Source organism: Maylandia zebra, linkage group LG7, assembly GCF_041146795.1.
Source record: "Maylandia zebra isolate NMK-2024a linkage group LG7, Mzebra_GT3a, whole genome shotgun sequence".
NCBI lineage: Eukaryota > Metazoa > Chordata > Actinopteri > Cichliformes > Cichlidae > Maylandia > Maylandia zebra.
In genome coordinates, this window is record NC_135173.1 from 69,321,954 (window position 1) to 69,466,132 (window position 144,179).

Consider the following 144,179-nt stretch of genomic DNA (forward strand, 5'->3'; position numbering starts at 1 on the left):
ATATTTTAATATATACCTTTATTAACATTATTATATAAGATGATGGTTCACAACAGACACAAAAAAGCAACAGTTACATGAAGAATAACCAATCAATCGAATAATCATGCAGTCTGCTATGTAGGTGTTATTCATATAATCGGATTGGATACTTCCTGAAGGTGAGTTGTGTTAGTAGACTACGTGAAGACATGCCACATGAGCACATTGGGACCAGAAAAGCACACTGCCATATGTTCTGTTACTGAGGAGCGTTTGAAGGACAAAGACAATAAAATTCTGAGAAAGATATTAAACATTTGAATGTTTTGAGAAACACATTAGTTGAACTAAAGTCCATTTGGAAATCCCCACAGGCAGTTATTTTGAAGTTTTAACTTAAACAACCTAAAATCCTAAGGTCAGTGAGTCAGAAAACGTGAACGAAAGATCATATGTGTGTGCTAATCAACAGGATAGACTGTAGCCTCAGGTGCATATTGTTAACTGGTGATTATGTGACGATGCATTTTATGCAGCGGCATTTTGAAACAGCTGCAGATGTGAGAGCAACGACTGCCTGACCTTCACATAAAGGGAGTTACAGTGGTCCAGACAGGATAAAATAAAAGCATGGATCAGTGTGCTGCCCAGAAAGAAGATTTCACACCTGCCAGTCGCCTTACATGATAAAAAATGGACTTCACTGCTCTAATTTGGCTGTCAGTAATAACAGGTTTAAAATATTATTGTTTAATATAATAATAATAAAAAGTTTAAGGCCAACCAGGTTTTACTGTTATCTAGAAATGCCAAGAGAGGTTTAATGGAGAGGCCATCCTTCTGCTTTAGTGGCAAATAAATGTGGCAGTCATCAGCGTAACAATGAAAAGAGGTCCCATGCCTTCTAAGGATGGATACTGTTTTCATCTAGAAAATACTTCAGTTGACAAAAAACAATTTTCTCTAAAACGTTGGAAAGTAAAGGCAGCTTGGAAATAGGCCTATAATTAGCTAATACCTTGTGATCAAGGCCAGGTTTCTGAAGCAGTGGCTGCACTACTGCATGTTTGAAATTTGCAGGAACCATACCAGAAGACAAACTGCTGTTAATAATGTCAAGGACATACTGCCTATACTAGGAAAAATGTCTTTGTGGGGGGACAGGATCCCGAGGGGAACCTGCGGGCTTAATATGGTGAACCACATCCTCTAAAGTGGAGAATGTCAGAGACAGAGGGGTCAGAGTCAGGAGCTTTGATCAGAGCCCTGGTGGTGCCAACCTGTTCAAGAAAAAAACTCAGAAAAGTATTGCAAATATCAGGAGAAACTTCCAAACAGACATTCAGTGGAGTATCAAGAACAGTGTCAATGGTCCTAAACAACACATGTGGGTTATGACTGTCGAAAGAAACAATATTTGCAAAATATTCCCTTTTTGCCTCTTTAACAGTGTTCTGGTAGCGATGCCAGCAGAATTTGAGAATTTGAAATGACTCCTGCAGTTTATCCTTTTTCAATCTCTGTTCTGCTCGACGACATTCCCTCTTAACAACCCGACTGCTCTCATTAAACCAAGGCTCAGGTTTAGCCTTCGGCTGCCTGGTTTTTAAAGGAGCCACAGAGTCCAAGACTGTTTGACAGCAAGAATAAAACCAGGAATTAAGCTCTTCTGTGTCAGAGGAAACAAAGTCAGAAGGGCCGCCGAGCTGATTAAAAGCAGCAAAAAAACTGCGCAGCAGTGGAGGGGTTAATAACCCGACAGCGCCAAGCAGGAGCGCCAGATTTAACTGCAGTATGTGTAAAACCAATGTTGAATAACACAGGCATATGATATGAGAGTGCACAGTCACAAATCTCCAAGTTAGTGACAGGCAGACCATATGACAGGACAAGGTCCAGTTTGTGTCCGTGCTCATGTGTAGGGCCAGGCACGGACTGTACCAGGCTAAAAGAGTCAATAAGGCTTAAAAAGTCCTTTACCAGTGGCTTATCAGGACAACATACATGTATATTAAAATCTCCAATAATAAGAACACTTTAGGCATAATCCCAGCTAAAAAAAATCAGAAACGTCATTTATGAAATTCTTAGTGTATTTCGGGGGGCGATAGATGACAGCGCAGAAAACCGGGTCTGTGCGACTCACCTCAAACGAGGTAAGTTCAAAGCTGGAGAACGAAGGCTGTAGAAAGTGTTACGATATAAATATATATTCTTAATGCTTATTTTCTGTTTATATTGTTTTATAGAGGCCAGACTAGGAGAACGCCAGTTTGAGCACAATGTCACAGAGCACTGACAGGAAACTGCTTTTGCAGAGAACAGGAAGTTTTAGTGCAGAGCTGCACAGGCGTATTAAGTAAACTGTGTGTCGGTGTGATGCAGTGCAGAAATATATATACGGATTTAGCTGGCAAAGAATTCAGACCAGAGTGTGTGTGTTCGTGTGACGGGTCTCCATTTCCAGAAATGTAAAATAAAGATCATTTTTGGAGCTTGACCACTCTGAGTCCAGTCTTTCTCTGTTGCCAAAAGAATTCAAAAGAACAGAATTTAATAATAGCACTGCTTCCATTTGTAATCCTGTGCCTCCACCTCTGCCCGACGTTCATGGTGAGTTAAAATAGCAACAATCGACTGGTAAAAGTTCAGATATAGCACTGGACTCATTGAGACACATCTCAGTCACAGAAAATCCAGATCACAGGAACTGAAAAAGTCCCGAAGAATAAAAGTTTTGTTTAAAACCAGGCAAACCGTGGGTGGAGCTGGAGCACGGGCTTCAGCAAGTCCAGAAACCTGACGCAGTGCTCTCAGGCAGTGTTGCCAACTTAGCGACTTTGTCGCTATATTTAGCGAGTTTTCAGACCCCTTAGTGACTTTTTTTCTAAAAAAAAGTCGCATATCGCTTTTACTCTCAACAAGCAGCGGGTGCTGTAACGCAGTCAGTTCTTCTTTTACTCTTTTACTCTTATGCTGTTTTGTGGATCACAAGGTTTAACTCCACCAGAGTGCTTATTTCGGGTCACTTTTGCCGGTCCAAGCCCGGGTAAAGGAGCAGGGTTGGAATTGTGACATTAAAAAAACAATAATTGCTAAAATAAATTTAATTTGTAGTTCTAAATAAACTCTAAATGCCTTTAGGATGTTTTTTACTCACTTTATGTCTCTTCCACAATGTTATTTCTCTCTCCAACAGTGAAGGTTACAATTACATTAGCATGACCAATTATGCAAATTAGGCAATGACGTCATTTAGTGACTTCTAGCGACTTTTAGGACCGCCAATAGCGATTTTCCTTACTGAGGAGTTGGCAACACTGCTCTCAGGTTTCAGAAATGTTCTCGGCTGAGGTTTGGGTGGGGAGGACGCGCAGTAGAGTATGGACTGATGGATGGATGGATGGAAATATTTTTTATTTCACTATAAATCATATAATCAAAGTTCGTAATGTAATAAAATCAGCTTCAGCTCCTTCTTCTCCTCTCTTTGGTAGTTTTGTTGTTGTAGTTTAACATAATGTTTGTTTGTATACGCAGAACTGGTTTTATTCCTGTCACAATAATAACTCATAATAAGGGTTAATAAGTGTTAGTAAAATAACTGGTGTTTATGTGGGTCTCAGGTAATTGCCCCCACACAAACCGAACTGTCAGAAGGGAAAAATCTTTGGCATCATCGAGAATGAGAAGAAGCACACTTGCACATTTTTCTTACACATTTTGCTCTGATCTGGTGTCACTGAGTCCTCGCAGAAGAAGAGTCGAGTTCACTAACAGGAGAACGAAGGAAGGAGGTAGAAGTAGATTATCATCTCACTGTAATTCTCTGCCCACAGCCTGGACTACCATTTGCTCAGCATCTCCACCTTGCACATGTTTCTGGATCATGTCTGTCTCCTCCTGTGCTGGCGAGGTGGTGGTTGATTCACGTGACACCTGTGGAAAACGGGACTCACCAGTTAGAATCTCTGCTTCATGTAGTTTTATTGACCTAGTTAGTTTTGGCACAGTGTCCTTAGTTATTTAAAGATTCAATTGGCCTGATTGATTTAAAAAAAATAGTGGTAAGTTATGTGTCTGTGACCTCTCTGCAAGTGTGTTCCTTAAGCTTTATTGAGACCCAGCAACCATCTAAAATACAGTGGGGCTATAATTATTTGATCCCCTGCTGGATTTATAAGATTTCTTACAAAAAAGGACAGTCCCTTATTTTTATGGTAGGTTCTGAAAATCTAGTGGAGCAAAAGTTAAATTTTTATAGCAGTTGTGTTGAAGGGCTTTGGGCATTTGCATAGAGTTTTTTTTATAATTAAAATAATCTTTCTAGAAAGTGCCTGGAAAAAGAGCAACATTTTTGGGCCCATTTTTATAACGTTTTCACGCTGTGGTGCTAGCGACCAGAAATATGCGGAAGTAAGGGCGGGAACAAATCAAGAAGGCTAGACTGTCCAATTTCACAGCCGCTCATTTCCAGCTTACCGGCCTCCTGAGGACCAAGCCCACGTAGCCCACAAAGGCCGGGTCCTCCGAAGGATGCGGCCTAGGTTTTGGGAAACAGCAAATACGTGAAAAGGCGTGTCTAAAAGTATTCTTAAAAAACAACTTAAAAAGTATTAAAATGCGTAAATGTAAATAATCCAAAGAATAATCACTGAAGTGTTTCAATAGTCCAGCTGAAAAGTTTGAGACAACTATTTTTTTCATGCTGAATAAAATCAAACCTGAAGCTCTGACTTTTAATTTATTTTCTCTCATTAACCTGTTGCAAAAAATCTGTTGCAATGATGTGTTTTTAAAGTTCACTAATATATAGAATAGAATAGAATAGAATAGAATAGAACCTGGCTGTGAATCCTGACTATTTCATCCAGTTTGGCTTTGAGGGCATCCACCTCTGCTGGTTCATCAAACGCCTGCAAACACAACAACATCAAAAATCACAATAAGAATAATACAAGCAATAGTTATAGTTTATCAACAGGCCACCTGGGCCACCATAAGTATGATTCCTTTTTTGTCCTTAGGTGAGGTTAAGAAGGCCTTTAAAGTTTTCTGTATTGAAGGAAAAATTTATTTATTAAAAAGGAAAGTCCAGGATGTGTACATCCTCATCACTGAAAGAGTGGCCGCTGGCCTTTAGGTGCAATTGCGGCCTTTTCCAAGCACTCTTTGAAAGGTACTCATTGATCAGTGGCTGTTGATCAATGAGCATGAGTGACGTAGATCAACCGGCAAATCAAGAGCTTCGCTTTTACGCTCAGCTCTCTCTTCACCACGACGGACCGGTGCAGCGCCCGCATCACTGCGTCCGCAGCACCAATCCGTCTCCGGCTCCCTTCTCCCATCACTCGCAACCAAGACCCCGAGATACTTGAACTCCTCCGCTTGGGGCAGGAACTCATCCTGGGCACTCCACCCTTTTCCAGCTGAGAACCATGGCCTCAGATTTGGAGGTGCTGATCCTCATTGCTTCACAATCGGCTGCGAACCGTTCCAGTGTGAGCTGGAGGCCATCACCCGATGAAGCCAACAGAACCACATCATTTCATTTCATTTATTTATTTATTTCACACTTGGTATAACAGATCAAACAAACCAACCACACTTTCTATCAACAAAGCACTACAACCATGTGTGAAAAGGAGCAGGAAGAAGAAAATATTCTTATTAAACCCTGCCCCCTATCTACAATCCAACTTATATTACAAGTGGGCACCAAAAATCAGGGAACAAACTAATATTAACATTTCTCTCCGGTCCTAACCCAAACCAAACAACAAATTTACAATCAGAATATACCACTCCACATAGTAACAGGGAGAAAAATAAAATTAAATAAATAAAACAAAAAATTATAAAGGATCCTTTTTCAATGAACTCCAATTTCATTCGCATTCTTCATATTGAGTTATCGTTTTAAGCATGTAACACTTTTTAAAACAATGTAAACTTATACAATTCTTTAAATTATAATGAAGAGAGTTCCACAGTCGTATACCCTCGTCGTATATCATCCGCGAAAAGCAGAAATGAGATTCTGAAGCCACCTAAGTGAAAGCCCTCCGCCACTTGGCTGCGCCTAGAAATCCTATCCATAAAAATTATGAACAGAACCGGAGACAAAGGGCAGCCCTGGCGGAGCCCATCGCCCACCGGGAACGAGTCCGACTTATTGCCGGCAATGCGAACCAAGCTCTTGCAACGGTTATATAGGGATCGAATGGCCCGTAGCAATGGGCCAGACACCCCAGAGTCCCGCAGCACCTCCCACCGGACACCCTGAGGGACACGGTCGAATGCCTTCTCCAAGTCCACAAAACACATGTGGACTGGTTGGGGAAACTCCCATGCACCCTCAAGTATCCTTCAGAGGATAAAGAGCTGGTCCAGTGTTCCGCGACCAGGACGAAAACCGCATTGTTCCTCCTGTATCTGAGGTTAGACTAGCGGACAAACTCTCCTTTCCAGCACCCTGGCATAGACTTTCCCAGGGAGGCTGAGCAGTGTGATCCTCCTCCCACATAGCAAGCAGGTCTGGCCCGGATCTGGCATCAAGCCGGCACTGCTGGCTGACTTCTGGCATGATAAGACGTGTGTCATCCAGATATGGGCCAGGCTTGGCATAGCTGGCACTGTTTATGCGATGGCATGCCATATCTGGCTCGATTGTGGTTTGGTTTATGTGGCCCAGGCTCATAGAAAACAAGCCTGGCTGGGTCTGACAGCTGCAGGGAGGAAGGACCTGCGGAAACGCTCCTTCATGCATCGAGGATGCAGCAGTCTGTCACTGAAGCAGCTCTGCAGTTTAGCAACATTTACATGCATGGGCTGGGAGACTCTGGCCAAAATAACATCTCTGATGGACAGAGTCCTTCTGTCTCCCACCACCTGCACTGGGTCCAGGGTGCATCCCAGAACAGAGCCGGCCTTCCTGATGAGTTTATCCAACCTCTTCCTCTCAGCTGCCGATAAACTGCTGCTCCAACATACCACACTGTAAAAAATGACAGATGCCACCACAGAGTCATAGAAGGTCTTTAAAAGCGCTCCCTGGACTCCAAATGACCTCAGCCGCCTCAGCAGGTAGAGTCTGCTCTGACCCTTCCTGTAAAGAGCATCAGTCCAGTTTATTATTTAGGTGAACACCTAGGTACCTATCCACAATGGGCCAGACACCCCATAACTCCCACCAGGTGGGAGTCCACTATCCCAATGGATGTTCACCGGTGTCAGTGTGGTGGGTCTGCATCTCCGGAAGTCCACCACCAACTCCTTGGTTTTCCCGGCGTTGATCAACAGGTGGTTCTGCTGGCACCAGTCCACAAAGTCCAGAGTCCGCTGTCTGTACTCTGAGTCGTCCTCACCTGTGATGAGGCCGACTATGGCAGAGTCGTCAGAGAACTTCTGTAGGTGGCAGCGTAGGGAGTTGATGGAGAAGTCTGCAGTGTAGAGGGTGAAGAGGAACGGTGCCAGCACAGTTCCCTGTGGGGCCCCCGGACTGCAGACCAGCGTGTCAGAGACAGCCCTGTGTCCTCACATACTGTGGGCGTCCTGTGAGGTAGTCCAGTATCCACTGGGACATGTGGTGGTCCATTCCTGATAGCTCCAGCTTGTCCCTCAGAAGTTGTGGCTGGATGGTGTTGAAAGCACTGGAGAAATCAAAGAACATGATCCTCACAGTGCTTCCAGGCTTCTCCAGGTGAGTCAGAGCTCGGTGCAGGAGGTCGATGATGGCGTCCTCCACCCCGATGCCAGGCTGGTAAGCAAACTGCAGATCCAATGAAGACAACACCAGGGGGCGCAGATGGTTTAGAACCAACCTCTCGAGGGTCTTCATCAGACCTGGATGACCTCTAATTTTCTGCTTCTAAATTCAGATTAAACTGAGGGTATTGTACATTATACAAAAAATTTTAGTACCATGGTATCTAAGCATATTCTTACTCTGGAGGGCAATGCTTTTGCCACCAGTAATGCTGTGAGGAATCTTGGTGTTGTTTTTTTGACCAGGGTATATCCTTCAGTAGGCATATAATCTCTGACTCTTTTCCTCAGCGTATCTTTAGTCATGCCTACCTGGTAGCAACACATGGCTACACCTCCCTCAGCCTGTTTGGGCCCGGAGGTTTTCTTCCCACTTAAAACAAGATCTAGAGTGTGATTAAAGTGGTGGGTGGGTTCTTTTACAGTTTGACAGAAGCCAATTGAGTCAAACAACAGATTAAATGCCATGTTGAGGCTGTCATTTTTAGCATCTACATGGATGTTAAAATCACCCACAATAATTATTTTATCTGAGCTGAGAACTAAATCAGATAAAAAGTCTGAGAAATCAGACAGAAACTCTGTGTAAGGCCCAGGTGGACGATAGATGATAACAAGTAAGACTGGTTTCTGAGTTTTACAGCTGGGGTGGACGAGGCTAAGCATCAGGCTTTCAAATGAATGTCTGGGTCTTTGGTTGATTAACAAGATGAAAATAAAGAGGAAACCTAAAATTCTTCAGTAAACATTTAAGGAGAAGACTTTAGAGTGGTTTTAGTTTAAGCAAACAGAGTTTAAGAAACATATCAAAATGTTGGCAGCCCGTCCCAGGTGACCTTACCTGTGTAGTAATTGTGCGCAGAACATCCAAACAGCTGATCTGGTCTCCAGGAAACAGAGGCAGATTCAAGTGAGTCAGTTTTATGGTGTTTGGTTTGGGAATCCTCAAAGGATCCTGGAGACCATCACAGAAGTCTGCCAGCTCACTGGGGAACACATTAGAAAATATTAAAGTCCATTAGAGACTATTAGACTGTTACAGTGGAGTCCATTATAGTGCAGAACCATTTTTGATTAGTGTTAAGGTTAGAAACCGTCACCGAGCTCAGTCTCACCTGTACTGTATGACCTGCGAGCCACTGGGGTCAAATCTCCTCCAGGTTTCATAAAACATCTGGAGGTGATCATCACTCAGCATCTCAGCGTCCTCAGGGCTCGCTGTGTTGAAGAGCTCCAGGATGACAACGATGAACAGGTGGATCACCAGCAGGCAGAAGAGGAGGATGTAGGAGCTGAAGAAAACAATCCCCACCGTCGGGTTGGCGCAGTTACCAGGCTCAGGTAATCGCAGGTCGCAGTCTGGAGGCGTGTTCATGATGGGACTCAACAGGCCGTCCCACCCCGAGGACATGGTGATCATAGTCATGCTGATGATGCTGTTTCCAAATGTCTTGAAGTTAAACATGTCATCGATCATCATCTCATGCTTCACGTAGGCAAAGTTAAACATCCCAATGATGGAGAATGTGTACACAATTAGGAAGAAGAGCAGGCCGATGTTGAAAAGGGCAGGAAGTGACATCACAAAGCCCATAATCAGCATCCAGATCCTTCTGGCAAACCGAATGTGAGGGAACGCTCCACATAAGGTGAACAAACGACCCAATCGCATAACAGAAAAGAGAGAGGGACTGACGAAATATTTTTCCAAGATGTCAGCTAAGAAGAGACCTGCAACAACAACAACAACAACAACAACTATTTGTATAGCACATTTAAGACCGAAGGTACACCAAAGTGCTTCATAAAAATGTTCAAACATAACAGATATGAGACCATAACAGAGTACAAATAAGCTAAGAATTGAGAAAAGCTGGTTAAACAAAAATACAGATAAAATAAGAAATAAAACATCAGAGTGTATTTTAGAAAATAAAATCACTGAGTATTCATAAATATAAAGTGGGGGTATACATACAGTGGTACATCAATAGAAGATAAATAACAGCTGGATGAAATATAGGGAATGTGCACTTGACTAACCGAAAACGCTCGGCCACACAGCTAAGTTTTTAACTGTGATTTAAATGAATGGATGGAATCAGAGGCGTGAACGGCAGCAGGAAGATTGTTCCAGAAGCTAGGGCCTGCCAGGACAAAAGCACGGTCACCTCTGGTCTTTAGCTGGGATCTAGGCTGCACCAAGAGTAACTGTCCTGATGATCTTAGGGCTCTCCTGGGGATATACGGATTAAGGAGTTCAATGAGGTAGCACGGCGCAGTATTGTTTATGGTTTGAAAGGTGAGCAAGAGAATTTTGAACTCAATGTGGTATTTGACAGGGAGCCAATGCAGGTCAGCGAGGACTGGGGTAATAGAGGCAAACCTTCTGGTTCCAGTCAAAAGGTGTGCCGCAGCATTCTGGACAAGCTGCAATCTATGAAGAAGGGCAGAGACCAAAGTAAAGGGAATCACAGTAGTCTAATCTAGAGGTCAGAAATGCATGGATAGGTTCTCAAGGTCCTATGTAGTGCTTGGCCTTGGATATTTGACGCAGTTGGTAAAAACTAGATTTAACTACCAAGGATCAATGTTCCCTCTAATGTTTCACGTGTCTGAGCGAACACACAAACTCCCTGAGCGTCCCTTGGACCACTGTGAGCACCAGCAGACGTGTGCACTGTGGTCACGCCAGCATCTAATCCATCCAATTTACATGGTTTATTAAAGTAATCAAATTACAGCATTTACATTTATCTTAGACGACTTTTAATTAACTGCTTTAGGCCACTTACAATGTTTTAGAAAAATTGGTTTTGTAGCATGTTAACACTGCAGGGAGTGCAGAATTATTAGGCAAGTTGTATTTTTGAGGAATAATGTTATTATTGAACAACAACCATGTTCTCAATGAACCCAAAAAACTCATTAATATCAAAGCTGAATGTTTGTGGAAGTAGTTTTTAGTTTGTTTTTAGTTTTAGCTATTTTAGGGGGATATCTGTGTGTGCAGGTGACTATTACTGTGCACAATTATTAGGCAACTTAACAAAAAACAAATATATACCCATTTCAATTATTTATTTTTACCAGTGACACCAATATAACATCTCCACATTCACAAATATACATTTCTGACATTCAAAAACAAAACAAAAACAAATCAGCGACCAATATAGCCACCTTTCTTTGCAAGGACACTCAAAAGCCTGCCATCCATGGATTCTGTCAGTGTTTTGATCTGTTCACCATCAACATTGCGTGCAGCAGCAACCACAGCCTCCCAGACACTGTTCAGAGAGGTGTACTGTTTTCCCTCCTTGTAAATCTCACATTTGATGATGGACCACAGGTTCTCAATGGGGTTCAGATCAGGTGAACAAGGAGGCCATGTCATTAGTTTTTCTTCTTTTATACCCTTTCATTCCAGCCACGCTGTGGAGTACTTGGACGCGTGTGATGGAGCATTGTCCTGCATGAAAATCATGTTTTTCTTGAAGGATGCAGACTTCTTCCTGTACCACTGCTTGAAGAAGGTGTCTTCCAGAAACTGGCAGTAGGACTGGGAGTTGAGCTTGACTCCATCCTCAACCCGAAAAGGCCCCACAAGCTCATCTTTGATGATACCAGCCCAAACCAGTACTCCACCTCCACCTTGCTGGCGTCTGAGTGGGACTGGAGCTCTCTGCCCTTTACCAGTCCAGCCACGGGCCCATCCATCTGGCCCATCAAGACTCACTCTCATTTCATCAGTCCATAAAACCTTAGAAAAACCAGTCTTGAGATATTTCTTGGCCCAGTCTTGATGTTTCAGCTTGTGTGTCTTGTTCAGTGGTGGTCGTCTTTCAGCCTTTCTTACCTTGGCCATGTCTCTGAGTATTGCACACCTTGTGCTTTTGGGCACTCCAGTGATGTTGCAGCTCTGAAATATGGCCAAACTGGTGGCAAGTGGCATCTTGGCAGCTGCACGCTTGACTTTTCTCAGTTCATGGGCATTATTTTGCGCCTTGGTTTTTCCACACGCTTCTTGCGACCCTGTTGACTATTTTGAATGAAACGCTTGATTGTTCGATGATCACGCTTCAGAAGCTTTGCAATTTTGAGACTGCTGCATCCCTCTGCAAGATATCTCACTATTTTTGACTTTTCTGAGCCTGTCAAGTCCTTCTTTTGACCCATTTTGCCAAAGGAAAGGACATTGCCTAATAATTATCCACACCTGATATAGGGTGTTGATGTCATTAGACCACACCCCTTCTCATTACAGAGATGCACATCACCTAATATGCTTAATTGGTAGTAGGCTTTCGAGCCTATACAGCTTGGAGTAAGACAACATGCATGAAGAGGATGATGTGGACAAAATACTCATTTGCCTAATAATTCTGCACTCCCTGTATTGGAAGTAAAAATAACTTGAACTCCAATTTTGAAAACACAACTTTCTTTTTTTTCTTTTTTTATAAAGCTCTGACTTGTATTATGAGTATGACTCTGTGGGAGAGAGTATGTAACTCTGTCTGCAAAATACAGTGAATAATGACCAATGTTGGGCAATTAATTATATAGTTACTTCTTCAAAAAAGTAACTAAGTTTTGCAAACAACAAAGCTTTTTGCAGCTGTTTACCTAAAAATGCAGCAAAGGCATTTTTTAAACAAACATTTCAAACTATTTACAGAACAATCAGCTGTTCTGCATCAAATCTGATGCCACACAAATTATTTGTGCCACTCCAAAAAATAATTTCTGTCCACTATGAGATGAAGGAGAACAACAGCCTGATACCTGCAGGCCTGACAGCAGCAGATGTATCACTGCTGTAACACCTGTAACACTCAATTCAATTCAATTCAATTTTATTTATATAGCGCCAAATCACAACAAAAGTCGCCTCAAGGTGCTCAGCAGTCGCCTCATTGTTCTGACACACACAACAAAACTATTGACTACACTACACACTAGCTAAACGTCGCAACACACGACAACACACTAACTACACACTCCAAACACGCTAAACGTCACAAATCTCTCACACCTAAACAACTAAAGGCCATGTTGCCATATCATTTTTTGATTGGTCGACATGGTATATTTTTCGACCAATAGGAAAGGGTGGGTTTTTTTGGTGTTGTTTTTGCTAACAGGCTTTCGAGCGGTTTCCTTATAAAACGCCGTTTTTACCGTTTCTTCCTGCAGTAAATATAAAAACGACAGTATTCAGGAAGGAAAACAAACACTGCAGATATTTTTATCATAACTCTGGTTTTACGTGGCCGATCAACACAATTTAAAAACTGGTATAAAGTCCACACTTTGTCCGTCAGTTGTTCCGTCTGTCCTGCTCACATCTCCGATGGTTGTACACGTTGTCATTAACGTGGCTTCACTCCACATCAGCCGCTTTGCTCGCTAAAACACCGGCGTCGGCACATAAGGACGCTGTCATAGCCTGTCAGCGACGTTGATTAGCTGTGTATATACGAATGTGAATCGCATCATTGGCTGGACTTTGGGATAAGGTGGCATCGTTCTGATCCCATACGGGAGCAGCCAGTCACTGACTCACACTGCAGAACAGAATTGTTAAAGTTTTCATTTTAATTTCAATTCAGGTGCCAGCAGTGCACAATTGCCCATGCGTGCAGCTTAGAGGGAACATTGCTGAGGATACTTGTTTGTCAAACTTAGCTGTTAAAGAGGACACCTAAGTTGTTAACAGTGCCAGAAAGAAAGGTGCCAAGGGGTCCAAGAGTATCAGCAAATTGGCCCTGTGAAATATGGTTGTCGAACGGCACGATTTCTGTTTTCTTCTTGTTCAATATAAGAGAGTTATCAGAGAGCCAATCTTTGACCTCTCTCAAACACTCTGTTTTGGTGCTATGGCGTGGTTTAAAGCTAGACTGGAATTTATCACTGATATTATTTGCATCCAAGGAGGCCTGCGTCTGTGAGAGGACCATCTTCTCCAATGCTTTAGACAACAATGGAAATAACACAGACACACCACACTCTTTCTTCTGCTTTTGATGCCATAAGTGGAGGTTTTCCACACAGGCCAGGTTTGGATTTGGGGTTTTTCCCCTTAATAATAAACACATTCATTTAGAAACTTCAGTTTGCGTTTACACGTGTTATCGTTGACAAATATTTTCATTGTTTGATCTGAAACATGTAAGTGTGACAAACATCAGGAAATCAGGAAGAGGGCAAAGACATTTTAAACTGCAGAAACCATGACACGGACTGACTTTAGAGTAAAAACAGGGAACATTGTACTTCCTGTTACAGCCCGCAGACATTTGCAGTAACTAACCAAACTGAGATCAGATAAGAAAAGAAGATTGTTTCTGTGTGTAGGACTCACCTATAATGGACAAAGTGAGAACCACAAAGTCCACAATGTGCAAGACATTTCTGAAGTAATGCTGTCTGAGTGCAATGATCTTCAGGATAAACTCAACAAGGAAGATGGCCACAAGGATGAGATGGATCCAGTTCAGGACAAGTGACTTCTCCTCACTCTGATCATCAGTCTCCACCATTAGAACCACCATGTTGAAGAAGATAACCACCACCATGAAGATCTCAAAGTACAGAGCGGTGACCAGGTCAAACAGCCAAGCCAGGCAGCAATTCTGGAGACAAAGACGTAAGCTTTAAACACTCCGGCAGTCAGTCGGTTTGCTGACACTGCAAATAGTTTTCAGTAAAAACCCTCTTACAGGAGAAACTTTGTGATTCAATGTTATCTTAATCACTGCTGAAACAGAATTTGTTTCTTCACCTCCACAGTAGGAGGCAACAGGCTAATATATGAAGGCTGGTGTAAGAGTCTGATTGACAGCTGATGACTCTCTCTACTGCACAAAATGAGACTCGTCCTTACAGTCATTAATCTGACAGCTCTAACATTCATTACCTTTATTACTGCAACGCCTCCATACGTGCCTTCACGTGCTACATATGAACATATATCCATAAGTATCTGGACTCTGATGCGTATTTTAGTGTCTGCACACCGTGAGTTTTAAAGGTTTGTAAAAATATTCCATCAACTGTTGTTTCATGCAGTCCCCCGTTTTCAGAGGCTCAAAGGTGACAAACAGTAAAGCCCATTCCCTCATTATTCAATGAAAGTTTGAGCAGTTACAAAACCTGAAACTGATTCAAGGTGTTGTATTTAGGATCAGAGCATCTAATTGAGTCAAGGGGATTCTTGAGGAGGTTGGTGAAACTCTTTGAAAGTCTACGATCAATACAGAGAGTTTACAACAAGATGCAAACTACTGGTTACACTCAAGAAGTGCTAGAATAGATTTTACCAGAAAACATCTAAAGGAGCGTGTACAGGTCTGAGAAACATCTTTGGGCTGATGGAAGCGAGATGAACTTTCAAATCAAATCACTTTTATTGTCACATCACATGTGCAGGTACTCTGGTACAGTACATGCGAGTGAAATTCTTGTGTGCGAGCTTCACAAGCAACAGAGGTGTGCAAAAATACAATAACATAAGAACAAGCAAAATATAAGAATGGGTAAATCTGAGAATTATATGAATAAATATATGTACAGTATAAGAGTGTATGTGCATTACTGAATGTGTATACTAAATATAAATATCTACGTGTGTGTGTGTCTATACATATTTTAAAAATTAAATAGAATAAATAAAATATATAAAATATACAGAGGTTGGCAGTTGGACATGTGCAAAACAAGTGGCATTTATATACAGTGTGGAGTGCAAAATGTTGAAGTTCCAGTAGTGAAGCTGAGGTGTCTATCAGAATCAGAATCAGAATACTTTATTGATCCCTGGGGGAAATTATTTTTTGTTACAGTGCTCCATTTTAAACCAACATTAAGACAAGACAGACAATACGCTAACTAAGAATAGTACAATATATACATATATATACATACATACATACATAAGTCACTTATAAATAAATAGTTGGAAAAGAAACATGTGTAGCTGTAGCAGCAAACAGTGTGTTAAGTGGATGCGTTGTACAGGGAGATGGCCACAGGCAGGAATGATTTCCTGTGTCGTTCAGTGGTGCTTTTCGGTAATCTCAGTCTCTCACTGAACGAGCTCCTGTGACTGACCAACATGTCATGGAGTGGGTGGGAGGTGTTATCCAACATTGTCTTTATCTTGGACAGCATCCGCCTCTCCGACACCACCTTGAGGGAGTCCAGCTCCATCCCCACAACATTGCTGGCCTTACGGATCAGTTTATTAAGTCTGTTGGCATCTGCGACCCTCAGCCTGCTCCCCCAGCATGCAACAGCATAGAGGATCGCACTGGCCACCACAGACTCATAGAAAATCCTCAGCATTTTCTGGCAGATGTTGAAGGACCTCAGTCGCCTCAAAAAATAGAGACGACTCTGGCCCTTCCTGTAAAGTGCTGTGGTGTTTTTAGCCCAGTCCAGTTTATTGTCAATGTGTACTCCAAGGTATTTATAGTCCTCCACAATGTCAACACTGACCCCCTGGATTGAAACAGGGGTCAAGTGTTTCCTGGTCTTCCTGAAGTCCACGATCAGTTCCTTGGTCTTTGCCACGTTGAGCTGCAGATGATTCTGCTCACACCACGTGACAAAGGAGTCGACCACAGCCCGGTACTCTGTCTCATCATCCCTGCTGATGCATCCAACCACCGCAGAGTCATCAGAAAACTTCTGAAGATGGCAGGTCTCTGTGCAGTGGCTGAAGTCTGTGGTGTAGAGGGTGAAGAGGAAGGGGGAGAGGACAGTCCCCTGTGGTGCCCCTGTGTTGCTAATCACCTTGTCAGACACACACTGTGGGAGACGTACATATTGTGGTCTTCCTGTCAGGTAATCAACAATCCAGGACACCAGAGAAGCATCCATGAAGTGTTCAGCAGTCTGATGGCCTGATGGAAGAAGCTGTCTCTCAGTCTGCTGGTACGGGACCGGATGCTGCAGAACCTCCTTCCTGATGGAAGCAGTCTGAACAGTTTATGGCTGGGGTGACTGGAGTCCTTGATGATCCTCCCCGCTTTCCTCAGGCAGCGCTTCCTGTAGATGTCCTGGAGGGAGGTGACCGTGCATTTACGGACTTCCTAAAATCCACAAAGCTGTCCCACTCAGACCCATAGTCAGTAGCATAAACTCAGCCACTTATAACATTGCTAAACACCTTGCTACCATCCTTGCTCCTCTCGTGGGGAACACCCCACACCACATCAAGAACTCCACCGACTTCACCGACAAGGTCCAGAAACTTACCCTGGATCCAGATGAAACCATGGTGTCCTTTGATGTAGTCTCTCTCTTCACTTGCATACCCACCACGGAGGCCGTGGAGACTGTCAGAAAACGACTACAAGAAGACAGCTCCTTGGAAGACAGGACCAACTTCACACCCGATCAGACCTGCACACTGTTAGACCTCTGCCTCACCACAACATACTTCAAATACAACGAAGGCTTCTACAGACAAAAACATGGCTGTGCCATGGGCTCCCCCGTGTCACCTATTGTAGCCAACCTTTACATGGAGGAAGTGGAAAGAAAGGCTCTTGGCTCTTTCAAAGGAAGAGTACCCAGCCACTGGTACAGATATGTGGACGACACCTGGGTCAAAATCAAGACACAAGAAGTGGAATCCTTCACTGCGCACATTAACGCTGTGGATAAAAACAAAGTTCACCAGGGAAGACACAAAGGACGACTGTTTGCCTTTCCTGGACTGCGCTGTGCACATTGAAGAGAACGGCAACCTCAACATCGAAGTTTACCGGAAGCCCACACACACGGACCAGTACCTCCTCTTTGACTCCCATCACCCTCTGGAACACAAACCTGGAGTAATTAGGACCCTACACCACCGGGCAGAACATGTTCCCTCTAAGCCTGAAGGGAAAAAGAAGGAACACACACATGTAAAGGAAGCACTCAAAACGTGCGGCTATCCTAAATGGGCGTTTTTAAAGTCAGCAAAGAGGCACAGAAAAGAAGACCAGACACCAGCGAGGGAGGATAAGAAGGACAGACGCAACAACATTGTCATCCCCTATGTAGCCGGTGTATCAGAGAAACTCAGGAGAGTTTTCTCCAAGCATGACATCCCGGTGCATTTCAGACCCAGCAACACGCTCAGACAAAAACTGGTTCACCCGAAAGACAAAACTCCTAAACACAAACTTAACAACGTGGTGTATGCTGTACAGTGCAGCGAGGAATGCTCAGACCTCTACATTGGAGAGACCAAACAGCCACTTCACAAGCACATGGCACAACACAGAAGAGCCACCTCCACAGGACAAGACTCAGCAGTCCATCTGCATCTTAAGGATAAAGGACACTCTTTGAGGATGCCAATGTTCACATTTTGGACAGAGAGGACAGATGGTTTGAAAGAGGAGTGAAAGAAGCATCTATGTCCACTGTGAGCGACCATCTTTGAACAGAGGCGGGGTTTACGACACCAACTCTCTGCCATCTATAATCCAGTTAACATCCACTCACATCCTGAGGCATCTGACCTCAGGAAATCACATGATAAGGTGGGGCCAGGTTTCACAATGAGCTCACCCGAAACTCTGGCTGATTGTGACCCACACCCGTTTTCACACCTTGGCTCATGTGATTAGGTAGAGGATCATCAGGGGGTCCTTTGTATCTCTTTGGGGGGAAACTCCCACTAGGTTTATATCTGGGACTCTCCACCATTTGACCTTAGAACTGAAGAAGCTTCTCGGATGAGAGGTGAAACGTCTTCAAACAACTAACGGTTCTCTTTCCAAGCTCCTTAGATTCCCATTTCTTTGGCATTTTTCACAAATTCAGCAAAAGAGCTCAAAGATACAACTTGAAACTGGCTGTTTCCTGAGTTGTGCATCATGTGTGGACACAACATTAGTTCATCCCTTGAGTTAGGAGCCTCTTTTATGCCTGAATGTGTCATGGTCTACGGTGGGTGGCTGGGGTTTCCATTAGGCTCCTGAACTGACCTGGGATCCGCCCCTGGGCAGGGCCAACTCCAGCTCCTGCACACCTGGAGCCTATTGCAGGCAATCAAGCCAGAGGGATTTAAACCACACATCGATGTTCACTCACTGCCAGTTCGTCTTCAACCCATGTTGGTAACAGGTCTTGTGCTTCAAATTCTCGCTGTGATTTATCTTACTAACAAAGACTCTTTTGTACTACAGTGCTGTACCCACCCTGGCTCACACTCCACCTCCGGACTCGGGATACCTAGTGATCGTTCTGGAAATCCCTCTGTGCCTCACCTGCCTGCCCTCCTGCCATCACACTCCATCTGGAGCCCCGGATCTCAGGTCAGCCTTTCCACGCCACTCAGCCTCCCCTGGATCTTCATCACCCCCCTCTCAAACACTCCAGGTCCCTAAACTGCAAGTAAGAATTGCTGCTCTTATACTGGCCACTTCTGAGCTGCCTTCACTACCTGCCTAACTCCTATATCCTCTTCCCTCAGTGTGACTGTTCCCCACTCAGCTCCGTTCCGCTTCTCAGGCCTCGTTCCCTCGCCCTAGCCACGTTCCCCTGGGCACGCCACACCAAGGCTCCACGTCTCGTCATTTTCTGTCTTTGCCACGTTTCTTTTTTCCCCTTTGCACTTAACCGTAATAAACTGTTAAATCATCTACTGTCTCCGCTCTGGGTTTCTGCACCTGAGTCCTATTCAGTACCGGCCATCCGTCGCCGTGACAGAATGGGTCAGAGTTGGGTAATCTTCTGAAAGTGGTCGGGTACAAGGACTGGGCTGAAAATGAAAATCAGCCAGCAGTTGACAAAGACTGAAGAACTATATCTGAACTGACCTGAGGTTGTGGAACAGTTTTGTTGCATTTTTCAGAGAATCGTTTCTTTATGGTGCTCAAATATTTCTGCTGCTGGTCCGTCACAAAAACATGTTTCCCTCCGAAGTAGAGATGAGAGACAAGAGCAAAGTTAACTGACAGAAACAGGAAGAACGAATTCAGCCAACACTGTGGAGCTTCTACAGACTGATGCCCAACTGTGTGTGTGTGTGTGTGACCTATCTTGTGTCTCTGCTGGTGGATCGTATCAATGATGACTCTAATGAAGAGGTTCAGCGTAAAGAAGCAGCCGATGATAATGAAACAGATGAAGTACAGGTACATGTACACATTGATCTCGTAGTGCGGCTGGTCTTCCACCTACACACACACACACACACATACAGTGGTTTTAACACACACACACAGTAGTAATATACCAGTAATAACAGCAACAGTAACAGTACTGATCCAGCGTGTATACTGACTTGTCTGGAGTCCACAGCTGCATACATGATGCCCATCCAGCCTGAAGACGTCCCCTGACCCACAATCAACACAGAGTTTCATTAGAAAAACAATGAATTCAAGCTGTATTACTAAATGATACTGACTTTAGTTAGCTTGGTTATGTTTTTTCCACACAGTTGATGGTTTTATGCATTCTAACTAACAAGTTAGAGTGTTCACACTGACCATGATCAGCAGCGACAGGAAACCCATCCCCACATTGTCAAAATTAAACGTCCACGTCTTCCAGTTGACCTCAGAGAAATTCTGATCCATCAGTGAAAAGCATTCAGTCTTGTTGTTCACCACGTAAAAGGAGAAAAGCTCCTCTGAAGTCTCATTGTAACAGTAAGAAAACTTTCCTGCAAACAGATTCACTCCTATCACGCTGAAGACAAGCCAGATGACCAGAATCACCAGCAGCATGCTGAACATGGAGGGCAGCGTCACGGCAAGCACCTTCAGCACCACCTGCACACAGACAGAGACAAAAAGGTCTCTGCTGTGAATCAGCTCACATCCAGTTAATAAGCTGCCTCCACGTTGGCTCTCCATCCAACAGGACTTTAGTTCTGCCAGGAAAGTTCACTATTAGCTACTGAAAGACCTGAAAACCTGTAAACAAAAACTAAGCAAATGATATACAACGTAAACAATCATTCAACTTGGGGTGTAAATTGTGTGACATGCAAATGGTTTTATACTAGGGTTACAAGGCATTGATAAGTCCTGGTAAGACCAGTCGCCTCTCACACCTCTGTCATTAGGACAGCTACACCCTGGGGAACCCAGTCTTGTGCCTGGCTGAGCAAACGGAGCACAGCCGCCAGTCTGTGGAGTAACCTCCTCAAGTATGGACAAACTTTCCTCTGAACGTCAAAGGACAGTGTGTTCTTTTTGTGTGGTCATACAGATTTGGGAGGCTGAATAACAGGTTGGCGATTAAAACTCACAAATGCAGACCTGCACGCATTACTGAGACAAAAGTGATAAAGTCCTTCTGCTTACACCAGCGATTAAAATACCTGGGCCACGTCTGTAGGATGGACAACCGAGAAATAAGAAAACAAAGATTGTTTGATGAACGCTCCCCGAGTTGGGTGAAATCGAAGAAACTGTTAGGGACAGATACCCTGCAAATAAGGAGAATGATGATGGATAGGACAAACTTTCAGTGTCTATGGGAAATAACAGACACACCCTAAGGAGTCAAATCTCCTAAAAAGGGAACACAATGATGAGTAGAGCAAAAGAGAAAGTCACACGAACTCTACAAATCATTTAACAAGTAAAGAATTTTATAAATATTTGATCTTCTTTCTCTAGCAGAAGAGTACACCTACATCCTGCTCGGCAATGTCTGTATCTGTATGAGTGCCTGCCTCACCCTCATGCCCTTGAAGCGAGACGGGACCCTCAGAGTCCTCAGAGCTCTCAGAGGCCGGCTGGTGTATCCAAGCATGTTGCCCATCAGGGAGAACAGAGACACCTAGAAGACAGCACAGCGGTGACAATGTGATCCACCTGTCTCTAATAATCGGCTACAAGCCACAGGCCTTCGAGATGGCAGTTGTTAAACATTACTTAAAACCAACCCCTTGTCCCAGCTGTCTTAGCTAATTATAGGCCAATCCCCAGCCTTCATGTTATCGATTCTTGAAACAGTAGTTGTCAACAGCTAACAGATCATCTGCAGAGGAATGGCTTATTGGAAGAGTTTCAGTCAGGTTTCAACTGTAGGAAATCAGGTCTTTGCTCTGTCTTTTGTATAATGTATCTGTAGTGATCTTTGAATGGTTTCTGATGCAGGGGACTGTTCTGCTATCATTCTGTCCAGTGTTAGTGCAGCCTTTCATACCATTTACCATAACATTCTGCCTGACAGGCTTGAGGTTCAGGCTGGTGTATGTGGCTCTGCCTTAGACTGGTTTTCTTCTTACTTATCTGATAGGACCGTCTCTGTTAGAACAAACCATTGCCTCTGTTGAAGTCATTATGATCAAAGTTGTCATTGTTGTGTTTAAAACTGTAAACCTTTTCTTGAACTGCGTGCAGATATTTTTCCTCCCCTAGATCTAGCATGGTGGGGGATGCTATTAGCTATAGCGTTTAACTGCAGGCGCGCTTGCATGTAAGATTCTGGTTTCCTTATTTAGTAATGAATGTTTACTTCCTGCCATTTATGGGCTCACCTGTGCTTGTATATGGTGGACCGTTCAAGGAGTTGAGCCATGTACGGGGTGTAATATTGGATTCTTCTCTGGCTTCCACTTGCATATAAAATATTCATCATATTGCTGTTCATTTCATTTAAGTAACATTTCTAAGTTATTTTTAGACTATTGTAATAACCTGTTTTCCAGCTTGGACAAATCATTGCTTTCTTTCTTCATTCACAGACTCTGGATTTTTTGGTTGTTCCCTGTAAATGACTAAAGACGAGGGGGCACAGAGGCTTTCAGTCTGTGGCACCAAGGCTGTAGAACAGTCTACCACCACAACTACACTTAGTGGACTCTGTGGACTAAAATCTTTTTTTAAACAGGCTTCAGGATTTTTATTGGAATGATTATAGGTTTATTTATTTATTTTAAAACTACCTGTTTAGTTTATTTTGTTTTATCAAATATTTTTATTGAATATTTTAGCACTTAATGTTCAGATTTATTTGACCCTTTTGTGTACAGCAACTCTGTGAAAAGTGCTTAATAATAAATAAACCTAATAAATAAACTTTGCTTACTACTCATAGAGTTCACAGCACAGAAACAGCTTTAGTGAAGGTTACAAATGATCTTCTTATGGCCTCTGACAGTGGACTCATCTCTGTGCTTGTCCTGCTAGACCTCAGTGCAGCGTTCGATACTGTCGACCATAATATCCTATTAGAGCGATTAGAACATGCTGTAGGTATTACAGGTACTGTGCTGCAGTGGTTTGTATCATATCTATCTAATAGACTCCAGTTTGTGCATGTAAATGGAGAGTCCTCGTCACACACTGAGGTTAATTATGGAGTTCCACAAGGTTCAGTGCTAGGACCAATTCTGTTTACATTATACATGCCTCCCTTAGGCAGCATCATTAGAAGACATAGCATACATTTACACTGCTATGCAGATGACACCCAGCTCTATCTGTCCATGAAGCCAGATAACACACACCAATGAGTTAAACTGCAGGAATGTCTTAAAGACATAAAGACCTGGATGGCCGCTAACTTTCTGCTTCTTAATTCAGATCAAACTGAGGTTGTTGTACTCGGCCCTGAAAATCTTAGAAATATGGTATCTAACCAGATTCTTCCTCTGGATGGCATTACCTTGGCCTCCAGTAACGCTGTGAGGAACCTTGGAGTCATTTTTGACCAGGACATGTCCTTCAACGCACATATTAAACAAATATGTAAGACTGCTTTCTTCCATTTGTGCAACATCTCTAAAATTAGAAATATCCTGTCTCAGAGTGACGCTGAAAAACTAGGTCATGCATTTATTACTTCCAGGCTGGACGACTGTAATTCATTATTATCAGGAAGTCCAAAAAACTCACTGAAAAGCCTTCAGCTGATCCAAAATGCTGCAGCAAGAGTCCTGACAGGGACTAGAAAGAGAGAGCAGATTTCTCCTGTTTTGGCTTCCTGTTAAATCCAGAATTCAAAATCCTGCACCTCACATACTCTTAAACCAATAAGGTCTTAAATAATCAGGCCCCGCCTCAGATGGCCCCGCCCCTCCCTGAGCCTGGTTCTGCTTGAGGTTTCTTCCTGTTAAAAGAGTTTTTCCTTCCCACTGTTGCCAAAGCGCTTGCTCATAGGGGGTCATATTATTGTTGGGTTTTTTCGGTTTCCTTAACATTACTGTAGGGTCTTGACCTTATAGTGTAAAGCACCTTGAGACAACTGTTGTTGTGATTTGGTGCTATATAAATAACATTGAATTGAACTCGATTAAATTGAACTGACCTCATTGTACAGGAGAGTAGTGAAGCAGCAGGTTCATCTTACCCAGCCTGACTGTGTGCTGTTAGTTTATCTGTTCAAACTGAAACAACCCCATTTCTTTACTACAACGTCAAATACTGACATCCTGTCAACGCCGCCCACATCTCAGACATGAACAGCCCGTCCTTTAGCTTCGGTGCCATCACCAATGCTGAGGTGGGTCTATGATCCCCAGCTCCACACATGGTTAAATGCCCCACATCATTTTTCGTTCATTCCAAGATTTAGTCAGAATACTCTTACTGATACAACCCTCCCCATTTACCCAGGCTTGGGACCAGCACTAGGACAACACTGGCTTGTGGTCCCTCCGTGACTGGCTTTGTAAAATACTGCCAATAATCGGTGCTGCCGATTGTGCTCTTACATCTAGGATGAGGAAGTCGAGCCAGCACCAGAAGCTTGTGAAGTATTTCTTGAATCCAAAAGCGATCCACTTCAGTAGCATCTCCACCAGAAACACGAAGGTGAACACCAGGTCTGCCATCTTCAAAACTCTCTGCAAGACTGGACGATGCCCCAGGTAGATGTCCTCAAAAACCTGTTCACAAACACACGCCTGTTTACTCACAACAAGCAGCATATGAGACGATCTAAGGACAACCACTGTCATTCTAGCAGTGTGACCTTCTGGTTTAACAGACGACCTGCTGTCCTGTTTGTTCTTCATGAGCTCTTCTTTTCTGTCTGTGTTTTTTCCCACCACCCTCCGACACATCCAGGAGATGGCTGCTCCTCCCTGATTCTGGTTCAGATGGAGGTCTCTTTCTATTAAAAAAGGGATTCTTCCTTCCCACTATCACCAAGGGCTGCTCTTGTCATCTGATTGTTGTGATCCTCTCTCTAATATTGTAGACTGTGATCATCTGCAACTCTGGCGCTTTAGTGAGGGGATGTTTTGTGTCTTTCAGAGCAGCACCTCTGCAATAATAAGACATAACTTTTCTACCCATGAACAGGAAACCACCCCAACAGCTCCAAAACCCAAAAAGGTTGATTCAGTTCATCTGAACGTTTTCAGTGGGAGAAACGTTTCATCATCATCAGGTGACTTCTTCAGTCTCAGCGGACTGCAGGTTTCCAACCTTATAAACAGTAGATTGCACAAGCAGATGACACAACACAGAAAAGCCACCTCGTCAGGACAGGACTCTGCAGTCTATTCACACCTACAGGCCAGTGGACACTCTTTCAATGATGAGGATGTAACATCCTGGACAGGGAGGAATGCTGGTTTGAAGGCGGAGTCAAGGAGGCCATTTACGTGAAAAGGGAAGGACCATCTCTGAATGGAGGAGGGGCCTAAGGGTACATCTGTCACCATCTTACAATGCTGTGATTGCAGCCATTCCCCAACTCTCTGTGAATGGGACTCATGGTTATTGATCAATCGTCTTTGATCAATGGTCAAAAGAATTTGCATATTAACGATGAAGGAACTGACCTCCCAGCCCATTGTTCCTTCAGTGGTGCTAGTTTCAGTCAGTGTGCAAATGTCCTGTTTATATGGTTGGAGACCTGCAGTCAGCTGAGACTGAAGACGTCCCCTGATGATGAAAGTTTCTCCTGAAAACGTTACGACCAGGTGTACAGATTCAACCTTTGGGATTTACTTACCTGGATGATTGAGCATGCATCAAGACACTGATCCAAAAGTGATTTCAAAGACAAAATCAACTGTCTGTGGGTTCATGCAGGTCGCTATCAGTGCCATATGTTTAGCTCAGTGGTTTCAGTGTGGAGTTAAGCCAGGAAGATAAAACATGTCCAAGTGAGTTCAGGGTTTGAATGTGACATGAATTCATGATGTATATTGTCAAATATGTATTGACAATGTCTGTTTACCAGAGCTGCACAGCTCAGCAGGATGATGAAGACGATGGAGCCCTCAAAGTATTTGTGTTGCACGATGCAGAGGCAGGCTCTCCTGAAGTTAGACCAGACCCTGCCGGTACCCTGGGATGTGTCTATTTCCAGGAACGGACAGCAGATGTAACAGCCTGAAACACATCAGAGGCGTTGCTGACTGATTGGCTTCTGTTCTCTTGATGTAACGGAAACAGCTGCAGTGAAGGAACTTTGATATCATCTCTGTATGTCACAGTTTGTTGAACTTTTAAATTGGGTCTACATCATCCATCAAACTGAGGCACTGAAAACTAAATCATGCACAGAAGAACCAAAAGCTGCAGTTCCTCTAGCAGAGGCCCCAGCAGTGAGCCGGTCGCCATAGATTTAACATGTCCCTATGTTAAAACTTTACAGCACAAATAAACATGTTTACAGCCTGAGACCAAATCCATATCCATAATTTCCCTCTTTCATGACAACTGTAAGAGAGTGAGAGAAGGTTTGTATTGAGCCTTAAAGTTGGCATTATTAGGGGCGGGGCCTCTTTGACTAACAGGTGGATGGTGACACAGGCGGGAGTAGCTGCTAGCTGTCTGCCAATTGCAGTCCCTGAACTGGACCTCTGGACCGTGTTTGTGCTGTTGGAGCCTTTTGGATCATTTTTATTACAATCATCTGACCAATAATATGGCTGCTGTGAGGTTGACTGGACCAACAGACATTCAAGAAGTCTGAGGTCCAGTTTCAGGGACTGAAACTTGAGGATTTTATTTGAATGTTACTGAACACTAATTAGCAGGTATCCGAGTCTGTGTGATCCAAATATGGTGAAACATGAACACGTTTACCAAAGCTCAGCATTTACGTAATTACTCTCACTGCCACAAGAGGGAGACAAAGGTTTGTCACTGCAGGTTTAAACTATTTTACATATAATAATTTGATATAACAGTGTGTGTGTGTGTGTGTGCTCATACTGTTGCAGCAGCAGTCCTCAGGTTCTGGATGAGTTTCATCTTTACGTTTCTGCATGACGTCACACTGCAGACACAGAAGTTCACAAACATAAATAAACTTTAATGTCCTAGTTACTTTAAAATACTGTCACCGGACTAAGTGTTCACACTCTGAAAGCTCACGCGGGTCTGTCTCGGGTCTTTACTGTGTCTGTGAATTCAGGATGGCTGATTTCAGTCCTGTAAAAGTCTGATGATCACCTTCTTTAAGCTGTTGCAGTGATTTTAACATCAGCAGCTGCTGATGAATTTCAAACAAAAACCTGAACTTTACACGGTCCAGTCGTCTGCCTTAAACCTGTGTGCTGTGGATGTGTGTGTGAAAGCATCTCATCGCTGTGTTTCACTCAATTCATCATAAAGACAACTGCAGTTATGCTGAAGCTCTGATGATGCTGCGGTCACATCGAGGGTGGAGAGATGTTCTTCATGCACAGGGATCACAGTGAGGAAAATAGCACTGTGTAATAATAAATGCACAAACATGTTTATCTGCTGTTCATACTCGAGGCCGAAGCTGCGTCACACATCAGTATTTACTTTTAACATGAAATTCTGCTCTAGGATCAAAAACAGTAGAATCTGCTTTACATGCTGCGTCTCCTTTTCTTGTGCATTTTCAGGCGTCCTAAACTCGATCTCAGCCACAGCGACGGGGGCCTCCCAGGCGGCCATGTTCGTGTGGTTATCATAGAGGGTCAGCTGATCTGAGCTCACAGAGCTTAAGGCCAGATATTCCTCCTTGTTGTCTTTTTCAGTGTCACCTGCAAATGAGGAAAACATGAAAATATTTTCAAATTAAAAGCTCTAAATCTAAAACTTAAAAAAGACACAGAAATCCAAATACGATCCACAGAAAAAAAATAAACCACTAACAACAGAGTATGTGTGAGGATGACCTGAAACATGAAGGCAACACTGCCTCAAACCTGCAGTCTCTCTAATGTCCAGCAGGTGGCGACTCCTCTGGTTGTAAAAGAAAGTATATGGGAAAATGTATTGGCTGTCATGGTTCTGGGTCAGTTTGACCCAGTATTTTGAGTTGTTATGTTTTGGTGTGTTTTTGCATTTTGGATTATTTTCTTATTATGATGATAATGATGATTATGACTCTGTGTTTCAGTTATTCTTGTTTAGGGACTAGTTCGTAGGTTTTTGTGTTCTCATGTTTATTGCAGGTTTAGTTCAGTGTCTAGTCTATCTCTCTGTGTCGTGTCTGCGTTTTTGTTTAGTGGTGTCTTGTTTCCTGTTTTACTCTGAAGGTTCATGTTCCTGTCTTATGTCAGTGTTTCTAGCTTTGTTCCCCCTGTCTCATTAGGTCTTGTCCCTCCCAGCTGTGTTCCACTTCTGTCTCTAATTCCTTGATGACTTCCTCAGTGTATTTAAGCCCAGTGTGTCTTTGTGTCAGTGTCAGATCGTCTGTTATCCTCACCTCGTATTTTCGTAGTTTCCCTTATTGTGACACTGTGTTTCATAGCCTGCTGAGTTGCTCTGTGTTTATAGTTTTTTCCATAGTTCCTTCACAGAGTGTCTTAGCCTTTTTAGTTTACACAGTGTTCTCTGTCTTCTTAGTTGTCCCAGTTTCAGTGTTCCCTAGTGTTTTTGTCATGCCTCCAGCCACAATAAAGGCTTGCCTTATTTTGTAAACCTAGTTCTGTCTCCACTGTGTCTGCTCTTGGGTCTACCTCATTCTTCACACCGGCGCACCCCGCCGTGACAGTGCGATCTGACCATGTCGGACCCAGCGGACAGTCCGGACGAGATTGGGGAGGAGCTACAACGGATCAGCCGGCTCATGACGCGCATCTGTGGGTGCAAGGACCCCAGAGTAGTGTCCACTGGTTTGGCGGCCATTGATGCTATCCTTCAGAAGGCGCCACAGCTCCGGCAGTTTCCCCAGCTTTTTGAGGCGTTTGACTCTCAGGCACCCCTGAAGGAGGAGCTTCGCGCTGGCTCAGAGGGTGTTAAACGCCGCCTCCGCACCTACGACTCCGACCCGTAAATGGTTGTCAGAGTAAGGACTCTGAGGCTCACCGCTGCACCGCCATCGACTCACAGTTTGTCTCCGCCACTGTCAAGCTGCACAGCCCAGCGCACCGAGATGGTGGAGGCCACAGATTTCGACGACGATGAGCAACAGCAGGTATCGCTAGCTTTACGGGAGGACGAGCTTCGTTGGAAGCCCTGGCTCATTTCGGAGGAGGAACTCACACCTGTTGCACCGCCTCGGACCAGCCGCTCGCCCTCTCCACCCCGCTTGGACTTTACTTCTCCTGCCTCTTTTCTGGCAAGGATGTGGGCGGACGACGAGGACATCGCCGCCACATCACCCTCTGCTTCGGTGGCTTCAGCATCCATCGTACCCACTTCCAGAAAGAACCGGCGCCGCCGTCGCACCGCTCTACCCCCGGGGGTGAGTGAATGTGTGTCTGTGTCTCATAATCCTTCTATAGAGAAGAGCGAGATGTGCATAGATTCGCCGGGGCCGGAAACTATGACTGAATTGTGTTCTGAGACTGAAAGTACAGTGTTTAGTTGTTTAGAAAGACCTACTACGGAAATCATGGAGTCCGACCTCTGTGAGCGGCAGCAAGCAGCTTGCACCCACGTAGAGGAGGAGCTCTGGGGAAAGCCGTGGCTCACCCCAGATTGTCAGCACATCTTTTGGGGAACACGCCTGGCTCTCGGGGGCCCTCGGAGCTGCCAGGGTCTGCCACCCCTCACTTCCCCAACAGCCAATGCTTCAGCCTCAGTGGTTTCTTCAAAGAAGAGGCGACATCCACGTCGCCACAGCACCACGCAGCAGCTGGAGGTTGGTGGAACTCTCGTTTCCTCTTGGACTCCGTTAATAATAGAGATTAGTGACAATTTTCGCCTCAAAGTCTTCCTAAGTTGCAGGAATGTGACTGTCATGAAGGATTCGCAGACGCTCCAGAGATAAAGACAATTTCTACATGTGCTGGAGGAGCGATAGCGACCCAGTGCTCCTCAACACCACCCATTCTCTTAATAAACGATGAAAGTGTTGATCAAGAACTCATGTTTGGTGTGAAGGGTGGTGATATAACCTCTGGTCATGAGCGGTGTGACTTAAATAATGACACCCTGTCTGTACCCGGTGATCAACTTGACTGTTCCTTAGCTCATTCATCTTGTGACTCTACTACTTGTTGTCATGGTCTACGGTGGGTGGCTGGGGTTTCCATTAGGCTCCTGAACTGACCTGGGATCCGCCCCTGGGCAGGGCCAACTCCAGCTCCTGCACACCTGGAGCCTATTGCAGGCAATCAAGCCAGAGGGATTTAAACCACACATCGATGTTCACTCACTGCCAGTTTGTCTTCAACCCATGTTGGTAACAGGTCTTGTGCTTCAAATTCTCGCTGTGATTTATCTTACTAACAAAGACTCTTTTGTACTACAGTGCTGTACCCACCCTGGCTCACACTCCACCTCCGGACTCGGGATACCTAGTGATCGTTCTGGAAATCCCTCTGTGCCTCACCTGCCTGCCCTCCTGCCATCACACTCCATCTGGAGCCCCGGATCTCAGGTCAGCCTTTCCACGCCACTCAGCCTCCCCTGGATCTTCATCACCCCCCTCTCAAACACTCCAGGTCCCTAAACTGCAAGTAAGAATTGCTGCTCTTATACTGGCCACTTCTGAGCTGCCTTCACTACCTGCCTAACTCCTATATCCTCTTCCCTCAGTGTGACTGTTCCCCACTCAGCTCCGTTCCGCTTCTCAGGCCTCGTTCCCTCGCCCTAGCCACGTTCCCCTGGGCACGCCACACCAAGGCTCCACGTCTCGTCATTTTCTGTCTTTGCCACGTTTCTTTTTTCCCCTTTGCACTTAACCGTAATAAACTGTTAAATCATCTACTGTCTCCGCTCTGGGTTTCTGCACCTGAGTCCTACTCAGTACCGGCCATCCGTCGCCGTGACACTTGTTATGAATTGTGTGAGACCAAATTATTGTGTAAACCAGAGGAAAACAATTCAAAGCGACCTCTGAGTGATGCTCTCACTCCTGTACTCAACAAGCACAATTCACCTGAGTTTTGTGTTCCAGGTCCAGAGAACAGTAATGGCAATGTGGTCTATGTTCTGAACTCTAAAAGGGAATTGTGCCCCCCAGAAGAAGATGGGGGACACATGTCTGAACCATGTAGCTCCAGCTCCCCTCAGGGCACAGTGAATGCTGAGGCTGAGATCTGGGCCTCCGATACTGTCTCTAATGATCATGTTTTACCTTCCGTTTGTGTAAATTTGGAATCATGTTCTTTTGTTTCTTCTAAATCATTTCAAGATGGGGTGTTGGTTGGGAGTACTACTGATGTAGTAAGCTCACAGTCTGCACCACCACTGGCAGCCACAGCTCTATTAGACACTGTGTTAGCTGCACCTCCATTCATAGATGACTCAGAGGCTCTGTCTAAGTCAGCTTCTGGTGGGGGGCTAGCTGGGGAATGCAGTACTGAGACTGCCAAATACCAGGCCGAGCCGCATGATTCCTGTCAGTCAGAGCGTAATGAGGCTTCAATCCCCTCTGACAGCGTCACTTTTGATTTGTTTGTGACTAATGTGGTCACTGCTAAAGCTAATGGCTCTGTCAAACCAATCACAGAAGAGTTTATTCAGACTCTTGGCGTTAACCTAGTGCCAGCCGTCCCATCAGAAATAAGTGTAACTGCTGTATGTGTAAGCACAGACTCTGATCAGGTTACAGGTTCACCACATGACTGCAAAATGAACGTGAATGAGTCTTCTTTGACCAGTTGTGCCGACTTAATGGATGTCCAGGAACCTAGCCATGAACTGATTAATCATGTTTCTATGAACGGTTCAGTTATAAATGCAGCTCATGTGGTCAAACTAGCCCCTTTGGTGACTGAAAGTGGTGGGAAATGAATCGTGTAATGTTACATTAAATTTCCCAGAGAGTCAGCGGCATCTTTCTTTTGCCAGAGTAACGGCTCAGCCCCCTGTTCAGCTCTCTGTTTTGCCAGGGGTCTCCATAACTGCTCATCCTGCATCTGTAGCTGGATGCCTGGGTGTGCCACCTCGGCACCTCGCAGCACCCACGCTGCTTCATGCCTTGTCAGCTGGAGGGCCCGAGGAGCCCGTCCAGCCTCAGGCCACGTCAGCTGGACAGCCCGAGGAGCCCGTCCAGCCTCATGCCTCGTCAGCTGGAGGGCCCGAGGAACCCATCCAGCCTCATGCCACGTCGGCTGGAGGGCCCGAGGAGCCCGTCCAGCCACCACCTGCTCTACCACCTGCGGCTTCGTCGCCTGCAGCACCTATGCCGTCGCCTGGTCCATCTTCTGCTCCCGCTCCGCCTATGCCGTCGCCTGGTCCAGCTCCGGCTTCTGCTTCTGCTCCGCCTGGTCCAGCTTCGGCTTCTGCTCCTGCTCCGCCTGGTCCAGCTCCGGCTTCCTCTTCTGCCTCGCCTGGTCCTGCGGCTGCCACGCCACCTCGGGATCGCCGGCCACTTTCCAGGCCAGCCGCCGGACGTCATTGGTGTCGTGGACGGCCTCCTGATCTCTGTTACCGCAGTCTCTTCCTCACGGCCGGCCTCCGGAACTGTTTTACTTTGGACTCCTGTGCTGCCGCCCGCACGGTCGGCCCCCAGAACCGCTTGCCCGTCGCCACCGTTGCCGCCCGCACGGTCAGCCCCCAGAACTTTTTAGGGCTCGTGTTGGATTTAGTTTGATTTTGTCAGTTTTTCTGGACTCTTGCTCCTTGTTTTTTGTTGGTTTCCATTGGTTGGTGTCGTAAACCACCGCCTCTGTTCAAAGATGGTCGCTCACAGTGGACATAGATGCTTCTTTCACTCCTCTTTTAAACCATCTGTCCTCTCTTTCCAGAATGTGAACATTGGCATCCTCGAAAGAGTGTCCTTTATCCTTTAGATGCAGATGGACTGCTGAGTCTTGTCCTGTGGAGGTGGCTCTTCTGTGTTGTGCCATGCGCTTGTGAAGTTGCTGTTTGGTCTCTCCAATGTAGAGGTCTGGGCATTCCTTGCTGCACTGTACAGCATACACCACATTGTTAAGTCTGTGTTTTGGCGTTTTATCTTTCGGGTGAACCAGTTTTTATCATTTTTGTCATTTGACCTTAGAACTGAAGAAGCTTCTTGGATGAGAGGTGAAAAGTCTTCAAGCAACTTAAAGAATTCCAGATGCTTTTCTTTGCAAGCTCCTTAGACTACGATGACCTGCATGACTGAGAACCTTCACAGACATATTGCCGTACATTTTGGGAGGAACACCCTTCAACTGGTGCGGGAGTATGAAAGGGAATCAAGGAAACTAGCGGATTATAGGAACCATCTCCATTTCAACCTAAGATGCAGACAAAGCAAAGTTGTTCCTAAGAGCTTGCGCCTTGGATCCACTGTCAGGGGATACAGAGCAGACTTGATTCTACAGAGAGCACAAAGTCAGCTTTAAAGTGAAAGGATAAGACAGGTCCATTTCACTTTAGATGCCCTCCAGATCAAGATCAGCCAGACTCTGCAGGAACTGGAAATCCTTCTACCCTCTCCAATCTTAGAAGAGGTTTACAAGTTTGTGGACAAGGCTCAGCGGGCCCAACACTCTAAAGGAAAAGAAAGACAACGCAGGAAATTTCACATCTTGCTTTCAAAATCACACACCCCTCATTCTGAACCTACACAACTCAGAGAAAACACAACTGAAGACAGTCAGGAGAAATGGGTTAAGAACTTTTCAGACCAGAACCTCACTGAACCTGAAAAGAGAGTATTAGCCAAAGGACTCAATTTTGCCCTTTCCCCGCAACAGTTGCCCATAGTGGACCTCATCACAGCCACAGAATCTGCCATACGGATTAATAAATTATCACAGACAGAAGCAGAGCAAATAAGGATGAAAGTCTCAGCCACCATCTCCAGTGCCAAAGTCCCTCCGTCCAACCTCACAATACAAGAAAAGAAGGCCGTCGCTTCCCTGAGCAAAGACCACAACATCACTATATTACCAGCTGATGAGGGAAGATGCACCATGGTCCTAAACACTACAGATTACCACACAAAGATCACTACTTTCCTCAGTGATAACAATACCTATGAAGCCTTAAAGTGAGACCCCACATGCAGCTACAAAAAGAAAGTTATAGCTTGTCTTCAAGACCATGAAAAGGACAAACCTTTGACCGCCTTATATATCACCGCCTTTACCCAGGGGATGCCATACCCTGCATTTACGGACTTCCTCAAATCCACAAGGAAGGTGTCCCACTCAGACCCATAGTCAGTAGCATAAACTCAGCCACTTACAACATGGTAAAACACCTTGCTACCATCCTTGCACCTCTCGTGGGGAACACCCCACACCACATCAAGAACTCCACCGACTTCACCGACAAGGTCCAGAAACTTACCCTGGATCCAGATGAAACCATGGTGTCCTTTGATGTAGTCTCTCTCATCACTTGCATACCCACCATGGAGGCCGTGGAGACTGTCAGAAAACGACTACAAGAAGACAGCTCCTTGGAAGACAGGACCAACTTCACACCCGACCAGATCTGCACCCTGTTAGACCTCTGCCTCACCACAACATACTTCAAATACAACAAAGGCTTCTACAGACAAAAACATGGCTGTGCCATGGGCTCCCCCGTGTCACCTATTGTAGCCAACCTTTACATGGAGGAAGTGGAAAGGAAGGCTCTTGGCTCTTTCAAAGGAAGAGTACCCAGCCACTGGTACAGATATGTGGACGACACCTGGGTCAAAATCAAGACACAAGAAGTGGAATCCTTCACTGCGCACATTAACGCCGTGGATAAGAACATCAAGTTCACCAGGGAAGACACAAAGGACAACTGTTTGCCTTTCCTGGACTGCGCTGTGCACATTGAAGAGAACGGCAACCTCAACATCGAAGTTTACCGGAAGCCCACACACACGGACCAGTACCTCCTCTTTGACTCCCATCACCCTCTGGAACACAAACCTGGAGTAATTAGGACCCTACACCACCGGGCAGAACATGTTCCCTCTAAGCCTGAAGGAAAAAAGAAGGAACACACACATGTAAAGCAAGCACTCAAAACATGCGGTTATGCTAATTGGGCGTTCTTAAAGTCAGCAAAGAGGCACAAAAAAGAAGATCAGAAACATTTCAGACCCAGCAACACACTCAGACAAAAACTGGTTCACCCGAAAGACAAAACTCCAAAACACAGACTTAACAATGTGGTGTATGCTGTACAGTGCAGCGAGGAATGCCCAGACCTCTACATCGCAGAGACCGAACAGCCACTTCACAAGCGCATGGCACAACATAGAAGAGCCACCTCCACAGGACAAGACTGTCCACACACAAATTCTTTTTACATATACAAATCCTGATTTACAAGTACAAAATATTTATGACCACAATTTGAGCCCATAAAAATGAGCCTCGTGTTCACCTCATCTCTCAGCTCACTAATGAATTTATGGTCTCAGTCACTAGTTTGAAGTCTTGTTGACGAGAAGGAAGCACGGGAGGATTTAGGTTGGAACTACAACCCACAAAGCACACAGGTCTGGCCCGGATCTGGCATCAAACTGGCACTTCTGACTGACTGGTGTCATGGCAGGGTGTGTGTCAACCAGATGTGGGCCAGGTCTGGCAATGATGGCACTATTTATGTTCCTATTTCCTATTTTAGTTAGAAGACCCATGTTGCAATGCTATACTGCTATGGTAGCCAACGTTTCAAATGCAGGTTTGACAGGTTTGTGAGTGTACACTTTATCCAAAACCTAGTGAGGGTTTACTCATGTTTACCACTAGGTGGCGGCAGCTCAGGAGATAGAGCAGGTCACCCACTGATCCGAAGGTTAGTGGTTCAACCCTTGGTTCCTCCAGTCTGCATGTCAAGAGTGTGAATGTGTAGGAATGTAGTTAGGAAGCACTCAGTTTAGAGAAAGTGTGTGATTGGGTGAATGTGGCATGTTGTATAGAGCATTTTGAGTAATATGAGTGAGTAAAAAAGTGCTATATAAGAATCAGTCCATTCACTATCTGAACAGAGTTTTGCCATGTTCATTTCACACCATTATGTTGTTATTACATGGCTTGATTAAGGGACACATTAGGCTGACATCTGGGGCCAGAGCTGAAACTGTTCTGGGCCAGCAGTGTGTCTTCAACTGGCCCGTGGCTGCACACAACTTACACATGGCCCATATACCGCAAAGAACGACGTCCCTTTTTGTGGCCCAGATCAGGGGGAATCCACACATGGGCCAGATCAGGACCACAAGTGTGTCTGCAACTGGTCTTGTGCTGGCCCATGTGTGGGCCACCTCTGGCAAACCAGATCTAGGCCACCAAATCTAGGCCATCATTCTTTGGGTAAGTGGGCCATGTGTAAACACATTGTGTGGGCCAGATCTGGGCCATACGGATTTTGCTATGTGTGAATCCACTTTATATCTTATTACCAATGAGTAGTGAGCAGAGTCCCTCACTGTCGCAGTCAGATCTAACCCTCACTCAACACATACAGTTTGTAAACATCCAGTTTCAGGCTTCAAGACAGGGCTTCACTAAGTCTTAGTCTTAAGTGTATATTTATTTTTCTACTCCTTTATATCCATTTATTAGGGGTTTTTTTTGCACTGATGTAACCGGACCCTCGTTGTCTTGTCTTTATATGCTGCACTGGCTGTAGCAGTCAGTGCGCCCCAGGGCAGCTGTGGCTACAATGTAGCTGGCCATCACCAGTGTGTGAATGGGCGGATGACTGAATGCAGTGTAAAGTACTTTTGGTCCATAGGTGGGTGGCTGTAGCTCAGGTGGTAGAGCAGGTCATCTACTGATCGGAAGGTTGGTGGTTCGATTCCCGGCTTCCCCTAGTCTGCATGCCAAATATCCTTGGGCAAGATACTAACCCGAAATTGCTCTCCGACGCATTCATCGGAGTATGAATGTGTGTGAATGTCAGTTGTGCTTGTGCGAATGGGTGTGAATGGGTGAATGCACAAGTTGTGTAAAGTGCTTTGAGTGCTCAGAAGAGTGGAAAAGCACTATATAAGAACCAGTCCATTTACCATTACCATAGGGGACTAAGTAATGCACTATACAAATACAGGCCATTTGCCATTTAGCGGAGATGACAATAAAGTTTGACTTTGACTAATATGTTACCTCGTTGTGGGTGTGCCAGTGTTATATCTACATTCCATGTTAATAATGCAGACCCCCAAAACAGCAATAAAGTAATGGCACAAAACAAGCTCCTTGGATTACTGTGACCTGGATAACTGAGAACCTACAAAGACAAATATACAAACAAAAACCACCTTTGTGATCTTGGTCAACGTAGTTCTTCCCCCACAAAGTCCAGATTCTCTTGGGGATCCAGGTTCTGGTCTGTTTCATGGTACTCTGCAGGATGTTTGTTGTTTTGTCTTCTGAATCCACCAGCTGAACATTGATGAACAATAAATTCAGGAACAGATGTAGGATCTGCAAACAGACCAGGAACTCATTCAAAAACTCCTGATGGACTAAGGTGGACTGGGTCATTCTAGGTTGTTGAGTGTAAAGAGACTCACCAGCAGCTTTCCAACAATCAGGACAATCATGAAGAAGGTCACACACATGCCATCATTCGAGACCTCCATGCAATCCCATAAAGACTCTAAACACAGTCCACACAAGACCCTGAAGACAAGCATGAAGGTGTGGAAAAAGTCTTCCATATGCCAACGAGGAAGCTGGCAGTCAAGAGAAATGCGACAGACGTTAGCTTTGTAGTCTGACTGGAACAGCTGCACGCCCGCCACAGAGAACATGAAGACCGTGATGAAGAGAACCAGAGTCAGGTTCCCCACTGAGGCCCAGACGATCTTCAAAAACATGTGGAGCATCGGCCACCAACGGGCCAGCCGAAACACTCGAAACTGGACAAACAGAAAGATACGTGAGAACAGATGATGATGGTGACGGTAATGGTGATGTTATACTAACCGGAAGAAAACTGTGCAGCAAAGATAGACCCTCAACGTCAGCCAGTCCCAGCTGCACCAGAGAAATGATGACGAGGATAAAGTCGAAGATATGCCAGCGCACCTGTAACCACGACAACAAACAATCACAAATGTTTCTTTGAAAATGGCAGATCGCTGAACTGTTGAGAAGAAACTACAAATCTGACCTGGAAGTATCCATGCAGGCCCAGTGCGACAAGTTTGATGATCATCTCAGCTGCAAAGATCACACGGAAGACCTGCACAGTTCAAAGGGGTCAGAGGTCACAGGGTAGAAGCATGTTTTTCATCCAATTCATCCAACCATCGGCAGACAGGCGGACGAAAAACCTCGAACACACCGAGTCCCGTGCAGAAGTAGAAGTTCCAACAAAACAATAATTTTCCTGTGAAATGTCACCCATGTAAAGGTAGATCACTCTGACCAGGCATCACTGTTACTGCAAAAAGACTCACGGTGTAAATAAACCTCAGTAAAGCTCCCTCTGAATCCCAGCTGATCCTTACTTTTCTCGAGACTTGCCAGAGGTTTATACTGTACCCCCGTTACATTTTTACCTCACTGTGCTGCTTTTCCTCTCAGTTATGCAGGTCGTTTACAGGTTTGTACCGTTGGTTTGTTACCATTTGTGATGTAATTGCTCTGAGTGGACATTTTAAACCACTCTTGCTAGGTGGCTGAAGAACCCGCTAAAAGCATTCATCACTAAATTGGTCATGGAGGCACATCGAAGAAGAACATATGGTCCCTCCGACTGATCAAGTCTACACCAAACTAAGGGAGCAGAATGGAAAAGTCCTGATTTTAGCCTGCAGTGAAGAAGCTGCCATTAAATTAACCAAGTAGGAGATAACAGGGTCTGCAGACACTTCTTCAACACTCACCAGCTCAGCGATGACCAGGGTCTCCATGAACTCCACCATCATAGGGTAATGTTCCATGGCTGTGAAGATGGTGCTAACAATGATGCAGATGATGATGACCAGGTCAAAGAAAGGGTTCGTGATAAAAGTGTGAAACTGCTGTTTGAGCCATCGCCAGCAGCCACAACAGTCCCCCTTCAGGAAGGCGTCAGTGCAGGTGCAGCACAAAGGCCGGTGGTGCTCCTCTGCCTCTGCAACACAAAGCTACTCTGTGAGGCCACAAACTGTGTCAGCATTAAGTTGTCTACAGAGCCTCAGCTCTTCGTGTTTGTGTACCTGTGACTGCTCTCAGTAACGGAGCGTGTTGTCCTGTCCCAATGAAAGAAGGTGGAGGTTAAAGAGGTGGAGGTAAATATCTGTTTACCTTCAACGTATTCTTGCTTAGTAGCTCGTATACCAGCTGATTTCTTCTTCTGCAGTGAGTCCTGTTGCTCTGGAGTCTCTGCCCTGCTGGAAGCCTGCTGTCCATAACAAAACACCCAAACTCAGTTATGCTAAATGACGATTTCAGCAGAGCCATCCCACAGTACTCTGAACAGTTTCCAAACAGGGTTATTTTGTGTCAGAAAGGTCATGGCTGACACAATAAGTTGAGAAGAAGCTGGTGAAAGGTTTTTGGAACAGCTGGATTTTAAATGCTGCCGACAGGTCTGCAGGATTGGTCACATGCTAGACACAGAAGGAAGGATATTTAGATGAAGAATAGGACGTGTTTGATATATGAACAGAACTAAAGCCCGATAATAGACCTACTCGTGTTATTCCAGTATATTTTGTACAGGTGTGGAATGTTTTAGCAACACTGGCAACACCTGGGCCTAGTGTGCCAGTGCTCCAAGCTGTCAGAGCTCAGCTGTTGGTGTGGCTCTCCTCCTAGAGACACACACCTTATGGTTATTTTATATTGTTTCTATTGTGTTGTTTACATATTGTTGTGATTTAAATTGCTGTGCTTGAGAGTCGTCATCTACCCGAACCAAATTCCTCGTATGTGTCTGCGCATATACACGGCCAATAAAGGCGATTCTGATCTCCCTTTTGTCGTGGCCATGGAGCCCATCAACCTGCTCAATGAGGCCTGTAGAGTCTGAGGTGGGGCTGTTGGACCTCAGCCACAGTAACTGGGGTTTCTCTGTGGTTTCTCTGAGCATCAGTTCTTGCCGTGAATTTGCTGCAATGCCCAGTGTGGTATTTTTATTTATTTATTTATTTATTTTATTTATTTATTTATTGTCATTGTCAGAGAACAATGAAATTACGTTTGGGGCTTCCGTACAATCCGTAATAAATAATAAATAATAAATAATAATAAAATAATGAAAAAAATAATAAATACCCCTTAAAGCCCAAGTGTAAGTATTTAACCCAGTGTGACTCCAGTACAACAAGACAATCCTTAAACCAGTTCAGTGCTATTAAGAAATTGAATATGGTTATTGTCCATGAGAGGGGGGGGGGGGGGGGGGGGGGGGGGGGTAGAGAATTCAGGAGCCTCACAGCCTGTGGATACAGGCTGTTGGCCAGTCTGGATGTTCTGGCCTGTATAGACCTGTACCTTCTCCCTGAGGGCAGCAGATGGAAAAGGTGGCGCGCAGGGTGATGTTGGTCCCGCAGGATACTGTGCACCCTCCTCAGACAGCGAGTGGGGAAGATATTACTGATCTCTGGCAGACTTGTTCCAATAATTCTGCCAGCTTCTTTCACCACCCGCTGGAGTGCTTGCTGATCGGCCTTGGTGCAGCTGGGGAACCACACTAGAAATCCATACGTCAGAACGCTGCTGATGGCACAGTTATAGAAGTTCAACATCAGAGATCTGGGAATGTGTGCGCTCCGCAGTCTCCTCAGGTGGTAGAAGCGCTGTTGGGCCTTCCGTACAACTAAAGTGATATGGTTGCCCCAGGACAGGTCCTCGGTCACAGTTACCCCCAAGAATTTAAAACTGCTCACCTTCTCCACCGCCTCACTGCCAATGAAGAGAGGCAGATGGTTGTTATGACCCTTCCTCCGGAAATCTACAATGATCTCCTTGGTCTTTTTGGTGTTTAAGACCAAGTTATTGTCGTGGCACCATGACTCTAGTTGTTGTACCTCTGTCCTATAGTTTGTCTCATCGTTGTTGGATATAAGTCCGAGCACCGTAGTGTCATCGGCAAACTTAACAATGAGATTGGACGCGCAGGAGGGAGTACAGTCATGGGTGAAGAGAGTGTATAACAGAGGGCTCAGGACACACCCCTGAGGGGCACCGGTATTGACCACAAGGGTGGAAGAGGTGTTCTTACCCACTCTGACACTCTGTCTACGGTTAGTGAGGAAGTCCACAATCCAGTTGCACAGAGAGGAGTTAAGTCCCAGTTGGTGGAGTTTGGGACGGAGTTTGTATCATAATGAATCATTTGTTTATATATGCATAACAGTTATTATCAGTACAGGCGTCTTAAGTTCATGTTTATTTCTCTGGAGAAGCGCACAGAGTAGGTTGATTGTTGAGATAGGGCATTGTGTGTTGCTATACTGGCGAGGCCAGGAAAGGTGGTTGTTAGGCTGAAATTGTTAAATGTTGCCATTATTGTACTTAAGTTTGTAAGCCTGGCCTTAAACTGTGTGCTCAGAGACATCCTTCTGTTTCTGTTGCCCTCCCCAGCCTGTTGAATGGTGAGGGGGGCTATAGTGTAACTGTAGGCACATCCTCAGCAGGAAGTCACACAAACATACCCCCACACACACACACTCACTCACGTGCACATGCGGACACACACACACACACAGTGTTTTAACCTTTTGTGACCATAGGGTTTTTTACAATGGGTGTTTGTGTAAACTGTGTGTCACACAAAAAAAGTCTGCAAGCGGGGGCTGGTTCTTTGGAGTAATCTGAGCTCGAGCGCAGAAGGTTTGCTCCGAGATCCTCCCCTTGCTGTAGCATGTGAAAACCGATCGATTGCTGTTCTGTATTTCCTTCTTTACGGGAATCAGTGTGAACCAGCGGGCCTGCTGTAGCGCAGACCCAACAGCGGTATTGAGTCTGTTCCAGAAGTCGAGATAAACGTAAGAATTCAGAAGAAGAGAGGGCTGTAAGTTAGGTAGACGTAAAAAAGTTGCACCTGTAACATGTGACACAAGGTTCAGCAAATAAGAAGCAACTTTATTCCCGTGTGTGGATCATTGATTCCTGCTTTTGTTTTTTTGAAGGTGCAGCACCCAGTCCTGGAGAGAATGTGGTATTGTGTTAGCACACACCTGGATGCTCCACAGCAAACTGACAAAATCTGCTGTTAAAGAGGTGCACACACTTACTGATGACCAACCAATGAACTAAATCTGATTAGACTTGATTAGTATTTGGCTGCTCATTGCCCTCCTAATTCCTGTGGAAGCAATGAGTCCTTACTGACCTCCTCCTCCTCTCTCCTCTTCAGCACCTCCACAATCCGTCCAAACTCCTCTTCTCTTTGTATGGCCTCGGCATCTTGAGTCTCTTCTTGCTCCGCTCGTGTCACAACAACCACTGCCAAAATGAGACTGAGCAGGAAGAAACAACCCGGGAAGAAGACGAACAGAAAGACGATCAGATAGGATTTTCCTGCAGCTCGCAACGTCTGTGGAGGGACAGACAGGTGAGAGAAACAGATGAGACAACCGGAGTACTGGGAGGAGCCTGCATGTGGTCATCGGTGAGTTACTGACCAACTGCATCAGGCTTTCCCAGAAGTCGTGCATCATGAGTCTGAAAAGTGACATCAGAGACCAGAAAAACGAGTCGTAGCTGGTGTATCCGAAGTTTGGGTTTCTTCCTGCTTTCACACAGGTGAAACCATCTGGACAGCACCTGAACACATAAAAAACAGTTTGTTTTTATTGTTGTTGCTGTCAGTGAATGAAAGAGACTCATGTTTACTTACTCGGTGTCTGACCGGTTTCCACACACCAGAGGATCAGGATGTCCAGGAATGTAGTAATAGTTTTCTAGAAGGCAGACAGACATCCAAACCGTACAAACAGATCATGTTTCACCTTTCTAATTTAAGGGCAGGGGTGGCAACGATGACAGGTGCTGAAGTCTGCACTACAAAGCCAGCTGAACATTTCTAAACTTTCTAATACCAGGATCAATTCTCGCAGAGCCCCAGGTCCTGATAACATCCCTGGACGGGCACTGAGGGACTGTGCTGCAGAGCTGTCTTCACGGACATGTTTAATACATCACTGAGCCAGGAAATACTCTCAATGACAGATTCAAGGTCACATTTATGCTGCAATTCTCAGCATCTACATTGTTGCGGGTGATTTTAAAATCTGATAACAACAAATAAAACTGTTTTTGGACTTTTTGTTTTTGGACCTGAAGACTTTTCCTCAGAGGTTCACCTGATCGTGGGGCGATCGTGGCTCAAGAGTTGGGAGTTCGCCTTGTAATCGGAAGGTTGCCGGTTCGAGCCCCGGCTTGGACAGTCTCGGTCGTTGTGTCCTTGGGCAAGACACTTCACCCGTTGCCTACTGGTGGTGGTCAGAGGGCCCGGTGGCGCCAGTGTCCGGCAGCCTCGCCTCTGTCAGTGCGCCCCAGGGTGGCTGTGGCTACAATGTAGCTGCCATCACCAGTGTGTGAATGGGTGGATGACTGGATGTGTAAAGCGCTTTGGGGTCCTTAGGGACTAGTAAAGCGCTATATAAATACAGGCCATTTACCATTTATCTCACATGAGATCTCTTTCCACTGCTTTCATTGTAATGTTGGAAGAAGACCTGCGAGTCAGCCATCTAACAGTCTTAAAAGGCTAACCGGCCAATCAGGACGTGGTACGACCATCATACCTGGAGAGGTGGTGTCGTTGTGGAAATCGAACTCTGTCGTGTTTGTGTTCATCGACCAGATGACACATTTGTTCTTCAGGGTTCCCATGAAGAGCTGTAAACCAATCATAGCCAAGATGCTAAGGCAGAACAACGTCAGGATGATGACACAATCAAGCCTCTTCACCGATTGGACAAGAGCTTCGACTGTCTTCTTCAGACCTGTGAAGACAGCCCCACGCTGTGAATACAAGTCACATGCACACACACACACGCACACACGCATGTGCATGCACACACACACAGACACACACATGCGCGCGCACGCACACACACAGACACACACACACACACACACACATGCATGCGCGCACACACACACAGACACACACACCTACACACACACCTCGGCTGCATGTGAAGATCTTCAGCAGCAGAGAAATCGTCATCAGCACAGCAAACTTCCCCAAATCTACGAACTGTGACACCAATCTGAGACACAGAGTCATCATCACCACCTTCATCATCATCATCATCATGAAGCAGTGATTAAAGCAGCTGTAAAACATAAAGACACATTTACAGCCGAGCAGGAAAAAGCCAAAGTGTGTCGAGCAGAACATACAGAAGCAAAGCCGGTGATGAGGACGTGACAGTTAGTGTCCTAATATAAATCTAAAACCTTTATCAGTGACAAAGGTAGAGGAGACGTACACAGGAAAGCTACACAGGAAAGCAGAGCAGCACAGCGAGCGTTCAGCTACAGGAGGTTAGCTTGTTACCAAGCCTTAAGAAACATCAAGAGTCTCTGTGGTCAGTTTGCTGGGACAGTGTTTGATGTCATCCTGGATTCAAACACTGAAAGAGTCCCAGACCTAAACAAGGAGTTTCAGTGCCTGAACCAAGGAACAACTAAACTCGAAATATAAGGGTAATAACAAAGGAACGGCCCCGGGGCAGACCCAGGACATCGTGGAGAGATCTCGGCTTTTCTGCTTAGGCTGCTGTCCCTGCAACCCAGCTTCAGATAAGCAGAAGAAAACTGGATGGATGGATGTGGTGGTGAAAGCAGCAAAAAGATAATTTTCATCTTCACAGCTGGAAAAAGCCCACCTTATTTGCACGGACATGGATCTATGGATATGAGACCACACTGACAAGAACTGTGTTGGTGTAACTGTAAAGGTCACGTCCAGCATTGAGTGGATTCAATCGGTAGATCACATTTCTTGAGTATTTTCTGAGCTGCAGTGAGCCTTGTTATTCAGGACTGAGAGGCTCTTATTGTGAAGGCTCTTTTATACTGTTTCCTGTTTTTTGGATCACGTTAATCTGTAACCAACATTAACCCCCTAAGATCCGAACTCTTCCTCGGCATGCATTTTTAATTTCTCTTTGATATTTGGGCATTTTGGGACCTGATGAATGTAACAATAAAGAATTACCAGATTATTTTTTTTTACCTAATTTTTGTTTCTAAGAAAAATGAAAGCCACATATGAGGATATTTGTTTAAAATTTCAATAGAACAGTAGGAGTATAATGTCCTCGTGAGTGGATATCAGGCCGTTGTAGAGCGAAATTGAGTATTTCGGTCTAAATAACCCAAAATGTGATGTCCACACGTGGACGCCAGGTCCTAGGAGGTTAAAGAAGTGAACAAAGAGGAGCTCTTCCATTAACAAACTCACAGTATAAGCAGTCCTAATTGTACCTCATCAATGAGCTTGCAGAGACACCTTCAGCAGCAACAGCTTGATGTGATCATTTTCTGTATGACTAATCAGTCTGGCTCGATTAGGAGCTGGGGCTGCTTACCCTCTTAATTCCCATGAAGGCAATAAGGCCGGACTTGTTTTTTTCTCAGGATCGTCCTGTGAAAACTTTCTTTTCCAATAACTGTACGTGTCGGAGAATCACGGCAGAGAAATAAGTCTCACCAACTTCATGTCAGCCGTTTTCCAATAAATCTAAAACAGATTACACTGAATTTTGTTTGTGCAACCTGAAGTTGCCCCCTGCTGGTCATTAGAAAGAATGCAGATTCATGGCTGTACATACAGTCTGTGTGAGAGTGTGAGGTGTGTTATTGAGCCTTACAGGGTGCTGATGATGATGATGTCCAACCAGTTCCAGGGATCTCTGAGGAAGGTGAAGCGTCCCACACAGAAGCCTCTTGCCACGACTTTCACCAGAGCCTCAAACACGAAGATTGCCATGTACACGTACCTGTTCACATAAACGTGAGACAGAGAGCTTTCACACCAGAGAAGTTTGGGCTCGGGAGAGCCCGAGTGCCCTGGAGGGACCTTCCCTGCCGGATACACAATGGACGGGTGGCAGACATGGAGGGTCGTGTGCCTGGCAGGACTGTGGATCGAGGACGCTGAAGATATCTACCTATTCGGAACCATGAAAACAGGGTTCTTGCTGATCGGAGCTGGCTTGGCCCTGGCTTATCGGAGAATTAAGAAAGTGGAACCGGCTGTTCAAACCCCCCCAAGGCTGCCCGCTGGGATTGAAACAATGGGACGAGGCGCGACGTCTCAGAATGGGCTCACTGAGTGCAGCACGGTTAAGAGCTTGGAGAATCTTATGGCTGCCGTGAATACTCAGAATAAGACCTCTGAGCGAAAGTTGGATCACATCTTGGAGCAGCTCTCTGCGGTCGTGAGGTCTCAGAATCTGCTCTTTGAGCACAAGAATGACAAGACCACGGAGCGCAAGTTTGATAACATCATGGAGAAGCTCGCGGCTCTGCAACGGGAGATTGAGAGACCAGTGTCGGAGTGTTAAAGAACAGCTTTGAAATTCTCATGAGTTGTCCGCATAAAAGAAAAATCACCATCATAATGCGGCTGTCCCTTCGGCGCCAGCTGTGGGCTCAAGGCTGGAGCCGAACAACAACACCCTGATAACGACTGTGTTTAGTCTGTTCCTTCCCATTCCCTACAAGGCCACCTGGGTTGGCTGGAAGACTGTTTATTTAGCCTGGCAGGGCGAAGGACACTGTCTCAGCTGAACTCTGGACACGCACACACATCCCCCGCCCTTTCCAAACGGCTTCGATGCTTGCTCCCTCCTCGGGAACACAGCGGGTCTGAGACAGTAAAGTGCTTCCATTATACAGGGAGTGCAGAATTATTAGGCAAATGAGTATTTTGTCCACATCATCCTCTTCATGCATGTTGTCTTACCCCAAGCTTTATAGGCTCGAAAGCCTACAATTAAGCATATTAGGAGATGTGCATCTCTGTAATGAGAAGGGGTGTGGTCTAATGACATCAACACCCTATATCAGGTGTGCATAATTATTAGGCAACGTCCTTTCCTTTGGCAAAATGGGTCAAAAGAAGGACTTGACAGGCTCAGAAAAGTCAAAAATAGTGAGATATCTTGCAGAGGGATGCAGCAGTCTCAAAATTGCAAAGCTTCTGAAGCGTGATCATCGAACAATCAAGCGTTTCATTCAAAATAGTCAACAGGGTCGCAAGAAGCGTGTGGAAAACCCAAGGCGCAAAATAATGCCCATGAACTGAGAAAAGTCAAGCGTGCAGCTGCCAAGATGCCACTTGCCACCAGTTTGGCCATATTTCAGAGCTGCAACATCACTGGAGTGCCCAAAAGCACAAGGTGTGCAATACTCAGAGACATGGCCAAGGTAAGAAAGGCTGAAAGACGACCACCACTGAACAAGACACACAAGCTGAAACGTCAAGACTGGGCCAAGAAATATCTCAAGACTGGTTTTTCTAAGGTTTTATGGACTGATGACATGAGAGTGAGTCTTGATGGGCCAGATGGATGGGCCCGTGGCTGGATTGGTAAAGGGCAGAGAGCTCCAGTCCCACTCAGATGCCAGCAAGGTGGAGGTGGAGTACTGGTTTGGGCTGGTATCATCAAATGTGAGATTTACAAGGAGGGAAAACAGTACACCTCTCTGAACAGTGTCTGGGAGGCTGTGGTTGCTGCTGCACGCAATGTTGATGGTGAACAGATCAAAACACTGACAGAATCCATGGATGGCAGGCTTTTGAGTGTCCTTGCAAAGAAAGGTGGCTATATTGGTCGCTGATTTGTTTTTGTTTGGTTTCTGAATGCCAGAAATGTATATTTGTGAATGTGGAGATGTTATATTGGTGTCACTGGTAAAAATAAATAATTGAAATGGGTATATATTTGTTTTTTGTTAAGTTGCCTAATAATTGTGCACAGTAATAGTCACCTGCACACACAGATATCCCCCTAAAATAGCTAAAACTAAAAACAAACTAAAAACTACTTCCAAAAACATTCAGCTTTGATATTAATGAGTGTTTTGGGTTCATTGAGAACATGGTTGTTGTTCAATAATAAAATTATTCCTCAAAAATACAACTTGCCTAATAATTCTGGACTCCCTGTACTGAAGAGGAGGCAAACACTTCCACCGCAGATCTCTCCTAAATGGACGAGTCACACAAAAGCTGTCTCGATGGACAAACGCCACAACAGGCCCTTTAAGCCGTCTCTTAATTGTCTGTATGACAAATCTGTTCACATATCAGAACATTCTGAGCATTTCCTGTCTCGACAACAGCGAGCAAAGTCAGTTTGACCTTTACAGACCTGTGTGTGCTGCTGCTGTCAGACTGAGGACAGACTGAGGACAGACTGGCTCTTTGTCTTTGAGCCTTAGCATGGATTTAGACTTTAAAACCATTCTCATGCTGTGACTCATCGATGCTGCCATCAACAGCCCTGTTCATCACTTAGTCGTGTTTTTCTGCTCCAGATGAAAGATCTGTGTGTGTGTGTGTGTGTGTGTGTGTGTGTGTGTGTGTGTGTGTGTGTTCGTGTGTGTGTTCGTGTGTGTGTGTGTGTGTGTGTCTTACTTCACCACAGGAAATTTGAACTCCAGAACACCGAAGCCCAGGATCGCCAGTAGGATGAATATACTGAAGAAAGTGTGAGAGTTCAGGGAAAACTCAGCTCACCTGGTCCAGAGAGCTAAAACCTGACCACACAGAGGCTCCTGACACTATGACATCATAAAGGATATGGATGAAGAAGGGTCTTGATTGCGAGGGTCCTCAACGGGTTGAATGGACTCAGCAGGTAACAAGACGAGTCAGCACTAAACCTGTTAATGATGTTTCCTTTACTGAGAACCATGAAGGTCTGCAGAGAGACAGGTGAGGGACAGACAGGTGAGGGACAGACAAGTAAGAGACAGACAAATGGGTGAGGGACAGATAGGTGAGAGACAGGTCAGAGACCTTGCGTGATTGGTAGAAGGGATCTAGATCCTCCAATGGGATGTTGAGAAGCTGAGGGGGCAGGTCCCCATAGATTAAGGGGAGTGACTTTCCAGTCTCCAGGTGAGCAGCTGGTTTGGGCAGGTTTTTCTGAGTTACCTAGGTTACACACAGGACCTTCCCGTCATGCCGTTGATCAGCGTTATCGAGTGCACTTATTAGTTATCAGTTACTGACAGCTGAAAGTTTGATCAGTACCCATTTATTCTTCCACGTCTTTCGCTCCTTTGCCCCAGTTACATGTTGTTGTTGGACTTCCTGTGAGGCCGTCGTGAAGTGTCTGAAGACCTCCGTACCCACAGGTGGCAGCAGAGACACCATGCTGTCATCCTGCAGTGCTGCCCGGATCTTGTTGTCACCTAGCAGCAGGGTTCTACGGGGAAAATAGGGGTGGCATTTTGATGTTTTGATCGGACCATCATGAGACAGGTTAGTTTCACTGTTTGAAACTAACCTGTCTCATGACAGTCCGATTATTTAGAAAACATTCATTAAGTCGTGAGCACTCTGGGATATAAGCCCGAGCTAAAGCACTAAACGGGTTTACTTTAGGGGGGCGCCACAGACCGCACACGTTTAGAAATCAGTTAAATGTATTTGTGTGAAATTAATTTTGTCAGATTTAAGACACCAGAGATAGGCAAGTAATGCGTTACTGTAATCCAATTAGTTTTTTTTAAATTAACAAGTAATATAAGGGACTACTATTGCAAAAAAAAGTAATTAGATTACTGTTACTTTCCCATAAGCACGCTGCGTTACTGTGCTACTAAACCGTGATTTTGTTTGTGAGAGTGTCTCATGAGAATGACATAAGCGTGTGCGACATTCTTGGTAACAGACGTGTGCAGATCAACAATGGATAATATGGAGCGATGGAGAAAGTAAGACCACGCAGCGTTTAAAGCGTGGAAGTAATCACATTACTTTGAGTTTAAATCCGTAAAAAGGGACACAAACATTAGCGTCTGCTGTACACTCTGCGTGGGAAGAAAACTCTTTTCTACAGCAAAAGATGAAACTTCAAATCTGAGCGAGCAGAGAGCACGCTGCCACGGGAATGTGACATTCACAGACAAACCACCGGATCCCCCCATGACATGACCGCTGTGGGCAAACCTCCACCCGCCCCACTCCTGCTAAACAGGTGACAATAGATTTAGGAGCTGCTGAATCTTTGATTTTTCTGAGCCTGTCAAGTCCTTCTTTTGACCCATTTTGCCAAAGGAAAGGACGTTGCCTAATAATTATGCACACCTGATATAGGGTGTTGATGTCATTAGACCACACCCCTTCTCATTACAGAGATGCACATCACCTAATATGCTTAATTGGTAGTAGGCTTTCGAGCCTATACAGCTTGGAGTAAGACAACATGCATGAAGAGGATGATGTGGACAAAATACTCATTTGCCTAATAATTCTGCACTCCCTGTAAGTTACGTAAGGCTTCCTCTTCACACATTCAGGACTCTTGACGCGTAGTTGTACCTAGAGTGCGTAGCTGTACGTGTGTTTTTTATGTGTTCATTGAGGAAAACTTTGCAGAGATGTGAATGATAAAGAACAAAGGCTGTCTTCAATACAAACTCAATACAAATCCTTTCTGAAATGCTGTGCCGCCCACCTGATCCAGCCCTAACGATATGCTTTATCAAAAGGGAAGTTTTAAGCCTAATTGTAAAAGTAGAGAGGCCTGTCCCCTGCACACTTTGCCCCTCTTTCCTCTCCACTCTCAGATGCTAAAACTCTCAAATAAAGCAAAAAGTAAAAAAGAAGAAACCGTAAAAGAAACATATGAAGCATTAATTTTGATCCATATAACCATAAACCACCTACTTTATGTGCCAATAACACAGTTTTATTTGTGGTATTATTTTTCTTAGTATTTTCTTACTTTTTTTGCTAAAGCAATGCTTCTAAAAAAATATCCTCCATTGTCATAAATGGCCTGTATTTATATAGCGCTTTACTAGTCCCTAAGGACCCCAAAGCGCTTTACATATCCAGTCATCCACCCATTCACACACTGGTGATGGCAGCTACATTGTAGCCACAGCCACCCTGGGGCGCACTGACAGAGGCGAGGCTGCTGGACACTGGCGCCACCGGGCCCTCTGACCACCACCAGTAGGCAACGGGTGAAGTGTCTTGCGCAAGGACACAACGACCAAGACTGTCCAAGCCGGGGCTCGAACCGGCAACCTTCCGATTGCAAGGTGAACTCCCAACTCTGGAGCCACGATCGTAATAGTAATAGCATTTTAGGAGTGCAGTTCTACACAGAGGAAGGAGTGCAGGTTTGTGAACCAAAGTCTATCACTGTCCCACACGTTTCACTGAAAACCAGTTTAAATCAGACTTACAGCTGTGAAGGATTCAGCCTCAGCTGATTGGCTCTCCTCAGCAGCGCACCTCTCTCCTTCGTGCTGCTCCAGAAATCAAAAAAAGACATTTTTCTGTCTTCGGCGTCCCACCTCTCACTGATACAGCTCTGTCTGTCTCTCTGTCTGAATCTGTTTTCAGTGATCAGCTCTCTGCTCCAGCTGTTTGTCAATGGCTCCTCCCACATTAGTTACAAGACACACACAAAGGAACAGAATTGGGAACCGTGTTCTCCCAAAGAGACTCCCACATCCTGATTTCCTGGAAACAGTCTCTCTATCACACACAGAGACACAAACACAGGAATGAAGCTGTTGGTTGTTTTATAAGAACTCTGTTCATCTGTGGATAAAAACATCCACAGATGTTTTTATCATCTGTGGATAAAAACATCTGTGGATGTTTTTATTCACAGATGATAAAAACATCTGAAAACCCTGAAAACCCATCTGACTGACTAACTCTGCACACTTTCAGCTAGATTTCTTTTTTTTAATTCATTTTTGGCTTCACATTCCTCATCACCTACTTATTATTGCTTAGGTTAATAAGTATGTTTAGGTCGTGTTTCATCCTAAACATCAAACTTTGTCTTCATCAAACAGCTGCTGGCAATTTCCACGATTTCCATAATAAATAGAGTGAATTTGACAAAATTATAAAAAAAAAGTTCACTGCATACTTTCCTATTGTGATATCCACAGGAAAAAAAAAACAACTATGTAATTTTTGGAGAAACTGTGGTGGGATAGAATAGTGTGAAGTTAACACACTTAAAGCTTGAAGTAATTAGTGAATTGGAAGTGCTCTTGTGGCGATTGAGCAAAACAAGTGATTACTCTAGGAAGAAAATTCAAAATAATTTAATAATGTGGTAAGATTTAAATCTGTCTTTCTCTTGTCACGGTAACTTCCTGAGATATGACTCAGTATGCAAATTAGCTGAAATGAGTGGTGAGAAAGAAGCTTCCTGTGTGGAAACAGAGCAGTGACTGAGGAGGATTACTTGGTGAAATATATAATGTAGGTGAAATTAAGCCCCGTGTTTGCCTTTGCTCTCTGTTGCGTCGTACCCTCAACATGCTGTGTGTTTGTCCAGTTTTCCTGCACCTCGGTTCAAAGTCTTGTTTTGTTTTTGCTTTGCTTTTGTGAGTTTTGCCAGCAATAAAGCTGTTTTGAGTTCCAGTCCCGCTCTTTCCTGCCTGCCTGCCACACAGCCAACAATGCCAGTTTCTGGTAGTTGCAGCTCTGAGTGTTTGTTTCTTAATGGTATGAAAAAGATGTCGTCGGAGTGTAAACCAACTGGTCCCAGCTGCAGAACCCTTTGGAACCAGAGAGTGTTGTTCACACATGAAGCCTAGTCATGGAGCTCCAGATATGTTCTAGAAACATATCTGTCTCAGAGCGACGCTGGAAAAGTCATTTTTGACCAGAATATGTCCTTCAGTGTACAGATGTGCATATTAGCTTCTCTTCACTGGTTTTCTTTTAAATCCAGAATTACATTTAAGATCATTGTCATCACATGGAGAAGTGAATGACCCTTAACCGCTCTAAGCCATGCAGCTGTAACCTCAGGCTATGGAGAGATGAATGCACTGAACGCCTCTTTTCATTCCCCAGGTGTTTATACACACACTACTGCCGACCATTCAGTTTTGTCTTCTCTCTCCCAGTTTGAGTTGGGTCCTCATTCTGTGCAACCCGCTAATGTTACCTGATGCTACAAAGCTACTGTAACCATAACACGCCTAATTACTGTTATCAGGACAGTGCTAACATTAGCACAACAGTCTGTAGTGAGTTAACCAGGCAGCTGAGTGCATCTTTATTCAGTACAGGGCCCATTTCTCCACTTTCATCACCTGTTGGTCAACAGTCTACATCTCCAATCTCAGTAACAGCCCCCTGAGTTACATTGACATTAGCTAGTTCTGTGCTAATTGATGCTAGCCTTTTCTTTTTGGCCCTTTTTTCTGGTGTTATTTGATAGCAACAGTGAAGAGTGACAGGAAAACAGAGGGAGAGAGAAGACATGCGGCAAAGGATTCGAACCCGGGCCGGCCGCTGACCTGCACAGGCAGCACAGTAGTGGTAATGGCCATAGTTTTGGAAAAACAAAGCTTATTAAATTAATCCAATCTCAGCTGCGGATCACACGACTTCACAGTTACAGGAATTGTCAAATAAAATATTGCAAAAGAAACAAAATGAAAATGGTAAAAAGCCTGTATTTATATAGCGCTTTACTAGTCCCTAAGGACCCCAAAGCGCTTTACGCATCCAGTCATCCACCCATTCACACACCGGTGATGGCAGCTACATTGTAGCCACAGCCACCCTGGGGCGCACTGACAGAGGCGAGGCTGCCGGACACTGGCGCCACCAGTAGGCAACAGGTGAAGTGTCTCGCCCAAGGACACAACGACCGAGACTGTCCAAGCCGGGGCTCGAACCGGCAACCTTCCGATTACAAGACAAACTCCCAACTCTTGAGCCACGATCGCCCCTGAAAATGAAGTAACAATGAAGTAACAGAAGCAAAGATTTTGACCAATCTTACAATCTAAATTAACAAAGGGCGTGCAATATATAGAATACTTTGCTTTCACCCCTTCACGTGTCATTGCTGTAAACTGGAAATATGCAGAATTATATATTTAACCAGGAGTTCAGTTTTACCGACTGCTGGTGACAATCAGGTAAAATTACCTGTCGAAATAAATGAGCAGCAAACTGAGTCTGATTTGATCTTTTTATTGAGATTAACACGAGGATTAAACATGGAAGTAAAAACTATAGAAGAAAATACAAGTGGAGCAGTTCTTGTCTTCGAGACGTTCGGTCACCTTCGATCCTAAAACACACAGGTGCTGTAGACGGTCACCTTGTGGCTGATCTCCTGCAGCAGCCCCTTCACTGCTGCCTCCAGCTCCACCAGCTGCTCTGCCTTCTGCTCCAGAGCGCGCTCGTTGTCTTCATAAGACTTCTCCAAATCTGAAATGGGAAGAGCATACATGAAGGGATGTCCCGCCTGCTCAGCTTGAAACATTTTCTGTACAGTGTGGTGTCACCTTTCAGCAGCTGCAGCTTGTCACTGGCCTGCAGCAGCAGCTCTTTGGCTTCCTGCTGAAGTGACTGTGCCCTCTTCTTGGCGTCAACCATGCCTCCCGTCTTCTGACCAATAAGCTGCTCCACGGTGGCATACTTCTCCTTCAGCTCGCCGTCCAGCTCCTAACACAAACACCTAATTTTACAAAGGAAACAGACCAACCTGAAAGCCTCTAATGATCACACAGGTGAGCTCACCTTCTTCAGCTCCTCTGCCGTGCTTCTGACGCTCACTGATTCCTGATTGGTCAGTTTGGCACTAAGAGTAACGTTCACAGCTTTGTCCTTCAGCAGCGTCACATCCTGTTCGAGCTTCTGCAGCCTCTGGGTGGCATTTGAAAGCTTTAACTCAGCATCTGCCGTCTCCGACTCCACCTGAACACAACACGGGCATTTGACATGTTACCTGCATGTTTCTGATAGGAAATAGCCGTGTGCAGAGTCAACAGGCAGTAACCATGAGACTCACCGAGGACAACAGGTGGCTGGTGTTGTGGATGTTGGCCGTGGCCTGCTGGATAGCACTGCTGGCAGCCGTCTGAGCTCTCTGAGCTTCTTCCAGTGCTCGCTTCACTTTCTCCACAGAGTCTCTGACATCACGCGCCTCCTCGCTGAGGAATGCAGGAAGACAGCTGATCAGGTTCAGTGGACAGGTGAAACTTTCAGGTAGGCCAGGGAATCTGAATTTAGTGATTCCAGTTCCATTATCAAAATCACTTATCTATTCGATTAGGAATCGAATAGATAAGATTCCTATTGATTTTCATTGGCTCCACCATCTCAAAGACATTACACTCATGGACATTCACTGTGATCTGTGGTCACATACACTGCCTGCATTTGTATAGTGCTTTACTAGTCCCTAAGGACACCAAAGCGCTTTACACAACATTCATCCACCCATTCACACACAGGTGATGGCAGCTACATTGTAGCCACAGCCACCCTGGGGCGCACTGACAGAGGCGAGGCTGCCGGACACTGGCGCCACCGGGCCCTCTGACCACCACCAGTAGGCAACGGGTGAAGTGTCTCGCCCAAGGACACAACGACCGAGACTGTCCAAGCCGGGGCTCGAACCGGCAACCTTCCAATTAGAAGACGAACTGCCAACTCTTGAGCCACGATCGCCCCTGCTGCGGGTCACATGTTTGTGCATGTTGGAGGTGTTTGTTGTGATCAGCGCTGTTACTCAACAAAGTAATTATTGCACATATTACACAGAACACTTTTCTTTAAAGTAATGCAGTACGTTACTTAGTTACACCCAGGAGAAAGAAATTTGTTACATTATTTTCAAGTTTCTCCGTAAAATAAACTGAAACTCATCATTTAACACTATAAACCTGAGGCTTCAGCCCCACACAGACACAAAGCCTGTCCTCATGAGGACACACATCATCTTTCTCTTAGTGTTCAGGTATGAACACAGCGGTCGTCATGGTGATTCTACTGTAGAAGCATGAACAGACAGAGGCTGCAGCCTGACTGCTCAACAGTTTGTTCCCTGTTGAAGTCCAGGCTCTGGGTGCTGAGGTCTGCACACACTCAGCTTTAGCATCATTCTGGGTTCTTGGCTAGCTTAGAGTTAGCATGCTGTCTGTGCAAAGAGCCGAAGTCTGTTAGCATCATAATGGAGCCGTTTCTGTCCTGGAGCAGTCTCCACTGTACCATCGTGCTCTCATCCTTTAATGCAATAAAAATAAAAGTCATGTCTCCACTGGAGACGGCACCACTATTTTCCTCTGACACACAAACTGAAATCAGCTGATTGTAGCGAGGTTGCAAGACCCGATAAGCGTGATCGATAGGAACAAGGAATTGGACTACTGGGAACCAGTTCTCCTCCATTCCCATCCCTACGTTCAGGTCTTTTAATCAATAAATTTGACCTGTTAGTAAGTACAGCAGTATTGATAAGACAAACTGTGCTGCTATCAATATTTATTAATCATTAATTCATTGTACCAGCTGTTAAAACTTTGAGAAACTCTGACAAAAAGGCAGCCGGAGCTCTCTGATCATGGCCGACAGGACAGGAAGGTAGGCAGGGTCGCTTTAATTCACTGCACGTAGCTAAATGCAGCCAATTCAATTCAATTTTATTTATATAGCGCCAAATCACAAAAGTCGCCTCAAGGCGCTTCATAGATACAGAGAAAAACCCAACAATCATATGACCCCCTATGAGCAGCACTTTGGCAACAGTGGGAAGGAAAAACTCCCTTTTAACAGGAAGAAACCTCCGGCAGAACCAGGCTCAGGGAGGGGCGGGGCCATCTGCTGTGATTGGTTAGGGTGAGAGAAGGAAGACAGGATAAAGACATGCTGTGGAAGAGAGACAGGTTAATAACAGATATGATTCAATGCAGAGAGGTCTGTTAATACATAGTGAGTGAGAAAGGTGACTGGAAAGGAAAAACTCAATGCATCATGGGAATCCCCGGCAGCCTACGTCTATTGCAGCATAACTAAGGGAGGATTCAGGGTCACCTGGTCCAGCCCTAACTATATGCTTTAGCAAAAAGGAAAGTTTGAAGCCTAATCTTGAGATAGTGTCTGTCTCCTGAATCCAAACTGGCCACAGTGAAGTAGCTCAGTGGTTAGCACCGCTGCCTCACAGGGTCTCCTGGCTTGAACCCAGCTCGGCCACTCTTACACGTGTCCACTCAGGGCATTGACACAGAAGAGATTCTTCATCTCAGAAGCCGCTGGTTAAAGGAAGGAAAGCAAATGTAGCTGTGTGTGAGCAGAGAAACGCGTACAGCTGTGGGCAGAAGGTTCATCCATTCACTCATCACAGACACGAATGGGTTACATGCAAACACTACCAAAAACAAACAGAAAATAACAGCATATTTCAAGACAATAATTTGAAACAAGTGTACGCAAGCACGAGTTTTTCCGATATGCAACTGATTTGCAGAGGTCTGGAAGAAGATCCAAGTTGTCACAGAAGAGAGCAAAATGGGTAAGATATTCAAGAACAGGATCAGTTTGTGGAGTATACTTAAAGGCTGGGTCCGTGCCAGGAAGACAAACTATGAACGAATGAATTCAGATATCAGACAGAAGCTTATTACTGGCTACCAAAAGCATCCTGTTGAGCTGCAACAGCATTCATCCCTTCTGAAAGAAAGACAGATTTCCGTCTGGAGAACTTGTAAGATATCATCCCCTGAAGCTAAAGCAAACCAGGCAAACATTACTGATGGACAGGTAAATCTCACCTGGCTCGGCGAGCCTCGTCCAGCAGCTTGTCGGCCCTCTGGATGTCGTCGGCACTTTCCTGCAGGATGTTTTCCACATGTCCCAGTTCTCCCACTTTCTGCCGGATCTCGTCGGTCAGGTTCTGCAGCTGAGCCGGCGTGGTTGGCATCTGCATGTCCAGAACCTCGTTTGCCACAAGTTCAATGCTCTCAAGATCTGCAGCGTCCTCTGAAGTGCCACAAATGCAGTCAGTTTATCTGCAGCCAGCCTCTTTAAAAAGAACTTTTAATCTCCGATCAATGAAAATAAATACCCGAAATTATTCTCAGTCTATCCAACCGTGTCTGAAAGCTTGTCAAGTTATCAGAAACCAGTTTTCAGAAATAATTTCAGCTCGTTAGCGGTTTCTTTAATGTGCCGTACGCAGCAGATGACACGAAGGAACGAGTCTGTGAGCGCGTCGGCCTCTGAGAGTGTCCCAGACACACAAGAGTAGATGGCTTAGTTTCTGATGATTTCATGTACACTACACGATCTAGGATCCTTTAATGCTGCTGCACAGACAGACAGAGAGCTTCTGAGTTCATGTTTGTTAAACAGGATCTATGAGACCTGCAGAAATACAAGAACAAAACTCAACATTGATTTGCTTTTCCATCAGCTAGGGAGTTTTGGTTGTATCATGCACTAGAAGCAGCTTTGGATCCAGGTGTCGGCTATAACCTGGATTGATTTTTTTCCCGTAATGTCATGTGACGGTTGAGCAGGCTGTAAGAAGCCTGCTAATATTATGTAAGAGGGCTGTTTGTTCAACATGAAATGTGATCTTTGCTTTTGAAATGAAAGCAGTTTAAGACTGATTTAGTTTTTCCTGAAATAAAAACGCGTTCCATTCAGGAGAAGAGGGCGGGGAGCATAATGGTCACCATCAGACATGGCGTTCATAAAAAGAAGCTTATAGTTAAGTTCAATAAGGAAGATCTGTAGTCACACATCTGTTTGCTGTCCAGCTGTTTGGTGGTTCATCTACGATTACATCACTTTCTCACAGTGACACAACGTTACCGCTCTAGTCCAATCATCTGCAGTCTAATCAGCCTGGACTCTACTTTCAGTCTCAGTGCACCTTTGTGCAACCCACCCCCCTAACCCTCTCCCATGTTGCTCAGGCTCCATCCAAGCCTCCATCTTCATCTCCACCACCGATGTCTAGACTCTACGGGGTCCCTGTCACAGCTTGCATGCAACTCTGCTTCAATGGGTCATCAGAACCTAATCGCTAAATACCTTAACTGAAGTCTTTATGTCAATGAATCAGTTTCACTTCCTTCCAATGATCTCTCCTGATTGTCTCAGGGAAAACTGATGTAACCGTAACTACGGAGGCATTTGAACCAAACAGGAAGTGACACATACGGGTGAGGAAGTCTCTGATGTGTCTGATGAGGCTGCGCAGCTCTTCGTTGCTCTGGTCAACTTTCTGTTTGGTCCTGTTGGTCTTCATCAGGACGTTCTGAGCACTCAGCCTGGCCTTGTCCGCCTGTAGCTTTGCTTCTGACACCTGAGGACAAAACTCAGGTGAGAAAACCCAGCACAGTTCACCTGGAGTGAACACGGAGCAGCAGGGCTCACACCCACCATCTTAGACAGCTTCTCCACTTCCTCCATGGCATGGACAATTTCCTGTTCAGAGTCCCGAGCCTTCCTCAGGACACTGTTGGCCGTTGCTACCGCACCACTACAGCCTTCTCCTCCACACCTGGCCCTGCCCTCGGGATTCACGCAGCCCAGACCACCGCAGGAAGAAGACCCGCATGCGTCTTGACCCAAAGGTGGACTGCCACAGGTCTGGCAGAACCAGGACAGACAACACTCAGTGTTCATGCGTTTATACTGAAACTAACAAACGTTTGTGTTTGTAATACACCGAACTCTGACAACCTGACCTGTGCCGCTCTCCCACCTTGCTGCTGAGCTCTGCTAGGTCCAGACTCTGCAGTTCTCCTGCCAGGTCATCCAGTTTTTGAGCATGCTCAGACTGTCTCTTCATGAACTTCTCTCGGGTCTGGTTCAGTTTGTCTTCTGTGAGCTGCCGTAGAGCAGCAGAGGCTTCGACCGGGCTGCCGCTGTCGATGGTGGAGGCGTTAGCTCGGGCCTCGGCCTCCTGGGACTGCAGGAAGTACTTAGTGATGCTGTCTGTGGCACCTAGCAACACACAGAAAGTCAAAATTAGCTGAAGGCAACTTTATTTAAATTCTGAAATCCCTGTACTACCTATTTTAGTACTCCTTGGCCCACCTAGTTTCCCTGTGACCTTTAACCCTTTACCTCTGATGTCGGAGTTCTTGATGAACTCGACCTGGTCCAGGAGCTCCTGGACTGTCCCCTCCAGTTTCTGTGCCTCTGACATCACAGTGTCCAGTTTAGTTCCTGCAGCAGAGTCCAAGTCCTCCACCTGGACCAGAGTCTGTTCAGTAAGGTTCAATGTGTGGCTCAGGGCTCCCATCAGGTCACTGAGGGACAAACACGGGTCCGAGGTTAGCATGAGCTGCTTTAGTGCTCAGAGTTCTTGCAACAAAAGTGTTCTCAGCAAACGGCCTTTGGATCTTTGGACCACCAAGATTAATGATTCCTCATAAAACACCAAAACACTCTGATGAAGTGCTAACCGGAGATCGCCACACGCCTTTACCAGCTCAGCAGACTCTCACCCTCTGCTGGCAGGAGTTCTCAAAGTCCACAGGCCAAAAACAATGTTTGAACGGGCCACTAACGACCCGCAGGCCACACTTAGAGAACCCAAGCTTTAAGGAGATGAGATTGAGAGCACATATGTAGTTTAAATGAGAGGTGGTGAGGATTCGCCCAAATTAAGAGTTCTTATGACCTAATGGCCCATCTATATTTTTACTGGCTTGTAAAAAAGGTTTTGTTATATTTTGAAATATTAACCTAATTTAATTGACACAATATTCTAGATTATTTCACTTTTAATCTGGAAAAGGATAGGCTTCCACTAGGGGTGGATTATTCGATTAAAATCGATTCTGGCTTGGATAACGTGATATCGATTCATTAAAATCCTGAATCAATTTTTAAATATTAATTTATTTTGCTCGAAACGCCAGAATCTCGAATTAAACCTCACAAAATTTCAACAACCACCAAACAGCTAAAACAGTAAATGAGAACAGACACAAAGCTCGGACCCGCCGACGCATCAGAATCAGCGAGCTGTCGGCTTTCTCACCCGACGGCACGGACACAGTCAGGCTGAAAGCCGACAGCTGGCCGATTCTGATGTTTTGGCGGCTCAGCGCTTTGTGTTCACGCCCTTTTTGCGCTCGATTCAGAAGCTGCAGGTTTGATCTCTCTCCGAACAATATTGACCGAACCAGCAGCAAAAGAAGATCCAAACTACGCTTCACGTAAACATCGTCTTAGTTTTGCTTTCACCACGATAAAAATCACACTTCATGCATATGGCGTTATTTTTGTGCCGCTATTCTGAGCGCACGTAAAAAAAGTTTGCAGGTGCAAGTGTTGCATTTTGAGGAGAAATTTATTTTGAGCGAAGAAAAGCTAAATTTGAGTGAACAAAATTCATTGCTGCGTGCAAAAACTGTATTTCAGTGTTTGCTGTTATCCACACACACACACACAACAGCCCCTCTCGCTCAGTTTTTGCGTTTGCACTTGTTCGCAATGTGTTGCTCGCGCTCTCAACATTTCTGCTCAACTCTTTCTCTACACCGTTATATTTGTGCAAAAAAATCTGATTGGCTGTTCTGGTCTCCAATCAGCTCGAAATGACGAAATGCAATATCCCAGAATGCATTTTGTCCAAAACTCAAACCAGGCAGTGGCGGAGGAACACAGCGTGGCGGAGTTTGAAATATTACTCTTTCTGGGTCACAAAATAAACTTTTAAGATATTTTCGTGTGAGAATGTTTCTGTGTGAACTTCAAATACCTGCTCGGTTCATCAAGACATCACATATTTCCAAACGTGCTCTAATGTTTTCAGAGATGCCTGTTACCCAACAGGTGGGGGGATTTAAAAACAGTCCTAAAATGTACAGGTAGCCAGTGGAGTGAAATTAAAATGGGGGTAATGTGCACAGACGTTTTTGTCCCAGTCAAAAGACGTGCTGCAGCATTTTGCACAACCTGCAGACGCCTAATGGATGCATCGCTAACCCCACAATAAAGTGTGTTACAATAATCCAGCCTAGATGTAACAAAGGCGTGGACTACTGTCTCACAAAGCCGTTTCGATAAGATGGGCCTTACTTTAGCTAATTGCCTCAAATGAAAAAAGTTATATCTTACAACAGCTCTGAGCTGGCTTTCAAGTTTAAGATCTGCCTCCATTTTAACTCCCAGATTAGTGATGACTGGTTTAACAGACTGTGCCAGCGAACCAAGATCTATAGTAGTGGCCTCATCACTTCTGTTTTCTGCTCATTAAAATGTACAAAGTTCAAAGCCATGCAGGCCCTTATTTCATCAAGACACCTGAGCAAAGGGTCTACTGAGAAGTAATTTAGGGCTTCAGGTGAGAAACGGGCTCAAACCTGTCAAAGACAGCAGAGCTAAGGACAGAAGGGTCGAGAACGGACCGGGAAGTCTGCGCAGATAGCACTTTATCAATAAAGAAGTGCAGGAAGTTTTCACAAATTTCCTGAGAGGACTCGACACCAACCGTCTGTGGAGCATGAAGGACCCTGTCAATAGTCTTAAATAAAGCATGAGGCTTACGGCAGTTTGCCTGAATAATAGCAGCAAAATGTTTCTGATACGAATTCCAGTAATTATGTAATATTTGGTACGACACCTGAAGTTTTTCCTTCTCCCATTTACATTCAGCTCTCCTACACTTCATTCAGCCAGGGTTCAGATTTGGCTTTAACTTGCCTAAGCTTAAAGGGGGCCACTGAATCTAAAACGGTTTGGCAGACTGAGTAAAACCAGAGGAAGGGTTCAAAATACGACAGCACCGAGCAACAACAGGAGGAGGATTAACTTTGGTACAAGGAAGGGAAACCTCAAACAAGACAGGCTTATGATGCGACCATACAATGTCACAAACCTCTAGAGGTTAGAGACAGGTAAATCCTGAGTTAAAACAAGACCCAACGTGTGCCCATATTTTTGTGTAGGCACAGACACAGGTTGCACAAGATCAAGAGTCAATAAGATTTAAAAAGTCCTTTGCCATTGGCTTGTCGGGGCAGCACACGTGAATAAGTCCCCACCAATAAGGACATGATCATATTTTGGCATAATTTCAGCCAACAGATCAGAAAAGTCGTTTAAGAAGTCTTGATTGTATTTGGGGGTCTGTAAACCACGACACAGAGCACTGTGTGAGAGCGACCTAGCTCAAACACACTCAGTTCAAAGCTACTAGGTGATGTTGATGAGGACCGTGGTTTACATTTATACTGCTTCTTAAAATCAACCGCTAGTCGTCCTCTGCCTGATATTCGAGGAGAGTTTAAAAAGCAGCTGTCCTCCGGTAAGAGATCTGTGAAAGCGCTGGACTCACCTGCCCTTAACCATGTCTCAGTTATACAGAGGAAATATAAGTGAGACAAGATCATTTGTAACCTTCACTAAAGCTGTTTCTGTGATGAGCTCTGAAACCTGACTGAAACTCTTCAAATAAGCCATTCCTCTGCAGATGATCTGTTAGCTGTTTGACAACTACTCTTTCAAGGATGTTTGATATAAAGGAAGGTTGGAGATTGGCCTATAATTAGCTAAGACTGCTGGGTCTAGAGATGCTTTTTGAGTAAAGGTTTAACTGCAGCCAGCTTGAAGGCCTGTGGTACATAGCTGATTATTAGCTCACGTCAGAGAAGAAAACTGATTGAATTCCAGCTGCGATGTCTGAAATCATGAAAACAGACAACAATAAGGAGGGTAAACAGTACTTCACCTTTTACTGCAGTATTTTTTAACAGTAGTATTTGTACTTCTACTTAAGTACAGATTGTCTGTACTTGTATCACCTCTGCTGATGTTCAGGTCTCATCAGCACGGTCAGAGATCATCAGAGTGGTCGACAGACACTCGAACAGCGTATCTGTTTTTCTGGTGTAAATTTGTCAGACTGCACTTAGAGAAGGTGTTCCTGACCTTTTTGGTGACTGAGTCTGAGAGAAACAGATTAATCAGAATAAATGCAATCCCACCTGGCCTCCTGCAGCAGCTCCTGGATCTCCGTTAGCGGTTGTGATGCCGGATTCCCATCTAGGATGGTCTGGATGTCGGCAACGCTCCTCTCCATGCTTTCAATGGACTTCCTGTACGGCCCGTTGACGCCGCTAGCTTTGAGGGCGTTTACCTTGTTGACCAGGCGGTGTGTCTGATTGGTCAGCTGGCCAACGATGTTGTCCCACTCGGCGAAGCACTGGTGACAGCGGCTGCAGTTGGGGAAAGTTCCTGAGAATCCGCGAGCGCAAGTGTCGCAGCGCGGCCCGGACACACCCTCCACGCACATGCAGTGACCGCTGACTTTGTTGCACTGCTGCTCGGAGATCCCACGAGGGTCACAGTCACAGGCTGAGGAGACGAGAACAATAACCAATGAGTCTGCCGGGCCAACTACAGGAGATGCACTCAAGTACAAAAACACACTTGACTCCAACACAGTTTCAGTGACTTCCTGTTTGCACATTAAGAACATGTGTTTAGCATTTGGCTCCAATCAAACATCTGAAGCTTTATTCTGCTGCAGGAACAACAAATTCAGGCTAATGTTTGTTTTTTTAAATTTGATTCACTCTGACCAGGCACGCCCTCAAAGGCCAGAGAGTCACAGGGTTTAGGGTTAGTCTGGATGAGTGATGTGGAGCTCTGCCCGACGGCTCTGACAGGAGACGAGTTCAAGAACCTGAAGGAAACATAATGTCTACACTGCTGTTTAATTCATCTCCAGCAGAGGGCGCTACTCTCTCATGTGAACTGATAAAAAACAAAAACAAAGGGACTGATTGTGTTCCTCCAGGCTGCTGTCTCAGTTCTGCTTTTCTTCCTCTCTTCTCCTTGTTTCTGTAAGACCTCCTCCTCCTGACCTTCAGCTTTACTGAACAAAGCGTCTTTGTGGACTTCTGGAGGCTGAGACGGACAGACCGGTCCCATCTCTGTGGAAGCTGGGCCTCAAAACATCTGGGTTTAATTTGAGCTGCAGCAGCCGAGGATGCTGGGAGCTGAAAGGATCCCACAATAAAAGCGTCTGCAGTTTGATCTCAGTCAGAAACAAGTCCCAGACTCTGCACCGAAACTCTGAACCGGATTCTGACCTGGGGCCTGACAGATCGGGACTCTGTTCCAGGTCTCAGAGCTTCACTGACAACTCAAAAGAGTCCGCTTTATTTTTTATTACACCATCACATCTATCACGCCGTCTCACGAGCACATGGCATGGCAAGCCTACCGTGACATTTGATCTCAGGGTCTCCCCAGAACAGTTCTTTACACTCGCTGCACATTCTTCCTCCGAAGCCGGTGTGACAGGAACACTGACCGCTGATCTGTGAACAAATAAACTACAGTCAGACGTGTGGTCTGACGGAGCACAGAAGTACAATTCCATCAGATCTGCGGTTATAAAGCTCACACAACAAACCTTTAATGAAATACAACATTTGTTTTCACCTCGAGGACTTTCGGTCCGTTAATCGCCAGGGGCTGCTCACCTCATTGCAGGATGTCCCGTATGAGTGTTTGGGGTCGCAGTCGCAGGTCTGACAACCGGTGCCCGTCGCCATATTCCAGGTGTCAGGTGCGCAGCGGTCGCAATGCTGGCCGACCACATTGGGTAGACAGTGACACTGACCACTGCTGCGGTCACAGTGACAGTCAGAGGACGGGCAGCTGGAGGGAACGCTGCCAAGCCGGTTACAAACGCACTCTGCGGGTACACAACCGTCAAGGTTCAGCAACGATCGTTCGCCTGATTCTGTGAATGTGGTTACCATGGTAACCCCAGCATACTTACTCCTGCAGTCCTGAAGTAGGGCATTGCCATAGTAACCCAGCGTGCAGCTCTCGCAGGCGGCACCCTCGCTGTGGTACAGGCAGCGCAGACACTCACCGGTCCGGGCATCGCACGATTCGGGGTCCAGCATATCAATGTTGTTGTTGCACTGACACGGCTGACACTGCCCACCCGCCTCCTCAGGGTTTCCATAGTAAGCAGGCGAGCACTCGTCACAGCGAGTACCTGCAGAGGACAAGTAAATGGTTCTTATAAAGACAGGGAGCATAACAATCACACGCCAATTCATACTGGACGCATCGCAGAGCAACATGGGGTTAGCCCACGGATATTTGGGAGGCAGGCTGGAGCAGCAAGCGATCGAACCACCACACTCTGAGTGAGACCAGGTGACCTGCTCCTCAGCTACAGCCACCCCAGGTGAGAGCTAGACACCATTTATGACCAACAGGTGATCGTTCCTCAGGTGTGACATCATCACCTGAACCAACAACATGCCTCACATCGAGCTTCATCCTCAGGTTTGACTTTGTTTAAATACAGTTTTAAACTTAACAGCCAATCAGCAGCCAGAGATTCATGCTTATTTAAGGGAACCCCGGCTGTTAAGACATGTTTGTGCTAAAATATGTACTGTGCTTTCAATAACATATATGTGGTATTAATGGGGGCGATCGTGGTTCAAGAGTTGGCAGCTCGTCTTGTAATCAGAAGGTTGCCGGTTCGAGCCCCGGCTTGGACAGTCTCGGTCGTTGTGTCCTTGGGCAAGACACTTCACCCGTTGCCTACTGGTGGTGGTCAGAGGGCCCGGTGGCGCCAGTGTCCGGCAGCCTCGCCTCTGTCAGTGCGCCCCAGGGTGGCTGTGGCTACAATGTAGCTGCCATCACCAGTGTGTGAATGGGTGGATGACTGGATATGTAAAGCGCTTTGGGGTCCTTAGGGACTAGTAAAGCGCTATATAAATACAGACCATTTACCATTTAAAATAGTTACTCCTCGGCCTCCTTTAGCAGTAATGATATCTGTAACAAATGTAGCATATTTGCAGCTCTGGAGGCCAGGATTACTGAATTGGAGACTCGGCTTCGCACCCTTCATTCACCCGTAGCTAGCCAGGCCCCTGTAGCTGGTGCAGCCGAAGATAGCGTAGGCCCCGCTAGCTGTTCCCTGGCAGACCCCAAGCAGCTGGGGAAAGAGGGTGGCTGGGTGACTGTGAGGAGGAACATAGTCCTAAACAGAAGCCCCAGGTACACCACCAAGCCGTTCATGTGTCTAACCGTTTTTCCCCACTCGGCGACGCACCCGCCGGGGGTCAAACTCTGGTAATTGGTGATTCTGTTCTCAGACATGTGAAGCTAGAGACACCGGCAACCATAGTCAATTGTCTTCCAGGGGCCAGAGCAGGCGACATTGAAGGAAAAACTGCTGGCTAAGGGTAAACGTAAATTCAGTAAAATCATAATTCACGTCGGCAGTAATGACACCCGGTTACGCCAATCGGAGGTCACTAAAATCAATATTGAATCGGTGTGCAACTTTGCCAAAACAATGTCGGACTCTGTAGTTTTCTCTGGTCCCCTCCCCAATCAGACCAGGAGTGACATGTTTAGCCGCATGTTCTCCTTAAATTGCTGGCTGTCTGAGTGGTGTCCCAGAAACGATGTGGGCTTCATAGATAATTGGCAAACCTTCTGGAGGAAACCTGGTCTTGTTAGGAGAGACGGCATCCATCCCACTTTAGATGGAGCAGCTCTCATTTCTAGAAATATGGACAAATTTATTAAACCCCCCAAAATATGACTATCCAGAGTTGGGACCAGGAAGCAGAGTTGCAGTCTTACACGCCTCTCTGCAGCTTCTCTCCTCCTGCTACCCCCCCAAAAACCCATCTCCATAGAGACTGTGTCAGCTCCCAAAAAGACAAAACAAACTAAAAACCAGCAACAAACAACTTAAACATAAACAATCACAAAGAAAGAACAATACAGTATCCACATCTGAACCAAAGAGTAAAACAGTGAAATGTGGATTATTAAATATTAGGTCTCTCTCCTCCAAGTCTCTGTTAGTACATGACTTAATAATTGATCAACAAATCGATTTACTCTGCCTCACAGAAACCTGGTTGCAGCAGGATGATTATGTTAGTTTAAATGAATCAACACCCCCGAGCCATTCTAACTACCAGAAACCTCGAAGCACAGGCCGAGGGGGCGGTGTGGCAGCAATTTTTCACACCAGCCTATTAATTAATGAAAGACCAAGACAGATTTTTAATTCATTTGAAAGCCTGATGCTTAACATTGTCCACCCCAGCCCACCCACCACTTTAATCACACTCTAGATCTTGTTTTAACATATGGCATCGAACCTGAACAGTGTTTCCTGAAAACCCTCTCCTGTCTGATCATTTCCTGATAACATTTACATTTACAATAATTGATTACACAGCGGTGGAGAGTAGACTTTATCAAAGTAGATGTCTTTCTGAAAGTGCTGTAACTAAGTTTAAGAATATAAACCACCCACTGTTATCATCTCCAATGCCCTGTACCAACACAGAGCAGAGCAGCTATCTGAACGCTGCTCCAACAGAGGTCGATTATCTTGTTAATAATTTCACCTCCTCACTACGTACGACTCTGGATACTGTAGCATTCCTACAAAACTGCTCAAAGAAGTCCTGCCATTAATTAATTCTTCGATCTTAAATATGATCAACCTATCTCTAATGATCAGCTATGTACCACAGGCCTTCAAGCTGGCTGTAGTTAAACCTTTACTCAAAAAGCATTTCTAGACCCAGCAGTCTTAGCTAATTATAGGCCAATCTCCAACCTTCCTTTCATATCAAACATCCTTGAAAGAGTAGTTGTCAAACAGCTAACAGATCATCTGCAGAGGTTTATTTGAAGAGTTTCAGTCAGGTTTCAGAGCTCAGCACAGCACAGAAACAGCTTTAGTGAAGGTTACAAATGATCTTCTTATGGCCTCTGACAGTGGACTCATCTCTGTGCTTGTCCTGCTAGACCTCAGTGCAGCGTTCGATACTGTCGACCATAATATCCTATTAGAGCGATTAGAACATGCTGTAGGTATTACAGGTACTGTGCTGCAGTGGTTTGTATCATATCTATCTAATAGACTCCAGTTTGTGCATGTAAATGGAGAGTCCTCTTCACACACTGAGGTTAATTATGGAGTTCCACAGGGTTCAGTGCTAGGACCAATTCTGTTTACATTATACATGCTTCCCTTAGGCAGCATCATTAGAAGACATAGCATACATTTACACTGCTATGCAGATGACACCCAGCTCTATCTGTCCATGAAGCCAGATAACACACACCAATGAGTTAAACTGCAGGAATGTCTTAAAGACATAAAGACCTGGATGGCCGCTAACTTTCTGCTTCTTAATTCAGATCAAACTGAGGTTATTGTACTCGGCCCTGAAAATCTTAGAAATATGGTATCTAACCAGATTCTTCCTCTGGATGGCATTACCTTGGCCTCCAGTAACGCTGTGAGGAACCTTGGAGTCATTTTTGACCAGGACATGTCCTTCAACGCACATATTAAACAAATATGTAAGACTGCTTTCTTCCATTTGTGCAACATCTCTAAAATTAGAAATATCCTGTCTCAGAGTGACGCTGAAAAACTAGTTCATGCATTTATTACTTCCAGGCTGGACGACTGTAATTCATTATTATCAGGATGTCCAAAAAACTCACTGAAAAGCCTTCAGCTGATCCAAAATGCTGCAGCAAGAGTCCTGACAGGGACTAGAAAGAGAGCAGATTTCTCCTGTTTTGGCTTCCTGTTAAATCCAGAATTCAAAATCCTGCTCCTCACATACAAGGTCTTAAATAATCAGGCCCCATCTTATCTTAATGACCTTGTAGTACCATATCACCCTATTAGAGCACTTCGCTCTCGCTCTGCAGGCCTACTTGTTGTTCCTAGAGTATTTAAAAGTAGAATGGGAGGCAGAGCCTTCAGTTTTCAGGCCCCTCTTCTGTGGAACCAGCTTCCAGTTTGGATTCAGGAGACAGACACTATCTCTACTTTCAAGATTAGGCTTCAAACTTTCCTTTTTGCTAAAGCATATAGTTACGGCTGGACCAGGTGACCCTGAATCCTCCCTTAGTTATGCTGCAATAGATGTAGGCTGCCGGGGGATTCCCATGATGCATTGAGTTTTTCCTTTCCAGTCACCTTTCTCACTCACTATGTGTTAACAGACCTCTCTGCATTGAATCATATCTGTTATTAACCTCTGTCTCTCTTCCACAGCATGTCTTTATCCTGTCTTCCTTCTCTCACCCCAACCAATCACAGCAGATGGCTCCGCCCCTCCCTGAGCCTGGTTCTGCCGGAGGTTTCTTCCTGTTAAAAGGGAGTTTTTCCTTCCCACTGTCGCCAAAGTGCTGCTCATAGGGGGTCATATGATTGTTGGGTTTTTCTCTGTATCTATGAAGCGCCTTGAGGCGACTTTTGTTGTGATTTGGCGCTATATAAATAAAATTGAATTGAATTGAATTTTACACTGATGATAAAGTATCAGAAATACTGCCGATGCTGTCGTCAGTAGACTGAAACAGGTGTTGTGTTGGCGTGCTTTTCAATGATTTTAACAGATGCGCACCAGAATCCCCGCCTCAACCAGACCAACATGGCAGCTGGACTGACGCTGCGACCAACAAAGCATCTGCATCTAAATATCTGTGATGAGGTCTTACCTCTGTGTCAGCGTCTGTGTAAATAAAGTTTTCACCTTTGTATCCTGTGTTGCAGACACAGGTGACCTGCTGAGAGTCATCGCTGCGGTAACAACTTCCTGCAAACTGCCGCGGGCTGCCGGGGCCGTCGGGACACATGCAGGGACGACAGTGGTCACCTGACCCCAGTGCTGGGTCACCATAGTAACCATCCAGACATCTGAAAGACAAGAGCACCGATGGCATCATCCTGCTAAATAAACCCAATGGCGATTGGCTGACGGACGGTGGGTAAGTTACCTGTCGCAGGCGCGTCCCGTCGTGTGGTCCCTGCAATCGATGCAGTGGCCACTGTCGGGGTCGCAGACATCGGCGTGACCGTTACAGAAGCAAGGGCGGCAGGCAGGGAAACCCCAGTGACCCGGCAGACAGCGGTCGCACTGCCGACCGTACGCACCCGGAACGCAGGAACACTGTCCGGTCAACTGATCGCAGAACACACTGAGAGAACCCTGAGGGTCGCACCCACACGCTGAAAGACACGCACGACGAGGTCACACAGAGGTCAGCGTCAGTAAAGCTTCAGCGCTGACTGTAAACAGATTTTTCATTGATTATAGATGGAGGTGGTTTTGACCTCGGCAGCCGTTGGGTCCAAACTGAAACGTGGACGGAGAACACCTGTCACAGTTCCTGCCGACCACGTTGGGGCGGCACTCACACTGCCCGCCGTGGGGGTCGCACACGGTGCTGAGCGAGCCCTGAGGGTCACACTGGCATTCTGGGAAATGGCATCAGACAAGGAGACACGTCAGAATAACGAGAAGACGCTAAAGCCTCAGTGACAATAGATTTATGACCGCAAGGAATGCGGAGGAGGAGGAGGAGGAACCTGCCGGGTCCTGTCGAGGAAGTGAAGCCTAAGGCGATGGTGAGAGGATGAGTGACAGAGATTAACGTGAAGCGGGGGAGGAGGGGAAGGGGATAAAGATGTGAGGGATCAAAGGTTGGCGTTGGAATGAGGAAGAGGTTTTTGTTTCAGATTTTAAACTTCAATGTTTGGAAGGTTCTCTGAATCTGATTCTGGTTCCTCCTTCCTGGAGTCCTTCCTGTCCAGAGTTGGACAGCAGAAATATTTTCCCCTTCTCTTTCTGACTCTCTCTGATTCTTCTGGGAGGTTTGTTTCCGTGAGGAAACCCCAACCCCTCCAAAGTCACCATAAATACAGACACTGCCCTGAGCTCTAAGCCCTGAGTGTCTCACAAGCAGCCCTTTTCTTTTAAACTCCAGCCAGGAAGCGAGGTTATTAAAGTGAAATCACAGTGCTAAGCTGTGCTACCTTTAGCTCCCTGGTGCAACATGGCGGAGATGCTGAAGATGAAGTTTCTGCAGATGTCAGTTATCGGCGTCTTGACGACACTCTGGCTGTTCTCCAAGCACCGATAACGCTGGAAAGTCTCCCAGGCGACATTCCCGCCCGAGTCCCCGCCCTCTGAGCCTGTGAATATCTCCAAGTTCTTACAGTGAGGCATCAGCACGATCTGAGAAAAATCCCAAATAACCAGGTCAGGAATGAGCATGTTTCACTTTCTGTAACCAGGCTGGCTGAATGTGGTTTTGGTCTGCACTGAAGAAACTGACTGACTTCACGCTCTACTTCCTGAAGTAGAAGATCTAAGCACGCTCACCGAGTCGATCAGCGTATATGGAACCTGGACATCCCCAAAGGTAGCGTACAGTGGCAGGCTGAGGCGGATGGTGTAGTTCAGACCTGATTCAAAACAAACCGGTCTGGGAAGAACCACGTACCTGTAGGGAGAGATCGGGTTAGATACTGAAACCCCAGCAAGGCGAGATAAGCAGATAGACAAAGGCCACGCAGAGGGTCAGCGTGACAGGATGATGGGCTGAGATCAGCTGGGTGAAGAAGGGATAAGGCTTGCAGGAACTAGTCGGTGCTCTTATATTTCACACTTCGACCGGGTTCTTGTCGAAAACTTGTCATGATTTAGAAACTTCTCTCCTGACCGTGAACTTGGGTGAAGCGAGATCATCTGGTTGTCGTCATCGGGCACCGTGTTGATGCAGCGGCTGTCCGGCTGGATCGGTCCGGGTCTCATCACCGTCATCAGAACCTCCTCCCACACGTCCGGCAGCTGCAGAGCCGACAGACACACAGAGATGTTACCTCTATGCACATAAATAAGCAGGCGCGTGCACGTTTATCTTCTTTTTCAGGCTAACAGATGAGGCAGGTACACGGGTCAACAAAGGCTACAACAACGAGATAAGTGCCAAAATTCTCCCACTGATTCGGGACATGACGACGCACACGTTCAATGGCAGACTCACACCTGCGGTTCGTAGCGGATCAGGATGTCATATTCCATTGAGTGAGGGACGTTGTCTACAGTGAACTCCAAGAAGGCCCCCTCTGGTACGTTGGCTAGCCCGATGCCTGTCCAAGTGGGACTACGGTCCTGAGGGTGTGGCCTCTGGACCACCGTCACTCCCTAAAGAGATGAGATGCAGACACAAAGCTGATGAATACCCTCAACACCTCACATAATCCTGCTGAACTGACATGGAGATGAAATGTGCGAGCCAGCAGGAGGAGAAACTAATCCTCACAGACTGCAGGTCCACCTGTAACAGCCGCCCTGTAACCCAGAGTAAGGTCAGACACTGAAAGGACACTCACAGGTCCAAACTTTGCATCCTCAGCCTCGTAGGTGTAGTGATCCAGAGCAATGAAGTAGAATCCAGACTCCACCTGATCGCAGCGGCGGCTGAACATGTGATCTCTGCAGATGCACTGACCGGTCACGTGATCACACCTGCACGCAGACAGGAAATACAAACATCACAACAAAATAAAATTGTTGGTTCAACTCCCGACGGAGCAAATGTGACATAATACCTAACTCACTGATTGTTGATGGCGCCTCCGAGGTCGCAGTCACATGGTCTGCAGCCGTCCATGTCGTTACTGAGACCCCAGTGTTCAGGCTGGACACACACACTGTTTACAGTCATCTCTCTGCACTAATGTGATGTATAGTGTGTTTTGCATAAATCTCATTAAACAAGACTGATCTTACAGAGTGTGTGTGTGTGTGTGTGTGTGTGTGTGTGCGCGCGCGCGCCTCACGTCCTGACATGTGTCTTCTGTTTACGTCGGGGTAAATGTCTGAGAGCTCAAAGCTCAGGCTGACTAACAGCAGAGAGCCAAAAGCAAACATTAACCTGATGACTTCATGGAGAGCATGAATGTGGCTCCACAACAAAGGCTCTGCAGCATTAAACGTCCCTCCCAAAGCCAGCCGCCTTTAAAGACTTTTGTTGCTGGTGTGAACTGGTTATCCTCTAACTGGACTGGAGCAGCTCTGTATGACATACTGGGAGCTTTGTTTAATATGAACTGGTCCTTCTTCATCCTGTCGCACTCACTGCAGTGTGAACGGGATCTTTCTTTAGAAGAGATCCCGTTTGCCCCTGCAACAGATTCAACTCGTGAAAACCAGCCAATCAGAAAACAGCGCAGCCTTACAGAGACGGGAGCTGAGAGTGAGGTGTGAGACGACACGAATGTTCCTTCTGCTGCTGGTCTGACTCCAGTCTAACCAGAATGAATGGTCTGAATGGGTTTCTCACCACACACTGGTCACAGTCTCGCCCGGTCACCAGACGTTTGCAGAAACAACTTCCTGTTTCTCTGTCACAGGGGTTTCCTCCAGGTAGAGTTCCCAGAGGACTGCAGGTACACGCTGTCCAACACAGTAACACACAAAAGTACATCACCAAGGCAACGCAGCTTCATTCATAACAACAATGTTAAGTCCCAGCCACGCCCCCTCGAGGTGCTTTACAGCGTGAGGTGTCTATGTGGGAGTAATCTGGTATCAGCTGGTCCTGCAGGTGTTTCGTTACGTTTTGTACCTTTGCAGCCTTCAGGCTCATCGCTCAGCCCGAAATGCGCCGGCTTGCAGCGCTCGCAGCGTTCTCCCTCCACGTTGGCTTTACAGCGGCACTGACCGGCGATCAGCCCGGCTCGGAAGTCCGTCGTGCCGTCACAGAGTCCTCCGTTCAGAGAGCCCACGGGGTCGCAGTCACAGGCTGCAGAAACAGGACGTTTAGCCAGCTTAACCAGAACCACAGGAGCAATTTTGCCAACAGGGCGTGTTTAGGTGTGAGACTGACACGGATCCACAGACAGGTGAGGACATGATTCACACACTGTGAGCTTCTCTACAGCGCCACCACCAGCCCAGACGCAGGCACCTCTCTGATATGTTGAAGCATTTTATAATTCAATAAGTTAAATGGTGGACATATAAGTGCCGTGGAATGACATCATCATAAAAACCGTGAACGTTTCTGACTTTGACCCAAAATAAGATTCGTTTCTATCCTGGAAATTAAACTCCCGCCTCCATCTTTGATCTCTGGAGCACATTTTAACTCTCTACAACGTTGAAGTCACATCACCCACAATCCTTTGCTACTTTAAAGAAATGCAGTGGCAGTAATAACAGAAGGTGCTGCTTATTCAGCCCTCAGAGAGGGATGTGCGAGCTAAGTTGAACTGATCCTCTGTGAGGAGGGCAGGTCTGAGCCTGAGGGAAACCACAAACCTTCATGTGTCACATCAAAAACCCACCTCCATGTTTAGTCTGAGATCCAGCCTTTAATCTACTTCCTGTTGACAAAACAACCTCCTATCCGCGTCTGCCTGTGTCATCATGAAACGTGAACTTCCTCAGAAAACAGCCAACAATTCTTTGTTGATGTGAAAGCAAAGATTGAGGACAAAAAGTCCTCAAAGAACAAAGAAGATGATCAAAAGAGCCATAAAAAACAACCTCGATGGAAGTTTTGGGTAGATGCTTTTAACTTTTAGCCTGGCACCAGTAAAATAACGGTTTACAAACTCTGACACTAAAAAAAAGAGTCAAAGTGGCCATGAACTCACGCTGGCAGATGTTGGTGTCTCTGATGTCACTCTCTGGATGCTGGTAGTAAAACGGTTTGCACTGCTCACAGTTGTTTCCAGCTGTGTTGTGCTCACAGTCGTCACAAACTCCTCCGCTCACGTTTCCCGAAGCCGCAAAGACTGCCCCGTCAAAGTGACACGCGTCCGAGTGCTGGTTACAGTTACACTCTGAGGACACCACAGAAGAAGAAGGGGGACAGTTAAACTACTCCCAGTAGTGATTATGGGCCCTGCCCAGTATGGACCGGTGCAGACTCACTCTTGCAGGCGTTGGTGTTGCGTCCCTCTGCGGGTCTCCAGGGGAGGTCGTGGTAGAAGTCCTGGCACTGTTCACAGTTCAGACCTTTAGTGTTGTGGTTACATAAGCAGTGACCATGAACCTGAAACACAGTCACAAATAATCAATCAGCGTTCGCTTACATTACTGGTCATAAGCTGGGTTTGGGGTTTTTTGTACATGTAGTCAGTTGCCTGTTGCACCGTTTCTTCCAGTGTCTGTGTGATTTTATATTTTTCTACGCTGGTGATGGTTTACTTTCACCACCGGCTCAGCTGCTTATGAAAGAACAACGACGCCAAAGCACAAAGCCTACACTTCGGTCCCCACAGACTGCCATGTTGAATTTCACAGCAGAAGTCAACATGTTTACAACTTGATATGCTGTTTGCTCACATGTTTAAACTGCTTTAAGCTTAAAGTGTTGATTACTAGGGGCGTGGCCTCTTTGACTCACAGGTGGACGTAGCTGCTAGGTGTCTGCTAGGCCTCACCTCAGCTAATTAGAGTCCCTGATTTGATTGGATGTTACAGACACTAATTGGCAGGTATCTGCGTGACGCTCCCTGGAGCCACTTTCCCATTAGCACCCACTCAGACCAACTGGGCTTCCTGTTACAATCGGGTACCTCCTAATGCGCATGGCTGTCGTCATAGCAACGTGGCCATATAAATACAGTCCGTAATTGTCCTCACCATGCCCTCTGTTATCTGCCCAGCTCCCTCGACGGGGGCGCACTCAGAGGCGTGTCCGTAGCAGAAGCAGTTTCCTCGGACCACCATGTCATAGATGGCGTAGTAGTACTTCTCTTTGATCTCCATACGAGAGTCCAGAAGGTTGTCTCCAAGTGTGTGGAGTTTGGTGAACTTCACCCTCAAGTTGGTGATTTTCAGCATGTCTAAACAAAGAACCAGTAAAATTCATCAATAACTGGTTAACACCCCTACGCTTATTCAGTCTCCGTGACGCAGAGAAGGAGACGTACTCTGGATTCGGGGACTGTAGGGGTCATCGATCCTGAATGCTGGATCCAAAACTCTGAAAATCACCTGAGGAAACAAAACAAACAGCATTACCCGCAGCAGTGTGAATAATACTGATGTTAGTATTATTCACAGAAGCAGGAGCAGCAGATGTACCTCTCCTTCAGTGGATGGCTCAATGTCAGAGTAACGCGAGTCACAGATGACATCGTCAACCTTTCTCATTGGACCCCGGTAAACGGACGGGAAGGACGACTCGCAGTCATAAGCAAAGTAACGGTAAACCTGCCACGTCTTCCCGAAGTCAGCTGACCGCTCAATCACCATGGCAGCAGGTCGAAAGGTCTGAGGAAATAAAAACAAAAGTGGGCAAACTGAGGATCGTGTGGTGAGGATGATGGCGTGGTGAAGACCCGGGCTGGACTGCACAAATCTGGTTTATGCACCATGATCACTGACAAAAGCCCAATTAGATTTCCCCTCTGGCGCTGTGGGCAGGATTTATCCTTCAAGCTCAGTCCTCTACCAGAGGCGTCATATGCAAACATTTCATTCTGTTTGATTTCAGATTATTGATACATAATCAGGTTGGTGCAGGTGTTGTTGTCCTTAGTTGCACTGCAGCATGTGACAATAATTAAAGTCTACACTTAAGCTGTTTGTAGTGACTCATGGTCAAAGCAGCCTGAATCCTTGAATCTCTGTCTTCCCGATTCCCTCCATCTGTTTTCTTACCATGTTCACCTCCTCTTCCTCACTTCTCCTCAGCTGGTGCAGCTGTAGCCTCCTGTGATTGTGAGGTCTGGTTACTGGCTGTTACTGCTGTTCACGGTGCAGCAGCTAACATGTTAGTAATTTCACTTTAATTCATTATTTTATTGTTTTCTCAGACTTTCAGCTCCACTTTCTTCCACACTAAACTTTTTCTACAAGCTACGTGAGCACACAGCAAAGGTATGGGAGAAGACAGTTGCATTGTGTAATGCCCGACCAGTCCAGCCCTGGTCGTAACCCTTCCCATTATGGAGTGCTTGCTATGTCCTTTCAATACACAACAACTCCTCAATCACTGTGTGCACCTGGTTCTTCAGATTAATAGAGACCAGAATCACCTGTCAACTACCCAGAATCCCCTGCTGCATGTGTAGAACTCACCTTGAAGGTCATGATGAGATGCGTGAAGTGAAACTCAGCCTCTAGGTTGAGCTGGATGGTGACGTTCTCCACACCTACAGACAACAGATCATCAGTTACCAACACTCTGTAGATCAGACTCTGTGCGCCACATCGGTTAAAGAGCCCAGAAATCAACAACACGCTGCAGTCGCTGCACATTAACATGATCGGACCTGAGAAAAGAACTAAATCTGTGTCCAAGAACCAACAGTTCAATTCAGTTGTATTTATATAGCGCCAAATCACAACAACAGTCGCCTCAAGGTGCTTTATATTGGTCAACAGGACTCCAAAGAGTGACGACCAAAGGTAACAGCAGATCATCTGTGTTAACATGCCCACTGTCAGAGGATGACACCATAAAGGAGTCCACAGCTCAAACACTGCAGCGAGTACCTGGTTCTGCACAAAACACCGCGGCGCAGACGCACTCGCTCTTGTTGGTTTAAAATGGAGCACTGTAACAAAAAATAATTTCCCCCAGGGATCAATAAAGTATTCTGATTCTGATTCATCACGGGAACAGCGAGTTCATCTGGGCAGCAGAGCTCGGCCGAGGCAACAATACAAGCTCACAGCACCTACCATCAGCCAATCAACGCAGACTTACAGATACAGCGAGTAATGGAAAATTAACAAAGACATGAAGCTGCCTGGCTAGCGTTACTTTACCACACTGGGTTTGTGGTGAAGAGCACAATGTGTTGTATGAACCTGTAAGAGGTTTGTTCTGCAGTAAAACTAAACTATCTGTTTGATGAACCTGGACAAATGGCAGGTCGGCTGTTTGCCTCCTCACTGCGGGGCTTTTTAAAGCTGAACATCCCCCACCCCTGGGAATAACTACATGGCCTCCAGCAGGGACCCGCCCCACAACCTGAGAACCTGTAATCATGGAGGAGTGGAGGATAGAGGGTGATAAAACACAGCCTAGCCACAAACATCTTTTCTTCTGACAGTGAAAACCTGTCTGCAGCTCTCAGTCTTTAAACCTGTAACGACACGTCTGACCTTTGGCCTCTCTGAATGTTCTTCCTCACCATTCTCAGTCTGCCACCAGGTCTTCAGTCTGTTTGGGGCAAACGTAGTGACGACGTTCTCGATGCGATGGCTGTCGGTGCGATTGGCCAGCTCGTTGTAGGGCTCTGACGAGTCGCACACAAAGCACTTCTTCTCCTCCTGGTTTATGAGACAGAGGGGGAGGAAAAGGTTAACAGGAGGTGAATTCCTCGGATTCCTCAGTGCCGTAAGTTACTGCAGATAAGAGGAAACTTTCTGACCACAAACTTCCCACATAAGAAAAGTCTGACTTCACCTGAAATAATGCAAGCTTCTCACTGGTTTTGTTTTTAGAGTTAGTGACAAAACTTTGGAAAACTTCCTTCCGGGAACGTCTCAGTCATTAAGAGATGTCAGAAAGTTGCTTGATTCCCGGACAGCCCAACGTGTTTCAGCTTCTCTCAGGGGGGAAACCAAACCCGAGCGATGCAGTGCAGAGGTTACAAAGGGGGGCAGATGAGGGCTTTTACAGTGAAACAGTGTTACTAGCCACTCAAGACAAAAAGCTGCACACCGCTCTTACATAGAGGAGCACTAACAGACACATCAAGTCCGACTGAGAACTGAAGCGTCCCTGTTTCTCTGCTGCCTCTGGACAGAATTATAAAAACAACCAATACATTTTATAGTTTTGATGTTCAAGCAGCAACCACAGAGCGAGGATCTGGGACGAAGGACTGAATGAAAGGAAGGAATTAGAGGATGTATAATCAAAGTCACATGACGGAAGAATGTAGGCGACTCGGAGCGAACACGCTGTTATTAGCTACGGATGACACATGTCCACACACATTTGCCTCAAACATTAAAACCTGATGTTTACAATCAGCCTGTGTGGTTTATTGACTTTTGATTGGATGAAAACAGCGTGACCTTTGAGTTTGCTGTGTTTTCTCCACAGGAACATCTGGACAAACATCTGTCTGCAGCCAGCGCTCATGGTTTCCTTATAGGGAGCTCATTTTGCACAGGAAACACTTCAGACTGTAACACACACACGGAGTGGGACTGAGCTGAAGGTCGTTTAAACCGGATGGCTGAGTTTGTCTGATGATACTGGATTCTCCGGTAACGTCGCTTGCGTCTCCGGTACTGAAACGCCCCTGATAAAAGCGCTGCACTGAACTCTTAGCGATACTCAGACCTAATTAGACCACCTAACGTTTAATCCGATAAAGACATCTGAAGTGATCGCTTACACTTCATCCATGTATGAAGACTACCTGAGCACTCATAGCATAAATGTCCCATTCTTTGGACTTCGATGGAAAATTCATCCTGAATCCTTCATATAGGATCTTATTAGAGGTCAGAGGTCACCAACGACTTGTCTCAGTTTTTAAGTTACAGTACTTTCAGTATTTCTGAAAGAAGCTAAAGACTAAGCAGTGATGAGTTCCTGATTGTTGAGCTAAATAGACTGGTACACTCCGGCATGCAGCATGGAGGCGCACGGAGAGGCCGAGCCTGGGGGCGGAGTCTGCTGGGCGATGTGCCCCTTTAACCACAGCTGCCCCCTGTGTTGCCTTTACCTCCTTTTATAAGATGTTTGGTGCCCAGTTGTGTTCTTCTTGGGTCTCTCTGGACTTTTCTCTCTGAGACCTTCAGTCATGATCTTGTTAACCATTAAATTTACCTGCAGGTGGCTGACGATACAGAATGGTTCGGGTCGGTTCATTCCACAGGTGGAGGTGGATGACAACTGATGGGCTCGGCCAATCAGAAGGTCTCCTGTTGCTGGGTAACAGCTGCCTTCAGTGCACACATCACTGAGCTCGGGTTGGCTGATGTCGTCCGCGGCCCCACCCTCCTGAGCACAGGTAAACACCTGCAGACCTGAGAGAAAAAGCTTTAATGGTAAAAATCTGAGCGCAGGATTAACGAAGCCCCGCCCACATTTATTGATTAAAGAGACAAAGCGCAGCTGATTGGAAACTAAACTCAGAGCTGCTTCTCCTGGGCTTGTATTCTGGAGGACATCATGAGGAGAGAAAAATCAGTGAGTCAAACCTTCACGAGTGACTATCTGCAGATTACTGATCATCACTAAGCTGATCTCTGAGAGGACCAAACATGTTTAAAGTCACATGTTACAAACAAACTGCACAGATTTCAACTAAACTTTATTTATCACACATTGACAAAATGTGTGCGTTTGCTTTGAGTTTCATGATCATCAGCTTCTGAATTCTTTTACACATCAAACATGTGGACAAATTCCTAAAGATTATTCCACTAGAACTCATTACAAAAGCCCTCCGAGCCCATTTTATTCTGAAAGTTTCCCGAAGTGTCTAACACTTATTTTCATGTTAGATTATTTCATCATGAATGAAACGAGCGGCTGAGAGGAAGCAGCAGCATTTTGTAATTTTCAACAAAGAAACACGAAGATACAACTCTGGATGTTTGAAATCAAACCCTGACGTGTTTAAGGAAAGTTTGAAATTGGAAAAGTTCAACTTTATTTAACTTACCGAGCAGCAGCGCGAGCTGAAGCTGAAACATGCTGCAAATCCTCACAGTCTGAAGACCCCCCGGACCTCCTTAGCTCCCCTCAAACTCCTCCTCCGAACAGACCGGCTGACTTTCAAATTAAAACATCCGGCCCGAGTAACGTGGTTGTGCTCGCAGCAAGAAAAACACCAAGAACTAAAGAGTTCAAACTGTTGGAGCAGAATAAAGTGATTCCAACACACACACAGAGTAAACAGCTGTTAGCCCTCCTCATCGTTAATTGCCGTTATTTGACTGATTGATTGGTGTCTCTGCAGCTGTTTGAAACATATAAAAAGTTTTTTTCATCTTAAACTCGGTAAATCCCCCCCACTCTCCCCCTCCTCCCTCTCAGGTCCACAGACAAAAGAAATTCCTCACCCCTGCCCCCAATTCTCTCTCTCTCAAGCACACACGTATTTTCTTTGTTGTTGCAGGTGGGATTGAAATCAGGGGGCAGGGCTGGGTGTGTGTTTCGGACCCCCCACCTGAACGCCTGTGGCTGTGTCGCGCGCTTGAAGTACGCGCACTACGCGTACTACGTACGGTGCGTACTATAAGTACGAGAAGTGCGGAAGTGAGAGGCTTGTGAAATGGGACGGTCTAGCCATCGTCGCGCTGTTCAGGTTGCCTAGCAACCATGATACTAACCGCGAGAAACGTCCCATACAGCTTTGTGTGACAGAAATGAAGGAAACCAAACACCCTCTGGCTAAGAGGACGGCACAACACAGAAGAGCCACCTCGTCAGGCCAGGACTCTGCAGTCTATTTACACCTACAGGCCAGTGGACACTCTTTCAAGGATGAGGATGTAACATCCTGGACAGGGAGGAACGCTGGTTTGAGGGCGGAGTCAAGGAGGCCATTTACGTGAAAAAAGGGAAAGACCATCTCTGAATGGAGGAGGGGCCTAAGGGTACATCTGTCACCATCTTACAATGCTGTGATTGCAGCCATTCCCGTTATTGATCAATGAGCTTTGATCAGTGGTTGTTGATCAATGGTCATGTGAATTTGCATAATAATGATGACGCAACTGACCTCCCAGCCCATTGTTCCTTCAGTGGGCTGGTTTCAGTCACTGTGTAAATGTCCTGTTTATAAGATTGGAAATCTGCAGTCAGCTGAGACTGAAGACGTCACCTGGATGAGTGATGAAACGTTTCTCCCACAAAACGCTGCGTCCAGATGAACAGAATCAACTTTTGGAGAGTCACTTCCTCCTAGTTTCATGTTATCGATGCTCCTTTAACAGGACCCAATGTAAATAAAGTTTTTTATGATATCCACACAGGATAATTCAGTAGCAGATCAGACTTATTGCTTGTCATGTGATTTCTGCTGCAGAACAAAAACATTCCTGTCTCTGTCTGATGACTTTTCCGGGAGCTCGATGTGAAACACGATGAAGCTTTGAGGAGAAATGATGAGTCTATTTATAATAAAGCACTTTTCACAGAGGTGTGGTCACAAAGAGCTGTGCACCAGGATAAAATAAGTACATTAATACCAAAACAAACAGAAAATAAGACTCCACAGAGTCAGCTAAACGTAGTGTTGTGTTAGACTGTTGCACAGCCTTGGTGTCGCAGACGAAAAGCCCTTTTTCACTACAACGTCGTCACATTTTAGTACCTGCTCGGATGGCTATAAACCCCGGCCAAGCAGGTACTAAAACAGGACCTGGTATTAGTGTCATTGTACCACCCACTCAAGGTTTTGGCCACTGGGATGTGATTAGTGTTGCTTGAAGGGCCTCCAGGGGTAATAAACTGTCTTTAATGGAATGACAGAGAGGGTGTGAGGTTTAAGAGAAGAGGTCACTCAAACATCTCAAGTTTTTCTGCTTCCTTCCTCTTGTCAGTGCGAAATTAATATTTTATGTCACGTCATTAAATACTAAACTGTTGGTGGAGTGAGAGACTGAAGATTGACCGGGCTGCGTGAGCTGGCCCCAGAGCCATCCACACAGATGGTTGCTGGCCTGGCGAGCCTGGAGCTGTGAACGTAGACAGTGAGCAGCGGGAGCTGAGATAAATGATGTGGGCCCTGGCTATTTAGTGCTCCATATGTTAAATGAAGAGATCTGAAAGGAATCCTAAACCTGCAGAGGTTCTGCAGACATGTGACCAGTCACCACCTAACATTAACATGTGGGCCATTTTGGACATTTGATAATCCTGCTAAAAAAAACAACAACCTACTAAACATCATGTAAATTAAATAAACTAAGGCAACTATGATTAAACAAAAGAGTGTTTATACTCTGAGAGGAAGTAAAACACTTTCATTTTGCTCATTATGTGGAGAAACCGGGCAAAGAAGGCCTGAAGATGGATGTTGATCTGTGCCCTCCGAGTGTGTTTACTGATGCTGTGGAGCGTAACCCTGGCATTCTGTCTGTCTTATATCATTATGTTATCAACAAGCCCTCAAATTATATTGGAGAAGATATGAATGCCTACAAAAGTTTGAATGCTTGTCCGTATTTAGTTTAAGATAACAAACCTCTGTTACTGGACTCACCGGACAAGTGGGCCATGGTCACCGCTCAGGTATTTACCTGATTTTTACTCCAACATGTGGGCTTCATAGATAATTGGCAAACCTTCTGGAGGAAACCTGGTCTTGTTAGGAGAGACGGCATCCATCCCACTTTGGAGCAGCTCTCATTTCTAGAAATATGGACAAATTTATTAAACCCCCCAAAATATGACTATCCAGCGTTGGGAGCAGGAAGCAGAGTTGCAGTCTTACACGCCTCTCTGCAGTTTATGTTACCCCCCCCCCAAAACCCCATCTCCATAGAGACTGTGTCAGCTCCTAAACAGAAAAAAAACAAACTAAAAACCAGCAAAAAACGACTTAAACATAAACAATCACAAAGAAAGAACAATACAGTATCCACATCTGAACCAAAGAGTAACACAGTGAAATGTGGATTATTAAATATTAGGTCTCTCTCCTGCAAATCTAATTATAAGCTAGTCTAAATAAATGAGTCTTAAGATGATGTTTAAAAGAAAAAATACAATCCAGCAAGGGTGTAGATTTGGTTGTGGCGTTGGTGGGGACGGAGAATTCAACCACCGAACCCTGCCCTGATTCTTTTTTTTACTTTTTGTCTTTGCTTCTTTATTAAAAAAAAGGAGAAATATACTTCTCTACGTATGCTATTCTACCTGCTTTTAAAGCATTTAAAATTACAATTCATAGTTTTATGTCACGGCGGGGTGCGCCGATGTGAATGGAAACAGGACCCAAAAGCAGATGATGACGAGTAGTGTAAGTTTGAACAGAAAAGTGATCCTTTATTGGATGACGGCAGGTAGTGATGGCCCGCTTGAAGCTGACGCTCCGGAGCGTGTGTCGAAAAAAACAACACACTGGTTCAGAAGCACTGTGTCGAGGCTTGCTTCGTTTGGCAAAAGTCACGTGACCAGTGACGTCCGAAGCTTCATTACGCACGTAACTGCTTCGGTACCTGATTCAAACAGATATAAGGAAGTGAATCATCCACAGGATTCGTGGAGTGTGTTGATGGTGACAGATAGCGACGAGGTGATCATTCCACTGACAGATATGGAGCCAGCGAGGAAGAGAGGACATTCTGGCGTGTGGGGATATTTTGAGTTGATTTTGCTCAATTTATTTTATCTGCCGAAGTGAAAAACTTGAAATGTCCAAAATCATGTTTTCATAATGTAAATATCATTACAGCATATGACTTTAGGAACACTTCCATGTGAATTAAAGCTGATGAAGACTACAAAAATGTATTTGACACTATACGTACATGACATTGCTACACAGTTTAGAAAATCATTTTGTTTATTGTTTTTAGGTGATAGTCTGCAGGACCCAGGAATACCTGCATATCTACCAACTTGCAGTGCAGTTCCTGCACTCCACAGCCTCTTCTGTTCCATGCAAGTGGATTTTCTCCAGGGCAGGAGAAACTATTTCTAAGAAAAGAAACAGACTCAGCCAGCGCACAGTTACACTAATCCTCTTGTTAACTGTAAATAACAAAAGGGCTACCTTACATTGATCATGTTTTTACTTTGCAAGTTCTTGATTAGGGGTGGGTTTTGATTATCGCCTTTCTGATTACAATCCATGCTAAATTGAATAAAGTGATATTGATTCATTACAATCCTGTGTCGATTTGTAAATTAACGTTATTATGCCTGAAACGCCAGCATCTCAGGTTAAACCTCACAACATGTCGTCAAACACCATGCAGCTAAAACAGTAACTGGGAGCAGGTTTACGGATTCTGCATACAAACGTGAACACAGAGCGCGGACCCGACGCGTCAGAATCAGATTTTGGTGTGTCGTCGGGTCCGCGCTGTGTTTGCCTCTTTTTTTCCCGCTGGCTTCTGCAGCTGCAGGTTTCATAACTCTCTGTTTACATCTCTAATTGAGTCTCACATGTGTCAGCTTTCTTTTAATAGATACGAAATTATGGATATATACTGTTAAATGATCAGACTTGTAATATTTCTGACTGAGGCAAAACTTTCCAGATTCCAATCAAATTGAATCGGATCCTGTATCGAATCAAAATGATTCTACAAATCAGTGACGATGCAGCCGTACTCAGCCCCCTAAGCATTTTCCCTTTCCAGTTCACAATCAATCCCACCCCTAGGTCAAAAATATGTATAGGACAATTGGCCTAATCTAATATTTTGTATGAACCTGTCCAGCTGTCCAGTGATTAAACGACAAGTAGATGGAGGCAGGACTTCACAGCAGGGGCATACTCCATAATGTGCTGTGCGTTATCATATGTATAATGTATATATTGCTCACTTATTGTATTTACCAACATCAAGGAGTTATGAGCAGAGAAAGGCCACCATAGTGCATGTTTAAATAGGGAAAGTTTATTGATCAAAATGTATTACGCAGATACGCATTACATTTTTTTCAGCCCCCCAATCGAGAAAACAAAACCAATTACATGTTCAAAGCAACGGAACGGTGGCCCAATATCAGAGAGAACTCCACTCTTGAGTGAGCAGTGATAATTGAGCAGTCCGTTTTATTTTGCAGATTCAAGCTGCTCTTCAAAATTTTCACCACCAGATGTCACCGGAGAGGACTGTGTTGAAAAGCTTCGAGTAATGAACCGTTTTTCAATACAAGCTTCAGTGCTTCGGAAAGCTTCATTTGGCCATCACTAACGGCAGGAGTAAACCAGGAAATCCAAGTAAACTGACAAGACACTAAGAAACAAAATACTAAACGGTACTGAGACCAAAACCTAAACTATGACTGTGGTGGAAAATAACAAGCAAAGACCATAACTAAGACTAATAATACATAACAGACGAAAACCGTAACTAAGACTGAGGTCAAATAAACAGACGACCCGACAATGGCATGCAGAAAACAAAGGGCTTAAATACATACATACATACATACATGCATGAGGTGATCAGGGGAAGTGGAGACACATGGGGGAACAGCTGACTGACATAAACCTAATGACAGGACCAGGAGGAGGAAAGCTAAATACAATGAACAAAGAACACATGACACTGTCAGAATAAAACAGGAAATACTAAAACTAAACATGACAACACAACTTAACAGACCTAATACGTGATGAATAAATACAAAACCCCAAAACATAGAAAAACCAGGAACAATAACTGCCTAAACTAAAGGCAAAATAGGAAATAACACAAAAACTATTCACATAACAAAATGAGAACTCAGAGCGCTGGGTCAGAGACCCAGCCTGTGACAGTTTTATATGTGAATTATATAATGTTAAATTACTATTAAACAACTGACTAAGTATTTCAGGCTTTAGTTTACTGCAGCCATATTCCATATAAATCAGGTATCATACAAAAATAAAAATGGCTTCAAATACAGTCGTGACAATGAAAGAATATGACTTGAAGGACTTAACATCATTACTTCAGTTAGTACACCAACATCGCTGATACATCAGCACTAAGGGAACACTGAATGACCTGCTGGTTTTTGTCTCATCTAAGATTAGCACAGAGTAAAAGACCTCTCAGCAAAATTATGCAACATTTTAGGCACTGTTGCCCCGATCAGATCAGTGAGCTGGGATTTTCTATTCTCAACATGAACTACTGTTACAGCAACAGACATGGACCCACACAACAACTCAATGTCCACTATGTGAAGCAGCCAAACACATGCCTGCTCCTCTCGTTAACTGAGAAACTGCTGGCATATTTGTTTTACATCTATACTGTCCAGTGTCTCCTGGTGGACATACGGCAGCATTGTTTAATCTCATTTGAGTCATTGTTGACCTTAGCCCTGTTTTTAGTCTTCTGAGAGCACTGAAGCTTCTTTCAGCCTCAGTACCTGCGTTTTATCCTCAGATTAAAAGTATTATTATGTGCTTGCTTTGCCTCACCTTTGGCCCTGGCTCCTCCCCTCTGCCACCTGATAAAATAACACATGGATTCGTGCCATATAAAAAGTGAGACGTGTCAATTCAGATTCTTTGTCAAACATACACTAATGAATCAGTTTACATCAGCAGCCTAACAACTGTCATGATAATAAATACTAGTTAATCTACAGCACCGAATCATCAGTCACCTGCGACCTCGGCTCTTCACCTCTGAGCTACAACATGGCAGAGCTGCCTCTGTCACCTGATGAATAACAGTGAGACACTCCACATACATGCAGCCACACATGTGCTTCAAATACAGTCACGAACCACCAGGTCATCCTCCAGTTTCACCTGTGATCTTGTGTCACCATTACTCTCTATCACCTGACAAACAGGACAAACATGACAATAAGAATAAAATGTGGAGCTGCTTCAGTGTTTCTGTCACTTTGTGCAGATCCTGACTCGTCAGTAATGTTTGTAGGCTGAGTGCATTTTTAAAACAAGTTGTGCAAACTGCACTACAAGGTGGATATTTGCAAAATCATGACTACCTCATGATATATTGTCTCAAAAATGAACCCTATGAATATGTCAGTGCCATTAGGATGAAATTATTGTGTCACCAACATTTTGACGTTAGACATATAATTCTAACAGCCTCTGTAAACTAATATCCTGGCTGCTCGAGGCTGCTGTTTTCTCCGACAGCTTCAATCAAAATTAGAAACGCTGCTCTGAGACTGAGAGAACTAATAGTGCTGCTTGTTGTGCAGTTAGTTTCCAAAATACTTTTTTATATCCAGGCTCTTCCTTGTTGCTGCCGTCCTCCTCTCCTCCTCGCAGCGCAGGCTTGCCGCTGCTAAAACTAAACAGAGCTCCCTGAAAGGCTCAGCCAATCACATTGGCCATAATTGTCACACGAGGTAGGACTGCAGTAGAGAACTTAATTTAACTCTTTCTGCACCGCTGGGTGAATGAGACGCTGACAGATCGTTTTTTTGCCAAGACGGATGACGTATGACCAACTGGGCACCCCATCTTGCTACAGTGTTTGTTGTAATTGAATACATTGTGAATAAGACTGACCAAGCTAAACTGTACAGCACAGTGAGAAAAGCATTTCCCAGCCTCAAAAGACACAAGGTGAAAGCTTTTATACAGGCTGTTAGTGCGGATGCAGTTGACGAGTACAAAGTGATGACAAAGAAAGACTGTATTACTGTACCTAAAAAAAGCCACATGCATGTTGAGGGTCGTATAGCAGCAGGGCCATTTAAACAAGACATGGTCATGATATTTGAGCCAGACTTAAACCCCCAGTGGCCAGACGATCTTGAGTTTTTTGACACTTTGGTTAAAGTTAAGAAGGGTACTTTACCCGTCATAACACTAGGTGTCTCTAACCCAACTGACCGTGAAATTGTCATACCAGGCCGTACATTAGTTGGCTCGGTTCAGACTATTACAGCTGTTTTACCTGCTCAGGTGTTTGAAAAAGCCGCATCTGTAGCTACTGTTAACCAGACAAATACACAAGCCCAGTGTAGCGCTAGTGAAGAGTGGGACCCACCTGTAGATCTTAGCCACCTGGGTGAAGAGCATAGAGTATTAGCGAAACAGATGCTCAGAGAGGAATGCCAGTCTTTCTCTAAAACAGACAATGATATAGGCTGTATTGAAAAACTGAAAATGACCAGATGACCAAAGACTACGAACCAGTCAAACGCACATACCTGTCTGTGCCACGGCCGCTCTACCAAGAGATGAAAAGTTACCTGCATGATTTAATAGCACAAGGCTGGGTCAGGAAGTCAGACTCGTCATACTCCTCACCAGTTGTTTGTGTTAGAAAAAAAGATGGTACTTTAAGACTGTGCATAGACTACAGAGACCTGAATCGGAAAACCCATCCTGATCGCCAGCCCATCCCACGCGTCCAGGATATTATGGACAGTTTGGGTGGAAACTCCTGGTTTTCGCTTTTAGATCAGGGGAAAGCGTACCACCAGGGGTTCATGTCAGAAGAAAGTCGTCCACTCACTGCTTTTGTGACCCCCTGGGGATTATATGAGTGGATTCGCATCCCCTTTGGACTTATGAATGCCCCTGCAGCATTTCAGCGCTGTATGGAAGAGTGCCTGGATGGGCTGCGCGACAACATCTGCATCCCCTATCTGGATGACACATTAGTTTACAGCAAAACGTTCAAAGATCACTTGGAGGACGTGAGAAAAGAGCTCCAGAGATTGAGAGGCTTTGGTATAAAGCTTAAGCCAAGTAAGTGCGACATGTTTAAGTCTGAGGTGCGCTATTTGGGCAGAATAGTGTCTGCAGAGGGCAGTAAAGTGGATCCTGCAGACTTTGAAGCAGTCAAAGCACTCAAAGGTATAAAACCACAAAATGTTGGTCAGCTCAGAAAAATGTTAGGCCTTCTCTCCTACTACAGACAATACATAAAAGACTTCTCCAGAAAAGCAGGTTGTTTGTATGAACTGTTAAAAGCTGACAAAACCCCAGAGAACTCAGACACCACAAAAGGGCCAGCAAATATAGCCTTGTGGGGCCGGCCGGGCAGGCACGGAGACCATGACACTGTTTGCTCCACCCACCAGTGCTGGGGTTCCCAGATTTCACACAGACGCCTCACACAAAGGGCTAGGCGCAGTGTTGTACCAGAGACAAGATGGAAAGCTGTGAGTTATTGCTTATGGCTCCCGTACTCTAACAGCGGCTGAAAAAAACTACCACTTCCATGCAGGAAAACTAGAATTTTTAGCATTGAAGTGGGCTATCACTGACAAATTTAGAGACTATTTGTACTATGCCCCAACATTTACTGTCTATAGCGATAACAACCCGCTAACATACATTCTGTCAACAGCCAAACTGAATGCCACCACATCAAGATGGGTCGCTGAGCTCGCTGATTTTCACTTCACCATTAAGTACAAACCAGGGAAGGAAAACAGTGATGCAGATGCTTTATCAAGAATGCCACTTGATGTCGAAACCTTGATGAGAGACTGCTCGGAGGAAGTGCCACCGGACACTATTGCAGCTGCTATCCAGGCCATTGAGGTACAGAAAGACACACCTGCCGCATGGACACTCTCAGCTGCAGCAATGTCAGTCACAGCAGACGGTGAGCCAGCAGAAGCAACATTCACACCCATACCAAAAGAACAGCTTAATGAAGCGCAAAAGTCTGATCCTGTTATAAGCCCTGTATTACAGTGTAAACAGACAGATTCAAAACCACTGCCCAAAGAGCTAAGAACATTTGACCCTAAGACAAAATTCTTGTTCAGAGAGTGGGGCAAGTTAAGACTAGATAACAATGACATCTTGTACAGACTCACTTCTGCCCGGAAACAGCTAGTCCTGCCAGATCAGTTCAAAAAGACTGTACTTGAAGAGCTGCACAATAATATGGGCCATCAAGGTGTTGATCGCACAGTGTCTTTGATACGTGAACGCTTCTTTTGGCCACACATGCAGGCAGACATCGAGCATTATGTGACCAACGTTTGTTCCTGTGTAAAGCAGAAAAAGCCCAGCCATGAAACAAGAGCTCCTTTAACAAACATCGTAACTACGCAGCCCTTTGAGCTGGTGTGTATAGACTTTCTCCATCTTGAAAAATGCAAAGGCGGTTATGAATATATTCTAGTGATAACTGACCACTTCACATGTTTTGCCCAAGCCTATGCCACCACCTCAAAGTCAGGCCGGTTCTAGGACAACACCCTATCACCCAATGGGGAATGGTCAAGTTGAACGTATGAACAGGACATTGTTGCAAATGCTTAGAACGCTAACCGAAACACAAAAGTCAAACTGGAAGGAATCTATCAATAAGCTAATGTATGCATATAATTGCACACATTGTGAAGTCACTGGCTACTCCCCATTTTACCTACTGTTTGGACGGTCACCAAGGCTACCAGTAGATATGTTCTTTGGACTGTACTCAGAAACAGATTTTAGTGACCACAGAGACTACGTTGAAAAATGGAGAAAGGGCATGGAACAAGGATACTCTATAGCAAATGAGAATGCAAAGAAAGCTGCTGAAAAGGGCAAAAGACACTACGACACAAAAGTAAGGAGTTCTGTGTTACAACCTGGCGAGAGAGTTCTGGTCAAAAACCTGACACCTAGAGGAGGCCCAGGGAAACTGAGAGACTATTGGGAGGACACTGTTCACACAGTAGCCAGACAAATGGGGCCTGACCTCCCTATCTATGAGGTAAGACCGGAGAGAGGCAGAGGGCGCTCTAGAGTGCTTCACAGAAACTTGCTTATGTCATGTGACCACTTACCTTTTGAAAAAGTGCCTGAAAAAGATAATCGTACAAGACATGAACAGAAAAAGACTGATAAACCTGTCGCTGTTGTGCCAGACTCTGATGATGAGGGCAGTTTTGATGAATACCGCTGTCATTACGCACCACCTCAACCTGTGTCCCAGCCATCAGAACAAGAACTTCTCACAGCAACGTCTCAGCTCGCAGCTTCAGTCCCTGCTCTTGCACCAACACCAGAGCCTCTTGCTGGAGACCATCTGGAGGCGCCTGACCCAGCTGTCGTGGAGACAACTGGTGAGGAGGCAGAGCCCACTGCAGGTGACATACCTGCCCCTCCTCCACCTGTTGTACTCGAGAGACTTGAGGAGGAGACACCTCAGCGGCCACAGCGAGAGAGACACCCGCCAAGACGGATGACGTATGACCAACTGGGCACCCCATCTTGCTACAGTGTTCAGCCAGCACCGCAACTGCTTCCTGTGTACCCGGGCCTGGTTCCATGGTTTCCAGCTGTGCAGTCATACTGCACCCAGCCCATTGGTTTGTATGGACTCCAGCAAATGTAAGTTGACACTTTTTCACTGATGACTTGAGAACTGTACTTAAAGACTGTCATCAAGAAAAAGACATGAACTTTTTCCCATCTGTGGATTATAACCATAGACAATAGACTTTGTGAAGACTCACACATGGACTGGTTATAGACTTTGTCTTCAGTCACCAGTGATGGACTGTGGTGAAACAGGTGTTAAACCCACAGAATTGAGGACATTGGTTCACCGTACTGTTGATGTTGTTAGATTATAATATTATTTTATGCCATGTTAGACCCCTAATTAAAGATTGTGAATTATTATGTAGTTTTAGTTTGCATTATTCTCCTGAATTAGAAGAAGCTGATAACTATTACATTAGTTAAACTGATTTGCATTACATTAGACTGCTGATTTATTGTGGATGAATGATATTGTTTTATGATGTTATAAGAAATACTGTTCGCAGAAAGTCATTGCCTTATTTGTCTGATTAGAAGAGAACGGAACATGCTGGAGTTTTCTGCCCCATCTCAGCAGGAGCAGATAAACGGGGAGCCAAGGTCGTAGCTTAGGCGCTGTGTGAGAGAAAGCATGTGAATGTTTAGGCTTTTATGATAAGGTGGAGACACCAGAGGCTATAAGAGTTTGATCAATGCTCCACCATTTTGAGATCTGATGCTGTCTGCATACATTGTCCATCTCCCACGCGTGTGATCATTAAAATCATCGTTTGACTCAACCCTGCCAGACCAGTGTTGTTATTGTGGTTTTTTCTCTTGTCTCCATCCCCAATTTTGAACTCGTAACAATGTCCTGACTACAAGAGAATATAGACTGAAAAGCATCTTGTTGGTATGATGTCGGGACGACATTTATTTGAGTGGGGGAGAGTGTGACAGGTTGAAGGACTATTTTTTTTGCCTGTCCCATTTGGTTCTTTAGCCGTCAGAATTGTTGTCTGAAGACCAACAAGGAGACCCAATGGATTTACTTTGCCAAATGGATCATCGTGGCATTGCCTTATTGGTCCATTTGATCGACCTTTGTTTTTATTATTTATTAAATTTTATTTTCAGATGTTACAGACGGGACAGACATGAGTGAGGGATAGGAAAGGGAGAAAGAAAGAGGAAGGAAAAGAAAAACAGAAGGGGAGAGGGACAGTGAGAAAGGGGGGGAGAAAAAAAATCTCCTGGATCAGCTGTTGAGAGAAGAAGAGAAAACAAGCAAAAAACAAAACAAAAAAACAAACAAAGCAACATACTAAACACAACACCATCGCATCAATCTAGCTAAGTGTAAACAGCAGTAAATACTAAATATTCAATGTTGTTGTGCAGCACGCAGGACAGACAGCGCACAATGTGCTTTGAAGTAGCAGCCAAGAAAGGTGTAATTTAAGTCTACGAGCAGTGAACACCCGTGTGCACACCTGTGTGGATCAGCGTGCTTGTATTCAAATGGTTTCCACATGTAATGGTCTGCAAGGGGATGTAGCGAGCCATAGCCCCGTCCCCCAGGGCATGAAGCAGGCCTGTGCTTCAAGGTTTCTGGTAGTTAGAATGACTCGGGGGTGTTGATTCATTTAAACTAACATAATCATCCTGCTGCAAGCAGGTTTCTGTAAGGCAGAGTAAATCGATTTGTTGATCATTATCATTGATTATTAAGTCACGTACTAACAGAGACTTGGAAGAGAGAGACCTAATGGTACTGTTTTACTCTTTGGTGCTGTTGAGGACGCTGTATTGTTCTTTCTTTGTGATTTTTGTGTTGTGTTTGGTTTGTTAAGTTTTGGTTTGTTTTTTGTCTTTTGTCTTTTGCAGACACACTCTCTAAGGGGTCTAGCGTTCTGTGGGGGGATACCAGTAGGAGAGAAACAACTTGGGGTCCTGGACCCAACTCTGGATAGTCACGTTTTGGGGGGTTTATTAAATCTTAATTATCTATGAAGCCCACATAATTTTTTTTTGAAAGAAATTATTTATTTAAGCTGGTAAACAGGGCATTAAAATAATCTGAATGCAAAGAAGAGAAGAAATGTTAGACATGTTCCTTAAATGGAATAAATAAGAATGAGACAAAGATTTTACATGAGAGTCGAAGCCCAGAGAAGAATCAATTGTTACACCAACATTTAGTAGTTAAACAAAAAGAAGCAAGGAGCTGACTGATGTTGGATTTAGTTTACAAGGGCTATAATTATGGTCTCAGTCCTTCTGAGAGTTAAAACAAGGTAACTGCTAGAGAGCCAATCAGTAACCTGAGTTAAGGAGTGAACTAGGGTGGACAGCCTATCCAGCTCATGAGGCTTAAAAAACATGTACAGCTGAATGTCATCAGCATAGAAATAATGAAAAATGTTATTAAAAGATTGAATGATGCCACCTCCTAGGACTTGCTGTCCACATATGTGGACATCACATTTTGGGTTATTTAGACCAAAATACTCAATTTTGCTCTACATGGGCCTGATATCCACTTACGAGGACATTATACTGCTACTGTTCTATCAAAATTTTAAATGAATATCCTCATTTGTGGCTCTCATTTTTCTTAAAAACAAAAATAAGGTAAAAAAAATCCGGTAATTCTTTTTTTTTTACATTCATCGGGCCCCAATATGCCCAAATATCAAAGAGAAATTAAAAATGCATGTTGTGGAAGAGTTCGGGTCTTAGGAGGTTAAAGGAAGCAGAAAGCAGAAAGAAAATAATGGACTCAGAACTGAACCTTGTGGAACCCTACAGGTTAGAGATGCAGTGTGAGAGGTCCCACCAGTAGAAACAAACCCAGTCTAACAGGAGACACCAGGCAAACCTTTTAGCCCATTATGTAAGTTTTCTTGGTCAATCACACAAAATTCATTTTACTCATTACTGTAGTTAAGTCATTGAGTGCAATTCGAGCAAAGGGAATAAATGACTCACACTACTGAGGACCATCTTTCATGTCAATCGCCTTTTTTCTCAGAATGGTTGAGAAATGTGTTACAGTTATTATCAGAAAGGAACAGCAGGAGGAGTTCAGTGCTCTAAAAAGTTGATCTTACATAGGTGACTACATCAACGAGTAACTGTAGGAGAGGAAAGGTAATGGATTGTTCTCAACTTCCCCAGAGATAATGGAGAGAGACTCCTGCATCACTCAGGCATTTGTGTCTGTCAGATTTACTGATTTAAACCAAATCCAAACATAAATATAACAAGTCTTAATATTTGTTTTGTCCATAAAGTTTTAATTGGACATTTCTGTCATATAAGGCATGAAGCTATTTGATTAAGAGTTTATTACAAAATAATTGAAAAATGTTCATCTGTGTAGTTTTCTGTCGTCATATTTCTAAAGGCATGTCTTCAGTTGTATTGTAACATACTGTATTTAAAAACAACTCAAAACCTCATCAGAAAAACTTTAAAAAGTTTGAAAACTTGAAACAAAGGGAAAAAAAAGGTAAAAAACAGTGAATAAGATTCTGATTAAATTCAGCTACAGCTGATTCTGGGCAGCACTGCTGTTTGCAGTACTCACTGGTATTTATCACAGTATATTTATCCAGTACACTCAGTGTATACTTGAGTGGAGATCTCCTGTCGAATTGACTCAGCCATCTCCAGCAGGTCGGACACTTCAGCAGCTTTCTGGTTTCTTCTGTGAAGCAGCTGCTGGATCTTCTGCTCCATGTCTGCAGAAACACAAAGAAACTCATTTGAATTCATATCTATCTATCTATCTATCTATCTATCTATCTATCTATCTATCTATCTATCTATCTATCTATCTATCTATCTATCTATCTATCTATCTATCTATCTATCTATCTATCTGTGTATGTATCAGGGTGTGGCAACCCTGGGCACGCATGGTGATTTTTCGTTTTTATGGGCCGATGATTTTTTTTTCTTTTTTTTGTAACGGTATAAACAATGAAAGGTGGTGGCCGATGTGTAAAAATAACTCTAAATGTTTGGTGGTGGCTATCGTGGAGCTGCCACAGAGGCCAGCAGGTGGATGAGGGAAAGGTGAGACAGGAGGAGGAGGAGAGACCCGAGGCGGCCGCCGGTCCGAGTGTCAGGTGAACTGAACTTCAGAAGTTATGACCTGCAGTCTATCTGGGTCAGATATAAACCAAGTTTAGGTGGAGTTTATTTTTGTTGTGCTGACTTTTTACAGTCAGTTGCAATAACTCGTACTGCGTACTAGCTAGCATGACGGAGTTTCTATACAGCTGGGTGGGTGCTGTGATGTTACTGATAGTGAACTTTATTTTGTTCAAAAGGTTAGTTAGTAGAGTTGCCAACCGTCCCGTAAAAAGGCGGTCCCGTATTCAGAGAAAATATTACGCGTTTGTATTAAGGTGAAATGGAACAGTTTGTCCCGGACTTCAGCTAGAATGGAAAAAGAGACAAAGCTGGAGTTATTCTTCTTCTCTCATTCTCTCCTCTTCCTCTCCTGTTGCTACTTCAATCATGAAACTGATTAATGATCAGCTGATCAGCTTTTTTCTCTCGTTTGTTTATCTCCCACTTTGCGCCAGAAAGAGGACACCAGTGGATGTCGCGCTAAACATCAGCAGCACGTTTGAGCTTGATCAGCTGTTGTTAGAATGTATTTAATAATATCAGCTTGAGGTTCCAGGTGCAGACACAGACGAAGAGACAGTGCCTTTATTTGGGCTGATTAACGTGGCAAACAACAGAAAGCACTGAGACAAAACTAAACTAGAAGCTGAACTGGGAAAACTAAGAACTGACACTTAACTCAGACAGCAGGGAAGGCTAAGACAGGGTGACAATGATGCACATGACGGAGGCAACTGTGAACAGGTCTCTGTGCTGGAACAACAAGGAACTATGAAACGTATATACGTAAGTAACATGGACATGACCAGCACAGAGTCCTGAAACCTGGCGTAACATGGGGGAAGTTGAACAGACGACGCGGCGATGAACAAAGCAAGACTGAGGACTTAAATACACACATGAGGTGATCAGGAGAAGTGGAGACACATGAGAACACAGCTGACTAGAAGGAAACATAATGACAATACAGGGGAGAGTAACACTAACTACAATGAACAAAGAACACCATACTCTTTCAAAATAAAACAGGAAACACAGAGACATAGACATGGAGATAGAACATGAATTTAACCTAACCAGAGACATGAAACATGACAGGTAGACACACGGACCAGGGAGAGATGACAAAAGGGACTAAGAAACCAAGGACTAAACTGCAAACTAGAAAACAACTAGATGCGTTAAACTACACATGTGGATACAAAAATATGCATTAGAACTTAAACCCTGGGCCTCATGGCCTAGTACCATGACACAGCTGATGTTTGCTGGAGCCACAGCTGTAAAGCTGCTGGTCATGATGTCGGTTTGGATATGTGGTGAGAGGGAAACATGAAGATGAAACCAGGAGATGTCCTTACTGAATCATCAGAGCTGTGATGGAGAAACAGGTTTACCTTTTAGGTGACATGAATGAGTTGAAGTTATGAACTGTTTCTGAGAGACAAATAACACCAGGATGCTTTTCTAAGCAGCTGACAGCTGGTGACTGTGCAGGGGCGGGTCTAGTAAAGTGTTGCCAGGGGGCAGGTAGGGCATTAACAGTCTCTCACAGAACAGACTGTGAGAGACTGTTCCAGGGAAAGTAATACAAAAAACACGAGACTAGACAAGGACATAAGAGCTAAGCAGGGAAGATAAGAGAGAGAGGAGAGGAGAAAAGTGCGACCGCCTTCGCCAAGAGCCAAACGAGAAACCATAGTCTTTTGCATGTTTCTTTAACACCGTTGTGTCTGCACTGTCTTGTGCCTGTATCCTTCTGTCTGGTGTTGCACTGTCTTTGTTTTTTTTTCAATTTTTTACATTTAAATAATATCACTCAGTCTTCCTATTTTCATCTTCATATTATTAACCGCCTTCGTCCCTCACTCACTCCAAACAGTACCGCCATATTTGTCAATGCTCTTGTCACATCTCTTTTAGATTACTGTAATTCTCTTCTCTGTGGTCTACCTCATAAATCCCTCCATGAATTGCACTTAGTTCAAAATTACAGCTGCTCGTATTGTATCCAGAAATAGATGCACTGAACATATAACAGCTGTTTTTAAACAGCTCCATTGGTTTCCAGTTCACCTCTGTGCCAATTTCAAGATCCTGCTTCATACTTTCAAAGTGCTTCATAACCTCGCTCCTCCATATTTATCTGATCTTGTCCTTCAATAGGGCTTTGGAGCAATCTCTTTGCATCCAGACGCAACCTGTCTCTATACCGTCCTTTTTCTCTTGAGCTGTTTTTAAAGCATGGTTGGTAGCAATCGTCCTTCCAACACAGTTTGTTTTGATACGTGCCCTTCAAATGTGGCGCCGTGCACCCACAATACATTGTGCCGTTACATCAGTTCCAAAGCCCTATACTCACCCCCTCGTACACTCGGCTCTTTTTCAGCTTCCCTTCTGTCTGTTCCACCTTGCCCGCCTGATGGGACTCAGAGCCTTTGGTAGACTATGGATGTACTTCCACCAGATCTCCAGACCACAAACTGTTTCTTCACTTTTAAATTGTATTTTAAAACCATCTATTCAGAACTGCATTCCCTTCATTATGACTCTGTCTTAGTGCATTTTTACCATTCTTAGCTTTTATACTTTCATGCTTGTTTTTTTTCTCATTTAACTTGTGTTTTTATTTAGTTTTACTATATTTTAATATGTTGTATTGTTGTTACTGTTATTGTACTATTGTAAGGTGACCTAGAGGGCCTTAAAGGCACCTAGAAATAAAATGTATCATTATTATTATTAGCATTACTCTTAATAATTTTTGCACATTGCACCTTATGTAGTCCTGCGCTTATTGTCTGTTATATGTAGCACCATATGGAGGAATTCGTTTCACTGTGTACTGTACCACAGCACAAAGTTGGAATGACAATAAAGCCACTTGATTTAGTTTGAGATTTAGTGGGTGTTAACCATCGGGTGCTTAGTTTATGTAAAATTGTAGTTTGTTGTTTTGGTTAAATTAGCTTAAATTATGTGTGTGTTGTATATGAGTAGACTTGTATACAGTTAAACATGTATGGATTATATAATATCGAAGTCTGAATACTGATTTGTAAATACTGGAATTTGAAATGAGGGGGTAGGTACAGAAAAGGTGCAAACTTTATCCTACTCATTTTCTAGCATACACATTGTGTAGACATAGAGATAATCACGAAACTTGATGTTAAGGTTTTTCTTTTTTCTTGTTATTTCAGTTATATTTACGAAATAAACATTATTGTATTTATGCATCTATATATAGAAGTGGGAGTGGAGATACATGACCGGAAACATACAATAGTTAAACACAGAAGCAAAGCTGTGATGGGGACAGGGATTTTACTTTGTCCAGTGACGACAGAAATGACATTTCAGTGCCTCAGAGTTTATCTGAAGGTCACACCTATCACGCCTCAAACACACCAGCAGGTCAGCGCTCTGACCTTGTATCTGCTGGAGTTTGTCCTCCACTTGTCTCTTCATGTCCTCAGCTTCCATCATGATGTTCTTCAGTCGACCAGCAGCTTGACCCTTGACCTCCTGATTCTGTTGATTTTGCTTTAAAACCTCAAACTGCTTAGTGACATCACTGAGCTCCTGTTGGGCAGAAACAGTGTTCTGATTTTCATCTGAGACTTGAAACTAAAAACAGAGACTCAAAGTTGTGTGCAAAGTTTTACATAGATTTTTCTTATCTTAAAGCCTCAAACACATATAAATGTGTCTGTTGGTGTTTTTACCATCTCTGCATCAGTGGTCATGTTTAAAGCACTCTCTGCCACCTCTCTGGCTTCTCTCGCTGTCTCTCTGTTCTCTTCAGTTTTGTCCTTCATAGCTTCAATCTCTTTCTGCAGGTCTTTGGTCTGAATCATGAGCCTCGCCTCGATGTTGTCCAGTGTGTCTTCAGCCTGAAACAGAAAACAAACACGAGCACATCAGCATCAGGCTGAACAAACGTCTCAGAGGTCATATGTGAAATATTTTGGATGTTTTACATCTTGGATCCTGTCTTTGGTCTCATCTTTGTTTCTGCTCGCTCTCTCTAAGAGGTTGTTAGCTTTGGCCTGAGCTTTGTCTGCTTCATAAATATCCTGAATGATCTTCTTCACATCAGTGTTCTCCATCTGCTCCCTAAATACAATAAACAAAGACGATTAAGGTTCAGAACACGAAGAGGACAAATATGTGTTCCACCTATAAATCACTAATCAGAAGGACAGGAAGTAAAAACATCAGAGAGCAGTGACACTCAGACTCAGAAAGCTGATTCTGCTCCTGCTGCCGAACATCCGAAGGACCAGTTCAGCACTGAAAGCATCTCACTATGCCTGAGAAAAACATCTAAAACATATGAAGAAAAATAATGTTTCATGCAGTCACAGATCAGCTGTGGATGTGTCCAAAACTCCTCAGTGTTCGTCTGAAAGACTAAAAATGAAAAATGGCCTCTGATACTGTCTGAGGTCATCTTCACAGTCACGGTATTATATTGTTCATGACATCATGAAGCTCCTGTTGGACAGCGTTGTAGTGAGAAGTTGTGTCCTTACCTTTTCCATTTTGAAATGTTATAGAGTCTTTCATTGATGACAAAAATGGGGGAAACACAAATGAGACAGAGCAAATGATCTAAAATCAAAAGAGTAAACATGGACGTATCTGTGGTAAAGTCTTAACTAGGGATGGGTACCAGTATCCGGTGCCATTATGGCACTGACATAAACGGTAGTAACCAGGCCGAAAAGCAGCGCACATTTCGGTGCTTGGTTTCGATGCTTTTTTTTTTCTTGAGATGTCATACACTTTGGATTCTAGCCAATCATTTTACCTTTCCGAGGATAGTAGGCGGGTCCAGGTACTTACAGTCTTTTATTGCAGAGCTACAGATTAAAAATGCCCAAGGCGAAGCAGTCAAAAGTCTGGCTGTACTTCACAGCAAACGATGCAAACTCAGCAGCAACAAGTGCTTTAAGGTGATACTGTGATACTGTGCAAAGGAGGTAACACCTCAAATCTGATGAAACACCTGGCGACGTATAGCATTTTTTTAAAAGCTGAGAAATGCACCGTATTTGATAGCTTGCTGTGAGACCTCACACCGAGCACAACTACTGTGGGTGGGTTGCCTGTTATTGGACCCGGAGTTAGCAACATCCCCCAAGCACCTGAAGAGGAGAGTCCTGGCCCCTAGCCCTGCCAGTGTAGCAGAAATGATGAGGATGATGATGGCAGCAGCAGCCGTTCTTCTCTGCGTGAGGAGCTTAATGTTGTTCGTGTGTAATTTACGTTGAGTAGGCTAACCACGTTATTACATTAATGCACGTAAGGTGAACTAGCAAACACCGTCGTAGTTACATGCGGCTGTCTTCTTGTTTGATAGAGTGATACCATATATGCCCTATAGCTGCAAAAAAGGCTAACCTGGTAATCATTTTGCAGAAAAAAAGAGACTGCTAAAAATAATAACATAAGAGATTTTTGGACAAAGTTTGTGTTCTCCATTCTTTAAGCACCGGTTCGAGCACCGTTTAAGCACCGGCACCGTTTCAAAAGTACTGGTTTGGCACCGGTATCGGATAAAACCTAAACGATACCCATCCATGGGGGTGGAAAAAAAAACAACAAAAAACAAAAAAACAAAAAACAAAAAAACATGGGGATGACTCCCTGCTGGAGCCTCTGCTGGATGTCAGCGGGACTGCAGCTGATGGTGGTTTTAGGGCAGGGGTGGGCAACTCCAGGCCTCAAGGGCTGGTGTCCTGGAGGTTTTAGATAGCACCTGGGGTCAGCACACCTGAATCACATGATTAGTTTATTACCAGGCCTCTGGAGAACTTCAAGACATGTTGAGGAGGTTGTTAGCTCTTAGAAACATATAATCATATATGCTGAGAGGTATATAATCGATTGCATAATGATATAATGCCTGATCCTCAGTAGTCTGCAAAGACTATGTGCGTTCCAGAATGCTCTGGCATACCACACGTCCTAAGGTCATGATAGAGGTCTTACCTTCTCTTTCTGATATATAGTATAGGAGGACACCTACTTTATCTGTTTGAGTATAAGAGCCCTTTGTTTAGGCGGACCGCATGCCTGGTTGATATGTTATATGTTAATGAGACTATGCATTTTCATGTAACCACAATAAAGAGCAGACTACAGAGGGGCTGACATATAGTGACTGGCGTTTGAGCGGCAGGAACAGCGCTCGTCCCGGTCACCTCCCTCATGCACGAGATCACACAAATAGCTCTGGTGTCTGGTGTGTTGTTTTTGCCATTGTAGTGGATTGTCTCGGTTGTTGCAGCAATAGGTTTGTGCCTAGTTAAAGCTATCAGAGGTCATTTAGCCATTTAAATCAGCTGACATTTCTAAAACCTGCAGGACACTGGCCATTGAGGCCTGGAGCACCCCCACCTCTGTTTTAGGCTAAAGGTTGCATTTCATTTCTAGTTTCTAGTTTAAAGTTTTTGGTTTGAATTAAGCTTTTATGTCATTTTTATGCTCTCAGCACTGACTTGAGTTCCAAAGCTTCCTGCTGCAGGTCCATGGCTGCCTTGGCTTGCTTGTCCAGGTTCTTTAAGTCCTCCAGGAATCTGGTGGCATTTTTCAGCAAATTATTGACGTTGCTGATCATGGACTGGATGTTAGCAGGTGACTGTGGGAGCTCGATTCTCAAAACTGCTTGTGCCATTTTCTCAGTGTCCTTTGGAGGAACCATGTCATCTGTCAGGGAGGAAATGTGAAGAGCAATGAAAAGGTTTCCTGCAGAGAAACATTACATACTCACATACAGCAGCATCACAACAGCACCAACGTTCTCTGTAAAGCCACGCTCTCTCTCTCTGACTTCAAAGGATCCATCCTGTACTTTGCTACCATCTGGTGGGTACTGCCTCAAAGTGGACATGAAACACTACATGTATAAAGCCTAATTTACACCATTCACAGAGAGTTGGGGAATGGCTGCAATCACAGCATTGTAAGATGGCGACAGATGTACCCTTAGGCCCCTCCTCAATTCAGAGATGGTCTTTCCCTTTTCACGTAAATGGCCTCCTTGACTCCGCCCTCAAACCAGCGTTCCTCCCTGTCCAGGATGTGTACATCTTCATCCTTGAAAGAGTGTCCACTGGCCTGTAGGTGTAAATAGACTGCAGAGTCCTGGCCTGACGAGGTAGCTCTTCTGTGTTTTGCCATCCGCTTCGCCAAAGGTTGTTTGGTTTCCCCGATGTATAAATCCTGGCAATCCTCCTGGCACTTAACAGCGTACACTATGTTACTCTGTTTGTGTTGGGGGACCCGATCTTTGGGGTGGACCAATTTTTAAAAGCCAAAGAGACGCAGTGTTTAGAAAAAATGCGTCTCAGCTGCTCCGATACTCCTGTCACCTACGGGATCACTACTACAGGTTTTCACTTAGACAGCAGTTGTCCTTCTCTCCTGGATCGGCTGGAGCTTTGTTTAGGTGCCTTCCCAGGTTTGACAAAAGTCCAGCTGGGATAACCACATTTACTCAGGGCCTTCTTCATGTGATGTTCGTCTGCTTCCCTGGCCACTGTGTCAGTGGGGATGGTGTTAGCTCTGTGCTGTAGCGTCCTAATGACACCCAGTTTGTGCTCCAGTGGATGATGAGAGTCAAGCCTTAAATGGCCTGTATTTGTATAGCGCTTTACTAGTTCCTAAGGACTCCAAAGCGCTTTACATATCCAGTCATCCACCCATTCACACACACATTCACACACTGGTGATGGCAGCTACATTGTAGCCACAGCCACCCTGGGGCGCACCGACAGAGGCGAGGCTGCCGGACACTGGCGCCACCGGGCCCTCTGACCAGACTAAATACTTATCCATATGTGTAGGTTTACCGTGCACGTCAGCTTTTAGATGTCCCCCATTACTGATGGAAATCTCACAGTCTAAGAAGGCTAACCTGCAATTATTTCATATCCTCCCTGGTGAATTTGATGTGTCGGTCCACCGAGTTATTGTAATCCGTAAAATGTGGTATGTCCTGAGATTTGATTTTCACCCAGGTGTCATCCACAAATCTGAACCAACGGCTTGGTGGTGTTCCAGGGTAGGATAGCAAAGCCCTCTTTGCCACTTCTTCCATGTACAAATTGGCCACAATGGGTGAAACTGGGGAGCCCATGGCACACCCGTGATTGCGGTGCCGTGCAGAGGAGGTGGGCGCACCTGCACGGCATCCGCAATCACGAATTGAATATTGTACTGGGTCCTGTGGTTGGCGTTGTTGTTGTGATAATGTTGAGCGGGCAGCAGTAGAGCTGCAGCTCTGTGAGTATTGTGGACAGCAAAGCATTAATAAAAAGTATTAAAATGCCACTGGGTCTGCCGTGTATGTTTACACATATAGTTAGGGCTGGATCAGGTGAATCTACCCATGACCCTCTTAATGAACAACCCCCACTACAGTTTAAATACATGGGATGATCCATCAATTAATTTTAGACCTGGTGAAGCCTCTTGGATGAAATATGTTCACAAACTTAAAGATGTCCAGTTGTTTTCTTTCCAAACTCCTTAGGCTTCCGTGACCTGACTGAGGACCTACACTGAGACTTATCATTTAGTTCTATTTGTCTACTATTTATATTTTATTCTGGGACAGTTGGTGTGCAGCACCCACAATTTTGTTGTACAAGTACAACAACAATAAAGGGTTATTCTATTCTATTCTGGCTGTACAGGACCTCCACATCTGCCTTTTATGTGGCTTATAAATGATCTGAATTACTGTCTCTTAAATCTGTTGATTTGATGATGATCTATGTCTCACTGAGGAAAGTGAGATGATCTGATGATCATTGCAGGCTGAGAAAGAACACACTGTACATGATTGCTCTACAACTTTAAACAATAAGTTAATGAATGTGGAGTGAGCACTGACCCATCAGGTAGTCTTTGACTTGCTGAATAAGCTCTCTGATTTTGTTTTTCTCTCTCTCACACGAGTTTGTATTGTTGTTGATCTGGTCCTGCAGATCTCTGGCCCAGTTTTTGGCATCCCAAGTCATCTCATTGGCATTATTGATCTGACAAAAGAAATCACCTTTTAAAAGATTTAGTTTGTGGAGAGGGATGTGAAATATTACACTATGGTAATTGGTCTACACGTAAGTTTATAATGCTACAACACTAGCATCTGCAAAATTAAAAACATCTTTGTGAGGAAGAAAAGAAAGTGTGATTTGAGTCATCAAATTGAAAAAAACATTTCTGTTTGTTCATCCAAAAAAGTAAAACAGGAAGAGCTCTACTGTTCTGTCGATCACACACAAATATCAAAGAAATGTAGATGCAAAACTCACTGGTCTCGTCAAATGACACCACAACACACCACCAACACACTTCCAAACCAACGTGGTGCTTGGTAAGAGGCCTGCAGGTTTAACCTGTGTTTAACCCTCACCCACTCCCATAGAGAGTAGAGCATTCACCAGTGTTTCCAGTATAGACCTGCCTTGTTCTTGGTGTCCTGCAGTCTGGAAGGCAAATTCATGAGCTGGTCTTTCAGCTTCTCTGCAGTCTTAGAAGCATCCTCACTGACATGAACAGCTCCTTTACAGTTTGGACTTCCGCACTTCCTCTTCCCCAGATCACGCCCACAAAGAGCTCCAGTACACCCTGAACAGTCCTCCAAACCTGGATCGCCACAGACCTTTATCGCATCACAACAAATTGCTTAAACAGTATTCACATTTACCCAGCGGTCATTGTTGATTTGATTATATGGAATCAATGATTTTCACAGCAGCATTGAGACAACAGGACAATCAGCTATTCATTTAATCCTGCAGCTACTCATGTGATATATTAGTCATATGACCTTACAGTTCAATGTTTACATTGTAGGGTTTTTGGTTTGTTTGTTTGTTGACAAACTGCATCTGGTTGTTCTAGATTGGTCATTTTCCAACAAAGAACAATTTCCATGTTTACATCATCTTATCTTGACTTAATGAAAGGTAGGTTTGGTGTTGGTGATGTCTTGCCTAACATCATTGGGTCAAACGAAATTCATAGGTTTGTTCTTTGTAGGAAATGTGCCAGTGGTTTTCAGGTGTACCTGTGTGACCTAACGGTACTGGCTAAAACAGGTGTGGTTTGCTCAAAGCAAGGAGACGCTCGACATTTTGTCTAAGTGTTCGGGTTTTCTAATGGAGAGTGCTGTAAACTAAACATGTCTGCTGAGTTTGGCATCAACTCTGATCTGCTGAACTGTGATTGTGATTTAAGCACCTTGAGACAACAGCTTTAAGGTTTGGTGCTATGTAAATAAACCTGAATTGAATTGCGTTTAAATCATTGGCTAAAAAATTATTGATCACCATACCCTCCAGTTTTATAGGAGCTGAGTTGCTCCCAGTCAGTGACCTCACCACAGGTTCAAACTCAAACCTCTTTGGTAAAGATAAAGATATCTTTATCTCTATCTTTTGGTAAAGATAGTCACCTTCTGTTTGAGCTGAACCACACTCAGCTCTGTGACCTTCTTCTTCAGCAGTGCAAGGTCTCCTGTATTGCACATGCTCAGTTTGTGTTTGACTTCCTGTCTGGTGTCCATGGAGTCCTCTACAGCTTTGCTGACATTTCCCACCCTCTCATCCTCCAACATGAAGAATCTGTAAAGCGTCTGGATCTCATCCAACAGCTCTACAACAGGTTCAGATGAGACACGCGCTAAGCAGAGAAAGTGAAATCATGAAACATGAAGTCTGCTCTGTGATGAAAACAAAGGTTTATGTTTAAAAAGATGAATTCATTGCCTGACAAATAGATCTGCTCTGTTTTTAACTGAACCATGAAAGCAGTTTCTGAGAATATTTATGTTTCTTCACTTTCTGTTAGAGATAAGTGAACATTTTTAGGTATTTAGCTTCACATTAAGACCGTGCATGTCCTGATCTTTAATTTAAATGTGGAGTCTTCAAAAACTCAGAAAAGGATCTTGTGTAGTTTATCTGAAGATGTTTAAAATCCTCTGATGTGATGTGATGTGATTTTAAAAACAAAACATATAAAAAAAGGAATGTACCTTTCTGTTGGTCATTTACGTTATCAGTTGGCACACTGGTGAGTTTCTTCTTAAGGTTCATGATTTCTAGATGAATGTCGTCAATTTCAGTGTTGAAGAGGGGAGACATGTCAATCAGGATCACATTTGTGTCGATGGCATCTTTCACCTTCCTGTGAGATGAATACACTCTGATTATTCAGCATAAGCTAAATCTTCCTGAGTGCTCTTTGATTGTACAGTATTGTGAAAAAGTCTTGAGTCAACCTCATTTCTTAATATTTTGCTAAGTTAAAGGCAAATATGTGACTATTTATTGAAACATGCAGCCATAAATTGAAATAGATAAAAACAGACTGCACAATTCTAACAAACTTGAACGTCAGTATTTGGCAGAGGTGTGGACTCGACTCAGACTCGAGTCATTAATTTTATGACTTTAGACTTGACTTGAAAAAATGTTCTAAGACTTGTGACTTGACTTGGACTTTTACACCAATGACCTGGGACTTGAATTGGACTTGAACTGGTTTACTTGAGAAGACTTGATATTTCACCCCAAATATAAAATTTAACATGCATATTATATAGAGATTGAAAATGTGACGTCATTCAGGGGTAAAACCGCAAAGGATTCTGGGAACTCGTGGCAAGCGGTACTAGCACATGCAGGCTTTCAATTGAAATCAGTCACACAGCGATAAAAAGAAACACAAAAATGTCAAGAAGCTGTTGTATCATTAACTGCAATAGCCGGTCGCATGACAGCCACGGGAAGCCGACGGGTAAAGAGATCGGTTGTTATCGGATTACGTCGTTGAAGAGAAATTGTTCGACCCATGTTTCCAAAGTAACAAAGAGGCGACGGATGGTCTGGATTGCAGCCATTCAAAGACCAAATTTAACATCCCAGAACACTCCAGCTCACAGGTTAGTCTGCTCCAAGCATTTACACGAAGGTCAGTCTGCTGTTGTAGTTAATACGTCATTTTTCTTAACATAATTGGTGATATAGGTTACAAGCAAGTCTGGCGCTGAACAGAAATTGTCGCGCTATGCTCCTTTGTTTATTGTGCATAAATAGTGAATTGTCCTGACACAATATTGTGTTTCGCTTCTGTTATTATGGTACATTGACAAAAACATGTACTTTTATTCACAGGGTAAAACAGTTGTTTTGTATCACTAATTGCCCAGTACGATTACAGCATACAATATTATTGTCACTGCTACATTTCTGTGATGGGTACCAGAAATTATTTCCACTACTAATTAATTACCGTTGAGCTCAAAGGTTATATTAATAAACGGTTAACGAATGTGTATTTATGAAGACGATTTGTGAGACTGGTAAACTTATGATACGTACGATGGTCCTTCGTTCGGTGCATTTCAAGGTCCTGCACCCATCCGTCGGTAAACTGTACCTGGGCTTGTTGCATGACCTGAAGTTACTAAACTTCATGAGTGTATGCACTCACTCCAAGAACCGTATGATTATAAATATGCATATAAATATGCTACGATGAGATAGCTGACTTCATCTAACTGGCAAATGTTTTCCAGGCTACGTTGGTGATACAGTTCTTTTTAATGTGTATGATATTTTTGTCATGCGATTTTAAAGCCGGTCCTACAAGCGCATCCAAGAATAACATGCAGCTTATCTCAGAACTGTCGGTGAAAATTATTCTTGGAGCTAAGTTTAATTGAGCTGCATTTTAAAGAGGTGCAATTTCACAATTTGTGTATATTTTCCAAGTTCACTATTTTGTCATGTGTTGAGAAAAACACAGATTTAAAAATTACATGGTCTAATATTTACATTTAGCATATAATGGCAACATGCTTTTTTCGGGTTTTTTTAAAGACTCGAAAGGACTTGAAATTCAAAATTTCAGACTTGTGACTTTACTCGGACTTTTACACCAGTGACTTGAGACTCGACTCTGACTTGCCTGACATTACTTGAGACTTGATTTGAGACTTGAGGATAAAGACTTGAGACTTACTTGAGACTTGCAAAACAATGACTTGATCCAACCTCTGGTATTTGGTATGATCACCTTCATTCTTCAGCACAGATTGCGCTCTCTGAGGTAGCTTTCTGTAATTTGTTTTAGTCCACAGAAAGAGTTCTCCACGCTTCTTGAAGGACATCCAAAGTGCTTCTTTGGATGATGATCCCACACTGCTTAAATATTGTTGATGTGCAGGCTATGGGGAAGCAACTCCATGTCTAACAGTATTCTGTTATGTGTTTTGGTATTACATGGTTTTGTATGGTGGATCAAAGCTGATGGTACTTTTCTGCATTCATCAGTTTTATCAAAGATCTTAATTCTGACCACCTCCTTTAAATTTGTCAGTCCGTCAGATTTTAGTTTAATAAATTTTTTGGCATTTCTTAAGGACATGATGTTTTAGACACTGTTCATCTGAAATGTTCAAATTTTTTAGGCCTGGCACTTCAGATACATATCAAATTTCCTTCCTCTGAATCTGGTAAGTTACAAGAACTGGACTGAAAATGAGTAAAAAAGCAGCCTATGTCCAAAGAAAAACTTTGAAAGACCTTCAGAAACTATGCTCAAAAACACTTTACAAAATTACGGGAAAGTCTGGCTCCTTGGAAGCAAAATATAAAGAAATGAGGGATGACTCAAGAGTTTTCCAGTATACTGTATATTTTTACATTTAGCATTAGTGGAGTTCCTTTTAAGTTCATCCTCTCATGCCTTACCTAACCTTCAAAGACATTTTCTCCAGTTTCTCCACGCTTGGTGGGGAGATTACTCTCAGGTTGGCCAGGCTGTCCAGCATAGAGTGCATGTTAATCATCTCCTGCAGGTGCTGGTTATCTGTGGGCTGTACATTGTTATGAGGGATAAGGGTCCTCATTTTCTGGGCAGCTCGCTGGACATCAGTGACAATTTGAGTCCAGAGTGCGTTGCAGGGATGGCACGGTTCACAGGCTGGGAATAATGTATTGAAGCCGGGCGTGCACTCATCACAGAATATACCGCTTACACCCGCCCGACAGATGCACTTGCCAGTCTCAGGGTCACATGATGGTTGTTTGGTTCCCTCCAGATTGCAGTCACAAGCTGAAAACAAGATAAAACATGGTATCTTCGCATGAAAACAAGGGGGATTTAGAAAAGGTTAAAGTGGACCTGCGCTGCTGCTACTTAGAATACACTTTCCCCCAATAAACTGTAAACTCAATAAATCAGTGTGTCTATGCCTTAAAAGTAGAATGGGAGGCGGAGCCTTCAGTTTTCAGGCCCCTCTTCTGTGGAACCAGCTTCCAGTTTGGATTCAGGAGACAGACACTATCTCTACTTTTAAGATTAGGCTTCAAACTTTCCTTTGTTCTAAAGCATATAGATAGGGTTGGATCAGTTGTCTAGGCTGCTGGGGGATTCTCAGGATGCACCAATGTATTTACACACCTGTCTGCATTTAATTATTAGTTAATATTAATGTCTGGTTCTCTTCCACACCCTGTCTTTGACCTGCGTTCTTCCTGGAACAGTGCAAAGTTTCCAAATAAGACAGAAGTGGTAGATGTGGATGTTGTGCTTTGAGTGCAGCTCTTTCAGTGACCATATAAGAATATCCCCATCCTGCGACATCAAGCAGATCAAAGAGTATAAAAAGTGTGATAAAATGAGTCTTCAGAACAGTCTGCACCCTTTCTTTGGTTTTTGGTTCACTGCCCTCAATATTTGAAACTTTGGAACGATTTATATGAATAAACACCACTGGAGACATATGTCAGAAAAGAAAAGAAGAATTGTCCACTTAAAGGAAACATTGAAATATTACTCACAGATACACTGCAGGTCTGGATTCCTAAAATGATTTTCTCTGCATTCATCACAGTGCCTTCCTCCAAACTCAGGATGGCATGGACAATGTCCAGTTACCTGAATATGTCACAGCACATTCATTCAAAGTTTAACCATCAGCATCTACTGCAGGTGATTATTTATAATTTTGTTTTTTATTTGAAATAAAAACAACCTTGAAATGGACACACAAACACACAAGGCTGTTTTTCTGAGGTGAGAGGAGTAGCAGAGTGACAGTCTCACACCCTAAATGATAAATGAAAACTGAACCCTGTGGTCACACGCCGACACTGTCTGTGGCTGTGGAGCTCTTGCCTTGTCACAGATGTTGGAGATAGATTTGATGAGGTCACAGCTGCAGGGCTGACATCCCGAGGCTATGTTCAGATTCCAGTATCTGTCCTCACATTCATCACAGAGTTTACCTATCACACCTGTCCTACAGGGACACTGTCCTGTCCTGGGATCACAGAAACAGGGTCTCCCCAGAGGACACCGAGTCTCCTGAGTCCCCCGTCGATCACAGGAGCATTCTGGAAAATACTTTTATTTTAGTGTTTGTCAGACCATTGTGAAATATAGAAAAGAAATACAGGGTATACAGTATAGATGGAGCAATAAAGAAGAAAATTTATGCAAGAAGATTATTGATGATGGAAGCATTCATCCCTCTTTCAAAACTGCAGTTTAACTTTAAAATGGTTATAGTAAGAATCAGGTTTTAAACAGGATCTTTAGATACTTTGCTACTAGCAGCCTGTCATAAAAATACATAACACATTCCTTAGCATTTTCCCAGCTTTAATTGAAAAAAACAACACATTTTGACTGCATGAAATAGTACTTTTGCACCAGCAAGTTTATTCTCGCAGACCTGTTAGCTGAAAAGTTTGCACATTTTGGCATTGTGAGCAGCGTGCCTTTGTAAAAAAAAAAACTGAGGACAATGGAAAAGTGAAGGCCTAAAGAAGAAGTGTGAGGCCTAAAACGATATCTACAGCAGATAAACAGTACCTGATATCATGAAGTCATGTCCTTAAGAAAAAGGGGAAAAATGCTTTGCCAAGAACCCAGAGTGATGCTAAAGCTGAGTAAATGCAGACCTCAGCCCAGCAGCCAGAGCCTGAACAACAAGTAAAAAACTTGCTGCAATCAGGCTGCAGCCTCTACCTGTTCATGCTTCTACAGTGGGATCACCATGACGACTGCTTTGAAGTCTCTTTGTGCTGGTCTCCATATTTCAATTCAATTCAATTTTATTTATATAGCGCCAATTCACAACAACAGTCACCTCAAGGCGTTTACATTGTAAGGTAGACCCTAAAACAATACAATAATCCCTGCAGCAAAAAGTCTAATGTGGCTGAAGCAATCTTATTATGACCAAGGAGAGAAAGCAGGTAGACTTTTGGCATGGAGAATTAAGAAAATGCAGAGTGAAGGAGCAATTAATAGTATAAAGACCTCTTCAGGGTATGTAACAGTAGATCCATTGGAAATTAATGACAGCTTTAGAGAATTGTATGAAAATTTGTATAAATCAGAATGTGCTTATGCCTCAGAAGAACAGGACGTATTCTTAGATCAAAATCAGTTCCAGACACTAATGGAAAACACAAAGCAGGAGTTAGACGGACGTCTATTGAAGAGATATCACAGGCTATCAAAGCATTAACAGTGGTAAGGCACCTGGGCCAGATGGCTTTCCGGTCGAATTTTGTAAAAATTTCCAAGAAAAATTAACATTTCCTCTTTTTACCCTGAAGAAGCGTAAATGAAACTCTCCCACCTACTCTGGAACAGGTAATGATTACTTTGCTACTGAAACCTGGTAAGCCCCTGCAGAGAGTTCATCATTTAGACTAATGGTGGTTGACACTAAAATACTTTGTAAAGTTTTAGCAAGACGATTAGACTCCTGTATCGCACATTTAGTTCATGATGATCAAAATGGCTTTGTACTAAAACGTCAAGGGTTTCACAACATAAGAAGGATTTTGATTATAATTCATGAGAAATTTGATGCTAAAGATACAGCATTATTATCACTTGATGCTCGTCAGGCCTTTGACAGAATACAGGAGTCATATTTATTTAATGTTCTTCCAAAATATAGATTTGGAAACACTTTTCTCAAATGGGTTAAACGTTTGTATACAAATCCCAAAGCTAATGTTTTAACAGATAACAAGTTTCTAACCCTATCACATTGGAGCGTTCCACACGCCAGGGGTGCCCGTTATCTCCAATGCTATTTTTCTTAGCTGGCGATGATGTTAGAATGAGAACTGACATATTTGTTTTCCAGTTAGGAGATCAAGAGCATAGATTGGCCCTTTATGCTGATGACCTGATAGATTTTTTTGACTAGGCTCTCCATTAGTATACCAAAATTAATGCAACTAATGGAGTTATTTCTGGCTATAATGATTCAAAATCCTCCATCCTATTTCTGAACAAGGATGAAAGGCTAAATCCTATTATACAAACCTCGCTTATTAATGCAAAAAGGATTTGTGTATCTTGGAGTTAAAATCACCCCAGACATTGACACCATTGTAGCAACAAACTATGACCCTTGATTAGTGAAGTGGAGGAATCTCTAAATAAATGAATGACAATGGCCATATCAGTGAATGGCCATAGAAACATTATAAAAATGAACATATTACCAAAATGTTTATATCTGTTCCAGTCACTTCCTCTGCCTTTTCCAAAAGAATTCTTTGATAAGTTAAACAGTATCTTTGATATATTTATTTGGAATAACAAAAAACCTAAATTAAGACTTCACTTGTTGTAGTTAGTGATATAGATATATTACAATATATATTAGCAATAGTATAGATATGTGAGTATATTACAGAAATGGGTCTATTATGGTATGTTATAATGTACACGGTATGAAGTATGTTGTGAATATTCTATAACTATAAGTATGTACAGGCTGTAGTGAGTACAAGCTATGTACAGGCTATGAAAAGGATATAAATATGAAAAACTATACAGAATATGAAATAAATAACTTTACAGAATCTGAGATATACAGCTATACAGAAATGGGAACTATGCAAGTTGTAAACAGTTGTAGGATTAAAGATTATCGAATGTACAGAATGATTATTTACACAGAGCTATACAGTAGTGCAGTTAAGATAAGTGAGGGTGTGGATAGTTTCTACAGAGGCTATATAAAGTGCTAGTGGTTGTGAGTGGTGGTTCAGTCCATGTTATTATTGTGTTTGAGGGTACAGTTGTCCATTGTGGGTGTGTGTATGTTCAGTCCATGAGTTTAACGTGGGTCAGATGTCAGGAGGCAGAGTTCAGGAGTCTGACAGCTGTGGGGAAGAAGCTGTTCCGGTACCTGGTGGTCTTAGTCCGGAGGCTCCTGTGGCGCCTCCCAGAGGGCAGGAGGGTGAAGAGTCCATGTGATGGGTGACTGGGGTCTTTGATGATTTTCCCAGCCCTTTTCAGACACCGCTTCCTGTAGATGTCTTTTATGGCAGGAAGTGGTGCTCCGGCGATGCGCTGGGCAGTTTTCACGACCCTCTGCAGTGTCTTGTAAACTGTATGTATGTATAAGATGTTCTCACCTACCTGTGAGTCCAGCGTTTGGGTCCTCCTTTCTTCACCCACACTGCAACCACTGACAGAATGACACGACCCCGCCTTGTGGACCCAGCGGACTCTGAACTTTTCGAGCGGCAGGAGGCAGCGCTCCTTCACTGGACGGAGGAGATTAGGGGAAAACAGCGGCTCTTCGTGGAGAGAGAGCACGTCTTTGCAGGGACTCGTCTGGCTCTGGGCAGGCCTCGGGGACGCCGTGTTCTTCCGCCTGCTGCCTCTCCTGCATCGAAGCATTCACCGCGGAGAGTGGGTGTCACTGGCCAAGCTTCAGCTGCTCACTCCCTCACTGCTCTGCTCCTCGAGGGAGGCAGCCGACGGGCAAGTCGGCTGCTTCACTCACCAGACTCTCCGCCTCGCCACGGCACAGCGGCTCCGTCTCCCACCTCCGCTCAATGGAGGCTCCCGTGCCAGAGGCTCAGCTGTTTACCCTGCCCGCTTCCTCTTCCCGGAGAAAGCGGCGCAAACGCCACCATAAAATGGACTATTTTGAGGAACTCCCGGTGGTGAGTTCCAGTGACTGTTTTCCACACTCGTCATCCGTTTCCTCACTTAAAACAAATAATAGACTTATCTCTGATTCATGGTGAGTTTCCCTCCTGGATGAGGATGTGGATTGGGAAGTTGTTTTCTGCTCTGCTCCCTCTGAGCTGGTATTTATTTAAGACAATAACAGCACTTCAACACCCCCAAAGACTGTTCAGTTAAAGACTGTGAATAGTGGTGGCAGAAGGGCCAGAATAATATTGGATAAATCTGTTGTCACGATTCCTGGGTACGCAAACCCTAGGTCTGCTTATTCTAAGACTGTTTTATCTAAGCCGGCTTCTTCACCTACCTGTCAGCCTGTTCCGGTTTCATCAGCCCAGGCCACTCTTAAAAATATTCATGCACCTAAACCTGCCAGTATCACTCACCCTGTCATTATTTCCACCTCTATCAGTTAGCCAACACCCACACCTGTGCCAGCGCCCAGGCTGAGGGCAGCTGTGACCCAGTCCGCTCCTGCACCTGTTCATGTTCCTCGGGTGGGTGTGACTGATGTCCAACCACCTCCCGTGCCTGTCCCAGCGCCCAGGCTGAGGGCAGCTAGAACCCAGTCTGACCTCCCTAGAGGCTCGGAAGAGCTAGCCTCTCCACCTGTCAGTCTACCACTTCATCCACCTCCTGATCCAGCCTTTCACGCACTAGCACTATCCCTGGTCAGGCTAGCTGATCTGTTTCCAGCTCAAGCACCAGATTTACTAGCCCAGGTTTCTGCACCCGCTGGCCCTGCCTGCCTCCAGCCAGAGGCTCCCACGCTATTGCCTGCAACTGCTCCTCCGCCGGCTCCCACGGTGTCGTCTGCAGCTGCTGCTCCGCTGCAGCCTCCTCATACACGTTGGATTTGGCATCAGCGACCACCTTCCAGGCCGCTGACTGGACCTTGTTACCGGTGTGGCCGGCCTCTGGACCTGCTCAACTGCCGCCACTGCCTTCCACGTGGCCGGCCTCCGGACCTGCTCAGCTGCCACTACTGCCTTCTACGTGTCCGGCCTCCTGACCTACTCAGCTGCCGCCACTGCCTTCCACGTGGCCGGCCTCCAGACCTGCTCAGCTGCCACCACTGCCTTCCACGTGGCCGGCCTCCGGACCTACTCAGCTGCCACTACTGCCTTCCACGTGGCCGGCCTCCTGACCTACTCAGCTGCCGCCACTGCCTTCCACGTGGCCGGCCTCCAGACCTGCTCAGCTGCCACCACTGCCTTCCACGTGGTCGGCCTCCGGACCTGCTCATTCGCCTCAGCTGCTGGCCACACAGCCGCCCAGCAGAACTGTTTTGGCTCAGCTGTTGGCCACGTGGCCGCTCACCAAAACTGTGCCTGTTTGGACTCTGTCTGTAGTCCCAGCCTGCTTCAAAATGGCCACCATCATTCTGTGCCCAAATCCTCCACCATCTCATCACTGAACAACTGGCAACCGGTAGCCCTGACCCACATCACTGAATTGAATTGAAATGTAAATCCTTCACCATAGGGAGAGGGCAACCAGTTATCTTTTGGGTCGAGTCAGGGTTACACTCTCAATGGTAGTGCTATAGAAGGACACCATCAGTTTCTGTGTGATATTATTCTTCCTGAGAATTCTCAGGAAGTACAGTTCTGTTTTGGACCTTCTTCAGTAGCTCAGAGGTATTTATACTCCAGGACAAGTTCTCCTCCATGTGGACTCCCAAAAAACGAAAGTCCGTCACCGTCTCCACACAGTCTCCCTTTATAGTTAGGGGTGAAAACTCTGTCTTTTTCTTTCTAAAGTCAATTATAAGTTCTTTGGTTTTTGAAGTACTGAGAACAAGATTGTTGATTTTGCACCAAGACACCAGTTGCATCATCATCATGAGCAAATGTTTCGAGAGGCTGTTCAGGGACTTCATCTGCTCTGCACTATCCAACTGACTGGACCCTCTACAATTCAGATACTGCCACAACAGGTCCATTGATGATGCCATAGCCCTCACACTACATACTGCCCTGTCACACCTGGAGAAGAGAGACACGTATGTGAGAATGCTGTTTGTAGATTACAGCTCAGCATTCAATACCATCGTTCCCTCGAAGCTGGACAGGAAACAGCAGGATCTAGGATTGAACAGCTCCCTCTGCTGCTGTATCCTTCACTTCCTGTCTGAGACGCCAAGTGGTCAGATTGGCAGCTTCACCTCATCCCCCATCATAATGAACTCAGGTGCTCCACAGGGGTGTGTACTGAGCCCTCTCCTGTACTCACTCTACATCTATGACTGCACGGCCACTAGCAACTCCAGCATCATTGTGAAGTTTGCGGATGACACTACAGTGGTGGGTCTTATCACCAAAGGTGCGCTAACCAGTGCCCTGACCCACTGGTGTCGAGACAACCATTTCACCCTCAACGTCGCAAAGACAAAGGAGTTGATAGTGGACTTCCAGAGGTGCAGAGAAGCACACACCCCCACCACCATCAACTGTGGCGAGAGTGAGCAGCTTCCGCTTCCAAGGTGTACACCTGGCAGAGGATCTCACATGGTCAGTACAAAACAGTGAAGAAGGTCCAGCAGCGTCTCTTCTTTCTCAGGAGACTGAAAAGATTCGGCACGAGCCCCCGCATCCTCAGGACCATCTACTGCTGTGCCATTGAGAGCATCCTCACTGGATGCATCACCACCTGGTATGGCAACAGCACCGCCTACAACTGCAAAGCTCTCCAGAGAGCTGTACCAGTACATGTGATGTGACAATAAAAGTGATTTAATTTTGATTTGATTAATTATTTTATCTGAGCTGAGCACTAAATCAGATAAAAAGTCTGAGAAATCAGGTAGACGATAGATGATAACGAACAAGACTGGCCTTTTTACATCTGATGTGGACAAGGATAAGCATCAGGCTTTCAAATGAATTAAAAATCTGTCTTGGTCTTTCATTAATTAATAGGCTGGTGTGAAAAATTGCTGCCACACCTCCCCCTCGGCCTGTGCTTCGAGATTTCTGGTAGTTAGAATGACTCGGGGGTGTTGATTCATTTAAACTAACATAATCATCCTGCTGCAACCAGGTTTCTGTAAGGCAGAGTAAATCGATTTGTTGATCAATTATTAAGTCATGTACTAACAGAGACTTGGAGGAGAGAGACCTAATATTTAATAATCCACATTTCACTGTTTTACTCTTTGGTTCAGATGTGGATACTGTATTGTTCTTTCTTTGTGATTGTTTATGTTTAAGTTGTTTGTTGCTGGTTTTTAGTTTGTTTTTTGTCTGTTTGGGAGCTGACACAGTCTCTATGGAGATGGGTTTTTGGGGGGGTAGCAGGAGGAGAGAAGCTGCAGAGAGGCGTGTAAGACTGCAACTCTGCTTCCTGGTCCCAACTCTGGATAGTCATATTTTGGGGGGTTTAATAAATTTGTCCATAATTCTAGAAATGAGAGCTGCTCCATCTAAAGTGGGATGGATGCCGTCTCTCCTAACAAGACCAGGTTTCCTCCAGAAGGTTTGCCAATTATCTATGAAGCCCACATCGTTTCTGGGACACCACTCAGACAGCCAGCAATTTAAGGAGAACATGCGGCTAAACATGTCACTCCTGGTCTGATTGGGGAGGGGACCAGAGAAACTTAGATCCAACATATTATTTTTCCAATAGTATATATTTTTTTTAATACCATTTGTATGTTTATAGTGGTGCAGAACTGGGCTTTTATTTTCCCAAATGTCTGCACTGAGTAGGAGATTGTACATGTGTATAGAAAAAAAAAAAGGATTCTACTCTATTCTATTAGGGTAGAGATCTGTTTTAGTGTGTGGGGCTGTGGCCTCAGGTTCATATTATTAAATGGTGATTATGAAGCAGTGCATTTCAGATAATTTTACAGAGTAACATGAAAGTAACGTAACAAGTAGACCAACGAATGTCTTTCTTCTGGGTGTAATTAAGTAACATACTGCAATACTTTGAAGAAAATTGCTCTGTGTAATATGTGTAATAATTACTTTGTTGAGTGACGACACCAACACTGATCACAACAGAGGGAAGCACCTCCAACATGCACAAACATGTGACCCGCAGCATGCAGTGAATGTGCATGAGTGTAATTTCTTTGATATGCTGATTATTGATGGTGGTGACTCTCAAAGTGGAGCCAGTGAGAACTGATAAGGGAAGGAATTGAATTGATAAGTGATATCAATAATAGAACTGAAACTGCTAAATTCTTATCAATTCGAATCCCTAGTCAAGATTGAATTTAAAGTTTTCAATTCACTCAGCCTTACAGACACTCAAGAACCAGCGCTCCTTTACACTGAAAGTTAAGGTAGCTCAGGCACCTGATCAAGACATGTTTAAGTTGCCTCTCAGTGGAGGTTTAGTGGGTTGGGTGTCCAGCTGGGTGAAGACTGTGGGTTCCACCAAAAAAGGGACACATTAGAGGACACAGGAATACTTGGTGCCCCGATGAGGTTTTGCATACATGTAAGCGGATGAAAGGATGATAGATGAAGTTTCTATGTTTTGTTGTCACCTTTGCAGTCCTGGGTTAAGGCGTTGCCATGGTAGCCAGGTTTGCAGTGTTGGCAGTGCAGGCCAATTGTGTTGTGAAGGCAGTGTAGACACTCTCCTGTTGTGCTGTTACATGAGTTGGGATCATCAGGGTCGATGTTGTTGTTGCAGGGACACTCTTTACAGACTGCACCTGGCAATGTCAGATCACCATAGAAACCAGGGCTGCAGCTGTCACAGCTTACACCTAAAAGGGAAATGGAGAGTGATATATTTTATGTGTCTTTCCAAAAATCTGCTGATAAACACTGACTCTTAGCATCGCTGCTGTCTGTCTGTCTGGTTGCCTCTTTTATGTAAAGAAGGTAAAAGTAAGTAATGCAAACATACTGGCTCTTACCTGTGTGCCCCTCCTGGCACTTACAGATGAGCCTGAGGGACTGTGGGTCATGCTGACAGGAAGTGGCGAAGAATCGCCCACTGCTCAGAACATCTGGACACAAACATGGCTGACAGGCCTGTCTGGAGATTGGGTCACCATAGTAACCCTCAACACACCTGCATCAAAATAGGTTTATCATGATTACCTGAACAGGTACCGACCCTCAGCAGTAAGTACTGGCACACTTATTTCCTGAGTAAATCTAATTTATATAAATTTACTCAGAGACGTAGCAAAGACATTTTCAGAGGGAAATTTTCAGCTGAAAAAAACCCAGCTGAGTTACAGTAAACAAAGGTTCCTTTTTTGAAATTGCATCTACTTGCAGATAAAAGCTGCATAGCTGAAAACTGAAAACCCAGCCCTTTGTCTAATTCTCTCTGTTCTTCATCATTATGGAGTATAGTATGTACTACATCTCTGAGTCGAGGAGAGGGCCTAAGGGTACATCTGTCACCATCTTACAATGCTGTGATTGCAGCCATTCCCGAACTCTCTGTGAATGGTACTCATGGCCATTGATCATGATAATTTTGCATATTAATGATTAAGGACCTGACCTCACAGTCCATTGTTTGTCAGTGACTAACCTTTCACAGCTGGGTCCAGTAGTGTGCTCCCTGCAGTTCAGACAGTCTCCGGTAAATCCATCACACACCTCTGATAGCCCATTACATTCACACGATCGACATGAAGGGAATCCCCAGAATCCCATCTGACAGCGTTTGCAGCGCTGACCCGTAATCTCTGAACGGCATGCACACTGACCACTGACCTGATCGCACAGCTCTGACACAGAGCCATGGGGGTCACAATTACATCCTACAAAAAGGTGAGAATTCATTGTGAATCAACTGTCAGACGCTCAGAGAGAAAACGAAAGGCAGTGTTTCCCCTCTGGTTTGGGTTTCTTACGTTTGCAGCCTTCAGGTCCAAAGCCAAACGTCATTGGGGCACAGGCATCGCAGCAACGACCAATCACATTGGCCTTACAGTCACAAAACCCACCCAGTTTACTGCAGGATGGTCCAGTAGAGCCAATAACATTACACCTGCAAACTGACCACAGGTAAAACGCAGATATAAACATATGAAACACTCATCTTTTCCATTGTCTCAGTCCTGGATCATCTCAGTCCAACTACTTACGGACAGCTCCATTGTGGATTTGTGCTGAAAGGCTCACAATGAGTCCCTCGCAGACTTCAGGTAGCGACTCCTGAGGGCCAGGCTTGACAGCCAATCCAGTACAGTGAAACTGGTGAAAAGTGTCGAGGTCGCTCTGGGAGCAGAAATTTTGGACTGACCCAATTCTATTAAAAAGACTAATCTGAAAAAAGGGGGGCATGATTAAACATGTAGAAATCACCTCATGTAGACACATCCCATCATTTAATTTTGAAGAGAAAAATTTAAAATTGAAACCATGCAATCTTCCCAAATTTATTTATCTCCTCAGCTATGATTGGACAGTTACTGTTAGTAGGAGGATTTCAGGGAATATGTCAATCACTTTATCTGAATAGATGAAGACCTCCTTACCGAGTCAATTAGGATGTGTGAACTATCAGATCTGGGCTGTTTATAAAAGGTGATATCCACAAAATATTGACCTCCAGCATTTAGACAGAGCAAAGAGTCCAGAATACCTCGTCTGGAAAAACAAAAAGAAAAAACAAACAAAAACTGCTGCTACTGAGACACAATCTCTGACACAAGTACACTATTAAGGCTTCAGAGAACCTTGGAGCTCACATAAGTACAAATGTGTAAGAATGTCTCTGTACGTGGAACCAGGAGTACAAAGGCACAACATTTGGCTCATGTGCGTTAGCTGTAGCTGCTGGCTGTCTGCTGTCGTTTTATAGATGTTCTGTTGAGAGTCCTCTCTCAGTACATCCTGGTATGGTTCACAAGCTGCACTAGGACTGACAACAAAGTGCTGCAAAGTTTATTAAATCATCACACACATGCAGCTACGCCCTGTCACTGATATGCACACAGAGCCTGCTGCCTCAGCCACAAACATGATGTCACCCACAGGCCACCTGATCATGGCCTCTATTAACAACTCACACAGACACTGTACAATATCCTGTATGTCTGTGAAGGTTCTCAGTCATCCAGGTCATCGTAGTCAAAGGAGCTTGCAAAGAAAGGCGTCTGGACTTCTTTAAGTTACTTGAAGACGGATGAGAGGTGAAACGTCTTCAAGTAACTTAAAGAAGTCCAGACGCCTTTCTTTGCAATATCCTGTACAATTTGCTAGTTTCAAAGAACCTGCTTAATTTCACATCTGAATAGTGTTGTGGCAGATTTCTTTTCTCATGTATTAATCACATATTTAATCATATCATATTATTTATAGTAATATCACTGTCACGGTCCTGGGTCCCCTGACCCAGCGTTTTTAGTTCCTTGTGATGTTTGTAATATTGTACTTGTGTGAGTTATTCTATGGTTTCTAGTTTCGATCCCTTGCCCTTCATGTTTCTCTGTGTCCCCTCCCTCTGTTCTGTGTAGTCTGTGTCGGCATGTTTGAGTTCCCCTCTGTCCCTCGGTTCTTAGAGTCCTCTGCCTTATGGTTTATGTCTCTGTTTCTTAGTTGCTTTCTCCACTGTGCCAAGCTTGCGTCTCTGTATGATACTTCCTGTTTTACTTTGATGGTCCGTGTGTCACGATCCCGGGTCTTATGACCCAGTGTTTTGAGTTCTAGTTCTTTTGATGTTTATGGCGTATGTTTAAGCTTATTAGCTTGTTCGTTTGCTTATTAGCTCCCCCTTGTGTTTTCAACCCCTGTGAAGTCTCCCTTGCCCTTCGTGTGTTTCATGTCTGTTGTCTTATGTTGTCATGTGTGCCTCTCATTATGTTTCCTGTTTTATTGTGAAGAGGTCTGGTGTTTCTGGGTTCATCATGTTCAGTTTTACTCTTCCACTGTGACGTCGTTATGTTCATGTGTCAGCTGTTTCCCCATGTGTTGCCACTTTCCTCATTATCCTCCTGTGTCTATTTAGTCCGTGTGCTTTCAGTCATTCTTTGTCATGTCGTCTGCTCATCCATGTCTCATCTCCAGGTATCTCTGTCAGTTCACTATGCTTAAGGTTTTTCATGTTTAGTTTTAGTTCACCCAGTTTAGGTTAGTGTTTAGTGTTCACCTATGCCCTCTTGTTTGTACCCTCGTTGCTAGCCTCAATAAACGGCTTGTTTTTGTTAATCCACGCCACGTTTTTGGTCTGCGTTTGAGTCCTCTTTTGCAACACTTACAGTCTGCCCTAGCCAGACTGTGACAGGACGACCTGACCGTACAATGGACTCAGCAGACCGCGAGCTCTATGAGCGTCGGGAGGCAGCCTTCGCCCAACTGGAGGAAGAGCTCCGTTGGAAGCCGTGGCGTGCCCCCGACTACGAGCGCATTTTCCACGGGACTCGGCTAGCTCTCGGAGGTCCCAAGAGCTGCCGAAAGTCCCCGCCTGTTGCGCTGCCTGCATCCAAGCCTCGCCCGCTTCAGGTGGGAGTCCTCCGTGTGGCTTCAGGCGCTCACACTCCAGCCTCGGTGTCACCGTTCTGTGCACCAGAGGCTCAGTCGCTCGCTCCGCCAGCTTCCTCGGTTCAAAGGAAGCGGCGCACCCGCCGCCATAAACTGGAGATTGCTGAGCAACTCACGGTGGTAAGTGACAATAACTCTTATTCTCACGTCCCGTCTGACATTAACAGTAACAAGCTCACCTCTGATCCGTGGGGAACTTCCCTTATGGATGATGACATGGACTGGGAACAGTTATTTTGCTTTGCTCCCTCTGAGCAGGGAGAGATTACAGACAATAACCGCTCACCTAAGTCTGCACATGCAGTTAAAGGAAAAACTGTGAACACTTCTACCAGGTCTAACACACTCAGTTCAGATCCCGTCTGTTCAGGTTTTGTCAGGTCTGGTTCAGTCATCCCCGAGTCAGCTCACTCTAGAACTGTTAACCCAAGGACTTCGAAGCCTGTTAATACTAAGATTGTGAGACGTGGTGGGAAGGATGGCGGATTCATTTTTGCTAGGTCTATTTTTGTCGACCCAATACATGTTGACCCTGAGCCTGCCGATTCTGAGACTGTTTTTTCTGAGCCTGCTCCTTTTCCTGCTCATGTTCCTCCTCCCGGGGCAGCTCGGGCCCAGCTTACCTCTGCACCCGTACCCTGGGGGACGCTGAGGCCCAGTTGGTCCCTGCTCTGGTTTCCAGGCCGGCTGAGGCTCTGTCCATTTCTGCACCCGTACCAGCTCCTCGGGTGGGAAGGGCAGTTGCCCGGCCGTTGCCGGTGCCTGTCCCGGCTTCCGGGGTGAGGGGGGCTGTGAACCAGTCCACCCCTGCACCCATGCCGGTCCCCAGGGTGAGGTCAGTCAGGATACAGCCCGTCTCCGCACCCGTACCTACTCCTCGGGTGGGAGTGGCTAGTGTCCGGCAGGTGCCTGCACCCGTTCCTGTTTCTACTGAAGGCTCTGTCTGGTGCCAGCCCTTAAGGGGGGGGGGGTACTGTCACGGTCCTGGGTCCCTTGACCCAGCATTTTTAGTTCCTTGTGATGTTTGTAATATTGTACTTGTGTGAGTTATTCTATGGTTTCTAGTTTCGATCCCTTGCCCTTCATGTTTCTCTGTGTCCCCTCTGTTCTGTGTAAGTCTGTGTCGGCATGTTTGAGTTCCCCTCTGTCCCTCGGTTCTTAGAGTCCTCTGCCTTATGGTTTATGTCTCTGTTTCTTAGTTGCTTTCTCCACTGTGCCAAGCTTGCGTCTCTGTATGATACTTCCTGTTTTACTTTGATGGTCCGTGTCTTATGTGAATGTGTCCTGCTTTGCTCGTCTCGTCCAGCCTGATTACTCCCAGCTGTGCTCTCCTACTGTGTCTCATTCCCTCGTTATCCCTCTGTGTATTTAAGCCCTGTGTTTCTCTTTGTCAGTGTCGTAAATTCCCTCATGCTGTGTGTGATGCTCTCCGTGTTTCCTGGTATACTTTATGATTAGCTTTCCCAGTTTAGTTTTGTATTGCCTGTGTTCTATTTTTCCAGCAATTAAAGCTGTGCTTTTGAGTTCAAGTTCTGTCCCCGTGAGTTTGCGTTTGGGTCCTCTCCTGCCTGCCACACAGCCGAAACATGACAATCACTTTCTCACTTTACTATAGTAAGAGCACTCCTGTCCATAGTTTACATGCATGTGGAACGTAAACACAGTGAGGCCGTTAAACAGATAGTGGGAGTCCTGCTTATCAGGGATGTAAATCCTTAGGTGATGCCAAAGCAGAAAACAAGGTCATAATTCTCTCTGAGGGAGGAGGTATTGCTCCACGTGAGAGGGGCCAACATGTAAGAGTTTGTGAATGTTCTTTGTCTGTGTCTCTGTATATATGATGTAAGGGCGGTGGCCACAATTCAGAGATGGTCCTGGTGTTTCACTGGGATGCTCTCTCCATATTGCAATATGTTTATTAAACCCACTTCAAATCAAGCTCACTGGGTGTTTTGCAGGTAATTGTTAAATTTTCCATAACAATTTGCCGTTGTCAGGCAGGATTCCTCCGGTGAGTTTCGCTGAACTACGGGCACACAGTGACTGGCCATCAGCAGCAGGACCAGACGGCATCCCAGGTCGTATCCTAAGAGACTGCGCATACCAGCTAGCTCCTGTGTTCACTGAGATATTCAACATCTCTTTATCTCAGTCGGTGATCCCCACATGCTTCAAAGAGTCCATCATTGTTCCTGTCCCGAAGAAACCCCACCCTGCTTCTCTCAATGACTATCGCCCTGTAGCCCTCACCTCAGTAGTGATGAAGTGCTTTGAACGCCTGGTCAGAGACTTCATCATTTCTTCACTACCAGACACACTGGACCCACTACAGTTCGCTTACCGTCCAAATCGTTCCACAGACGATGCCATCTCTCATCTCCTCCACACATCACTCACTCACTTGGACACTAGAAGGGGGAATTATGTTAAAATGCTCTTCATAGACTACAGCTCTGCATTTAACACCATAATTCCCTCCACACTCACCACCAAGCTGGAGCATCTGGGACTCAGCTCATCTATGTGTCAGTGGATCTCCAACTTCCTAACTGGCAGACCACAGGCAGTAAGGATGGGCGGACATGTCTCAGCCTCCACCACTCTCAGCACTGGAGCCCCCCAGGGGTGTGTTCTGAGCCCCCTGCTGTACTCTCTGTACACATATGACTGCGTGGCCACTACCAGCTCCACCACCATCATCAAGTTTGCTGACGACACCGTCGTGGTGGGCCTGATCTCTGATAACAACGAGACGGCCTACCTGAAGGAGATTAGGAATCTGGAGAACTGGTGCCAGAGGAACAACCTCCTTCTAAACATCAGTAAGACAAAGGAGCTGATAGTGGACTTCAGCACTAAGCAGGAGAGGAACTACCAGACCCCCGTCATCAACGAGTGCCCAGTGGAGAGAGTGGACAGCTTCAAATACCTCGGAGTTCACATCACGCAGGACCTGTCATGGTCCTGTCACATCAACTCCGTGGTGAAAAAGGCCCGACAGCGTCTCTACCACCTCAGACGCTTGAGAGACTTCCAACTGCCCTCCAAGGTGCTCAGGAACTTTTACTCGTGCACCATAGAGAGCATCCTGACGGGAAACATCTTAACCTGGTTCGGGAACAGCACCATGCAGGACAGACGAGCTCTACAGAGGGTTGTGCGGTCAGCTGAGCGCACCATCCGCTCCGAGCTCCCTGACCTGCACTCAATCTACAGCAGGCGGTGCTGGACCAAGGCCAGGAAGATGGTGAAGGACCTCAGCCATCCCAACAACAGACTGTTCTCTCTGTTGAGGTCAGGAAAGCGATTCCGCTCCCTGAAGACCAACACAGAGAGACTGAGGAGGAGCTTCTTCCTGCAGGCGATACGGTCTCTCAATCACACCACCACACAGTACTGACCCACACATACAGTTCTTACACACACACTGGACTTTCTGGACTTTGTTTCCACTTCATCACTTAAATCACGCTGCTGTCATTGTGTATATGCTGCTGTTATTGTGTATATATTTATTTATATTTCTTCATACATACTTATATAGTTCTATACTGTGTATTTTGTTGTACAGTTATTTTATTTTCAACTTTAATTTATATATTTTATCTTATTCTTTCCCAGTTAAATTTACCCTTCATTCTAATTTGTGTTGTACAGTTATTTCATTTTTAACATTAATTTATATTTTATTCCTTCCTAGTTAAATTTACCCTTTTTAATTTTTCATATTTATTTCCTATCTTATTCATAGCCTTTTCCTTTTTTGTTTTCTTTAGGTCACGAGCAGTTGTCCAAGCATTTCACTACATATCGTACTGTGTATGACTGTGTACGTGACAAATAAAATTTGAATTTGAATTTCCTGAGGTAAAATTGCCTTAGTCCCACCATTCCTTTGTTTTCAAAAAAAGAAGGAACCACAAGATGTGCTTCAGCGACTCACACATGCAGGAATTTTTTAATGAAGCAAGAGACGGACTGCAAATGATTTAGCTGCTTTGATTTGGGCAGGGTTCTTAACCAGACAGATGGGAAAAGCCTTGGTTACTTATTACTGCAACAAGTAGATTCAGGGTCCTAGAAACTCAACGAATTTGGGTATCCTAGTGTGAGAAATTGCACCTTGTTGTGGTAGTAAGTGCAGGATCTTAGAAGCTCAATAATTTGAGCATTCTAGTGTATGGCAGTTTAGCACTTTTGCACCAGTGAAAAAAGGCAGAAAGGCCTTGTTCGTACAAAGGAAGCTGGGCTCAGAAAAATGGCTACTGGAGCAGTGGGAGGCATTCCTCCACGTTGTCTGGTTGAAAACTCCAAGTGTGTGGAAGATGGTTGTGTGATGGAAAGTGTGATATTATTCTGTTATCATGTTACCTTATATATGTAATCAAAGTAGTTGAAGTATGATACTGCTGTAGATCATATTATACCCTTTAACATAGAGTGTGTGATCAGTATGTAGTTTTAGTTTGCATTTTACTTCTGACTTAAAAGAGTGTGAAAATCATTAGATCTATTGGATTGACCTGTATTACTCGACACTGTTGAATGTGTTACACTGTTTCTTGACATTTCATACTGCTGAATCATGAAGAGAATGTTGTGTGCAGAGGACCTTGTGCAGATAATAGAAGAAACAGACCACATTCCAGACCCCCACCTTACAGAGAGCAGAGAAATAAGGAAGCCGAGGTCATAACTTAGGCGCCGTAAGAGAGAAAGAATGTGAATGTTTAGGCTTTTACGACTAGGTGGGGGCCACTAGAGGGTATAAAAAGCTGAGTAACCCGTCACCATTTTGAGACTTGCTGTGACCCTCTGCAGGCAGGTCTCCCCATCATGATGGTTTTAATGCTCTTAAGTGTTGAATTGTATGGAAATAAATGATTGTTGATTGAGCATTTATACACAGAGTACTGTCCTTCCTTCAGCCCAAAGATTCAAAGAATTGGGAGATTTCAACAAAAGATATGTTGACAGGGATAAGAGTTTTTTATTGTTTGTAGTTTTTTGTTGTTGCTGTTGTTGGGTTTTCTGTTTATTTGTTTTAGATGGACCACTGGGAGGGAAACCTCAGAAATACGACGCCTGATTTCAGGACTGTTGTGGGAAGGACTCTGTCCTTAGTTTATGGTGTTTAACACTTTTGCATCGGAAGGAAAAGGCCAGACGGTGAACGCGCTTGTCCACAAAGCTGAGCCCAGCAGTACGGCCAGTGAGGCTGTAGGAGGCATCCCTTCAGGTGGTCTGGACAAATCCAGGTTTTGATTGTATGATTTTTTTTCTTTCAGAAATATGGGAAAGAATACATGGAGTATGAAGTGTGTAGAAACTGAGGAATGCAGTGAAGAGAAGTGTGTGTGTGTGAGGAGTGCTGTGGGTGTGTGTATAAAAGAGATGTGTTAAAATGTGGACAGAAGAATAAGAGAGGGAACGTGTTAATGAGCAGTGATGAAAATGATATTAAATAAATGTTTTAGTGTGTTAGTACAGGTTGCTACGGAACTGGATCAGCGCCCTCCACAAGCACAGCGGCCGGAGTAAAATGATAGATCAACGTAATTGGAACCGCATACAGCCCATGTTTTGGCTGAATATTTCACAGCTTCACTTTATGCACATCTTAACCTGAAGAACATGCTTCGAAGACAATCAATCTCTCCCTGAAGACGAAATGCAGTTCGAGAGCAACGGCGTCGACTTCAAGAGTCAACAAGGTGAAGAGACAGCAACACTGCCCTAAACCTTAAACCTTAAAGGGTTCAGCAGCATGTACACATGCCATAGTGGATGGAAGCATGCGCTCCTGATCACAAGCTGAGAGGTTCACCAGCGACATCACTGTGTGTGAATGGACTTGAGAAGACTGTCTGAGTTTCACATTTGCCATACTGGGAGTTGAAATGGCAAAGGAAGAGACTGAAAAGAGTGAAAGACAAAAGGCAAAGCCGAAGAACGGCCCACTGGCCTCTGACACGCCACAACCATGAACTGCTGCAGATGCAGGAGAAAGACAGAAGCTGTGAGAAGTGGGAGCATGGAGGAAAAATGAAGGCCGTTGTTGTTAATGTGAGAGCACATGAAAATTGTGTTGGGAAACTGTGGCCGACTGTCTTGTGGAGGTTGAGAAAGAGTCCGTAGGATTGCAACAAAGGTAAAAATAAAATGCACACAAACGCACACAGAGAAATGTGAAGGAAAAGCAGCTTTAAGGACAAAGCCCTGCTGAATCTGCAGCTCCACTGCACACACATGCATTGAACCTGCCTACTAACACACACACACACATGCAATGAAGATCAGCTTGTTATCTCTCATCAGTGTTAAAATAGTGTAAATTTAACAGACACTTGTTATCAAATGCTGAGTGTATCCACTGCTGACAATTAACTCTCTAGGGTTGCAGGACAACAGTTTACCTTTTGTGAAGGGAAAAAAGATTCTGGTTTGACCAACCAGTGATCAGACAATAAATTTAGTTGTTGATACAGTAAATTGTGAGATGTTTTCTGCTTGATTGGTGCAGCACAATTAATTTACTGTATGAAGGAAATTCTCTTTTGTGATAATATTTTTTGTTACTAGATCAGGGAAAGATGACTGGATTATAAAACAAGTGAATAAGATGTAGCAGAGGGTTGAGTTTCCTGTTTCTGATGTGTGGGTGAAACTTGCACCCAGATACACATCACTGAATACATAAAACAAACTTGTTTTGTGAAATACATGATGACATGTTACACGTTTACTTTTGGAGGGGGAGAAAAGGAGAAAAGCTAAATGAAATGATTGGGTCTGTGAAAGTGACAAATGAGTGACCTGGGGAAGAAATTCACATTCCAGTGATAAAACATTGATATGAAGTGTTTAGGAAGCGTTTAATGGTGAACATTAGTGTTGTGTGAACTGTGCAGCTGCTAATAAAAAAGAGGGAGATTTCTCTGTGTATTTAGCAGGTGGATCTATGTTTGTTGGCCCCAGACTTTCCAGGATTGTGTGATATTCTGGAGCACTTGTGGGCAACCAGTAAATATGATGTGGGGAAAATGAACAAAGGCAGTGACTCTTAAGTCTGATTTTAGACCATGTAAGCATCAGTTATAAATTAAAGTAAAGCCAGGAGCAGTGACTGCATGGCAGGTTCTAATCCCTACAGCATGTTGTTTCACCTGAAGGCAAAACGTTTCCTGTGATTTTTCTGGCAGATTTTGGGGTTTTGTTTTAGTACCAGACTGATTCTGCCAGTTAGGTTTGGGTTGTTTTCTTTTTCTTTTTGCACGTACAAACTGGGCCCAATATGGGTTTTATTTTTGTAACAGTGCACTTAGGAAAAAACCTGCCAGGTATCACCCCTCTGGGTGTGATATTTTGTGTGTTGATGATTTAATAATCAGCTCTCTTTAAGCAGGCAGCAAGATTGGAAGTAAAAGTGCTATAAAATACTTTACTGAGAGCAAATACAAAGTGAGATTCTCCAGATTACAATGGCTTAGGAGAAATACACCTACCTAGGACCATATTAGATGGCAAGTCCTGTGTTTAAAAGGATTGTAGCGATTCAATTCATTTCAAAAGCAAAAAGAATTGTTTTTATTTTTGGAATGACGTAATATTGCTGCCAATGGATACTTAAATTCGTGCGCAGTTTTCCACTATCAGCAATGATTTGTACGAATGTATATGACTGGATGAATGCATGTGATTGAGATGAATGCATATGACTGGACTGTGGCTGGACTGATGATGTCACTTAGTCACTTCTAATGCCTAATCCACCCCAAACAGTGAAAAAAGGGTGGATGTATGTGGGGTTTTTTTTTGTTTTCTTGTTTTTGCAGGAGCAGGAGGATGGCAGAGACCAGAGGAGGGGGAGACCTGTGGGTTCACATTAATATGTGTGGAACCTGCAGACTTAATCCTTTACATAGCACTTTTCTGTGTTACTGATTTTTGTGTGAAGGAAACTGTGGTTTTACTGGCTGCTTGTTGGTTATGGTACCACATTGTAGTGTTGGGAAATGTTAAATGTTACAGTGGGAAAATGTATATTCAGTGTGAAACACATACTGTGTTAAGATCAGTATCACTCCTTTCGCAGAAAAGGAGGGTTGACCACATGATTTACAGCAGCACCTCTGGAATCTGTTAATCTAGGCCCGACCTGCGAGGACACACCACCGGCTAATTTTTTTTTCCTCTCTAAGGGTTTTGGCATCACACAGGCAGACATAAGTGAAATGAAGCAGGTTTTGCAGTTATTACAGAACATCTTAGTGTGGGGCTCATTATCATATCTTTATTCATTTTAAGGTGTTGAGCCCACAGTGTTTAAAACAAGTGAGTGACATTACTTAAGAAAGGTCACTGGCTACAGTAGCTTTGAATAAACACATTTGGCAAATTATGGCAACAGTAGTGTTTTTAATGATTTGGGGAAATAAACTGCGCAAGGCACACTTGTGTCTGTGGTGTGGGATGCCTTATTACTCTTATAACCTACAGTTGTTTGCAAGTGTGAAGTTTGTATTTACTCACTGATTTTGGTTTCTGGGTAATCGTGGTGTGGATGCAGGCTCCAGGCAGAGCCAAGAATTAGACCTACTTAACATGACATTAATACAAATTTTATTCTCTAACACAGGGTTTAAAGGGCTGGAGCGAAATTACTCAGGAGGAGAAGCCCTGATGTTGTCTGAGAAATGATCTAACTACCCTTTTGTGTTGTTATTCTCCTAGTTCTGATGAGTTGACTCATGGGAGAGACCATGTGTCAAAAGGAGGGAATCCAGGTTTAATATGAAACAATGTTCTCTATGTTTTCTGAGTTTTTTCATGATAATTTTTCCATGGCTTTTTGTGGGATTAACAGTTCATTTATAGGTATGAAACCTCTACATGGGGCACAGACATGTTCAGATAAGGGTAGGGCTGTGCGATATGACCAAAATCTCATATCCTGATATAAGACATCTATCGTCCCAATAACGATATAAATCACAATAATTTAATATTTTCTGTATATTCTATGAATCTCGGGCAGCTTGACTTGCGTGAAGTGTTTCCAGGTGGGCGTCATGTACCTGGAGTCGAGTGTTTTAACCGATGCATGAAACGATACATTTTTAGACACAAGTTGTAATTGCCGCCGTTTTCTTTGTGAGTATTACCCATCGTGCTGCGGGGAAAAGCCTGTTGTAACGTTGAGTCTTTTAGCACCTGACGGCTCTTTTTGGCTTCTCATCCGTAAATACTCTGCATACTCTTTCACGTGATTGAGTTTATTTTGAAAAGTCTCAACAGGATCTTGAACTTTATTGTGAAAGGTTAATGTGGAAACTAAACCAGGGGACACGCAATGGTTTTGCCGTCGTTGTTGCTAATGACAACGCATAAAAGCAGGCGCTTGTCCGTCCGTAGTGTAGTTATATTAAATATAAGAGAAAGAGAAAACTTTAAGAAATTAATATAGCCACTACAGCCACCATGAAAACGATGAAAAAATATTGAAGTAAACAGTTTATTTTGTGACACCACGAAACAAACAATAGCGTAAAATGAAACGATAGACGTTTTTATATCGTCATTCGATATATATTGTTATATCGAACAGCCCTAGATAAGGGTTGAACTTCATTGAACTAAAAGGAAAATGTGGTTTGATGATGGTTGACATGTTTTCCAAATGGTTAGAAATTTTTCCTCCTAGTAAGGAGATACAGGTGCAGTAGCCAGAGTATTGCTGGAAGAAATCATCCCAAGGGTGGAATCTCCAGACTGAGATTGAGACTGGGTGCTGATCAGAAGTCTTCAGAGACCCAGCGAGAAGCAGGGATCATTCATAGCACAGCTGACAGCCCAGGCAGTGGTTGAGATCAAAGGTCGTGCGGTTTGGGGCCCTACTAGTCATCATGAGAAGATTCCAGAACCACAGAAATAACCATAAAGGTTAAAGATCTCTGCATTAGACACTGAGGAAGACAACAGGGTGTCAGATGATCTCTGCCCTTTTAACCTACAGCTGCATTGGAACGAGAGAGTGAAGGGTGAAAAGAGCACCCTCCTCCAACAAGGGTGTGCCAAGCTCCAACTCAGCGACTGCAGAGCAGACCCTGTACCACCCAAGAGCGATCAGCGAATGAATGCAGATGACAACTGATTAAAGAATCAGGCTGTCATGCCTGAAGTAGTTGTAGTTGTGTTTTTGAGTTAAGGTGGTCGTTGGTGTATAGTAATCTTACTAGTAAGGATATGATTTAATCACATATTTAATCATATCACATCAGAAATCTGCCACAACACTATTCAGATGTGAAATTATAACAATAGTCATGTGACATTCATGGATAGATGCCCTGTTTTTTTATTCTCACCTGGAGTTTCCAGGTAGAATCACAGTTTTACTTCCTGTTGGATTGCTGCTGCAGCCACCATCGCCTGGTGACACTTTGCCGATACTGACTATAGCCATCCAATCAGATGCAGACTAGAGAAAATAATAAATTGACATGAGTTATAGAAAGACAATTCCGTCAATTTTATTAAACATGTACATTTAAATGAAGTTTACCATTCAAAATCGCCTCACCTCCGGTTCATAGGAAATCGCCAGCTGGTAATCAGTCGAAGAATGGAGGTTGTCCACAGTAAATCTAAGCCCCACCCCCTCAAACACTCTGACCAATCCTAGGCCAGTCCAGGTTACTGGCTGGTGAGATGCCCTTTGACGGGGAATGATTTGCAGGGTGTAACCAGGGACCAGAGGTATGCTGGTTTGCTGCTGGATGGAAATAAACAACAGATGCACTGAGGAAAGAGGACGATCTGATTAGTTGAAACATATGAATTGAGCTGTTTCCAAATTCAGGGGCTGCATCCTTTGGAGACCACATTTGTGGGACGACTATATCACAGCACACCAAAGGCTGCTCCAAATGCGGCCCACTAATGCGTCTTCCTTTTCCCCGGATTTGAAGAGAGTCCGGTGTATCCTTTGTGTCCCAGAGAAGCCCAGACCTCTCTCCCCAGCTATCTCTTCCAGCTTATCCGGGGGAACAGCAAGGCATTCCCAAGTCAGCCAAGAGATACAATTTCTCCAGCGTGTCCTGGGTCTGCCCCTGAGCTTCCTCCTGATGGAACATCACCCAGGAGGCGCCCAGGAGGCATTCTTGTCAGATGCTTGAACCATCTAGACTGGCTCCTGTCGATGTGGAAGAGCAGCATCCCTACTCTGAGCCCCTGCCAGATGGCTGAACCTCTCTAAGGGAGAGGCCAGCCACCCTTCGGAAGATGCCCACTTGTTCATCACTTGTGAACAAGACCACAGGATAGTTAAACTCCTCCACTTGGGGTAGTAACTCATCCCTGACCTGGAGTGGGCACCCCAACCCTTCCGGCTGAGGACCATGGCCTCAGACTTGGAGGTACTGATTTTCATTACCACCACTTCACACTCAGCTGTGAATCATTCCAGTGTGAGCTGGAGACGATCACCTGATGAAGCCAATAGAACCACATCATCCGCGAAAAGCAGAGATGAGATTTTTAGACCATCAGGTGAAAGCCTTCTGCCCCTTGGCTAAACCTAGAAACTTTGTCCATAAAAATTTTGAACAGAATCTGTGATAAAGGGCAGCCCTAGCGGAGTCCATCACCCACTGGGAATGAGTCCCACTAATTACCGTCTATGCAAACCAAGCTCTTCCAATGGTTGTATAAGGATTGAATGGCCTGTAGTAATGGGCCAAACACCCCATACTCCTGAAGAACACCCCACGGAAAAAGGGACACGGTCGAATGCCCACAGCCAAAACACTGGCTGGGCAAACTCCCATGCACCCTCATGTATCCTTGAGAGGATAAAGAGCTGGTCCAGTTTTCCACGACTAGGACGAAAACCGCATTGTTCCTCCTTTATCTGGTTTTTATCATGTTATCATAGCATGGCTCAAGCACGTTCATCATAGTTTAACCCCCTTGTTTTGCACAACGGAATATGGCCTGCCGTCTGCAGCTAAACACCCCAATAGCTTTTGTAATAGCTTTAGCCCGATCGGACTGGGCAGCAAAGGGCTGCTTAAATACAGAAAACTCTTCTGCTCTTCCACCTGGACCGCTAGTGCTGGCCATAACTATCGCTTGACAGACGCACCATACACATAATTTTTTTCCTTCTTTTTCGAATCTTCGGATTACGTGGGTGTCAAACCGTGGAGTGGGATCGGTTCGGATTACGGATCAACCGTGATCCGTTGCACCACTAGTACATATCAGCTGCCTCCGAAGTCCCACAGGCGAACCAAGGACTCCTTCAATAGGACTCCTTCTTCAGCCGGGTGGCTCCCTTCACCTCTGGTGTCTAAGGATGGGTATCGAAACCTGGTTCTTGTTGAGAACCAGTTCCCACTGTTTCAATTCCTTGGAATTGTTTGGCATTTTTGCAAATGATTCCCTTATCGATTCCAGTCGCCCCGAATGACGTCACCACGTTGCAGAGTGTCATTTACCTGGCGGGTAACATGGCGCCTAAGCGGCTCAAACACTCAAAAGTTTGGTTATACTTTAGGAGAACGGATGACAACAGGGCAACTTGCAATACTTGTAAAGTAGATACTTCATTTAAGGGAGTAAACACTACGAATATGCAAAAGCATTTGCTCACAAAACACGCAATAACCTCAAATGAATGTCGTGTTTTTAATTCTGCTCCGGACTCGTGAATCTCAACCCAGCAGCAGAGGTAACGTTTGCACGTCCTCTCCCGTTAATGCGGCAGGTAAATAATCAACTAACAGTGCATATTATATTAGCACGATGTGCCTTATTACAAAACCTGCCATTACTGTGCATTTAGGTGACCAAGATGAGAGAGACAAAGTCTGGCTGGCTCAGATGCTGGCAGTTCTCGCTGCAGTCTACCGGTAGCGTCTCCTTTCAGGCCAGGATAGACAAATGTCACAGAGCAGTGACTCAGTTTGTGGTCAAAGGCTTGCAGCTGTTTGCCACAGCAGATGATTTTCAGTAAGTGTATGTGTTTAATTGTAGGCAGGGACATTACTGGATATTCTTGTGTAATTGCTACAGAATAATTTGTGTTATGCTTTGTTATTGCTACAGAAGAATATTTATTTTATTATTTTACAATTACATTTTTTTTCCTGGGGACCCTGTGACACCCATTGAAGAGCCATAGGCTGTGGATCTCTTAAGATCTCACTTTTGGGTTTGTAAGGCCATGTTACTCTTACTTAGAGAAGATATAAAACAAAGTTCTAAGCTAATCAACCTTAGTGTTCTCCTTTTTAAAAAATAAGAATCAATAAGAGAATCGATAAAGAATCGAATCGTTAAACAGACTCGAAAATGGAATCGGAAACATGAAAATCTTATCAATACCCATCCCTACTGGTGTCCACCATTTGGTTTAGGTGTTACCACCATGACAGACACCAACCGCAGCGCAGTGCAGCAGCTTTGGCGGTGGAGGTGCTGAACATGGTCCATTTGGACTCAGTGCCCCCAGATTCTCTTGGAAAACTGTTGAAGCTCTGCCAGAGGTGTGTGTTTAAGGTCTTGCGGACTGGGGGCCTCTGCCAGGCATTCCCAGCACACCCTCACTATACCTTTAGCTGCGCCATGTCTGTCCAATGTCCTCCCCAGCCACCTGATCTGATGGTGATCAGTTAACAGCTCAGCCCCTCTCTTTACCCGAGGGTCCAGAACATATGGCCGCAGGTCTGGTGATACGATTACAAAATCGATCATCGACCTATGGCCTGTAAATGGCCTGTATTTATATAGCGCTTTACTAGTCCCTAAGGACCCCAAAGCGCTTTACATATCCAGTCATCCACCCATTCACACACTGGTGATGGCAAGCTACATTGTAGCCACAGCCACCCTGGGGCGCACTGACAGAGGCGAGGCTGCCGGACACTGGCGCCACCGGGCTCTCTGACCACCACCAGTAGGCAACGGGTCAAGTGTCTTGCCCAAGGACACAACAACCGAGACTGTCCAAGCCGGGGCTCGAACCGGCAACCTTCCGATTACAAGGCGAACGCCCAACTCTTGAGCCACGATCAGCCTAGAACTTTCTGCACTTTGTGCACTTATGGACGATCTTATGTTTTAACATGGTGTTTGAATCCTGGATTCATTGTGAGTCTAACGTACAAGCAATTTTTTGGAAAAAAAAAACATGGCAAACAGTTGTAGCAAAGCAGTCCAGAAATAAAAAAGTGAGTACTGGGTTTTTATCTCACCCAAATATCCAGTGGAACAAATGTTAGCATACCAAAGAATCTTAGAACATCAAACTTAGCTAACCTTCATCTAAGTTACATGACGTTAGTGATATTGCTACTTAATCGGGTCATGCAAACTTTGGTTAGTTATAACCTGAACCTTTGTTATAAAGCCCAACATTTATGCCGATCTTATGGACTGGACTGGTTCCTATATAGCGCTTTTCTATTCTTCTGAGCACTCAAAGCGCTTTACACAACTTGTGCATTCACATATTTTCTTAGTGCTTTCTAATTAACATTCACACTCCAATGGATGCATCGGAGAGCAATTTAGGGTTAGTATCTTGCCCAAGATATTTGGCATGCGGACTAGGGGAAGCCAGGAATCAAACCACCAACCTTCCGATTAGTAGATGACCTGCTCTACCGCCTGAGCTTATGTCCTGTTTCCCATTTCTCTTAGGTTTTTTTTTCTCTCTGATTAAAATGAAAGTACGTCCCATGATTCTAATAAGAAAATTGTGCTTTCATCCTGCAAGTTACCAAATGCTTGATGAGACCTATTATATTTGTACTGTCAAAATGAAATGAGACTAGTCTCATGCTCTACTCTAGCAAACTAGCTAAACTTAGATTCATTGTTGGTTAAGGGGACTCAGTACCCAGATTCACATGTAGATGAAAAAACAACATACAGATTTTCTGTATTTCTGTTGAACATGCTGACCACCACAGCAGTAGCTGCGACTGTCATGGTTGCCAGGCAACAGGAACCCCATGTTGTAGGCTAGACCGTCCAAGTTCACAGCCTTGCACTTCTGGCCTTCGTTGCCTTTGAAGAATGCAGCCCCTGAATTTGGACACAACCTATAGTCTCCAAATAATCAAAGCATTAAAGTGTAACAGAAAATGGATCTCACCAATCTCTTTCTCATTTTCTGTTGCTGGGCAAGTTGGCGAGCCCGCCGAACTAAAATAACTCGTCCATTTTGGAACTTGGTGTCAAAACCTTGCTCTTTGAAGTACTGCTCACACTGAGGTAACACTCGTGGGTTCAGCTGAAAACACACACGCAGATACTGTTTATATAGTGCAAGTGGACAGCATTCACAGTGCTTCACTTGTTCCACATTTTGTCATATTAGTATGGGCAGAAATCTGTGCCATCAGAAACTGAATTTGAATGAGTTCAATTTGAATTTGAATTGCTCAGATTGAATCTGAATTGTAACTTGAATAAATGCTTTTGAAAACTGAATTTGAATTAGTCTAATTTGAAATTGAATTTATGGTTTGAAAATGAATTGATTTGCTTTGAAACTGCATTTTATCCTTTAAAAATTCAGCTCTCGAATAATTTCAGATTCACTTCTCACCATTCAGTTTCAGTTCTACAATTCAATTTCAGTTCCAAAATTCAGTTTTTTGGAACTTACATCCGGTTCCGGTTCAAGCGCAGATCAATAGAACTACGTTTTACTAGCGGACCGAAAGTGTTACTGACGGGAATCTACAGCGTCTTGAGCTGAATTAAGACTTCAGAAGTCATTCGTCATGTCGAATGACCAGCGGATAAACTCTCAGGTTGGTAATAAATGTATTACATGTATAAGAACAAGCATCATGTTAACAAATGATAGCCGTAAGGTAACTTTTATGCTTATTGTAGCTGCTAGCTAAAAACGCTAATTTAGCGTAGTTTGCCCCGAATTCAGCTTTGAAAAACAAATATGATCGACTGTTTCTAGTAGAATTCCAAAGTTGTCATCTTGGACCCTCTCAGAGTACCCCCTCTGTATGCTTGCAGAGACCCCTACAGTAGGGAAACATGCAAAACAGTGTCCAAACCTTTGTATTTTAGCTTTATTTATGTCTTACACGGCATCCCAACTCTTTAGCTAACTTAATAACTTTAGCTAACGTGAATAGTTAGTCTAATTCATTAGTGCAGCATTACTGGATCATCTCTGTTTGAAGTGATATAATATGATATACAACTATCACTGTGTTTAACTACCATAATAATTCTTAGGGTACTGAGTGCATACTTAATTAGATTTTTTTTTAAAGCATACTGCTCCATTACTATGTTTGACAGGCTGAAGTTGTCGGGTCACCTCCTAAATCGACCATCTTTTACAGGTGTTTTGTGCCAGAAATGGAGTGTCCACTGAAGACTGAAGATACTGAATCTCTGCGCCTTGCCATTGATCCCTCTTGTGCCTTCATCTAGACAAGAGACAAACTTCACCACTCTCATATGCTCTGTACCTACATCACCTTCCCTGACAGTCATAGCTTGGCTCATCTGAGGGTGAAATTATAAGAATGTGTTATTTTGCAAAGTGCTCTCTAGGGTTCCTAAATAAAATATGGCATTGAGGTCATTTCTTTTGAATTAATCCCTCCTTCTGAAATATAAGAACCTCTCCTGGTTTTAATGGCACTTTGGATTTCCTTACTTTTTGTTCCACTCCCAACCCCAAATAGATGCTGACAAGCTGCCACAGTAACATGGAAGAGGGAAAGACGTTGGAAAGGACTACTACAAATAAACCTAATGCCTAACAATGAAAAGTGTAAAATAATAATATTAATAAAGATAAAAGATAAAGTAACAAGTTTTTAGTTTCTTGTTTATTCCAAATGATCATCCAGATGTCTGTGACATGTGATGACAAACACCATAATGGAAGGCCTTAGTCATCACATGCTTAAACTCATATTTTTGCATATGCTGAACAGGCAGTCAGACATGCTGTAACTGTGGGGTAGAAAACAGCATGAACACCATACAGCAGGGGTCTCAAACTCCAGTCCTCGAGGGCATGGAAAAGTTGCATGACACTGGCCCTTGGGGACTGAAGTTTGAGACCCCTGTCATATGGAATATGACAGGTGTGGTTGAACTGCATGAAGACTCTGAAGTTTCTCTTCTCTTCTGGCAGGACAGGAATGTGGCCTTGTCCTGTGAGCCACTATAAGGATGTACTTAGAGTAGAACTGGACTGTCACCGGCCTCAGGCTCTTCACCCTTTTCAAAGACAAAGCAGTCATTTAGATAAAATATTAGATATTGTTTACCTGTAAATGCACAAAGTAAATTTAGAAATGTTATTATTGTCAAGAGTGAACAAGCACTGATAGTGTAATCTACAACTGTGGCCAAACGTTTAGAGAATGAGAAGTGGTGTTTGCTTATTTACAAAGTTTGCTTGTTTCAGTGATAGTTGTATATCATATTATATCACTTCAAACAGAGGTGATCCAGTAATGCTGCACTAATGAATTAGACTAACTATTCACGTTAGCTAAAGTTATTAAGTTAGCTAAAGAGTTGGGATGCCGTGTAAGACATAAATAAAGCTAAAATACAAAGGTTTGGACACTGTTTTGCATGTTTCCCTACTGTAGGGGTCTCTGCAAGCATACAGAGGGGGTACTCTGAGAGGGTCCAAGATGACAACTTTGGAATTCTACTAGAAACAGTCGATCATATTTGTTTTTCAAAGCTGAATCCAGGGCAAACTACGCTAAATTAGCGTTTTTAGCTAGCAGCTACAATAAGCATAAAAGTTACCTTACGGCTATCATTTGTTAACATGACGCTTGTTCTTATACATGTAATACATTTATTACCAACCTGAGAGTTCATCCGCTGGTCATTCGACATGACGAATGACTTCTGAAGTCTTAATTCAGCTCAAGACGCTGTAGATTCCCGTCAGTAACACTTTCGGTCCGCCAGTAAAACGTAGTTCTATTAATCGGCGCTTGAACCGGAACCGGATGTAAGTCCCAAAAAACGGAATTTTGGAACTGAAATTGAATTGTAGAACTGAAACTGAATGGTGAGAAGTGAATCTGAAATTATTCGAGAGCTGAATTTTTAAAGGATAAAATGCAGTTTCAAAGCAAATCAATTCATTTTCAAACCATAAATTCAATTTCAAATTAGACTAATTCAAATTCAGTTTTCAAAAGCATTTATTCAAGTTACAATTCAGATTCAATCTGAGCAATTCAAATTCAAATTGAACTCATTCAAATTCAGTTTCTGATGGCACAGATTTCTGCCCATATATTAGAGCCTTATTCCAAAATGGATTAAAATCATTTTTCACCTCAAATTTTTACACAGAATACCCTATAATGACAAAGTAAAATGAGTTTCCCTTAAAGTCTTGCAAATTTATTAAAAATTAAAATACAAACAAATAACATGTAGCTATAAGGAGGAATTGTTTGTAGACCTTTGAGCCTGGACTGTATTGAGGCACGGATCTGGAACAGAAACATTTCTAAAGATCCCAAATGAGCACAGCGGCCTGCATTATTCATAAATAGACGTTTAGAACCACTATTACTCTTCCTAAACCTGGCTGCTCAGCAAACAGTTAGGGAGCTGAAGGAATGGGCTAGAAGTCCTTACTTATAGAGGTCACCAAGAACCTAATGCTCAATCTAACAGAGCTCCATGGTTGCTTTGTGGAGAGACGAGAACCTTCCAGAAAGACAGCCATTTTTGCAGCACTCCACCAATCAGACCTGTATGGTAGCGTGGCCAGATGGAAGAGATTCCTCAGTAAAAGGATCAAGAGTTTGCTAAACAGCATACCAAGGACTCTCAGACCATGAGTAACAAAATTCTTTGGTCTGAGGAAATGAAGATTGAGCTTTTTGGCCTGACTGCCAAGCATCGCGTCTAGAAGAAACCAGCCACGGCGCATTATATGCTCAACACCATTGCTACAGGGAATCACGGTGATATAGAATCATGCTATGGGGATGACTTTCAGAAGGAGGAACTGGGAGACTAGTAATTGTTGAAGGAAAGATAAATGCTGCAATGTATAGTGATATCCTTGAAATCCTAACCTGCTCCAGAACACTCTGGACCTCAGACTGGGACGAAGGTTTATCTTCCAACAGTGCAACAACTCTAAGCACACAGCTAAGATAAGAAAGGTGCTGTCCAGACAGAGCTCAGACTTGCTTTTAGTTCTGGTTCATTTCCTTTTTTCTTGTTTTAGGTTCCATTGCACACTTTAGTGTCTATTTCCGTGTTTCTGATTGAGTTCATTTCTATGAAGAGTTTTCCCAGCAATAAATCTGTGCTCTGAGTTTAACTTTCCATTTCTGAGTCCTGCATTTGGGAACCTTATCCTGCCTGCTCCACAGCACTGTCTTCTGAATCCAACCTGGAAGTTGGTTCCACAGAAGAGGGGCTTGAAAACTGAAGGCTCTGTGTAAGAGCCAAAGTCAATGTTTATGTTTTTCCTTTTTGTTTTGGTGGCACAGGTGTATAGCTTTACCTGCGTCTCAGGTGATGGTATGTGGGTGTGGTCACAGTCTATTTACCTGATGTCGGTGTTCGCAGCAGGTGTGTTGGGTGAGTGGTTTGTGGGCAAACTTTTCTGTTGACCGTCATTTTTTGGCACACCAGTTAATCCATGCGCTAGTTGGAAATTGATTGAAAGCACAAATGTTTGTTCTTGTTTTGTTCTTAAAATAAATGCGCAAAGTACTAGTATGACTCACTATGGATTATTGGAGGCGCGTCACAGGGACACAACCAACTCAGCCGGCTGCAGCTTTATTTACGGATGAAAGTCGCAACACTCTGCCTCTCATTCCACTTTTAAATAGTCTAGGAAAGAAGAATGGGACAAACTGCAGAAAAACAGGTGTGCCAAGC

At 44.4% G+C, this 144,179-nt stretch overlaps 4 protein-coding genes and 1 long non-coding RNA gene across 11 annotated transcripts in view; 1 reads left to right on the forward strand and 4 right to left on the reverse strand.

Annotated features, from left to right (window-relative positions):
• Positions 1-2,872: 2,872 nt before the first annotated feature.
• On the reverse strand, positions 2,873-48,611 carry LOC101470416 (sodium channel protein type 4 subunit alpha B). 4 transcript variants are annotated; one of them, XM_024799406.2, is made up of 28 exons: positions 48,540-48,611; positions 45,766-45,894; positions 44,072-44,157; positions 43,687-43,887; positions 42,777-42,840; positions 42,562-42,703; positions 42,270-42,473; positions 39,269-39,332; positions 39,148-39,180; positions 38,833-39,062; positions 38,115-38,186; positions 37,928-38,029; positions 37,513-37,860; positions 37,258-37,423; positions 27,525-27,697; positions 26,895-26,958; positions 25,912-26,066; positions 24,434-24,607; positions 21,451-21,552; positions 20,250-20,534; positions 20,042-20,095; positions 19,797-19,934; positions 19,575-19,679; positions 14,117-14,387; positions 8,865-9,480; positions 8,591-8,735; positions 4,827-4,898; positions 2,873-3,921 (listed from the first exon to the last, which is right to left on the reverse strand). In XM_024799406.2, exons 2-28 carry the CDS (start codon positions 45,882-45,884, stop codon positions 3,799-3,801), a joined length of 4,308 nt encoding a protein of 1,435 aa, XP_024655174.2. In that variant the 5' UTR covers positions 45,885-45,894; positions 48,540-48,611; the 3' UTR covers positions 2,873-3,798. The 4 variants fall into 4 exon arrangements, with proteins under 4 accessions (XP_024655174.2, XP_024655176.2, XP_024655175.2 ...); XM_024799408.2 differs by lacking the exon at positions 39,148-39,180 and adding an exon at positions 4,465-4,525 and having other exon boundaries at positions 39,236-39,332; XM_024799407.2 differs by lacking the exon at positions 39,148-39,180 and having other exon boundaries at positions 39,236-39,329.
• Positions 30,280-30,813, forward strand: LOC143419602 (uncharacterized). The gene is made up of 2 exons (XR_013099622.1): positions 30,280-30,565; positions 30,645-30,813. It is a non-coding gene; the product is annotated as an uncharacterized LOC143419602 (long non-coding RNA).
• Positions 48,612-48,692: 81 nt separating the features above from the next.
• LOC143419601 (sodium channel protein type 4 subunit alpha B-like) lies at positions 48,693-51,481 on the reverse strand. The gene is made up of 4 exons (XM_076887006.1): positions 51,329-51,481; positions 49,161-49,335; positions 48,924-49,061; positions 48,693-48,825 (listed from the first exon to the last, which is right to left on the reverse strand). The coding sequence occupies exons 1-4, from the start codon at positions 51,415-51,417 to the stop codon at positions 48,694-48,696; spliced, it is 534 nt and encodes a 177-aa protein (XP_076743121.1). The 5' UTR covers positions 51,418-51,481; the 3' UTR covers position 48,693.
• A 2,607-nt stretch (positions 51,482-54,088) lies between these two features.
• On the reverse strand, positions 54,089-81,673 carry lamb1a (laminin, beta 1a). Its single transcript, XM_024799410.2, has 33 exons — positions 81,367-81,673; positions 80,526-80,725; positions 78,871-79,009; positions 77,810-77,883; positions 76,811-76,999; positions 76,657-76,720; positions 76,367-76,569; positions 75,653-75,773; positions 75,373-75,561; positions 74,340-74,516; positions 74,055-74,167; positions 73,330-73,409; positions 73,102-73,237; positions 72,755-72,913; positions 72,429-72,556; positions 72,089-72,209; positions 71,740-71,941; positions 71,038-71,181; positions 70,701-70,932; positions 70,457-70,620; positions 65,677-65,901; positions 65,375-65,589; positions 65,113-65,209; positions 63,869-64,238; positions 59,997-60,181; positions 59,632-59,873; positions 59,307-59,516; positions 59,085-59,229; positions 57,689-57,896; positions 54,928-55,069; positions 54,657-54,833; positions 54,422-54,581; positions 54,089-54,344 (listed from the first exon to the last, which is right to left on the reverse strand). Exons 1-33 carry the CDS (start codon positions 81,395-81,397, stop codon positions 54,205-54,207), a joined length of 5,382 nt encoding a protein of 1,793 aa, XP_024655178.2. The 5' UTR covers positions 81,398-81,673; the 3' UTR covers positions 54,089-54,204.
• Positions 81,674-94,673: 13,000 nt separating this feature from the next.
• Positions 94,674-144,179, reverse strand: part of lamb4 (laminin, beta 4) — a 69,486-nt gene continuing 19,980 nt past the window's right edge. For 2 of the 4 annotated variants that reach the window (XM_076887011.1, XM_076887007.1), the window contains 21 exons: positions 139,402-139,539; positions 134,821-135,012; positions 134,606-134,718; positions 122,234-122,345; positions 121,841-122,021; positions 121,607-121,750; positions 121,282-121,513; positions 120,650-120,807; positions 120,272-120,496; positions 111,925-112,142; positions 111,588-111,684; positions 110,496-110,859; positions 107,774-107,925; positions 107,192-107,418; positions 106,199-106,396; positions 105,626-105,770; positions 103,227-103,434; positions 100,701-100,836; positions 100,446-100,613; positions 100,149-100,302; positions 94,674-96,320 (listed from right to left, as the gene is read on the reverse strand). In XM_076887011.1, coding sequence (XP_076743126.1) covers positions 96,187-96,320; positions 100,149-100,302; positions 100,446-100,613; positions 100,701-100,836; positions 103,227-103,434; positions 105,626-105,770; positions 106,199-106,396; positions 107,192-107,418; positions 107,774-107,925; positions 110,496-110,859; positions 111,588-111,684; positions 111,925-112,142; positions 120,272-120,496; positions 120,650-120,807; positions 121,282-121,513; positions 121,607-121,750; positions 121,841-122,021; positions 122,234-122,345; positions 134,606-134,718; positions 134,821-135,012; positions 139,402-139,539 — 3,696 coding nt within the window. In that variant the 3' untranslated portion in view covers positions 94,674-96,186. The remainder of the gene's footprint in view (positions 96,321-100,148; positions 100,303-100,445; positions 100,614-100,700; positions 100,837-103,226; positions 103,435-105,625; positions 105,771-106,198; positions 106,397-107,191; positions 107,419-107,773; positions 107,926-110,495; positions 110,860-111,587; positions 111,685-111,924; positions 112,143-120,271; positions 120,497-120,649; positions 120,808-121,281; positions 121,514-121,606; positions 121,751-121,840; positions 122,022-122,233; positions 122,346-134,605; positions 134,719-134,820; positions 135,013-139,401; positions 139,540-144,179) is intronic. The other 2 variants (XM_076887008.1, XM_076887010.1) reach the window with 2 other exon arrangements.

Coding starts and splice junctions, on each gene's coding strand:
- LOC101470416 (XM_024799406.2), bottom strand. CDS start 45,884: ATGGCAATCTTCGTGTTTGAGGCTCTGGTGAAAGTCGTGGCAAGAGGC. Junction 42,704..42,776: donor GGAAACCGGTCAGACACCGA/GTAAGTAAACAT, acceptor TTATGTGTTCAG/GTGCTGTCCAGATGGTTTCA. Junction 39,333..42,269: donor AGAGGAGAGAGGAGGAGGAG/GTCAGTAAGGAC, acceptor TGTTATGGACAG/CAGGCTTCCAGCAGGGCAGA.
- LOC143419601 (XM_076887006.1), bottom strand. CDS start 51,417: ATGTCTTTTTTTGATTTCTGGAGCAGCACGAAGGAGAGAGGTGCGCTG. Junction 49,062..49,160: donor AGACGTGGAAGAATAAATGG/GTACTGATCAAA, acceptor TGTGTAACCTAG/GTAACTCAGAAAAACCTGCC. Junction 48,826..48,923: donor CCTTCTACCAATCACGCAAG/GTCTCTGACCTG, acceptor GTCTCTCTGCAG/ACCTTCATGGTTCTCAGTAA.
- lamb1a (XM_024799410.2), bottom strand. CDS start 81,397: ATGTTTCAGCTTCAGCTCGCGCTGCTGCTCG. Junction 77,884..78,870: donor CTGGTGGCAGACTGAGAATG/GTGAGGAAGAAC, acceptor TGTTGTCTGTAG/GTGTGGAGAACGTCACCATC. Junction 59,874..59,996: donor CAAGAACTCCGACATCAGAG/GTAAAGGGTTAA, acceptor GTGTGTTGCTAG/GTGCCACAGACAGCATCACT.